Genomic DNA, 142,858 nt, shown 5'->3' with positions numbered 1-142,858 from the left:
AGGCAGGAAACCACAAATGTTGGAGAGGATGTGGAGAAGGGGAGCCCTCTTGCACTGCTGGTGGGAATGTGAACTGGTGCAGCCACTCTGGAAAACTGTGTGGAGGCTCCTCAAAGAGTTAAAAATAGATCTGCCCTACGACCCAGCAATTGCACTGCTGGGGATTTACCCCAAAGATACAGATGCAGTGAAACGCCGGGACACCTGCACCCCGATGTTTATAGCAGCGATGGCCACAATAGCCTAACTGTGGAAGGAGCCTTGGTGTCCATCAAAAGATGAATGGATAAAGAAGATGTGGTTTATGTATACAATGGAATATTCCTCAGCCATTAGAAATGACAAATACCCACCATTTGCTTCCATGTGGATGGAACTGGAGGGTATTATGTTGAGTGAAATAAGTCAATCAGAGAAGGACAAACATTATATGGTCTCATTCATTTGGGGAATATAAAAAATAATGAAAGGGAATAAAGCGGAAAGGAGAAAAAATGAGTGGGAAATATCAGGTGGGGAGACAGAACATGAGAGACTTAAGTCTGGGAAACGAACTAGGGGAGGTGGGCAGGGGGTGGGGGTGACTGGGTGACAGGCACTGAGGGGGGCACTTGATGGGATGAGCACTGGGTGTTATTTTATATGTTGGCAAATTGAACACCAATAAAAAATAAATTTATATTTAAAAATGAGATGCATTCACTGTCTGTTGAACTCAGAGAAGATGCTAGTGGTGTTTCTGGTCTCAAGGGAGTGAGGGATATAGGGGTCTGATTTCAACTAAGTGATTTCATCCTTTGCTACATTTAACTGCAAGTTTATAGGAAATTCAGAGAATGGAAAAACAACTAAACAATCCCACAAGGAAATAATCGGATGAATCAAGAATCAAGTTTTCTATAAGAGAACCGCCTCAGCTCTTGAAAAGACAATGAGAGGGAGGACTACTCTAGATTTAAAAAGGAATGAAGAGCCATAACAACAAAATGTAATGCATTGTCTTTAATTGGATCTTGGTTTAAAAAGGGAACAAAAAATTGCAAAAGACAATTGGGGGCAGCCCAGGTGGCTCAGCGGTTTAGCACCACCTTTCAGGCCAGGGTGTGATCCTGGAGACCCAGGATGGAGTCCCACGTCAGGCTCCCTGCATGGAGCCTGCTTCTCCTTCTGCCTGAGTCTCTGCCTCTCTTTCTCTTTCTCTCTCTCTCTCTCTCTCTGTAAATAAATAAAATCTTTAAAAAAAAAAAAAAAAAAGACAATTGGGAACAATTAGGGAACTGAATATGTTGTCAGGAATGCCATGCCTCCCACTAGCTTCTGGGGCTCTAATTTGTCCATGCTTCTTATGCAGATCTTGCCCTTCTACTACCTCATAAAAAAGGATTGCTGATATGCATCCATTGGCTGCAGCTTCACCTTCTAGCATTACTGTTATCAGCCCAGTCATGGCCTTGACACCATTCCTCCAGCCATGGTTCCAGCCTCTCAAACACACGACCCTTGGAGTCAGATTGACATGAATATGAACTTTATTTCTGCTACTTACTTATAGTAGAACCTCTACTAAGAAACTTGAATTTCCACTGCCTCCAATCTTTTATATTTTTTTTATTTTTTTTTTATTTATTTATGATAGTCACACACAGAGAGAGAGAGGCAGAGACGTAGGCAGAGGGAAAAGCAGGCTCCATGCACAGGGAGCCCGACGTGGGATTCGATCCCGGGTCTCCAGGATCACGCCCTGGGCCAAAGGCAGGCGCCAAACCGCTGCGCCACCCAGGAATCCCCCTCCAATCTTTTATATGCAAAATGGGGAAAATATTCCTTGCCTGGAATAACTGCTAAAAGTACTAAGTGATATCACTTATCTAACACTCCGGAACACTCTGTAGCCCAGTTATACTCAATAGAAATGGGTTCTTTTCTTCCCATGTCATAAATCAGGCCAAGCCTGTGTTCATCTTATGTTTCTGGTCTTTCATCCATTCCAGAACTATTTAATGAGGACCTAGTATGTATGGAGTAAGTGCAAAAGAAATCAACACCTCCATCAACCATGGATCTCCTAAGCTGTGAAAGAAATATATGCTAAAGTGAGAATCTAAATGCATGAGTCCAGCCTCTCTGAGCACCACTCCATCCCAAAACTTCCTCTCCTAGTGTAGGCTACCCATCTGGACATGACCCCAGGAATTTCAGTTAAGAAAAAGTCTGTGTAAGAAAAAGCAAAGTATGGGAAAGGGCAGAGGACCTAAACCGTGGAGTCCCTTGGCATCTAACTATCTATGGAAAGAACAGGGTCCAAGAATAATTTGTTATAATCAGAAATGCTTCTTTTCAAGGCAGCTCCATGGGCCTAAAGCCAAAACTATGTCTGATGAAGCACCCAAAGGTGTCATCAGCCCTCCAAAGTTAGCATCACCTATAGTACCTTGCCCTGTCCCCACAGAACCCACTTGACTTTCACACATAACAGCTTTTTACAGTAAGTAGTAGTTTTCTTCTCTGCAGATGAGCCCTCTAAGTAAACTCCTGCTCTGGGAAGGCGAGCAGCTTTGACTTTGTTTACTTTAATCTTGTTTTAATTTGGGAAGAGGGAGAGTAATTTGTTGGGTGGTTCTTAAAGGACTTCTTCTGAGCTCTGAAAGGGCTGCATGGTGGCAGAGACAGGTTTTTCATACAGATCAGTGGTCCATGACGTCGTCAACTTTGCGACTTCTCAAACTGGAGTGATAACCCATCAGTCTTTCTCTCTCTAGATAACTTGTATATGTGCATATAGGTGATTTTTAATGATCAGAGAAAGGCTGAAAAATAAATTAAAAAGAAAGGATGGGGGCGGCCTGGGTGGCTGGGCGATTTGGCGCTGCCTTCGGCCCGGAGCCTGATCCTGGGGACCTGGAATCGAGTCCTGCATCAGGCTCCCTGCATGGAGCCTGCTTCTCCCTCTGCCTGTGTCTCTGCCTCTCTCTCTCTCCCTCTCTCTGTCTCTCATGAATAAATAAATAATCAAGAAAGAAAGAAAGAGAGAGAGAGAGAGAGAGAGAGAGAAAGAAAGAAAGGAAGGAAGGAAGGAAGAAAGAAAGAAAGAAAGAAAGAAAGAAAGAAAGAAAGAAAGAAAGAAAGAAAGAAAGAAAGAAAGAAAGAAAGGGCAAGGCACATTTTAGAGGACAAATTATATTAGGAATGATTTTGTAGGGAAGAGGGAGAGAGACATGTACACTGTGTGGTTTAAGTTTGCTGACCAAGTGATCTTTTTTAGACTAAGGGGGCTATATTCTATTATTACTGTGCTAGGAGTATCTGGATGACTGTCATTTTATAATGTTTTGTTTATTTATATATTAGTTTAACTAGGCTCCACACCCAACATGGGACCCAACATGGGGTTTGAACTCATGACTTCAAGATCAAGAGTCACACACTCTACCAACTGAGCAGCCAGGTGCCCTTATAAATTTTGAAATCAGTAAGTGAAAGCCCTACCACTTCGTTCTTTTTTCCGAATTGTTATTACCTTTTGCTTTATTATATAAGTGATAAGATCAGCTTATCAGTTTCTGGGGGAAAAAAATCCTGCTCAAATTTTGATAGTCATTGTGTTGACTCTATAGTCAATAGAGCACGTAAAGAGATGCTCCATCAGAGAAAAGCAAATCCAACTAACAATGGCATTGGTAACATTAGAAAGCTGGATAATGACACATGTCAGAGAAGATGAGGGACATAGGAAACCTCTACTACTACTTGGAGAAATATGGACAGTTCATGTTTCTTAGAACAATGTACTACTTAGTTAAATTAATTATACACTTATCTTATGACTCAAGAATTCTACTCCTCGGTATATCCCAAAGATTTTCCTACCCAAGTCCTAAGAAGGTATGTTCTATGTCATTAGTTACAGCATTATAAGTATTGGCAATACCAATACCAATCTAAGGCAATCTGTATAGCCCTTCTGGAGTGCTGGATCAATAAAATTATATGCATACATACTTTAGAATATAACACATAAGTTAGGAGCAACAGATTCAATCAATATACACATAGCTATGTAGGTGGACATTAACTATTCTGGTCCTGAGTAGAAAAAAAAAAGAAACAGATGTATAATACCATTTATGTAAACTAAAAATACAGGGCACCTGGGGGGTTCAATGGTTGAGCACCTGCCTTTGGCTCAGGTCGTGATCCCAGAGTCCTGGGATCCAGTCCCATATCGGGCTCCCCACAGGGAGCCTGCTTCTCCCTCTGCCTATGTCTCTGCCTCAATCTGTGTGTCTCTCATGAATAAATAAATAAAATTTTTTAAAAAATAAAAATACATGCAGAGAATAACACATTTAAAAGAATATGTAAAGATATTCATTAGATTCATTAGAGCAAATAGTGTATACAGTTAAAGAGAAATGAATGGATAAAACAAGAATAAATGGAGGAGAGTGTTTAATTCAATAGTTGAGATACAAAACAATGGTGAGGATGAAAGGAATAGATAAAAAGAGACAGAGAAGCTTGCACTACAGCCTAGACCAGCTGGGAAGCTTTTGCAAGCTTTTGCCTACTCTTGGCTGCAGTAAAATCATCAAGGCACAAGCTAGCGAACATTCTTAATATGCTTCAAAAATTCAGAGGTTCTGCTAACATGTGAGTGTACAGGAATTACAAACTGTCTTTCTCTTTGCACCTGAGACTACAGATCTACAGAAACTCTACTGAAGTGGAAGACTCCATTATTTTCATGGAGTTTTGCTGCATTTTGTGGCCTCTATGTAGCAGGCAACTAAGCTACCGACTACTTTCTCTTCACCAGATCCAATCAGCACACTGCAGACTGTTAAGATTATCAAGCTTCCTGTGCATCTATGGGAGAAAAAGTAAGACAAGATGATGAGAGGGTACTACAGTCTCTATTAGGTGAAAACAAATTGCATAAGAATTACATGACAGGTAATGATTAATACTGTCAGTTGCTTTCTCACTTGAGTAAGTCTAGGCAAAGAAAGAAAACAATTCATTGGGCTTCCTACTGTCTTCCACCTTGAATTTCAGCTTTGAGCACAATCCTAGAAATAAACACATAATCATGGTGAAAGTACCATTTGATGCTAATGGTAAGATCACTTTGGCTCTAGAGAGTCAATGTATATCTGACAAAGAACCCCTTATAATTCTGGATTTCTCATATCCAGAGTTTATCACTGATATATTCTCACTCTTGGAGGATCTGAGAATTAAAAATCAATCCTGGTAAACAAGATCAATAAATGGAAATTCAATTCAAAAGCAACTCAATTAATTAATAAGTGCCCTATCATGATACCACAGGATACAAAGGGAAGGGTAGCAACCTGGAAGAAGCTCTACAGAAAAGCAATACTAATAATGAGAATATTTAAGAATTATAGAACATTTTTAAAGTGGTAGGTACCATACTCAGAACTTTGAATGTATTATCTCCTTTATCCTAACAACAGCCTTATACATATTATATAAATAATATAACTGAGGTTTCAGTTAAACTGCTAAGGTCACAGATAAGGAGCAGAATCAGGACTTGAATCCATGTCTATCTAACAATAGAACTCCTACACTTAGTTGTCATGCTGCCCTGACTCCCCGTGGCAATAGCTTTGGAGTGTATGCCCAGTGTCTGTTATACACTATGGCATCCACATGGATAACCTCATTTCATACGTTTAGCAATAGCTTGGAAGAAGCTATAGAGGACTTGATTATTACATCTGCTGATGACTCAGTATAAAGAGGAGGAGTGGCAAAGATGCCTATCCTAAAGGAATTAATAAATCCCAAAACACTTGGACAATCCCTGCATTTGCCAAACTTAAGACCTGGTTAGTCCACACTCGGATTATTGCCTTCCCTTCTTACTACCATACTGTAAGAGGAATTGAGGAGAAATGGCATTAGAGTACAGAACAGGAACCATGATGATGAAAGTATTTAAAATTGCTGTTAAGAAACACACACACATTTTGTAAGTCACAAATTCAGTGGTAATACTATATGCTTCTATGTTAAGACATGGGAAGGAAAGGGTTAACAACAGTCCCACAGTCAATCATCTCCTTTATCAGGGATGCTCCTGGAAAGAAAGAAAAAAAAAACAAAGTTGACTATGATATCCCCATTTATCTCCTTATAAACATGCCAGCAGACCTGGCAAACTCACTAATGGTATTCACTAGCAGCATAGACTTTATCTAACAGGATACATCTGCTGCTCTGAATACATCCAGATTGTTTCTAGTAAACAAAACTGGAATCCATAATTTACAAAGGCATGGCTCCTTGAAAAAATGTCATGTATTTATGTTATGCAATTTTCAGAGAATAAAATGAAAATGTCTCTCAATGAAACATCCTCCTTTGTGTGATATGCTCACATGCATCACTTAGACATTACTCAAAGATCTACGTTAAACCCAAACCACAGCTCATTCTAATGAAACACATAGGAGCTGGGAAGCAATGTGGACACCCCAGACTTATTCATGTTTTCCCTGTGCTTCATAATTACTTATATCCTTGAAACTGTAACTAAAGCTTAACGTGAGAAAGACTGCTGATTCGTGTGAATCTGATTTGAATTCAGTCAATCTTTTGTGTTAATCGAGAAAGAAAGCAAGTATTGCTGTGTAAGTATATTCATCTCAAAATTTTTGAGAAACCCCCTCTGGAAAACAGTATGGAAACTCCTCAAAAAAATAAAAATGGAAGTACCATTATTCCACCTCTGGGTATTTACCCAAAGAAAACACAAACACTAGTTCACAAAGATATATAGACCCTTGTGTTTACTACGTCATTATTTACAATAGCCAGGATATGATAGCTACCTACCTAAGGGTTCATCGACAGATGAATGGATAAAGGAGATGTGATATATATATACACAGTGGATTATGACTAAGCCATAAAAAAAGAATGAAATCTTGCTGTTTGCAACATGGATGGACTTAGTATAATACTAAGTGAAATAAGTCATACAAAAAAGACAAATACCATATGATTTCACTTATATGTGGAATCTAGAAAACAAGACAAACAACAATAGTAGAATCAGACTCATAGAGAACAAACTGGTGATTGCCAGAAGGCAGGGTGGTGGAGGGGAAAGGCAATATAGGTAAAGCGGATTAAGAGGTACAAACTTCCAGCTATAAAATTAATAATAATTCACAAGGATGAAAGTACAACATAGGGAATATAGTAAATGATACTGCATTTACTTTGTATGTGACATAACTTTGTATGTGACAGATGGTAACTACTTTTTGCATTGAGCTTTTTGTAATATATGGAATTATTGAATCACTATGTTACGCACCTGAAACTAATATATTACGTCAATTACAATTTAAAAACTTGAAAAATTAAAATAAAGAACTAAGAAAAAAAAGGTTTTCAAAGATGTGCTCCCTACATGGAAGTAGTTTGACTTTTTTTTAAAAGATTTTATTTATTTATTCATGAGAGACACAGAGAGAGAGAGACAGAGAAAGAGAGAGGCAGAGACACAGGCAGAGGGAGAAGCAGGCTCCATGCAGGGAGCCCGATGTGGGACTTGATCCCGGGTCTCCAGGATCATGCCCTGGGCTGCAGGCGACACTAAACCGCTCAGCCACCGGGGCTGCCCAGTTTGGCTTTTTTAAAGTTTTTTTAATTTAAGTAATCTCTACACCCAATATGGGACTTGAATTCAAAACCCCAAGATCAAGAGTTGTATGCTCTACTGACTGAACCAGCCAGGTGCCCCAAATTAAATTTTTCTAATTTTGAAGTTACATAGATTAATTTTATAACATTCATATAAAACATAAAATTATGAAAAATAAAATAAAATCACAAGTAATTCTTCCCAAAGATAAAGGCCATTAAAATGTGGGGTATATATTCTTCTAGATCATATATTTTTATATTTTAAACACATATATGTATATGTATAAATATATATAACAAAGACTATTTCATCCTATCCCATAATTTTCCTTTCTCACTTAATGTATCATTGACAATTTTTTATCTCATAAGTCCTCAATTATTACAACTGTTTAAAGCTGCATGGAATTCTAATGTGTTCTGTACCATAAATAAGCAAATTCTATATTGGTGGACATTTAGATTTTCACACCATCCTTAAACAATACTAAGAAAGAAACGTAGTACTTAGACATCTTTGTGAACTTACTCATTTTTTCCATGTGTATTAATTCTGGGCCAAAGGGTAGCATAGTTTCATTTTATTTTTTTTCTCGATGCAGTTTTTTAAATATATATTTTTTTTATTGGAGTTCAATTTGCCAACATATAGTATAACACCCAGTGCCCACCCCGTCAAGTGCCCCCCTCTTGCATTATTGGTGGGAATGTGAACTGATGCAGCCACTCTGGAAAACTGTGTGGAGGTTCCTCAAAGAGTTAAAAATAGAGTTACCCTATGACCCAGCATTTGCACTACTGGGGATTTACCCCAAAGATACAGATGCAGTGGAAAACTGAGACACCTGCACCCCAATGTTTATAGTTTCGCTTTGTTTAACTTTGTTTTAGACATTGAATATATATTGCAAATTGCTCTCCAAAATATATTGCATTAATTTAATCTCACAGAGTACACAATTGTCCCCATTTTGCCTTACCCTTACCAACAGTAGCTAGAAAGTGTACTTTCAAAGACTGGGTGCTTGTCTTCCAGATATTCTGTGAGAACTCAGTAAATGTATGCGATAGCCAACGAGACAGTCTGGCCAAATCCATTTGCCTTGATGGCAGAGATTTCTGTTTTATTTTACTTTATTACTTGCTCATTGCCCAACTTTTGATCTCACCTGAAGTCATAAAGGATAGAGCTTCAGGCAAGTGACATAGGTAGCTCTGTCCATCCACCCCACTACACTGTCCCCATCCTTCAGGCATGAAGTTCTTGCCTCTGGCTTTTGCTGCACTTTTGTTCCTGGCTTCAATGACTTTAAGTAACTTGGAATTCTCCATATCGAGAAGAGAGGGATAGAGGGGAAGGGAGGTGAAAACAAAAGCACTAGATACACCTATTTTTAAAAGAAAAGAAAAAAATTAAGTGGACATCTATCTACAGGAATAGAAGGAAATGAAGCAGAGAGGATTTTTTAAATTTTTTTTAAGATTTTATTTATTTAGTTAGTTATTCATGAGAAACACAGAGGGAGAGGTAGAGACATAGGCAGAGGGAGAAGCAGGCTCCATGCAGGAAGCCCAATGCAGGACTTGATCCCAGGACTCCAAGATCACCACCCGAGCCGAAGGCAGGCGCTCAACTGCTGAGCCCACCCAGGTGTCCCAAAAGGATTATTTTTTAAAGCTAGATTTCTCTAAATATACCCCGTTTGGAATATTTAACTTTGGAATAACTTAAATATTTCACCTACTATAAGAAATCAACATCTTAAAAGCAATACCTAAAAATTAAAACCCAAAGAAATCAAATTAACCCATGTATCAAACTGGTAGCATGACCACAAACAGAACTATTAAGGGGCACCTGCACCTGGGTGGCTCAGTCAGTTGAGCATCAGACTCTTGATTTCAGTTTAGATCATGATCTCGGGGTCATGAGATGCAGCCTCATGTCCAGCTTTGTGCCAGGCATGGAGCCTGCTTAAGGTTCTCTCTCTCTCACCCTCTGCCCTTCCCACACACACACACCATTCATACTCTCTCTCAAAAAAAAAGAAAGAAAGAAAGAAAGAAAGAAAGAAAGAAAGAAAGAAAGAAAGAGAAAACTATTTAAAGTAAATAATCATTCCCATTGTTGTAAAAGGAGAAACTGGAAAAATAAAATATATGTTCATTCAAGGGTACTGTTTTGGCTAAACCACTGTATATCCATATGTGTAAAATGATGTAAAATTAGAAAAGAACCATGGAGACCCACATTTTTAGATATGAAAAGAACTAGACATATTAAATTTTTGAAAGGAAGCTAAAGAATCATAAGTACAGGATGATACAATTATTTTTTGTAATTGGTTCAATATCACTGACTAAATGTGGCTTTTTTTCTTTTGGTGTACAGTTTTAGGAATTTTGACATGTTTAGATTCATGCAACCATCACCACAAACAAAACATATAATAGCTTCATTGACTAAAAAATTCCTCTTTGTATTCAAACTTTTATCCCACCAGAACCTGTGGCAACCATTCATCTACTTTCCATCATTATAGTTTTGCTTTTCCTAGAATGTCACCTAAATAAAATGTTTTGAGCATGTCTTTGAGATTTATCCAATTTTCCATGTGCATCAATAACCCATTCCTCTTTACTGCTGAATAGAATTGCATTTTGGAGATATAGTGCAGATTTTTTTCTCCTTTCCCTCATTGAAGATATTTGGAGTTTTCCAGTTTAGGACTATATCACAAATAAAATTGCTATAAACATCTGTTTATAGATTTTGGTGTGATCCTAGGTTTTCATTTCACTAGGCCAAAAGTCCAGGTGCAGAATTGCTAGGTCCAATGGGTGATAACTGTATGTTTAACTTTTTTTTTTAAGATTTTATTCATTTATTCATGAGAGAGAGAGAGGCAGAGACAGAGGCAGAGACACAGGCAGAGGGAGAAGCAGGCTCCATGCAGGGAGCCCGACGTGACTCGATCCCGGGTCTCCAGGATCACACCCTGCAGCAAGGGAAGGCACCAAACCGCTGAGCCACCCAGGGATTCCCCAATGTTTAATTTTAAAAGGAACTGACAAACCACCTACCAGAGTGACTGTGCCAGTTTGCATTCCCACCAGCAATGCAAGAGATCTCATCTTCTCCACATTCTTGCCAACAATTAGTATTGTTGAGAATTTTTATTTTAGCAATTCTTATCAATGTGCAGTCATACACTTGTTTTTAAAAGTCAAAGGATTAGGGGTGCCTTGGTGGCTTAGCGGTTGAGTGTCTGCCTTCGGCTCAAGGCACGATCCCAGAATTCTGGGATCAAGTCCCACATCAGGCTTCCTACAGGGAGCCTGCTTCTCCCTCTGCTTATGTCTCTGCCTCTCTCTGTGTGTCTCTCATTAGTTAATAAATAAAATCTTTTAAAAAAAAAAGTCAAAAGATTAAAAGAAAGTATATTATATATTATTTATGTAATTGAAACAAAACATAAACACATAAAAGGAAGATAAAAATAAGCAACCAATTCAAGAATCTATAGAAAGAACATCAAAATTAACTTTTTGAAATTAAAAGAAACGCATATACATAATGATCATGATTTGCTACACACCCAAATCCTCCCTAAAGAAAACAGAAAGAAGGTTAATGTAAGAGTAAATACAAATTAAAAATAAGAGCCTTGCTTTTCTTGCCTCTGATGGCCTGCCTCACCACCCACACACCCTGCCACAGAAATGCTTTCATTACCTGCAATCCTTTGCCAAATTAGGCCAGTGTCCAGGTACTGGCTCCCCATCTGACTTGGGCCTATGCCAAAGATGTAAAACTCGGTGCAGGTGCCCAGACTTAACACTTCAGGGTGTAGACCTTTTAGCTGATGCTGTAGCTATTACTATGGAGCCAAAGGGAAGAATAGTGATTATTAACAGAATTAGGGAAGTCCCAAAGTAACAAAAGATGCTGTGACTCTTGCAAAGTCCATTGACTTAAAAGATAAATATAAAAATATTGGTGCTAAATTTGTTCAAGATGTTGCCAATAACACAAATGAAGAGGCTAGGGATGGCACCACTACTGCTACTGAATGAACATCTGTCAAAACTCTCAGATGGAGTAGCTAAAGATTGGTGGCACAAGTGATGTTGAAATGAAAGAAAAGAAAGGTGGAGTTACACATGCTACACAAGCAGCTGTTGAAGTAAGCATTACTCTGGGAGGCAGTTGTGCCCTGCTTCAGTATATTCCAGCCTTGGAATGCAGCTATGTAGCATTCCAGCTAACTCAGATCAAACAATTGGTACAGAAATTTTTTTTAAGATTTTATTTATTTATTCATGAGACGCAGAGAGAGAGAGAGGCAGAGACACGGGCAGAGGGAGAAGCAGGCTCCATTCAGGGAGCCCTGTGTGGGACTCGATCCCGGGTCTCCAAGATCATGCCTTGGACTGAAGGCAGCACTAAACTGCTGAGCCACCCGGGCTGCCCTGGTATAGAAATTATTAAGAGAACACTCAACTCCAGCTAATGCAGATCAGAAAATTAGTATAGGAATGCCTGGTTGACTCAGCAGTTGAGCGTCTGCCTTCGGCTCCAGGGCACGATCCCAGAATTCTGGGATCAAGTCCCACATCTGGCTCCTGCAGGGAGCCTGCTTCTCCCTCTGCCTATGTCTCTGCCTCTCTCTGTGTGTCTCATGAATAAAAAATCTTTTAAAAAACTAGTATAGAAATTATTAAAAGAACACTCAAAATTCCTGCAGTGACCATTACTAGGAATGCAAGTGTTGTAGGATCACTGATAATTGAGAAAATTATGCAAAGTTCTCCAGAAGTTGGTTATGACGCTATGCTTTAAAGATTTTGTGAATATAGTGGGAAAAGGAGTCATCGATCCCATTAAGGTGGTAAGAACTGGCCTGTCTGTTAACTATGGCAGAAGTTGCAGTCACCGGAACTCCTAAAGAACACACAGATCCAGGAATGAGCAGAATGGGTGTTATAGGAGGTGGTATGGGAGGTGGCATGTTCTGATTCCTAGAATAGTGCTTTATCATTATTAATGAGCTGTGAGAGGGAGTTAAAGGCTGTGCTCCACAATAATAACTTTGGAAAGTCAACTGAAGGAAATGACTGAAGGAAAGGCTGGATGATGTTTAAGAAAATCAGTACAACCATCAGTTACTGGTTTCCGTTGACAACATATAATGGTTTACTGTCATCATTGTCCATGCTTACTGACAGCTTATATTTTTGAATAAAAAAACATTTGCAAGCTCTTGATAACTGAATGCAGGAACCATGTACCAATGTACTGCTTTTGACTTAAATCACTGAGATGTTTGTACTACTATTCTGTTAAAACCAGGATTTTAGTGCTTGCCATCACCAGATAAAAATTAAGAAGCAGCCTTTCTGTGGAGACCATGAATAATTGTGTACAGAGTAGAGACGTATCCAAATATGTAACAATCTCTGTGTAATAAAAGTTTGTGCAGGGACATCTGGGTAGCTCAGCGGTTGAGTATCTGCCTTTGGCTTAAGGTGTGATCTCAGGCTCCTGGGATCGGGTCCCACATCAGGCTCCCTGCAAGGAGCCTGCTTCTCCCTCTGCCTCTGCCTCTCTCTGTGTCTCTCATGAATAAACAAAGTCTTTTAAAAATAAAAATAAAAGTTTTTGTAAAGTTGGGGAAAAAAAGAGCCTTAATTCTCCTGCTTGAGACTTGTTACACTTCCCTCCCTTTCCTTCTTTAGAACATTTACTTTAGAAAACTTGTAAGTTCTTTCTCTTTCTTTATTTTTTAAAGATTTTATTTTTTTATTCATGAGAGACACAGACACAGAGAGAGGGGCAGAGACACAGGCAGAGAGAGAAGCAGGCTCCATGCAGGGACCCTGATATGGGATTCGATCCCAGGACTCCAGGATCACACCCTGGGCTGTAGGCAGGCATGAAACCGCTGAGCCACCCAGGCGTCCCTCTTTCTCTTTCTTTAAAATGTGCATAAATCTTTTTAAAAATGTAAGTGGACCTCTGAGCACTTTTCAACCCAGGAATGTCTTTCTCGAAGACCTGGGAGCCACTTCTTTGAAATGCAGTCATCAAGAAAAGATAACACCTCTGCGGGTAGGTAGGAGCCTAACTTCAGCAGAGTTCCTTGCTCCAAGTTTCAAAAGTACCACGTGCCACAAGGATGCAAGAATTTTGTTTTTCCTTTGGATGAAACCAATCAGCAAACACAAAGACCCACTCTAATCATCAAGTGAATCTAGGATGAGCTATGTGTGACAAATGGTACTTTCACATCCTCTTACTTGAGGACTAATGACTGTTTACCTTGAGAACATGTCCGTAATGAGTTATATCTGCTTGGCTACAGAAATGGCTAAGAGGGATCCCTGGGTGGCTCAGTGGTTTAGCGCCTGCCTTTGGTCCGGGGCCTGATCCTGGAGACCCGGGATCGGGCTCCTTGCATGGAGCCTGCTTCTCCCTCTGCCTTTGTCTCTGCCTCTCTCTCTGTCTCTCTCATGAATAAATAAATAAAATCTTTAAAAAAAAAAAAAAAAAAAGAAATGGCTAAGATTTCAGTCTTTTCAATCTCTTAGCAAATTGTCTATGATGTGCATCACATTCTGGTTTAATGCTATTCAGTGACAAAACTTTTTTCTTTCTCTTCTACCTCTGTGGGGTGGTTTTATTGACTGAGGAGAGATTTTGTTTTTAATTATATTCTCCCCATCAATAACAAATACAAACATACATGTGTGTGCACATGTGCACACACATAGATGACATCAACAAAACTAAGTGAAAAGAGTAGAAAGAAGTGAAAGTGAAAAAAATGAAAGTGGACTACAACAATAAAAGTACTAACATGTGTCCCAACAAGGAGAATAACCTGCCTTGCATGTAAGATTAAGCCAGTTGATCTCAAAGTGTGGTCTCCAAAAAGGGAGCCTTTTTGCATTGTTGGTGGGAATGTAAAGTGGTGCAGCCACTTTGGAAAACAATATGGAGGTTTTTCAAAAAATTACAGATAGAACTACCATGGATCCAGAAATCCCACTTCTGGATATTTATTTGAAGGAAACAAAAACACTAATTCAGAAAGGTATCTGCATCTCCATGTTCACTGCAGCATTATTTACAAGAGTCAAGATATGAAAACAACCTGTGTCCATCGATGGATGAATGAATAGATGTGATTTATATATACAATGGAATGCTATTCAGCCATAAAAAAGAATGAAATCTTGCCACTTGCAACAGCATGGATTGAGAGCATAAAAATAAGTCAGAGAAAAACAAATATAGTATGATCTTACTTATATGTGGAATCTAAACCAAATAAAAAACAAGTTCATAGATACAGAGAACAGACTGCTGGTTGCCAGAGATGATAGAGGGAGGTGGGCAAAATGGACAAAGGGGATCAAATGGCACAAAATTCCAGCTATAAAATAAATAAGTTATGGGGATGGACTGTACAACATGGCAACTATATTTAATAATACTGTATTGCATATCTGAAAGTTGCTAAGAGAGTAAATCTGAAGTTCTCATCACCAGAAAAAGGAAATTCTATAATTGTGTATGGTAATAGGTATTAACTAGACTTATTAGTGTGATCATTTCCAAATCTATAGAAATATTATACAAATATAAAATTATCATATTCTACACCTGAAACTAATATAATGTATTCAATTATACTTCAATTGAAAAAAAAAAAAGTGTGATCTCTGAACCAGCAGCGTCAACACCATGGGAATGTTTCAGAAATGCCAATCTTAGGGGTGCCTGGGTGGCTCAGATGGTTGAGAATCCAACTTTTTTTTTTTTTTTTCGAGAATCCAACTCTTGATTTTGCCTCAGATCAAGATCCCAGAGTTGAGCCCCATGTCCAGCTCCACACTCAGCATGGAGTCTGCTTGGGATTCTCTCCCTCTTCCTCTGCCCCTACCTTCTTCCCTCACCAACTCTCTCTCAAAGAAAAACAAAAATGTTTCTCTCTGCCCCTCACCTCCTATAAAAATAAAAAATAAATAAAAATAAATTTAAAACTTAAAGACCTGTATTTTTACCAATCTTCTGGGTGACTCAGATACATGCTATAGTTTGAAAACCACAAAATCAGGCAACTAGATCTGAGAACAATCTGCCAAATCTAGAGGGCCCCTACACATGAGTGGATGCAGAAGTGGGTGGACAGAAAATTACTACAGTGAATATAGTAGCAGAAAACCAAAAGCAATCTAAATGATGGTAAAACATGGGTGAAATTAAATATAGAATATAATGGAACACCACACAGTTATTAGGCCTATGGCAAAGATTCATACACTAGGAGGGCAGCACACTAAAGACACCCCAACACTTTTCCTGTTCCAATTAGAAATGTGTGAGGTTGCAAGAGACAGGTAACTCAACTAACAGTGGCTTAACACACAAAAATATCTATTATTTATCCAACAATAAGAAGGGGGTGATTTGGTGGTGGCATGAAGTCATCCTTGGATCCTTCTACTGTGCCATCCTTAGTGTGTAGATGTGCTGATTACCAATTTATTCTCTCATAGCTCCAAATCCACCCTTCTTTGTTCTACTTTGTAATACTGGATTTGGACCCTGGAAATGTGCCTCTTTTGCCAGCTGGCCCGTGGTAGGCTTTGACAATAGAGGGTGTTGGAGGAATACCACAAAGTGGTAATTCTGTTCTGGGTTCCAGTTTTTCATTTTTAAAGGTAGCCAAGGAGCCTCGTGGCTCTCAGAGTAGTTCCAGCCCTGCTCAGGCCATGCTCTTTCCACCTGGTGGCCGCTCCAGTAGCAGCGCTGGCTATATCCTCAGGCAACTGTCTGCCCAGTGACCACCTCTGCAGATGAGCTCCGGCCTGCTCCCTTGGGTAAATTCCCTTATGACTAAATGGGACATTTCCCAGACTGGTCACTAAATCCCTCCTGGGATGTTCTTCCAATTTTGTAAAAATGACTTTCCTTGTTTGCCCTATGGGTACACAACCTGTACCCTGGAGGAGTCAGCAATGTACATCAGAAGGCAGGCATCTTGAAAAATCCCTGCATTTTGCCTCAGAGACTCTCTTCCTAGACTTTTGTCTAATGGACATAATTGTACAAGTACACAATGTTTATCTCAGCTAAATGATGTACATTGCCAAATTGCTCTCCAAAAACAAAACAATACCAATCAGCACAGCAACAATGCAACAATGCAAGAGAGTACTTGGTTCCCCCACACCCTTGCCAAGCTAGAAAGCACAGGTTGAAAGATGAGTGCTATGAACTGATGTTCTCTTTGCTCTGCCTCTTCCTCTCCCAACAGCCTAGAATACAGGTGCTCAATCAATCAAAGCTCCAGACTAGTAGACATTATGATCTAATCTGACTGTTCTGGGTGGCAAAGAATCCTTCCTCTGCTTCACTGCCCAGTATCCTGGCATCATGTGGCTCCTATAAAGGCAGTAGCTCCAAGAATATCACACAGAGGGTCCAGACTCCATCAAACCACCACCTGCTCCCCAAGCCATCTCTTCAGCCATGAAGCTCCTGCTCCTGGTCTTTGCATCCTTTGGATTCCTGGTGACTCCAGGTAAAATGGGTGAAGGAAGAGAGAGAAGGGCAGGGGACCAGGAACACTAGCAGATCTGGTTGACAGATCTGGTGACAGGCAAGCCAAGTTGAGGCTTAGAGGCAGGACTCACCCTACTAAGTTCCAACCTAAGGTAGGGATCTCTCAGCATTCACTACCAGCCTCAATACCCCATACCCAGCCATCACCGTATATATGAACTTATACAAAAACCAATCCCTCAAACTTTTTTCCTGTTCTGAAACAAAAGTGAGCCTCAACCTGGTCTGAAATATCCTTCTTTCACTTTACATGAGCTCCCTATGTCTGAGGTCTGAAGATGCTAAGAAGGCATCTCTCTCTGCCGTTTTCATCCTTTAAGATCAGCCCTGGGGTTAGTGCTCTGAGGAGAGACTGGGCCTGAGCAGGGGAGTAAGACATAGGGGTCCCATGTCCTGCAGAGTGCTGGCAGGCAGGACCAAGAGACCTCTCAGAAGGCAAGTTCACACAAGATGGCAAGCAATGTGCTCAACTTGAACCCTGGGGTGAGGAGGGCATGCAGAGCCAGAGAGACAAAGCAGAGAGCCAGGCAGTGGATGTGTAGAAAGCCAGAGGAGGAGGATTCACAGAAGAAACCAGTGCTGAGGTGACAGCAGACGGAGCTGAGATAAAGCTCTCAGATTTAGCCAGAAGGTGGCCCCTGGAGACAGGCAGTGTATGAATACACAAACACCCTGTCAGTAGCAACCATTACTTTTCCTTTAATGCCTTGGGGAATTATCTGACCTTTTTTTTTCTTTCCCCTGGGTTGACTGATATTTTTTTCATACTCCCTGAAAACAAATGAGGCAGAAACACCATAAGAGTGGATGTTGTAGGTAGGAAGTGCCCCACTTCCCCCTTTCGAGCCTTTGAGTTCCTCCCTGACACGAAGACCTGGCTCCCCACGCCCTGATGTCACACATACATTCTGTGGTACCAATTACAGCCCCAGGACAGGCTTTAGCTCAAGGCAAAGCCACAGAGAGTGGTGCAGACAGAGCTCCCCAGAGTTCCCAGAGCGCAGCAGTCCAGGCAAGTTCTGTCTTCTCTTCCCTGCCTTCCCACATTCACTCGCCGGCTATCTCAGGCACACGGTCTCAGAATAAAACACCAAAGGCTCCCAGAGAGCCCCGACCCCTGGGCAGTCCCCTAACTTCCACTCTTGTCCTCTCCTCTGCAGCCAGCGGGGGCGGGACCAGCTGCGGGCGCAAGTACCCCGGTCGCTGCAAGCTGCACTGCCACTCCCAGGAAAGATCCATATTCATCTGCGACAGGTACCGACTGTGTTGTATGAAAAACCCCATAGAGGGCATCACGGCATCTCCTGTCCACAGAGCTAAGCACCCCTGCAGAAAAACGACAGAAAGCCAAAATGTGGAGCAACAAATGGCTTCAACTCCACAACCACTGTCCTCTCCGAGTATTCCAAGTACTGTCATCTCCTCATAAAAGGCTAGGCTCCCTCCTTCTGTGGCCCCAATTTATGACCCTTCTCAAAGCGCCTGTCTTCCACATCACTCCGTCATTCACTTAATTAATTCTGGAGTTTCTATCTATCCTATGCAAATGACTGCTCTGTGGACTCATCCACGGGATATGTGTCAGTTTGGGGCCTCCAAGAGCTAATGCCAAGATGGAATTAGACATGGAAAGATTCTTTGAGGGGGAAACACCTGTGATGGAGGAAGGTAAGGAGCAGAAGGAGGCAGAAGAGCCTTCAGACTACAATACCTGTAAAAGGAGACAGGAGAGAGGACTGGAGGGGAGGAGCCTAAGACTGCAGATCTAAGGCTGATGGACAGGCTGAAAGCAAGGACTGCCCCTCAGAGGAGCCCCACAGGGCAAAGATCACCAAGCTCTAGAATGGCACGGAGCATAGTCATGAGCTGGGAGCAGCCCCTGGAGAACATGGCCTTGGTGAATGTTACCATAGATCTGGAAGTATGGCAGCTGGAGGTTGTCCACCAACCACATTCTCACAGCAGCATCTCTTGAGAAGGGTCTGAGCAGAGCACCTCCATGGCTGCCACAAAGCAGCAAATGAGAAAGAAAGGGCTAAGATTGTATGTTTCGGTCAGCCATGTAAACCAGCTGATGAGGCATTCAGTTACTCATTTGCATAATAAAATGGACAAAATACATAGATCCAACATTCTAATACTCTTTACAATGATGCTTATGACTCAAACATGCTCACCCACAATATAAAATTGGCATAACCCTGTTGCAAAGTCAAGTGGAAATAAGAACAAAAAAACAGAATTTCTATTTGTTTAATCCAGTTAACATTACTTCTAGGAATCTGCCCATTTGTTAAGTTACTCAAAAGAAGCAAAAAGGCACAAAGGTGTTCAATGCAGTGTTACTTAAAATGGCAAGAAAATAAATAAATAAATAAATAAATAAATAAATAAATAAATAATAAAAATAAAAATAAATATTTTTAAATGGCAAAAAAATAGGAAAGCTCTAAATGGTGAAATATTATACATTAATAATATGTATAATTATGGACAAATGGGAATACTTATGAAATTCAATACACTCTAATAACATTATTCAAAATAACATTTATACTATGGTTGCCATTATGTCAAACTATCTCTTAAAATGATACAATGAAACTCATGAAAATTATGAAATTATGACTTTTTGGGGAATGGAAAGCAGGATCATGCATAAGCTTCCTCTTACATCTGACGTCCATCAATTTTGTATAACATTTATGTGATAGATGCCAAATTCCACCTGAGAGAAACAAAGCAGAACATTCAGGCCTAAATAATTCCAAGCAATTCTGAAAACAAGCTAACCATACAAAGCTTAATGCCAATACCTTACCTCATATCTCAATTCTGGCTAGTTTAAAAATGAGCATGATGGAGCACCTGCATGGCTCAATGGTTGAGCATCTGCCTTTGGCTCAGAGCCTGATCCCAGGGTCCTGGGATCAAGTTCTGCATCAGGCTCCCCACAGGGAGCCTGCTTCTTCTCTGCCTGTCTCTGCCTCTCTCTGTGTGTCTCTCATGACTCCCTGCTGGGCAGGGAGCCAGATGCAGATGTGGGGCTCAATCCCAGGACCCTGAGATCATGACCTGAGCTGAAAGTAGATGCTTAACCAGCTGAGCCACGCAAATGCCCTTCAGAGACTCTGATTTTAGGAATGATTCTGAGAAAATAACAAGAAAATAACAAGAATCCTTTTTTTTTAAGAATCCATTTTTTAATGTATTGTACAAATATAATCATAACAGCATAGATTAGAAGAATGAGAAACTGGAAACTACCTAAATGTCCAGGAATGAGAAATGTTAAATAAAGTTGATATATTCATAATGTATAATGATATGCATCCTTTAAAAATGATAAATATAAAGCTTTCTTCCCCTCATACAGAATGAATCCAACTGTTATTGAGTCAAAGAACATAATAAAAATCACATATAGAGTTGATCCCATTTTATAGCAAAGATACATGTGCACACACAAACAGGTCCCCAAAATGCTGGGTGGGGCTCTATGAACAGCTATTATTTTTGATCCATAACCTTCTCAAGGAAGAAATGCAAGGCATCCCAAAGGAGATTCAGCTCCACAATGCAGTCATGAGAAATAAATGTTTTACTGAAGATTTCATGGGGACATATGGAAGACCTTTTCCATCACCCTATCTAGCAAGTCTTCACAACCATTCCCTTTAAAAATCCTTGGTTTTGGGACACCTGGGTGGCTCCGTGGTTGAGCATCTGCCTTTAGCTCAGGTTATGATTCCAGGGTCCTGGGATCAAGTCCTGCATCAAGCTCCCCACAGGGAGCCTGCTTCTCCCTCTGCCTATATCTCTGCCTCTGTGTGTGTGTGTGTCTCATGAATACATAAATAAAATCTTTTTTTAAAAAAATCCTGTTTTTTTCCAAGTTCTTTTTCAGTCACTGACCTCAGCCCACAGGCCCTGAAGTCTTGGCAGTCACTCCACTCCACCACTCATCACAGCTCTTTCCCTTGCCTCAGATTCCCAACCCGCTCCCTCTAATTCCCCCACGTTCCCCACTCCCTACATGAAGGCCTTCTTGCCCTCCCACTGCTTTTTCCATTCACATCCTGCACTCCCTAATCTGGTCAGTAGGTGACCTTCTTAGCACTTAATCTCTTTAGAAAATAGCATGGGACTGCAAGTAAATGATTTCTCTATCATCATAAAAACATTTCTGACAGCAAGAGGCCCTCAATGGATATACAAAGATATAGGATTATGGATAATGTTTCCTATTATTTACATGTGTAATTTTTCTGCTTCCTAATTTTTCTATAGTAAACACAAGAAAGGTAATATTCTAATGGAAGCATGACAATTAGAAAGCATATCATAACTCAAACTAGCAAAACATTTTCCAGTTTCCTACTCATTCCCTCACTCTCTGTCAAGGATTCATAGGGATCCATGGGGCACGATGACTAGAAATGGCCAAAAACATTTTTTATATTTTTATTATATATATAAATTACATATATAAATGGTCTATTCCTTATCCTTCTGATATTCCAAATAATTAAGAATATAACTATAATAATGTGGAAATTTTAAATATTTTATTTAAATTCAATTTGCCAACATATAACACCCAGTGCTCATTCCATCAAGTACCCTCAGTGCCTGTCACCCAGTTATCCCATCCCACCATCCTCCTCCCCTTCTCCATCCCTTTGCCTGTTTTCCATAGTTAGGAGTTTCTCATGGTCTGTCTTCCTCTCTAATTTTTCCCCACTCAGTTTCCTCTCCTTCGCCTATAGTCCCTTTCACTATTTCTTATATTAATAATGTGGAATTTTAAAAAAAGATAAATAACTGAGATACGGAGAACAAATTGGTGGTTGGAAGGAAAGGGTAAAGGGATCAAAGGTACAAACTTCTAATTATAAAATGAATAAGTCCTGAGATGTTATGGATAGCATGGTGACTATAATTAATAATACTGAATTATATATTGGAAAGTTGCTTTAAAGCATGCTAGAAACTAATATGTCATTTATATCTCAATTTAAAATATATATATAATTATAAAAAGGAACAGTTCCAATGATACACAAAATTTAGATAGATTGCATTTTTAAGGTACAATATCAAAATTACTTGTGGTCACCAATGGTGAACCATCAAAGGATAAGACACAGCCCCTGAAAAAGATAGGATACTACACTTTATTTCTACCTCCTTCACCCACAGTGCATGGAGGAGATAGAATTGAAGGGATCCTAGAGAAGATGCTGTATAACACTTCTACTTATAAAGTTTTTCCCACCCAGAATGTGTCTCCTAAAATTTCTTCTAGGTAGGGGCACCCTGAATGGCTCAGTCGTTTAAGTGTCTGCCTTCAGCTCAGATCATGATCCCAGGATCCTGGGATTGAGGTCTGTATTGGACTCTGCTCAGTGGGGAGTCTGCTTCTCCCTCTCCTTCTCCCTCTGCCTCTCCCTCTGCCTCTGCCCCTGTCCCTGCTCATGCTCTCTCTCTCTCATAAATAAATAAAATCTTTTTAAAAAAATCCCTTCTAGGTAAATGACCTCCAATTCTATTAGAAATCAACATATCAAGTACAGAAAGTAAAATAAATAAATAAATAAATAAATAAATAAATAAATAAATAAAAAATTTTTACTAATCAATTAACAACCTTGAAGTAATTAAAACACAAAACATGCTGCATGACTAGAAAAAATAAACAAATAAACATTTCTCTCCAAAAACCTGTGGAAGATTCACAAAAATTGGCAGTCTTTTTAGATTGCAATCAAAAATTTTAAAAATAAAGTTAAAAGCAGAAATTTTACACTTCACAGTCTTTACTCAGAGCAAAATACGATGGGAAATTAATATAAAGAGAAAGCCAGCCGTCTACTCTGGAGAGAGTATGAACAAAGAGCTGCTGGATTCAACGACTTGGGAGGAGCTGAAAACCACTCTGGAAGGATAGAAAAATCACCTATTGATCTGTAAGACACCTGGCTCCTTTTCCTTCTGCTTCATCTGGCCTGCCAACCAGGCTTTGATTTCCTGGGCAGAAGAAGAAAGAATCCCTTCCTGTGGTAGTTAAGGAGACCAAGGGAATTTGGGGAGGTGAGAGGACTGTTCTGCATCCTGATTGGGGTGGCAGTTAACACTCATACAACTGTATACTCAAAAGAGTCCATTTTACTATCTAGTAATTTTTGAAATTAAAAAGTAAAAAACACAGTTACAAAAAATGTCATTTTGGGAGGCACCTGGGAGGTTCAGTGGTTGAATGTCTGCCTTCGACTCAGGTCCTGATCCGGGGTCCTGGGACGGAGTCCCGCACTGGGCTCCCCACAGGGAGCCTGCTTCTCCCTCTGCCTATGTCTCTGCCCTTTCTCTCTATGTCTCTCATGAATAAATAAATAAAATCTTTAAAAATAAGTATTAATTAATATTTTTTAAAAAGTCATTTGGGGGGAGAAACTTCTTTGATCTACTGAGACCACAGAGAAGTTTTAATTTATATCAACATGGTCCTCTTACAAAATATCAACATAAAATATTAAAATATTAAGTACTCAAGAGCTATACCTATATATATATATACCTTAAGCAAACAGTTCTCCTATGAAAAGACAAGGATTCTTTCCCTTTTCTTCTCTTTGTCATTTTACTACAAAGAACTGTAATTGTGAGAAGCAGGAATGCTCAGAAGGATGAACCCAGAGCTCTAAATATGCTCAGTCTCAATCACTGTTTTATTTTTATTTTTTTTTTCAATCACTGTTTTAATAGGTATGAGAGCTTAGCTTGCTTCTGCTTCTTTTCAAGCTATTTTTCCTTGCAAAGAAGAAAAATAATTCTGAATCTTGTTTCAAGGGTAATTGCATGATGATTGTATCCTTGGCCAGGAAGAAAAGGAGAGAGGGCAGGAAGGGAGAAGGAGGAGGGAAAATACGTTAAGAAGTTGTACTATTCATCCACTTCAAGATGAATTTTAATCATTAAAACCAAAAGGCTCTTATAAAATTGAATTGTCCTTAATAATCTATCTTTCAGAATAATCATATTCACAGAAGGAATTGAACTTATGAGTTACCAAACTACAAATTGGCAGCAAGTCATGAAACTGATAAAATAATGTATATATCATGGCATTATGCCCAGAAAAATGGTACAGTAGCTACTATCAAGACATTTTTTTTCCAAGGCTGAAATCCTGAGGTTTTTTAAAAGAAAATATTCCTTTTCCTTTTTAAAAAACATCCTGGGGGCGCCTGGGTGGCTCAGTCAGTTAAGCACCTATCTGCCTTCGGCTACAGTCATGATCCCAGAATCCAGCCTCTTGTTGGGCTCCCTCCTCAGCAGGAGTCTGCTTCCCCCTCTTCCTCTGCACCTCCCTCTGCTCCTTCTTTCTCTCTACTCATTCTCTCAAATACATAAATAAAATCTTAAAAAAAAAAAAACACCTACATCCTATGGACCTGGTTTATAAGCTGCAGAGAAAAGAGTAAACTACCACTCTTCTTCTAATATAGCCTATATAGTGATTTTTTTTTCCTTTTTTTAAGGTTTTATTTTTAAGTAATCTCTATACCCAAGGTGGGAGAAAATAAAATCTTTTCTTAAAAAATTATTCATGAGAGACAGAGAGAAGGAGAGGCAGAGACACAGGCAGAGGGAGAAGCAGACTCCACGCAGGAAGCCCGATGTGGGACTCAATCCCAGGTCTCCAGGATCAGGCCCTGGGCTGAAGGCGGCGCCAACTGCTGAGCCACCCGGGCCGCCCAAATAAATAAATCTTTAAAAAAAGAAAAAGAAAAAGAAAGGTAAGGTAAGGAAAGGAGGGAAAGAAAGAGTTATATTGTAAATGTTGATTGTTGATATGTAAATGTTGATATTTCTCAGTCCATTAGTCTGCTCAGGCTACTGTAACAAAATCCCATAGACTGAGTGGTTTAAAGGACAGAAGTCTATTTGCTTACCTTTCAGGAGGCTGGAAGACACGGATCCAGGGCTCACAGGGCAGGTTTCTGGAAAAGCCCACCCGGCTTATGGATGGCAATCCTCAGTCAGTGTCTTCATAGGGCCAATCAGTAAGCTTGGCTCTGGGGTCTCTTCCTACAAGGACACTAATCCTGAAGGATCAGAACCCTACCCTTATGGCCTCATTTATCCTTAATCACTTCCTCAGAGGCCCCACCTTCAAGTATAGTCACACGGTGGAGGGAGAGGGTGCTGGGACTGCAACAGGGCTCTATCCCAGGACCCCAGGATCATGACCTGACCCGAAGGTTTTTTAAAAGGTTAGCTTAGCCTTAGCCAAGCTAAGCTACTCACTTAGCCAACTGAGCTACCCAGGCATCCCTATTCTGGTTTTTGTATTCGATTTTCATACTAAAGCAAACTGCCAATAACATTTTAATTTCCATTCCCTTTCTATACAACATTAGATCTTCTATAATGATACCTGAGGATATACAAATGTAATATAAACATGGGTTTTGTGGTAGGCAAAATTTTAACATTACTCCCACCTCAAGATTCCTGTCCCCTGGTAATTCAATCAAATACTGATCTAAGTACAGCTATGAAGAGATTGTGCAGATTTAATTAAAGGCTCACATCAAAGTGGCCTTAATATATGGAGATTATCCATAAAGGCCTAACCCAGTCAGGTGAGGCATTCAGAAACAGTTTTCTCCAGCTGGCATGAATAATGAACTTACAACCTAGTTCACGTATTAAAATACCGAGGTTATGTTATACTATATGTTGGCAAATCGAACTCCAATAAAAAATATATACAACATAAATAAATAAATAAAATAAAGTACCCAGGTTATACTATTAAATTATGGGAACTAAAATTCCACTAAAATTTTCTGAGTATATTTAACAAAATTAAGTTTCTATAGTAATTTTTAGCATTAATATTATTTGCATTGAGATGATATATTGTTTGCTATTTTCAAATGTCTTTTGGAACTTTAATCACTGATAAGTACCCATGTGTATCTAAAGACTTTTCATAATTGGTATTTAATTCTAAAGCTATTGGGACACCTGGGTGGCTCAGTGGTTGAGTGTCTGCCTTTGGCTCAGGTAGTGATCCTGGGGTCCTTACATGGAGTCCCACATCGGGATCCCTATAGGAACCTGCTTCTCCCTCTGCCTATGTCTCTACCTCTCTCTGTGTGTCTCTCATGAATAAATAAATAAAATCTTTTTTTATAATTAATTAACAAATATAAATGCCTTGACTTTTCCAAAGTCCAAAATAAGGGATCCCTGGGTGGCGCAGCGGTTTGGCGCCTGCCTTTGGCCCAGGGCGTGATCCTGGAGACCCGGGATCGAATCCCACGTCAGGCTCCCGGTGCATGGAGCCTGTTTCTCCCTCTGCCTGTGTCTCTGCCTCTCTCTCTCTCTCTCTCTGTGACTATCATAAATAAAAATAAAATAAATAAAATAAAATAAAATAAAAATAAAAAAAAAGAAAAAGGCAGGGCCTACATCCACTTGAATGAATGCATGGAGGAGCAGCCACCCCTCACACTGCAGATTGGGGTGTATGTGAGAAATGAACTATTAGGTGAAAATGTGGAATTTGGGAGTTTGTTCACCATATGAGCTAACGTTACCACAACAATACCGAAAAAATAAGACAAGAAATAGGAACAAAATATTGATAGTAGTGACCTCTGCCCTGTGGAAAGAAAGACTTTTCACATCACAGGCACTGAGATGATCCAGACATAACAGAAAAAAGTCACCCTGATCATCAGCAGGCCACATCAATCTTCCCAGGCTGCTATCTAGGTAGAGTCTATATTTGTCTGTAAGTCATTCATCCAAGTAAAATAGTGTTTCATGAAGAATGGCTAGTACAGTCCATAATTCAAGGGCAAAGTATCTTTAACTTGAGACAACCATTATACTTCAAAATTGTTTTAGATGGGGCATCTGGGTGGTTCCATGGGATAAGCCTCTAAGCCTCGGCCTGTAGCTCAGGTCACGATCCCCAGGGTCAGGGAGCCTGCATGGGGCTTCCCGCTCAGCAGGGAGTCTGTTTCTCCCTCTGCTCCTCCTCACGCCACTGTGCTCTCTCGCGTGTGCACTTTCGCTCACTCTCAAATGGATAAACAAAATCTTTTTAAAAATTGCTTTAGATGTATTTCCCATTTCATCATACAGAATATTAAAAAGATGTGTTCTGTAAGGAAGAAAATATTCTTCCCCTATCCTTCAAAGTCATCCATCCAGCTAGACCAATAATTAAATTTACATGAGACATGGTAACAGGAGGGGGGTGGAAACCAAGATTTTATTACCTGTGCACAGAGCCCAATATTGAAAATTGAGACCTAAAGATATAAAAACCTGGCAGTTTTTATACATTTTAGACAAAAAATAAATTTGTGACTAATTGACAGGGTATAAAAAACAGGTGTTTGGGAGCTTTAATCAGTAGAGAATTCTAAGCAGAACTTAGACCAAGGTAGTAAATTAGAAAAAAATAACACAGTTTGTTTCTAAGTTCTCTCAACTTTAAAGTCCCTGTCTCTGATGATAAAGATGTCTTTTACTTCTTAGAATAGGGACAGTATCTTTAACATGGGAGATTTTTTTCCTGCTTTCCAGGGACAGAGGAGAGTCTGAGTGCCCTTGCACCACTGTTTCTTAAGTAACTTTTATTTAAAACAATCAATATGCCAAAACAGCACATTTGGGAGCACTCTGTCCTCATTCCTATAGTACTCAAGGGATGAAAATGGATTAAAATTATAATTTTCATAAAGGACGTTCTTAAGTAAAACTAGGTTTTTGTTGTTCATTGGGTGTTTTGTCTGCTTGTTTGCTTTACTGTGAACGGAAGGATACAACTTGCCCACCCCACCCCTCCCAACACACACACACACACCCCAGGCTTCATGCTATGGTGCCAGCAGCTTTATTCACTACTGCGGCTGAGCTACAAGTGCAAACGCTAACACAGCGAAAAACAAATAATGCCTTTGTGTCAATATGAAAATACTTGGGCCACTCCTGAGGACCACCTTAAGGGGTTTTTAAGGCCGCCCAGGAGTCCACTGACCATATTTTGAGGACAGCTGGACTAAGGTATGCTGCAGTAGCAACTACCTAGAAATCTCAGTGGTCTTAAAGAAAAAATGTTTCCTTCTTTTTTTTTCTTTTTATTTAGTTTAAAGATTTTGTTTATTTATTGGAGAGAGAGCTTGCACACTAGTTGGGGGAGGGCAGAGGGAGAAACAGACTCCCCCCTCAGCAGGGCACGATGGGGGGCTCAATGGGGGGCTCAATGGGGGGCTCAACGGGGGGCTTGATCCCAGAACCTCAGGATCATGACCTGAGCCAAAGGCAGCCGCTTAACCAACTGAGCCACCCAGGCACCCCTAAAGGTTTCTTTCTTGCTCATGTGCACAACCATCACATGGCAATGGAGTGCTCTGCTCCTCATTGTCCCCGGGACCCTGTTAATATTCCCAGAGACCATTCCAGAAGTAAAAAGAACTCTGAAGAGCCTCCCACCAGCAATTATATGCTCTGTTTCTCAAGTGACAATAGACACTTCTTCTTACAATTAATTGGTCAGGATTAGTCACATCGTTCCATCCCACCACAAGGAGACAAATAAAAACCTACCATGTACCCAGAAGCAACAATTAATTACTATGACAAAGTTCATACAGTAAAATCTTTGACTTGGGGATCCCTGGGTGGCTTGGTGGTTTAGCGCCTGCCCTCAGTCCAGGGCTTGATCTTGGAGTTCCGGGATTGAGTCCCACATTGGGCTCCCTGCATGGAGCCTGCTTCTCCCTCTGCCTGCCTCTCTCTCTCTCTCTGTATCTCTCATGGATAAATAAATAAAATCTTTTTTTAAAAAGTCTTTGACATTATAAAATATATAAAAATTAAAATGATGTTTTGAACTTTAGATTGTAAAAGAATAGAATTGATTACAGGTCTGTGTTTGAAAAAAACTAGGGGCTGTAAAAAGAACATATATAGATAGAATGTGGGAAACCGGGATCCCTGGGTGGCTCAGCGGTTCAGCACCTGCCTTTGGCCCAGGGTGTGATCCTGGAGTCCCAGGATCGAGTCCTGTGTCAGGCTCCCAGCATGGAGCCTGCTTCTCCCTCTGCCTGTGTCTCTGCCCTTCCCTCTCTCTCGCTCTCTCTATGTCTATCATGAATAAATAAATAAAATCTTAATTAAACAAAAGAATGTGGGAAACCTCCTTTTTTTTTTCTTTTTTCATCACCACCCACTCCCCGGAAACCTCCTTTATTTTCAGGCTTAAATCCAGCTTCATATAATAGAAAAATCCAAAAAGGTTTAAGCAGTATAGAGGTTTATACCTCTCTTATACAAAAGACTTCTGCAGAAAGCAGTTCCAGCATTGGTTTGACAGGCCACTATGTCATCACCAACCCAGGTTGTTAATTTGCTGTTTCACCATCCATACTGAAAAGCCTCCATACCCAAGGTCACCTCATGGCACAAAATGGATGCTGGGCTCCAGCCATCATGCTTTTGTTTCAGAAAACAAAAGGAATGAGAGAAGACCTCGCCTTTAGGAAACTTTCCCAAAAGTCCCACACAAAACTTCTGCTTACATACAACTGACTAACTTAGTCCCATGGCATACCAGCTTTCAGAGAAGCTAGAAAATGCTGTCTTTATTCCTAGAGGCAAGATGTCTTTAAAATTTGGGGCTCTGTTACTAAAAAATAAATTTCTAGATAGAATGATGGATAGGCGAAGAAAACAGAAATAGTTCTTTAATACACTTTAAATATATACAATTATGTTTGTCAACTATTCCTCAAAAAAGCTGGGGAAAAATTGAAAGTAAGATCTTGAAGGATGTTTGCACAGCAGTTTTTATAGCAGCACTATTCACAATAGCCAAAAGGTGGAATCAACCAAATGTGCATTAACAGATGAATGGGAAAACAAAATGTGGTGTAGACTGCCAGTGGAATATTACTCAACCTTAAAAAGGAAGGAAATTCTGACATATGCTACAGTGTGGATGAAGCTAGAGGACACAGTGCTAAGTGAAAAAAATCAGTTGCAGAAAAGACAAATAGAGTGTGATTCCACTGAACTGAGATATCTAGAGTAGTCAAATTCATAAAAACAGTAAGTAAAAAAGCAGTTGCCAGGGCCTTGGGGAACGGGGAAAATGGGAAGCTGTAGTTTAATGGGTATAGTTTCAGCTGTACAAGTTGAAAGAGTTCTGGAGATAAGATACACAACAATGTATGCATATGTAAAACTACTAAATCACACTTAGAAATGATTAAGATGGTAAATACTGTGTTTTTTAATCACAATTTAAAAAAATAGAACTCATAATTTTTTTTAATGAAAAATGTCATGAAAATAGGATGGATGGATGGATGGATGGATGGATGGGGACTGGATAGAAGGATAGACATGTAATAAAGCAAGTATAGTACATTGTTAAGAGTAGAACCTTGGTGGTGGGGAAAAGGAGTTATTTCCACTTTGCTGTATGTTTGAAATTTTTCCTCAAAAAGGGTTGGGGTGGGACACCTGAGTGGCTCAGTGGTTGAGTGTCTGCCTTTGGCTGAGCTTGTGAAGGGATTAAGTCCCACATCAGGCTCCTGCATGGAGCCTGCTTCTCCCTCTGCCTGTGGCTCTGCCCCTCTCTATGTGTCTCTCACAAATAAATAAGTAAAATCTTTTTTTAAAAGTAGAAAAGGAAAGGGTTGGGGCATGAGTCTCATTAAATGAAGGCTCGGAACAAGCTAACCACTTAGGCTTTTTCTCACTCAAGAGTATCTCTTCCTTTCTTTTTTTTTTTTTTTTAATTAATTATTTTTAAATTTATTTTTTTTTATTTTTAAATTTAAATTCAATTTGCCAATATATAGTATAACCCCCAGTGCTCATCATACCACGTGCCCTCTCCAATCCCCCAGTTACCCCATCCTCCCTCCCACTTCACTTTCAGCAACCCTCAGTTTTTTTCCCAGAGTTAAGACTCCTGGTTTGTCTTCCTTTCTGATTTTTCCCCATTCAGTTTTCCCTCCTTCCCTTGTGGTCCCTTGCAGTATTTCTTATATTCCACATATGTGTGAAACCATATGATAATTGACTTTCTCTGACTGACTTATTGACTTACTGAGTTATTTCACTTAGCATAATACTCTCCAGGTCCATCTACATCAATGCAAATGGTAAGATTTCATCCTTTCTGATAGCTGAGTAATATTCCATTGTATATATATATATCACATCTTTATCCATCCATTTGTTGAAGGACATCTCAGCTCCTTTTCACAGTTTAACTATTGTGGACATTGCTACTATGAACTTTGGGGTGCAGGTACCCCTTCGTTTCACTACATCTGTGTCTTTGGGGGTAAATACCCAGTAGAACAATGGCTGAGTTATAAGATAGCTCTATTTTTAACTTCTTGAGGAGCCTCCATACTGTTTTCCAGAGTGGCTCATCCCATCAAGTGCTCACCTCAGTGCCCGTCACCCAGTCACCCCCACCCCCCACCCACCTCCCCTTCCACCACCCCTAGTTCATTTCCCAAAGTTAGGAGTCTTTCATGTTCTGTCTCCCTTTCTGATATTTCATGGATTGGAAGAATTAATATTGTGAAAATGTCAATGTTACCCAGGGCAATTTACACGTTTAATGCAATCCCTATCAAAATACCATGGACTTTCTTCAGAGAGTTAGAACAAATTATTTTAAGATTTGTGTGGAATCAGAAAAGACCCCGAATAGCCAGGGGAATTTTAAAAAAGAAAACCATAGCTGGGGGCATCACAATGCCAGATTTCAGGTTGTACTACAAAGCTGTGGTCATCAAGACAGTGTGGTACTGGTACAAAAACAGACACATAGATCAAGGGAACAGAATAGAGAATCCAGAAAACAATCCAGAAGAAACCCTCAACTTTATGGTCAACTAATATTCGACAAAGGAGGAAAGACTATCCACTGGAAAAAAGACAGTCTCTTCAATAAATGGTGCTGGGAAAATTGGACAACCACATGCAGAAGAATGAAACTAGACCACTCTCTTGCACCATACACAAAGATAAACTCAAAATGGATGAAAGATCTAAATGTGAGACAAGATTCCATCAAAATCCTAGAGGAGAACACAGGCAACACCCTTTTTGAACTTGGCCACAGTAACTTCTTGCAAGATACATCCACGAAGGCAAAAGAAACAAAAGCAAAAATGAATTATTGGGACTTCATCAAGATAAGAAGCTTTTGCACAGCAAAGGATACAGTCAACAAAACTAAAAGACAACCTACAGAATGGGAGAAGATATTTGCAAATGACGTATCAGATAAAGGCCTAGTTTCCAAGATCTATAAAGAACTTATTAAACTCAACAACAAAGAAACAAACAATCCAATCATGAAATGGGCAAAAGACATGAACAGAAATCTCACAGAGGAAGACATAGACATGGCCAACACGCACATGAGAAAATGCTCTGCATCACTTGCCATCAGGGAAATACAAATCAAAACCACAATGAGATACCACCTCACACCAGTGAGAATGGGGAAAATTAACAAGACAGGGAACAAATGTTGGAGAGGATGTGGAGAAAGCGGGGTGGGGGGGACCCTCTTGCACTGCTGGTGGGAATGTGAGCTGGTGCAGCCACTCTGGAAAACTGTGTGGAGGTTCCTCAAAGAGTTAAAAATAGATCTGCCCTACGACCCAGCAATTGCACTGCTGGGGATTTACCCCAAAGATACAGATGCAGTGAAACACTGGGACATCTGCACCCCGATGTTTATAGCAGCAATGTCCACAATAGCCAAACTGTGGAAGGAGCCTCGGTGTCCATCAAAAGATGAATGGATAAAGAGGATGTGGTTTATGTATACAATGGAATATTCCTCAGCCATTAGAAATGACAAATACCCACCATTTGCTTCAACGTGGTTGGAACTGGAGGGTATTATGTTGAGTGAAATAAGTCAATCGGAGGAGGACAAACATTATATCTCTTCCTTTCAAGTCAGAGGGAGTTTGAAGTTCTCCCAAGGCACGTAAGGCATCTTCCCTCTGCTTCCTGCACAGCTGCCTTTTATCATTGTCCCCTAAATCTTATTTAATTTGAAGATGTCATGGTGGCCATGTATCTTAGAGATAGAAAGAAATTTTCCCCACTGGGCATTCAATCCCTCCCAGGTGTCATCTTTGGAGCCATTTTTACTTAGACAAAGAATCTCTCCAAGAAGGATTCAACTTGTGATCTGTGAACAAAGTGCGTCCCTCTTCATATTTTTTAGCAAAAAACTTTGGGCCTAATTTTAGCACCTGTAATTCTTTGGGCTCTTTCACTAGTAAATAATTTTTAAATTTTGGCACAAATATGAAGAAGCTGAGCTCACTAGAGCAATGCAAACCAGAAGAGAATGTTCCAGCAGTTACTCAAACTCCTCTCCCACAACATCACTCATCAGTCAAATAACATGATGAAAGAAGTAAAAGATGTGACATTTCTCCATGTTCGTGCCCTTAATCATCATCTGGTGTGTCCTGAGGCTATGAAACGGTACAGAAATTCATTCATTTTCCTAGCATCTGATGGTGGAAATGCAGGCTGGTGGCATAAGTTGGATGAAGAATGCATTCAGTTGCTTCTGCAATTCAAAAAAGTGGGGGATTTAAGGAATATGAGATTCAATTTGAGGGACCGCCATCAGTGCAAATAATTAATGGGGCCCAGTGCAAAGTAAAAATGTGAGGTCCCTTGCTCTAAAATCATTAAGAATTTCAAGACAGTTACAGTAGAATATTAAAACCAAGCAGAGGGATCCCTGGGTGGCGCAGCGGTTTGGCGCCTGCCTTTGGCCCAGGGCGCGATCCTGGAGACCCAGGATCGAATCCCACATCGGGCTCCCGGTGCTTGGGGCCTGCTTCTCCCTCTGCCTATGTCTCTGCCTCTCTCTCTCTGACTATCATAAATTAAAAAAAAAAAAAAAAAAACAAGCAGAGAGTTATTTTGAGTATGGGGACCTGTGTGATTGCACAGGTCACACATCCGTGAAGCCAGACTTGGCTCCCGTAGTAAATAAGGTAATTATTTTTACTAATGTGACCAAACTTCAGAATAATTTGAACTTGAAGCTATTAGATGATGAGATGCTCATTTCTTCAAGGTAGTACTGATATTCCCACTAAGTGAGGCATGCCAATCGAGCAAATAAAAATATTTAGGAACTGCATTTATTTCCCATTGCTGAGCTTCCTGACCTTCCTGGAATGGGCACCTAGCACACAGAGTAGGCATGCAACAATTTTTTAGGTGGACTCCACACTCAACATGGGGCCCAAACTCACGACCCAAGATCAAGAGTCACACCCTCTAACGAATGAGCCAGCCAGGCGCACCCCTAGGCATGCAATATTGATTGAATTAATCACAGAATTTAAAAGCCATGAAGCCACATTTCCAGAATTCATTCACATATTTTAACAAGTAAGAATTATGTTTGAATTTTATGCATCTGCCTTTTCCTAAGAGGACAAACTTTAGAAAGTGTTGTTAACAAGTCATCATATTTTCTTGATGTATTTCAAAGTAAATTCCAGTCTTAACTACAAAAAGGAGCAATTAAGCTACATATCAGTCAACATTCTTCAGGTAATTTATTAGCTCACCCAACTGAAGGACCAGGGACAATCATCAAGGCTGTTGGTGAGGGCTTACATGATGCCATTTAAGAATCTGTCTTCCTTTCACCTCCAGGGGTCATATGCCACCTCCTGCTGTATAGGATTCGTTGTCAGGCTATATGTACATAATGGCTTCAAGCAGCTACAATTATGCATCAACTCCAATAGGAAATCCAGTAGGAAAGAGAGCTCACTACCCCTGCAGCACAAATAGAAGTCCAAGACCTGAGCATCAGGAGACCTGACTGGCCTTACTTAGGTCTTAGGTCCATCTCTAAATCAATCAGTGGCTGGGGGGATAGAACACTATGATTGCCTTAGTCTTGGTCGTAAATCTCTACCCTCAAATTCAGAAATAGAGCCAGCCTCTGCAGAGACTGAGAATAGAGCCAAGGTGGATTCCCCAGATGGAAATTTTGAATTGTTATCACAGGAGGTAGAGTGGACTCCTGCTATTCCATCACAAGCAGAAAGCAAGCTACCTCTACTACAAAGATACTTGTGTCCCCAGAAATTTAGAGATGAGATATGAAGTCAGGAACCATCTTGAAATTTCTGACTGTATTTCAGTGTTCTGGGACAACAGGACCAATTGGGTCTCTGAAAGCATCTCCCTGCCCCTCCATTAAACAGCTGAAATTAAAGCTGAGAGCCAGCATTAGGTACATGAGTCTAGAGTCAAACTAATATGCTCCAGATCTCAAAAATAGTTCAGGACTCTGAGTGCTATCCAGATTTGTTTTTAACTTAGAACTGTTTTTACTGTAAACATCTAAAAAGAGAAAATTGTTTAGTCGATGTTATACCAGTTTTCTTTCACTAACTTGTCCAAAATGACTCTGCCCATAACTATGCATATCTACATTAAACTTATATAAATAGCTATTTAAACACTTATTTCTAATCCATATTTTTAACGTGCTTTTACTAAAAAAAAATCCACATAGCTCTAAGATGTTGACTAGTAATAACAGAACCACCATCCACAGCAGTGAGAACTTGCATCTGATCACCTTCCATCTTGCAATATCTCACCTATTTATCCCCTACGCAAATCCTAATTTGCCTAAAACAGAGCTCTGCTGAAATCCCATGAGTACAAGGGCCAACTCAGAGCTAGTCACAATGCACTTTCACAGGAGATGGAGGTCATTGAACCCTGCCCAGGAATCAAGTGGGCTGGGCACCAGGTGCTGCTGCAGGCTTTTCTTTAAGATTTTATTTCTTTCAGGGGATCCCTGGATGGCTCAGCAGTTTAGTGCCTGCCTTCGGCCCAGGGTGTGATCCTGGAGTCCCGGGATCGAGTCTCTCATCGGGCTCCCTGCATGGAGCCTGCTTCTCCCTCTGCCTGTGTCTCTGCCTCTCTCTCTATGTGTCTTTCATGAATAAATAAATAAAATCTTTAAAAAAAAAAAAGATTTAAAAGATTTAAATCTTTAAAATATTTTATTTTTATTTATCTTAAAGATTTTATTTATTTATTTGACAGACAGAGAGAGCGCAAGCAGGAGAACAGCACAGGCAGAGGGAGAAGCAGGCTCTCCACTGAGCAGGGAGCCAGATGTGGGGTTCTGTCCCAGGACCCTGGGACCATGACCTGAGCCGAAGGCAGACACTTAACCGACTGAGCCACCCAGGCACCCCTAATATTTTATTTTTAAATAATCTCTACACCCAACATGGAGGTCAAACTCACAACCTTGAGATCAAGGTTGCATGCTCTACCTACTGAGCCATCCAGGCTCCTAGTTGCTACTCTGCATTTTTATTTATTTTTTATTTTTTAGTGAATGTTGCTGCATTCTTAAAAGACAATTGGCAGTTTCAATCCAACCAGTAAAAAAGCTGCACAAAAAGATTCTGCACTGTTTAACACAGGGACATGTCTCTGTGAACATGAGGGCCAACTTGGAGCTTACAGATGTCCTGCTCATTGCCTCAGCTCAATGGAAGGTCAGGACCAAGTACCCTGGTCCTGTCCTCAGAAGCTCAAGACTGGTGATAGTCTCATAATGCAGTATGCTAGCCAAACCCTCCATTTTGGCTCCTCATTGGAGCATTTTCCCCAGTCAGGACCTTGTTTCCATGACGATGCAAGTGTCACACTGAAACCTTAGCTTTACAATAGCAGAGCCAGTCATCCATTCAATAATTTAATAAGTATTTATTGAGCACCATCTATGTGCCAGGAACTGCTCCCCACACCAGGGGTAGCAATAAGCCAGAATGACACGTTGCTTGCCCTCTTGCTGCTTACTTTACAGTTGGCCAGCTCAGGTAACAAACATATAAAGAAGTAAATGAATGTGTGATGTCCCGCAGTAATCGATGCTATAAATAAAGCAGAACAGAGTGATGTGATGGGAAAGAAACTGGTCAGGCAAGACCTCTCTAAGATAGGGGATTTGAACTACCAACACATGATAAGCCAGTCTCTTGAAGACTTGCCGAAGAGCATTCAGATCAGGGGACCAGTCGGTGCAAAGGCTGAGCTGGAAATGGGTTTGTCTGAACTAGAAATAGGGACAGAAGAAAGGGAAGGGATGATGGTAGAAGGCATGGAGCAGGCAATAGCAATGGGCACATAACAAAGGCCTCCCACTCGCCAGGCTAGTGGTCAAAATGATCGGTTCCGACCAATGTGAACTCTACAATAAAACGAGTGATTAGCGATTTACCAGCAGGGGATCCAATACCTGGGGGCCCACCCTTAAAGTCGTTGAAATGTTAATTTTACTGGCCCTTTCCCGCCATCTGCTGGTGATATTCAGTATGCCCACGCCATGGTCGACACCGGCTTCACGTGAGTGCACACCGAGTACCCTGTGGGGGATGATACCGTTGAGGGCCTTCAAAGTCCTCTTAATTCCTACTGGTATCCTTAAGTAGAATCAGCGTTGAAGGCGAAGCCTGGTTTCTTCTTGCTACTGACAGTAAAATGGAGAGAAGAGCGACGAAGTGAGGGAAAGAGCCGTTCACTCAAAAGGAACCAGGATTTGCTGGTTTGGGGAATACTTAGACTGTGCAATGACAAAGGATACTAAAAGGAGATTCGCTGTAAGGAGAGCATGTTCTGGGAAAGATGCTGAGAGTGCGGCTGTACAAACTTTTGCTAATACTTGAGAAAGATCAAAAGTTCAGAGGACTTAGTCATACAAAAAGCTCTTTGAAATAAGCCCACAAAAGATGCTCATTAGTCATCAGGGAAACACAAATCAAAACCACAAGGAGGGGGATCCGTGGGTGGCTCAGCGGTTTGCCGTCTGCCTTTGGCCCAGGGTGTGATCCTGGAGTCCCAGGATCAATTCCCACATCGGGCTCCCTGCATGGAGCCTGCTTCTCCCTCTGCCTGTAACTCTGCCTCTCTCTCTCTCTCTCTCTCTCTCTGTGTGTGTGTGTGTGTGTGTGTGTGTCTCATGAATGAATAAATAAAATCTTAAAAAAAAAAACAACACAAGGAGGTATCACTTTACACTCATTAGAATGACTATTATTTTTTAAAAAGGAAGGGGGGAGAGAGAGGGAGGGAGGGAAGGAAAGAAGGAAAGAAGGAAGGACATATCAAGTGTTGATGAGGATATGAAGAAATGGGTGGTTCCTCAAAAGTGAAACAGAATTACCATATAATCTAGCAATTCCACTCGTAGGTATATACCCAAACGAACTAAAAGCAGAGATTCAAATCAATATTTGTATACCCAAGTTCATAGCGGCATTATTCACAGCAGCCAAAAGGTGGAGACAACCCAATGCCCATGAGCAGATGCATGGATAAACAAGATGGGGTGTAGGCACACAATGGAATATTACTCCCTAAAAAGGAATGAAATTCTGCCCTGTGCCATAACATGAATTAATCTTAAAAACACTGTGCTAAGTGAAATAAGCCAGACACAAAAGGAAAGTTATTGTATGGTTTCCCTTACACGAAGTACCTAGAACAGGCAAAGTCAGAGACAAAGAGGAGAATAGATATTATTCTATTCTCCTGGGATGGAGAGGAGGGAATGGTGGGAAGTTATTATCTAATGGGTACAGAGATTCTCTTTAGGAAGATGAAAAAGTTCTGGAGAGAGACAGTGGTGATGCTCATACAACATTGTATGTGTACTTACGGCCATTGAATGGTGCACTTAAAATGGTTAAAATGGATAATTTATGTTACATGTATTTTACCACAATTTTTAAAGGCCCTTTGAAGAGCTGAAGCGTGTGACTCACAGATCCTTAGCCAGCTGAGCAAAATTCACAAGTGGGGATGGGAGTCTCTTGGAAAGCTACGTGGAGAAGACAAATGGATTGAATTCCTATGACATGCACGCTTACTGAGGGTGTCACATCAGCAGAAACACTGCCAGCTTGGAATGAAAGAGACAGAGATGCCAGAAGACAAAATGAAGGCAGGACACCCACCTCCACAATCCTCTAGGCAGGAAAAAGGCTGATGGAACTTAGCTACAAAAAGGTACTACCTGGCACAGGAAAGGAAAAATTACCATGAAGATGTAGCTTCAAGCCCAGAGAGAAGAGCCACAAGCCCAGAGGCCTAGACAGTAGATGAATTTTGAAATGGGACCAGTGACTCCTTTTTTCCTTTCATTTTCTCCCTTTTGAATGGAAAAGTCTGGGACACCTGGGCGGCTCAGCAGTTGGGTGGCTGCCTTTGGCTCAGGTCATGATCCCGCGATCCGGGATTGAGTCTCACATCGGGCTCCTGTGAAAAGCCTGTTTCTCCCTCTGCCTGTGTCTCTGCCTCTCTCTCTCTCTCTCTGTCTCTCATGAATAAATAAATATTTTTTAAAAATGAATGTAAAAGTCTGTAACTTCTAGGTACCTTATGTCCACCCCACCACTGTATTTTGGGAGCAGGTAACATGTTTCTTGAGTTTCTTAGATCCACAGATGGAAATAAACTGTGCCCCATGATGAATTATTCTCAGAGCCTCCCTCTATCTAGTTCAGATGATGAGATAGGGGACTTTTGAGCTGATGAGATTCAGATGAGAACTTTTTACTCTGAGTTGATGCTATCATGGGATGAGACTTGGGGATGAAGTGAATGTATTTTGCATGTGGGATGGATGTGAGTCTTTGGAGTCCAGAAGGCAGACTGGAGTAGGCAGAAAATAGTCCCCTAAAGATGTCCACATCCTACCCCCAGAATCTGGGAGTGTTTATTACCTGACAAAAAGGAATTATGATTGTAGAAAAAATTAAGTTGCTAATTAGCTGACTTGGAAAAAGATCACTCTGAATTATCCTAGTGGATACAATACCACAGAGCCCTTAACAGTGGAAGAAGGGGGCAGAAGAGGAAGCCAGAGTGACAGATGACTTGACCTGCAGTTACTGCTCCTGGAGGTAGAGCAGGGGCACACCAGGAATACATGAAGACTCTAGAAACGAAAGGCTACCCTCAGCACCCCAGCCTGCATGCCCAGCCAGTGCCTGGCAATCTCTGAGTGGGAAGCAGCCAAGAACTCAGCCACCTCTGGTACCTCCACCAAGACCTCCCTGTAAGGTGGGAGGTAGGGGGGCGGGGGAAGAGGGGTCCTGAAGACACTTGTCTCCAATCTACCTCAAGACCTGGAACTTTCCTCCTCCTAGCCCTGCCTGTTCTCCCTTCCCTACCCAATCCCTGAAGGGGGCCCCCAGATTCACAAAACTGCAGAAGCCTTTTGTTCAGGGCTCCCTCAACAGTGAGACCACCCCCAGGCACTTGTCCACCTGACTGTGGATGCCATTCCATAGGGAAAGTGCAACAGGGTGGATGTTGGCACTTTCTCTGGTTTAGCTTCTTTGCATGAGGTAAGCAATGAAAGCCTTGACTATTGCTTTTGACTTGTCTTAGCTGGCTGCTCTGACACCTGCGGCTCAGCTCCCCAGCTCACCTGAGCTCCGAACAGTACAGTGTTTAACAGTAAACTACCCTGGGGTACGTGGGTAGCTCAGTCAGTTACCGGTCGGCCTTCGGTTCAGGTCATGATCTCAGGGTCTTGGGATTGAGCCCTGTGTCAAGGCTTCCTACTCCCTCTGCCCCTTCCCTGCTCCCACTTGTGTTCTTTCTCTCTCAAATCAGTAAAATCTTAAAAAAAAAAAAAGAGTGAGCTACCTTATGCCTGGTGACTTTGTAGAAATCACTTTGTCTCTTCATGTACTGGGTTTTTCACCCATAAGATGGAAATGCTTAACAATACGTACCTCATAGGGTTGACTTTATGAGGACTTAATGACTGGGTATATGAAAAGCACAGAGTAAGCACTAGCTAAGTGTTTGTTCAACACTGCTAGCTTATTATGTTCAACATTGTCCATTTCTGAGGTGCTGGCTGGCTCAGTCAATGGAGCATGTGACTCTTGGGGTTATAAATTCAAGCCCCACTTTGGGTGTGAAAATTACTTAAAAATAAAATCTTTAGGGGTGCCTGGGTGGCTCAGTAGGTTAAGCGTCTAACTCTTGATTTTGGCTCAGGTCACGATCTGTTTGTGAGACTGAGCCCCACATCAGGTTCCATGCTAAGTGGGGAGCCTGCTTAAGATTCTCTCCCCCTCTGTCTCTCTACCCCTCCCTCTCTAAAAAAATAATAATTTTTAAAAATAATAAGATCTTTTCTAAAAAAGGCAAAAAACATTGTCCATTTCTGTTTGCAATTCATATAGTTTTGGAGGTGCCTACTAGCTTAATCTAGGTCACGTGTTCTGGGACAAAGATACTCTTTCCAGAAGGACATGAACAGGGAGTTGCAAACAACCACCCCCAGGAGATGCGGGCATCCATACTGCAACCACAGGAGAACACTTCGCAGAACAAAATAGAGAAACAGAAACTGGGTCTTTGGTGACGTCACTTTATTTCTGGATAAAGCCTCGCCTCACTTAGAACATTTATTTACCTGAGCCCTCTATTGTTTAGGACAATCTGATTAGGTGTTCTGTAGCTTGTAACCAAAAGTCACTCTTACACAGAGTGGATTGGTGGGCAACCAGAGGATTACAGCAGTCTGGGTCCCTGGGGAAGCCCCCTCTGGGGCAGAGTGTAAGGTGCAGGATGTTTATTACCAAGCAACTAGGAATCAACTGCGGGGGGGGGGGGGGGGGGGCAGGACTGGGAAGAGGGAGAAGTCAAGCTGCCCTGCAGGCCCAAGGACAATTGTAGACAGAGAGTTCTGGAGCCAGAACAGGCCTTTCAGAGTTGTGCCAAGTGAGGCCAAGATGGCCGGGCCTTTGGCATTTGCACTGCCCTGGCACTGGCCCAACAGGTCTGAGCACAAATCAGGAGGGAAGCTGGGCTCCCACTGCACCAGGGACAGAGCAGCCCAGAGCCAGGTCAGAAGGGGGGGGGTGTCACTCAGCACTTCTTGAGAAGTTCTGTGGCCCAGAGAGAGTCAGCAGTCACCTACCCCTTATCTTAAGACAAACTTCATTCCTACCACATCTTCTCAAAGCTGAGCTGGAAATCTCCAAGCAAAAGAGCAAATACAAATCCAGCTTTATTGGTAAAAAGGAGTGGCAGACTTGACTGGGGATGCCCACCTGGCCCAGGCAGCAGCACCAACCAGAGAGAAAGGAGGAAAGGTAGAGGAAGAGAGGGAGGGAAGGAGGGAGGGAGGAAGGAAAGAAGGAGGGAAAAGGGGGAGGGAGGGAGAGAAGGAAGGGAGGGAGAGCACATTAGGGTCTGAGTGGGCAAGTGGTCATGGAAGGAGACAATTCAATGCTATGGGTATGGGGAAAAGAGCAGAGAAGGAAGGCTGGCCCAAGGCCCCAACATCTAGAAGGGGAGCAGCTCTTCCACTGGGATGTTGAGGATGACATCCATGTCTGGGGTGCACCTGGTAAGGAAGAGCAAAGAGGATATGAGACGCCAAGCAAGGGCGCCAGAGTTGCAGAGTAGGGGAACACACCCTTAGGGAAATCCTGTTCTCCACAACACCTGTACTTAGTTGGGGAGCCCCATCCCCAAAGACCTGTGACCTTGCAACCCAAGTGTGCATGTGGGTGTGCACGCACACACACACCAAAAATGAAAAAGGAATGGGTTTGGCATGACTAATGTTCCCCTACAGAGGTCTAGGGTCAAGAAGGAGCAGTAACTGAGCTCTGAAATGCAGGGGCCTCTCACAACAAGCACTCTCTCTACAGTCAGAATGATCAGCTCGGACACCTGGGTGGGTGTCACCTTGAGCATTCATTCTACAGCTCTCTGAGCCCCACTCCTTCGGTCGGCACCTGTGTAATGAGCACTCACTGTGTGCCGGAACCCAGAGCAGCCTCAGTTTCCTCATTGGTCAAAGGGGGACAATAATCAATAATTCCAACCTCAGTCTTTGGCAGGCAGACTAAGTGGGGCTGTGCTGACATAGGAAAAGTGCTCAGGGATCCCTGGGTGGCGCAGCGGTTTAGTGCCTGCCTTTGGCCCAGGGCGCGATCCTGGAGACCCGGGATCGAATCCCACGTCAGGCTCCCGGTGCATGGAGCCTGCTTCTCCCTCTGCCTTTGTCTCTGCCTGCCTCTCTCTCTCTCTCTCTCTATCATAAATAAATAAAAATTTAAAAAAAAAAAAAAAAAAAAAAAGGAAAAGTGCTCAGTACCTGACGGGTATCCTTCTTGCACATAAAGGGCAAGAGCAAGGGGTTCCCACTTGCAATATATCCCCCATCTCAGGGACTAGCACACTTAGGAGGCCACAGGCTCTCTCTACCTTGTCCCAAGCTCTCATCCACTCTCATGGTTTCCATACTCTCCTGACACACATGGAGGTACATAGGCATGAAATGTTAGGATGTCTGCAATTTACAGTACCTCACAAGAAAAAATGAAGGAACGAAGATGAAGCCAATATGGCAAAAATATAACAACTCCTAATTTGGCACGGGCAACCGAGTAAGCATCAAAATATTCTCTCTGCTGTCTGTATATTTGAAATTTTTCATAATAATAGTAAAAAGATAAAGTATCTCTATATCGACAATGCCCAAACTTTCATCTCTAGCCAGTATCTATCTTCTGAGGTCCCGGATACCATCATGGAGAGGCCTGGCCTAGTGGGATCCCCAAGCTCTGCCACAAAGAGCCTGATTCAAGAAAGGCGGCCAGAGAACTGGCTTTGGAAGGAAGGAAGTTCTTCCTCGGGGGCCCAGGAGCCAGTCACGCAGAGAAAACATCCTTCTCTCCTCATGGAGTATCTTCCAGGCCATTCTTCCCTAGAGCCAACCACCCTACTCAACTCCAATTTCTTGAACAACCCAGGAGCTTAGGGGTCCACCCACTTGGTGGAAATGTGGAATCTGGGAACCAGAAGAGTCCAAAACGATTATGTGACTCATCTTCCTGTATACTAACAGGACATGAAAGCCCAGAGATGGGAAAGGTCACATCTGCCCCATGGTCAGCAGCAGAGCCAAGGTGAGACCCAAGTGAGATCCAGGTCCCCCCGTCCAGGGTTCTGCCTTCTACACCAGGCTACCTTCCTGGGGACCAGAGAGTGACTTCAAGGACACAGCATAGCGGGTTTAAGAAGCATCTCCAAAAAGAGATCACATACTTGGGTCTCCGAAGCAGAACATCCGCAAATATGATCTCTCGGGGCTCCTGGACTTGGACCTGGAGCTGCTCCACCTGGGCCTTCAATATGGGTATCTCCTCCTCAAACTGGTGGATAAACTGAGGGGAGAAGCATAGCAGGGAAAAGTGAGAAGCCCAACGTCCCCCAACAGAAGGGAGAAGAGGGTAAACCGATGAGGAGGAAGGACATCTAGGGAAATGGCACAGCTTCCTGGGCTCTCTGCTGTCTGTATATTTGAAATTTTTCATAATAATAGTAAAAAGAGAAAGCATCTCTATATTGACAATGCCCAAACTTTCATCACAGGGCCTCCTGGGCTCTGCCCCTCCATGCAGCACAAGGCTGCTTGCAAGTAGGGCCAACGTCTGATGGTGCTGAAAATGGCAAGATCTCAGAGCATGGAGACAGGTGGCAGAGGGGATTAGTACCTGGTGATGAGAATGAATGGGGGCTGGCAGAGATGGTGAAGGCCACTCACGCGGACAGTGGATGGAGGATGGTAATGAAAATGAATGCGAAAAGGGGGGTGACAGTGAAGTTCATTAACACGGCTGACGGCTAACAGCTAACGAGTGATGCTCAGTGGCCAGAATTAAGGGGCAAAGATAGGGAGTGGTAATGACAGTGAAATGATAGGTGAGCTGGCAATGCCTGGCAATGTTGCTAACGGGTCGTCACCAGTGATGCTGGTCAATGAGGCAAGGCCTGGACCTGCGCCAACCTCCTTCTCAGATGAATGGCAATGGACAGTAACAGCACTAGCAAGGAGGGAGGCCAGCACCAGAGGTGGAGACCTCCCAAGCACCAGATCAGGACAAGCCTGACTCCCACAGAGCCCGGGGCCCTCCCCACCCTTCTGCTCCTTCACAAAGAGACCGTCACCTTCCATGCCCACTCACTTCTCTGAACTTGTCCGTGCACTTGAGCATGTACTGGCTGTCCCGAGTCTTCTTCAGAAGAGCCTCCTGGTGGGGCTGCTGGCTTTTCTACAAAGGGAGAAGAGGTCTGGCCCCCATGTGCCTCTTGCTGGGCAGCAGAGCCCAGTAGAGACTAGTGGGGCACACGGGGGAAGGAGGCGGAGGACAGGAAAGGAAGCAGGTTTGCAGTGACACTCGGACACCCACCACAGCAGCTGGCTACTCACTACCACCAGAGCTTTCAGGAGTTTTTTCTTCTTCTTCTGAATCTGATTAGACAAATACTCCAGGACCATTCTGCGCATCTCATTAAGTTCATCCAGCTCATCCTAGGGGCCACAGGAGGGTGTGAGCTGCCAGGCCTGTGTCCAGGATGGGCCAGCGGGGCAGGGCCAGGAACTCTCCTACCTGCTGGCTGTCCTTTATCTGCTGCAACTGGCGCGTAAGGTTGGCAATCTGGACCGACTTGATAGGATACTCATGGTCCATGTACGTGCTCAGGAAGTTCACCTCCTTGTAGGTGTTCTCAATCTTGGCGTTCAGCTGTTCCACCTGCTGCGCCAGGTCTGCAGAGGTCAGGGACAGGAGGCAGGATCCTCCCTCAGGGACCCCTCCCAGGAGATCCCAGAGGCAAAGCTCTCCTTGGCCAATGGACTGGGGTCTGGTTGAAGCAAGCTCACACACAAAGCTAAGTCCCTAGACTCCTTTACCCCCCGCAGGAGAAGAGGCAACACTGGGTAGGAAAGAGAAACTAAACCAGGGCAAGATCACTAGACTAGGGGCACATGGGTGGCTCAGTGGTTGGTATGCCTTCAGCTTAGGTCATGATCTCAGAGTCCTGGGATCGAGTCTGCATCAGGCTCTACGAAGGAAGCCTGCTGACTTATTGTGTGCCTAACCAAGACTATCCCTCCCTGGGCCTGTCTCCTCAGGCACACGCTCCCAAGCCCAACAAACCCAGGGAGATGGGGCGACACTGACTTCCTTGAGGTGACCACTGAGACAAAGTCTGTATTGACTCCCTCCATGGGGGGGTGTCCCCGGGGTCTGAGGCTGGCTGACACACCACCCCTCCCCTTGGAAGGCATTCAGTCTGCTCCAGGGAAAAAAACCACAGGCTCAGCACAATAGAGGCCAGAGACCTGGGACCTGGCCCAGCCACTGACTCCCAGAGAGACCATGGCAGGAAGCAGAGGCAGGCTGGGCCTGGATTCTGGCTCCCGGCTGTTAAGACCTTTAGCAGGCTACCACACTTCCTCTAGGTTCAGCTTTCACATCTGTAAAATGGGTGAACAGTCCCTGCCTCATGGGTAGTTGCAACAGCTGAGAGTGTGCCCATCCATACAAAGCTTCAGTGGACCAAGAAGTAGCTCAAGAAGTAAGCTATTAGCTCTGCCTAAGAGGGGAGATGCTGGGCCCACTGGTTTCCAAAAGGTAGGTGCAAGACGAATGCCCTGCTGACTTCCCCAGAGTCAGGGAGAGGATCAAGGAATTCACCCCGGGGATTCTTACGCTTCATCTTGGACTCCTCCTTCTCTTCCCACTCCTTAAGTTCACACCTGAGCTTCTGCAGCTTCTTCTTGTTCAAGTACTCCAAGATGTCGATGACAGTCTGTGGGAGTGGCAAGGTCAGCTCGCCCCGCAACCTCTCCTGGTGCTGCCCAAGCATGGGCTCCCAAGGGACGTGGCACTTCCTTGGCTCCCAAGGGACGTGGCACTTCCCCAGATCCAAATCCACTCCCTGACCCAGCAACCCGACTGGAGGCCAGCTCAGTCACTCCAGACTGGACCCTCTCCTACAACCCATTGCAGCCAGTGGCTCTACTGCACCCAGGCACTGGCCCAAAACCAGGCAGCAGTCCCCACTCCCCTACTCCTTCTAAATGTCACCATGTGCAATGGATTTAACCCTCTACAGCCCTCAAAACCATGTCCTTTGGGCAGCCCGGGTGGCTCAGCAGTTTAGCACCGCCTTCAGCCCAGGGCCTGATCCTGGAGACCTGGGACAGAGTCCCATGTCAGGCTCCCTGCATGGAGCCTGCTTCTCCCTCTGCCTGTGTCTCTGCCTCTCTCTCTCTCTCTCTCTCTTACTTCTCCCTCTGCCTGTGTCTCTGCCTCTGTGTGTGTGTGTGTGTCTCTCTCATGAATAAATAAATAAAATCTTAAAAAAAAAACCATGTCCTTCTCTCCATCCCCATGGCCACTATCTTATTAAGTTCTCTTCACCTCCTGCCTCAAATACTACAATAGCTACCCCTAACTATTGGGGGTACACCTAACGATTCTCCTCTGATCTATGCTCCACTCCAGTCAGGATGATCGTTCTTAAAAAAAAAAAAAAAAAAGCTGGCCTCATCCCTCTCTTATTTAAAACCCTCTAGGGGTTCCCTTCTGCCCTGTAAATAAGATACAATCTCCTTACCTTAGCTGACAAAGCCCTCCCCCAGCTGGCCTGAGCCAACATGTGGCTCTTTGAGCTAGCTATGCTCCTTCTCTCCACAGGCCTTGTGCACCCATTTCCTCTGCCTAGAACTCTCCTGCTCTCTACCAACTAGCACCTACTTCTGCAGGTTTCAACCCACGCATCACTTTCTCCAGGAAAGTGACCCTCCTGTGTCTGGGTAAGAAGCCCCACTCAGGTCCCCAGATCCCCCATCCTCAGAGCAGGACACACAAACGGCTTTCTCACTGCCTGTGACCCCACTAGAATGAGAGCTTAATGTATACAAGGTGTCCCACTGATCACTGTTTCCCAAGGGCCCATAGGAAGCACTCAGGATGAACAAAAAATGTATTAATGGATTGAAGCCAGAAGATCAACAATGACTTTGTCTAAGTTTGGAGAATATTCTAAGTTCCCCAGGGCTGAATGACTGCAGTCCTTGACCTGTGTTATAGACTGAATTGTGTACCCCCAAACCCATATGTTGAAGCCCTAACCCCCAACATGACTGTACATAGAAACAGGGCCTTTAGTCAGGTAATTAAGGGAGTCAAAAGGGTGCAGAATCTGATAAGATTATGAGAAGAGGAAGAGACACCAGAACACACTCCATGTGAGCAAAGAGGAAAGGCCATATGAGAACACAGAGAGAAGGCAGCCATCTGCACCCCAAGGAGAGAGGCCTCACCAGACCTCCACCCTGCCTTGAACTTAGACTTCCAGCCTCCAGAACTATGAAAAATAACTTTCTATGTCTAAGCCACATGGGTCTATGGTGTTTTGCTATGGCTGCCTGAGCAGATTGAGTCCCCAAGACCTATTTTGTCTTCATCTCACAGGTTCCAGGGAGCTCAGTCCCTCTTCTGCTTGGGCAGACTGCAGCCAGGGGGCATTAATTCTCCATGAAATCATTTTCTGTGACTCTAGCTCTGTTCTGGCAGCTTTCCCAAGGGTATCCCAGAAGAGGCAGAGGGTGCTCCCTAGGATCTCCAGAAAGTTGCTCCCCCTGTAGACCATAAGCACCACCACTGGCTGAAGGAGGCTATCCTGGTGCCAACAGCCTGTGTTCAAGGCCCAGTTCTGACCCTTGCTAGGTGAGCGAGCTAGGGTGACCTTGAGCTAGTTATCCAGCCTATCTGCGTTTCTGTTTTTTCCTATGCAAGATAAAGATAATAATCCCCACCCCATGGGGTTGTTATAAGGATTTATATGGATACGAACAGAACACTTACGTTACACTGTGTGAGTACTGCTGGTGGTGGTTGTAGTTACAACACCCCCTTTAGGATAAGTGCTTTGTGCTCTATTTTACAGAGCTCAGAGGCTAACTCGAAGTGCCCCAGCCAATAAATGCTGGCGTTGGGATAAGCCCCCAACTCGGTAAGGTTCCAAAGCCCAAGTAGGTGGGGAGAAGTGTGTGAGAGATGCATCTTCCAGAGGGTGTTAGCAGCTTGTGCAACCGGCCGGGAGAGGGCGCCCGAGCGCTCAAGGGGACGGCGCCGTGGGCAGGACGGAGGTGCATTGGGCGGAGGCCAAGGTCGGTGGGGCGGAGGCGGTTGAACCTCACCGCAAGGCTGTCCTGCTGCTGCAGCATCGCGCGCACTTTCTGGGCCGAGCTCTCCTCCATGTCCTGGATGGACTTGATCAGCTCCCAGTTGAGCTTGGTGAGGAAGACCTCATGGCTGCGGAGCTCCTGGAGTGAGGTTCGCCGGTTCCTGAGCAACGTCTGCAGGCGGAGAGGAGGGCAAGGCTGGGAGGCGGTGCTGCGCGGGGCGGCCGGAGCCTGCCTGAGCCCAGGGACCGCTTCGCTCCCGCCGCACGCACGCCCCCTTGTGGTCTCCACTGGTAAATGCGGCCCCATTGTCTGCGGGTCACAGCACCCGATCTATTTCATCCGTTCTGAAACGTCCATTTCCCCCTAATTTTACATCTCAGAGGTGGACGCCTCTTACAACTGGTGGCATGCCACAATCTAATTGACAAAATTTGTTCGTGGGAAATAAGATAAAGCTGCACCTTATTATCACTGGCCTCTGAGAATCAAAAAAATATAGTAGTAACCATAGTTAAAAAACACCCCAGGTAGGTCAGAAAGAGGCAGAGGTGATGGGCCACGTCTGGAGAAGCAGGGGAAGCAAAATGGATGATAATCGCTACCATTGCTCATCAGGCAGCTGGGGTGAATGAGTATTCTCTCATTTCGTACATCACCCAGTGGAAAGGAGGGGGCTGAGAGGTTAAGGGGCTTGCCCCAGGTCACCTCCAGCAGGTACCCAAATCTACAGTAATAACAAGAATTGTTGAGGGCCTACTATGTGTTGGTCACTGTGCCTCACTTGGCACATGGCACATGATATCAGTTTATCCAAAGGTCCTATGTTTACTAACTCCTCTATTTTATTGCTAAATGGAGGCTCAGAGAGGTTAAGTGACTTGCCTAAAGTCACACAGCCTGTACGTAACGGCACCGGAATTGGAAAGCCAGACTTCTGACTCCCAATGTCTGCCTTCCCACCACATCAAGACAAAGAAGCAAGTGAGCTTAAAGTGGCAAGGTTTGGCTGAACCTTGTGGTGATTCAGATTTGGATGTTAGAGGGGGTCCCTGGGTGGCTCAGTGGTTTGGCGCCTGCCTTCGGCCCAGGGCGCAATCCTGGAGTCCCGGGATCAAGTCCCACATCGGGCTCCCAGCATGGAGCCTGCTTCTCCCTCCTCCTGTGTCTCTGCCTCTCTCTCTCTCTGTCTATCATAAATAAATAAATAAATCTTTAAAAAAAAAAAAAAAAGATTTGGATGTTAGTCCTAGACTTAGTTCAAATACCAGCTCTGCCACTTACTCCCTCAGGGAACCTGGGCAAATGAGTTAGCCCCCAGAACCCTGCTATACTCGTTCTAAAGGTTAGGAAGCTAACACTCGCTTCCTAGAGAAGCTGAAAAAAAACAAATGAGATAATATTCACAATCAAGCCACTTAGTGGCGGTGCCTGGCACGCTCAGGTGCACTCAGGAACTGGAGCTGATACTGTTCTAACTGGCTCTAGTGCTCCACCACCATCAGACCTATGTGCTCTCTTTATTCCTCTGTTCTTCCTCATTTCTCTGTCTTCACTAGAAGCCACCCCTTCCTGGTGCTCAGCTCCCATATTCCTCATATAATAATAAGAGTAATAGTGCAGGGGCCCCTGGGTGGCTCAGTTGGTTAAGTGTTTGCCTTTGGATCAGGTCCTGATCCCAGGGTCCGGGGATTGAGCCCCACATTGGGCTCCCTGCTCAGCGGAGAGCCTGCTTCTCCCTCTCCTTCTCCTTGCTGCTCCCCTGCTTGAGCTCTCCCTCTCTCTCTTTCTCTCTTCTCTCTGTCAAATGAATAAATAAAATCCTTGAAAAAAAAAGAGTAATACTGCAAACATACAGAGTGTGTACTATGTGCCCAAAACTATGCTCAGCACTTCACATAAACTACTTCACTTGGCACTATTATTAGCCCTGTTACACAGAAGGCCACGGAGCCAATCTCTCTGGGGCTGGCGCCAGGAATCTGTATCCTTAGCACACACCCCCGGGGATTTGGATAAACTGTAGAATTAATGACCTCTGCTCTAGAAATGGATCTTCCCTGACCACCAGATTTAGTGCAGAAACCCTGCTTTGTTTCCCTCCTGACCCTTAGCCCCAATTTGTTATTATATATTTTTCTTATTATCTTATTTTCTTCATTTTCTTATTTCTTACCTGTCTCCCCAACTAGAATGTAACGGCCAAGAGGGCAGGGGCACTAGGTGTTCTGTCACAGAGGTAGGACACAGCACATAGGATGGTGCCTGGAGCTCCATTAGTATGGGTTGAATAAATTGATGAGTAAATATTCTTTGGGGTTTTTTAATACATTTATTATTGGTCCCCCCACTACAGTGTAAGCTCCATAACAGCACCAATTCTGAGTGCCGTGTTCACAGCTGTGTCCCCAACCCCTGGCGTGGTGCCCCTCACATAGTAGGCACTCCCTCAATAGCTGCAGATTGAATAAGTAATTGTGCTGAGACTAAAGGGCAGAGTCAGGATCCTGTTCCAACTCTAAAAGCAAACCAAATGAGTAGTTTCTTCTCCCTTCCTGTTTCCCCCTTGTCTACACAGCCCATTCTCCACACAGCAGCAGCAAACCAAGGACTCCTGTGAAAACCTAGGTCATATCACATCCCTGATCTACTCAGAATCCTCCATGGTCTTACTGCCTTACTCAGCATAGAAGCATAAAGCTCTATCTTGGACTACAGAGCTGCAAACAAGTCATCACCCATACCCTCAAACCCACCATCTTTCCTCGTCTCCTGCTCTAGACACACCAACCTCAGGACCTTTGTATTTGTGGTTCCTCTGTCTGGAACATTCCTCCCTCAGATGTCACCTCTTAAGCAGCCTTCTCTGACCACCCTGCCTAAAACAGTCACAGCCACCCTTCCTCTGTGCCTCTCTAGCCTCTAATCTTACCTTTACCTTTCTTCATTGCTCTTAGCATCATAGCACATATTATATGCTTATTTGTCTTGTTTACCATCTGTCTCTCAAAGTCGAATGTGAGCTCCCTAAGGTCAGAGGCCACATCACTGGTGAATCCTCACACTTAGAACATAGTCTGGTACATAGTAGGTATTCAATAAATATTTATTGACTAAATGAATGAATGATCACAAGAGACAACATTAGGAATTGGTTGGGAGCCCAGGCTGCAGAGCTAAACTGTCCAAGTTCTAAAGTCAGGATAAAAATAACACCAGACATACAAGTTCCTCCTTTAAGAATGCTGGGCCGCCTCTGAACCATTCCGCAAAACTGGAGGTTAAAGGGAAGAAAGGTTTCAAAGCAAATACATTCTTTCTTATTTCTTATATAGTAGTCATTGTTCACTGAGCTCTTAAAAACTTTCTTGAAGGGCAGCCCTGGTGGCGCAGCGGTTTAGCACCGCTTGCAGCCTGGGGTGTGATCCTGGAGACCTGGGATCAAGTCCCACACAGGGCTCCCTCTGCCTGTGTCTCTGCCTCTCTGTCTGCCTCTCTCTCTCTCTCTGCCTCTGAATAAGTTAAAAAAAAAAAAAAAAAAAACTTTCTTGAAGAAAGTACAAATTCTTCTCCAATATTTTATAGCATTAAAAAATATATATATATATATATATTTTATAGCATTTATGTATTTAATATTCTACTTTCTGCTAGGGACACAAAAGACTCCTCCCCTTTTAGTCATTTCAAATACTTTGAAACATTGTTCAGAAGCCATAAGAAAGCAATAGATGTGAGAACACGAATTATCTAAAGCTGTATTGGATGATGTGAAAAATGTAATAGTGAGCCTCTGAGCTTTGCTCCAAGGTGCAGTTTCCCACAAAAGGTTAATTTATTAAAAAATTTCAAATGAACAAGCCACCAGATTGTGTCCCTAATGCAGTGAAATAAAAAAGCAATTCTGGGGATGCCTGGGTGGCTCAGTGGTTGAGTGTCTGCCTTCGGCTCAGGTCATGATTCCAGGATCCCCGCAGGGGGCCTGCTTCTCCCTCTGCCTATGTCTGCCTCCCTGTGTCTCTCATGAATAAATAAATAAACTTTTAAAAAAATAAACAGGTGATTCTGATCATTTTCCTGGTCTTCAATACAAAGGCAAACACCTAGCTTAACCGGCTTTGATCCCTTGTGCTATCACTTTCTTGCCATGTGACCTGGTACAAGTCTTTGATCTCCCTGCACCTCAGTTTCCCACCTGTAAAATGGGGGGTGATGATAAGCATGCCCACGGCACTGCTGAAGAGAAAGTGAGTCAAGCCCGGCAACTGCAAAACTGCATGTTCAGTGCATGTTTGCTCTCACTGTCCCCCTGTCCTCCTATCCCTACCCAGAGTCCCAGCACCGGTGGGGAGGATGCTCATACCCTCATTAGCTGAATTTTAGCCTGTGCCTTCTCAGAGTCCAACTTCCCTCTGTGCTTTTCTTGTGGATTCCTCAGCTGGCTTGTCATCAACATGGTGGGCTTGGAATACAACCCTAGGGCATGAGAAAGAGCAGAGAGGGAGTGAGGGTATGGGCAGGCCTAGGGTCTGGTCCCAGGGAATGCACCATCCAGGTGATGGCCCAAGCCCCAACCCCACCCACTCTCAACCTTATAATACATGTCAGTGAGGTGGAGCATGGGACTCACATCAATCAATAAGCTCCCAGGCCCCACTCTGGGCCTTGATATAAAGGACAGAGAAATGCAAAGGACTTCCATATGACTGCCCGGTAGCAAGGGCAAGAAGTAATGACCCAGACAGTCTGGGTTCAAACCCAGGTTCTGCTTTCTACCAGCCATTTGAGCTTGGGCAGATCACATGACCTCTCTGTGCCTCAGGTTTTCCCTCCTATAAAACAGAAGTCATCATCATGCCTACCTCATAGGGTTGTCCTGAAGATTAAATAAGATGTTACTATACCTTAAAGTGTTTGGAATAGTCCCTGACACATTCAGTGCTGAGTATGCGTTCCTAATGGTCACTGTCATAACTGATGACCTGAGGACTGGCATCAGAACCACAGCATCACACAAAGGCCCAGGAGCTGTGCTAAACTCCCAACTAGTTGTCTGAAACACCTATAAAAGCTGTGGTCCTGCCAGACAAGGACATATGGAAATAGTTCAGATCAGAATAAGACATTTGGAGGGCATGTTCTAAGAACCTCTGCTTCTTCTCAGGCCTAGACTAAAACAAATCACCCAAATCATCTGACTACTATGCCCACATTCTTGACTCCCACCAAAATCCCTGCTCCAGGTGCAACACAGTACTTTTCAGAAAATATTATTTCTTTAATGGATCAATATAGCTAACCCTGGAAAAATTTTACTAATAACTACTGAAATGATGAAGTAAATGAAAATAATTTTGTGTTACAGTTATGAATTACCTGTATATATCAGGTATTTAATTGTATTGTTTAAAAGATGGAATTATCAATAAATTAATTTTATAGTTCTAAATTTTTTAAGATTTATTTATTCATGAGAGACACAAAGAAGGAGGCAGAACACAGGCAGAGAGAAAAGCAGGCTCTCTGTGGGGAGCCCAATGTGGGACTCGATCCCAGGAACCCAGGATTATGACCTGAACCAAAAGCAGACACTCAACCACTGAGCCACCCAGGCTCCCCTATAGTTCTAATTTAAATGAGATTTTTATTTAGATTTAAGTTAAATGTTTTAGACATTCTTTTTTTTTTTTTAATATGTTATTTATTTACTCATGAGAGGCAGAGAGAGAGAGGCAGAGACACAGGCAGAGGGAGAAATAGGCTCCCCTCAAGAAGCCCGATGCAGGACTCAGTCCCGAACCTTGGGATCACGCCAAGAGCCCAAGGCAGATGCTCAACTACTGAGCCACTCAGGCATCCCAGACATTCTTATTAAATATGTATAAATTACCAAAACTTTTAAGAGAACATAGATTATCCATGCCTAGAAGTTTATTTATTAGATGTACAAGAATTATTTAAATCCTCAATGGTTTTTGTTAATCAGACAAGTGAACTATTTGAAAATGAAAAATGAATATATTAAATTTTAAAATGTGGCTTAAAAGGATTAGGGGAACCTAATTAACCAAGTTCCAAAATCCCCCTTAGGAGTGTTTATAAAAATTTTAAGATTAGTAAGTTGAACTTAAGTACTTAGAGAGATTTATAGTTTTAATAATGACTATTTATTTTCATTAGTGATAGTAGCCTTGATTTATCTTTTTTTTAATTAAACTTATTATTTGGGGATAAGTTCAAGTACATGCAGTTTTAAGAAATAATACAGAGATGAATCACTGAATTTTATTCCTGAAACCATTATTGCACTGTATGTTAACTAACTAGAATTTAAATAAAAAACTTTTTTAAAAAAGAAAGAATACAGAGAAATCCTATGTATCTTTCACCCAGTCTCTCCCAATGATAGCATTTTGCAAAACTAACTGCAATATCAGAATCATGACACTGACATTAGGATGGACAAGATACAGAACATTTCCATCAACATAAGCATCCTTCATGCTGCCTTTTATAGTCACATCCTCTTCCCTCCCCTAACCATGCTCCCCCTACCTTTGTCCATACCCCTGGCAATCACTAATCTGTCTCCATTTCCAGAATTTTGTCATTCCCAGAATGCTGTATAAATGGAACCACAAAGTATATAACTTCTGATAATGGCTTTTTTCACTCAGCAAAATTCTGTGAATTCATCCAAGTTATTGACTATACCAATAGTTCTTTCCTTCTTATTAATGGAGAGTATTCCATGGTATGGAATTATTTAACCATTATGGACTTCTGGATTCCTTCCAGTTTGGGAGTACTATAAATAAAGCTGCTATGAAACATTCATGCTCTGGCTTTGGTGCCATAAATCTTCATTTCACTGGAATAAATGCCCAAGAGTACAATTGTTGGATCATGATGAAAACTGCAGATTAGTTTCATTAGAAACTGCCATATTCTGGTGCCTAGATGGCTCAGTCCCTTGAGCATCTGACTCTTGATTTTGGCTCAGGTCATAATCTCAAAGTCATGAACTCAAGCCCCAGGTCAGACTCTGTCCTGGGCCTGGAGTCTGCTTTGGATTCCCTCTCTCTTTCTCCCTCTGCCCCTCCCCCACCTCACATGTGTGCACAGGCTCTCTCTCTCCAAAAAAAATTGCCATACTTTTTTCCAGAGCAGCTGCACCATTTTACATTCCCACCAGCAATGCCTGCATGATCAAGTTTCTCCTCTTTGCCAGTATTTGGTGTTATTCACTATTTTTCATTTTAGACATTCTGATAGATGTGTAGTGACAACTTATTGTGGTTTAATTTGCATATCCCTAATGAGTAATGATGTTGAGCATCTTTTCACGTGTTTATTTACCATCTGGATATTCTCTTCAATGAAACGTCTCTCCTTCATGTCTTTTGCCTATTTTCTTTTTTTTTTTTTTTTAAGATGTATTTATTTATTTCTGGGAGAGAGTGAGCTGAGTGCACACCAGTGAGCGGGAGGGAGGGGCAGGGGGAGAGAGAGAATCCCCAGCCCACTCAGCACTAAGCAGAGCCTGAGGTAGGACTCCATCCCATGATCTTGAGATCATGACCTGAGCCCAAATCAAGAGCTGGACCCTTGACCAACTGAACCACCCAGGTACCCCTCCTTTGCCCATTTCTTTTTTTTTTTTTAAGATTTGATTTATTGGGCAGCCCCGGGAGCTCAGCAGTTTAGCGCCACCTTCAGTCCAGGGCGTGATCTTGGAGACCCGGGATCAAGTCCCATGTCAGGCTCCCTGCATGGAGCCTGCTTCTCCTCCCTGTGTCTCTGCCTCTCTCTCTGTCTCTCATGAATGAATAAATAAAATATTTTTTTAATTTATTTATTTATTTATTTGATAAAAAGAGAGCCTGCAAGCAGGGGAGGGGCAGAGGGAGAAGGGGAAGCTGACTTCCCCCTGAGCAGGGAGTCCCACATAGGGCTCAATCTCATGGCCCTAGGACCACGGCCTGAGCCAAAGGTAGATGCTTAACTGACTAAGCCACCCAGGCAACCCTCTTTTGCTCATTTCCTAACTGAATTGTTTTTCAATTCAATTGTTAGAAATTATGGAGTTTTGAGAGTTCTAGATATGTCTCACACAGAAGTCTTTTATCAGAGGTGGTTTGCAAGTATTTTCTCCAAGTCTGTAACTTGTCTTTTCATCCTCTTCACAGGGTCTTGCACAGAACAAGTGTTTGATTTTGACGATGTCCAATTTATCCATTTATTTCATTTCTCTTTTATGGATCAAGCTGTTGGTTGAAAGTCTAAGAGCTCTTGACTTGGCCATGGATCCCAAAGGCTTTTTTCTCCTATATTTTTCTCTCAAAGTTTTTACAGTTTTACATTGAACATTTAATTTTTATTTCATCTTACATTTATATTTAGAGATAATTTTTGTCTAAGTTCTGAAACTCAAGTCAAGGTTCTTCCTCTTGCCTATGGATGTTCAATTGCTCCAGCACCATTTCTGGAAAAGGCTTTTTTTTCCTCTGCTGAACTGTTTTCACAGTCTTATCAAAAATCAGCTGGGCATACTTGTATGGCTCTATTTCTAGTTTCTCTATCTTGCTCCATTGATCTATTTGTCTATCTCTCTGCCAGTACTATGCTATCTTGATTACTTTGGGTATAATAATATGTCTCAATATCAGGTAAAGTGACTCTTCCCACATTATTTTTATTTTTCAGAATAGTTTATGTATTCTAGAGCCTTGTTTTTCTATATAAATTTTAGAATAAACCTGTCTGTCTACAAAACAACTTGCTGGGATTTTGACAGAAATTACATTAAACTTATAAACCAAATCAGGGAGAACTGGCATTTTTACTATGTTGAGTGTCCTAATTATGAACATAGTATGTCTTCCCATTTATTTAGTTCTTTGATTTCTTCCATTAGTATTAAGTAATTTTCAGTATATAGGTCCTACAGTTGCTTTGTTAAGTTTAGACCTAAATATTTCATTTTCTGGGGAACCTGCCTGGCTCAATCAGTGGAACATGCAACTCTTGATCTCAGGGTTCTAAGTTTGAGCCCCACATTACATGTGGAGATTACCTGAAAAAAACAAATAAAATCTTTAAAAAATATATTTTAGGGGCACCTGGGTGGCTCAATCAGTCAAGCATTTGCCTTCAGCTCAGCTCATGATCCTGGGGTCCTGGGATCGAGCCCCACATTGGGCTCCCTGTTTTGGGGGAGTCTCCTCCTCCCTCTGCCTACCACTCCCCCTGCTTGTGCTCTGTCAAATAAATAAATCTAATATATATACATATGTGTGTGTATGTATATATATATATATATTTATTTCTTTGGATTATAAATGAATTTTTAATTTTGCTTTCCTCATATTCAGTTAGCACATAGAAACGTGATTGGGGCACCTGGGTGGCTGAGTCCAACTCTTGATTCCAGCTCAGGTCATGATCTGAGTCACGAGATCAAGCCCTGCATGGGGCTCTGCACTAGGTGCGTGGAGCCTCCTTGGGATTCTCTCTCAAGAAGAGAGCCTCTGCTCCTCCCTCAGCTCTCACTTGCTCTAGATAGATAGATGGATAGATAGATAAAAAGAAACTTTCAAAATGTTCTTGATTTTTGTGTACTTGTATTCTGCAATCTTGATGAACTCATTAATTCTAGTTTCTTTTAAATTTAATAATTCTTTAAGATTCTCTATGTAGATGGGCATGTCATCTGTAAATAAAAACAGTTAAATAATTCTGAATCATGTCAATGTTGGTGTCTGTCTTCTCTCACTCGCTGTGATTTTCCTTATTTTTGGTATGACAAGTGATTTTTATTGTATCCTCAATGTTTTATTTTTTTTTAATTTATTTATTTATTCATGAGAGACACACAGAGAGAGAGGCAGAGACATAGGCAGAGGGAGAAGCAGGCTCCATGTAGGGAGCCTGACGTGGGACTCGATCCTGGGTCTCCAGGATCACACCCTGGGCCAAAGGCAGGCACTAAACCGCTGAACCACCGGGGCTGCCCCTGTATCCTCAATGTTTTAAACAATACTCTGGATCCTACTTCATCTTCATTTTAGCAGATAGTCACCAGTTGAAATGTAGTATAAAGGCCAGATGACTGCTCACCACTCTGGCAGTCCACCTTCTTCTTTCCAGTTTTCAGAGTCCTCTTCTGTTCATTGTGTTATGTCCAGGGCTTTTTTCAGTTGTAAAAGGGAGGACCAAAAGGTATGGAGCTACTCCATCTTGGCAGAATCAGTTGATTTATCTTTATTTTTTAAGTTTTTTAATTTATTTGTTTGAGAGAGAAAGGACATAAGCAGGGTGAGGGGTAGAGGGAGAAGCAGACTCCCCATTGAGTAGGAAGCCCAATGCAGAGCTTGATCCCAAGACCTCAGGATCACAACCTGAGCTAAAGGCAGATGCTCAACCACTGAGCAACCCAGGCGTCCCTGATTTATCTTTTTTAATACACAAAGCTGCCCTCAAGGGCATGACTTTGCATAAGACATGTTACCAACCTAAGCTTCAGTTCCTTCATCTGTAAGATGGTGATATCATCTCCAGGTCATAAGGAATGAATGAAATGATGACCTCCTTCTATCCATTTATCTCCAGTGCATTTAAAGTTTTGTGTAGTTACATGTTTGAGGTCAGCACTGTGAACTCTACACAGTTAGAAACCCAATCTGTGAACTCTACACAGGCATAAACCCAAATTCCTTTACCATGAGTCAACAATGCTAGCCCAGTGCTGGGCACATGGGTACTCAGTAAATGAAAGCTGCTGAATGAACACATGAATGAGTGAATGAATGAATGAATGAATGAAGCCTCTACAACAGAGCCTGACACAAAATAAGTCCTCAGCAAGCAGTAGCTATATTCATCATTATAATTTATACAGATGATTTCACTTGCACAAAGGCAGGAATCCTTGTGGACCCGGGCTGTGACAAGTAACCTAAATGGACTCGCAAGAAGGGAAACTGGAACACCAACTCAGGTCCATGTTTCTCTAGCACCCATACTCTCTCCACAAATACATGGTTAATATTGTGCATCCTCAAGGGGAGCCTGGGTGGCTCAGTCAGCTGAGCAATCCACTCTTGATTTCAGCTCAGGTCATGGTCTCAGAATCAGGATCAAGCTCTGTATCAGGCTCCACATTCAGTGTGGAGCCCATTTGATTCTCTCCCTCCCTCTCTCTCAGCCCTTCCCCCGACTCTTATTTTTTTTTTATTTAAAAGATTTTATTTATTTATTCATTCATGAGAGACACACAGAGATAGAGAGAGGCAGAGACACAGGAAGAGAGAGAAGCAGGCTCCATGCAGGGAGTCTGATGTGGGACTGGATCCCGGGACTCCGGAATCACGCCCAGGGCCAATGGCAGGTGCTCAACCGCTGAGCCACCCAGGTGCCCCTTCCCCCGACTCTTACAAAAAAAAAAAAAAAAAAAGATTGTGCCTCTTGGAGCCAAACTGCCAATTGTCACAGCCTGGCTCTGCCCCCTTCTACCTATGTGACTTTCAAAGTTACACCTGTCCATGCCTCATCTCTAAGAGAAGGTGGAAATAACAGCACCTACCTCGGGGTTGTTGAGAAGATTAAATGAAGTGATATGGGTCAAGTGCTGAGAATAGTATCTGGCACAAAGTAAGTGCTTGGTACATGTTAATTGCTCTTGTTCTTACCATGGTTGTGTCTGTTACATACCTCACTCCCTCCCCAGTGAAAGAAAGGAGTTTCCTTGTAGATACTGTATGACTAGGGTCTAGAGCCTAAAACAAAAATTCTGTCACTACCAAGGGTACTTTACTTTACATCAAAGAGTTTTGACAGGGGTGTTTTAATTTTTTTTTAAGATTTTATTTATTTATTCATAGAGACACAGAGAGAGAATGAGAGGCAGAGACACAGGCAGAGGGAGAAGCAGGCTCCATGCAGAGAGCCCGATGTGGGACTCGATCCAGGGTCTCCAGGATCACGCCCTGGGCTGCAGGCGGCGCTAAACCGCTGCACCACCGGGGCTGCCCTGACAGAGGTGTTTTAGATACATTGGCAGGGAGGATTTGTGGTTCTCACAAATTTGGGGGGTCCAAAAGGCATCTGGCAGTGGGGGCCAAAGATGCTAGATATCCCCCAGAACAGGACAGCCCCATAGAACACAGAATTCTCCTAAGTCCTGTATGACTTTCCAAAGCCCTAACAGATACTGATATTGGTAAAAATCTTATTTATAGTGATCTGATCCAGAACTTAACTCTTTCACATGTAAACACAAAGAATATTTTACAGGGTTTTATGGCTATGCTGACTTTTCCAAGAAAGCAGCTACCATCAAGGGAAGATTATACTTTGTTCTGTTTAGAACTTTATCAAGAGGGACGCCCGGGTGGCTCAGCGGTTGAGCGTCTGCCTTTGGCTCAGGGTGTGATCCCGGAGTCCCTGGATCAAGTCCCACGTCAGGCTCCCTGCATGGAGCCTGCTTCTCTATATCTCTTCCTCTCTGTGTGTCTCTCATAAATAAATAAAATCTTTAAAAAAAGAGGTGGGCACCATTGCAGTCATGCACCATCATGACTGCAATGACAAATCCCTCTGGATATCTGAGTCTCTGATATCCCACCACGAGTCAGTATGCATTTGCAATGGTTAAATTCACCACACATGACTCCACATCTGTGGGTAAACTTTGTCATCTAATAGAGTTCATCCTGAGCATTTCATACTGAAATATATGTTATTTAACTATAAGTAACCTTCCTTTACTTTTCCTTTACTTTACACTTAAGGAAGCATATTAAATTTTTTAATTATATACATAGATCAGTTATATTTTCTATGAAGTTTATTTCAGATACTAAAGAAATATTACAAAGTATTTGTTATTAAAAGGAATATTGGGTCTGAAAAGGTTGAGAGCAACAATGCTTTACATAGATCTCATTTAATTCTTGCAACAATTCTATCAGGTCCTCATTCTACAAATGAGAAAACTAAAGCTCAAAGAGAGAAATGGCTTTCCAAGATAGAGAACAGCCAAGATATGAACCTGTGTCAGCCTGAGCCAAGGGCCTGAGAACTCCCCTGGACAACATGACAACATGGCAGAGATTATCCTGAGTTGACAAAACCCTGTTTCCTTTCCTCTTGGACACATAGCAGGACAACGTTTCTCATCTTCCCTTTTGGTTAAGGGTGGTCATATGACTGAGTTATGGCCACTGGAATATGAGTGGGAGTGATATATGTCTTGTCATGTCTAAGCCCTGAAAAAAAATTGCCCACAAAACTACCCATATTCTTACACACGCCCTCTCTCTCTTTGCTTTCTACCAGCTGAATGCAGAAGTATCTAGCAGAGGACTTCAAGACCTTACAAACTGTCAGAGCCATAAAGGTTGAAGGAACCTGGATCCCTGAATGATCATGTAGAAAGATTACTTCCTCCCCTGCAGATCCACAAATGTACTTTGACATAAATGAGAAACAAGCTTCTGTACTAATACCTGAAACCTGGGGATTGTTTGTTACAGCAATTAGCCTAGTCTAACATAATTGATGTCACCAAAGGTGAAGCGCTTTCCATACACTTTATCCTGTCCCCAATCTGCTTATCACCCATCAAGTGCCTCTGCCCACCTGGCAGGACGCTAGTCAAAGTCTTCGTCGTGCTTTTCTGGTGGCCTCTGGTTTGTAGAACTGGAGGCAGAGTAGTAGTAGATGGCTTGGTTTTCTGCTTGGACCGCTGCCATGGAACATAATCCTACCAGATACAACACAATCAGTCACATAGCCTGATGGGTTCAAATCCTAGCTTCGCCCCTTACAGATATCTGTGGCCTTGAACAAGTGACTTTTGAGGTCTGAGCCTCAATTTTCACATCTGTAAACTAGATCTAATTATAAAACCTACCTCCACAGGTTGATGGGAGAATTCCAAGAGATGATATTTGTAAAGCATGTGGTAAGAGCTCCATAAATGTTAGCTATCACTTGTTTTATCAGCCAGCCATAATTTACTAAGCTGGATTCCAGGCTGTGAGAAACACAAGGCAGGGAAAAGACCCAAAGGGAAACCAGAGGAGCAATCAGAGATGACTAAGAAGCAGTGTATTATACCTTCATATTCTGATAAGGTGTTTGGAGGCATGGCATGGGTCCTACGGCAAATGTGTGAGACACACAGGCCTGGCACTCAAGGCTCCAGGTTCTATCGGCCGGGACAGTCCCGGCCGTGACGGACTGAGGGCCAGGCCCCTGGGTCAGCAAGCCCCCATCTCCTCCTAAGGCCTCCCCAACTCACCGGAATCTGGAAGTTGTAGACTGTGGAGCGAATCCCAGGGTGGTTGGGTCTGGAAAGAGTTGGGGCGGGAAAGAACTTCCATCATTCCCAATCCCTGGGACTGTAAGCAGCAAGCGTGAAACAGGCGTGGGACATCCACAGACACCACAGTTCACTAGGAACGGGGGCTAGCGGGGGCAGGGAGAGCGCGAGGGAGGGCGGGGCTGGCGAGGGAGGGCGGGGCTGGCGAGGGAGGGCGGGGCTGGCGAGGGAGGGCGGGGCTGGCGGGACGGCAGCAGGGAGAGGGCGGGGTCTAGAGACCGCCGCGCGGGCCCAGCGAAGGGGGACACGCATGCGCACTCGGCGACCCTTCGATGCCTCGACCTACTTCAGGAAGACGCGCGCCATTGGGGAAAATGGAAGAAGAGTCGTGGGTCCGTGCGGCCCTGATCTCTTGCGATACTTCTCTACTCGGAGTCTCCAACTTTCTTGTTTCAGCGTGCACCGCGTGGTAACCCAGGCCGCTGAGGCTTCCCAGCGAGACCAGTCCCGCTTCTCCGTCTCCAAGGAAACGGACGCAGGCTACCGAGTGCCTAGAGGGACTAACCTCTCCGAGTCCTACTCCAGTCTTTCAGCTGGCCCTGCCCATCATCCTAAAGAATTGTCATATTTCTCCTCTCATCAAACCCCCAGCGCTTTCTTCTCCATCTTTATTCTTGGCTAATGACTTTGCTTCCTAGAACACTTAAGAAAATCGTGAGGATCAGTAAACTCAATTTCACATCACTCATTTCACATCACCTCCTTACCCACCTAATCGCCTCCCTCCTGTGACAGTATAAACTGCCTAAGCCCGATTCCTACAACTGTGCACTGAAGCCTACTCTCTTCATTTGTCTCTAAGAGACCGCGCCAGCAATTCTGTTTTCTCCCATCATCCTGTATTATTCCCATATGTATTATTCCCGTCAGTATACCAACATATTTTATTCGATTTTAAAAAGTGACCACTTTGCATCTAACTACCCTGCAATTTCTACTTCACTTTACAGCACAATTCACAGAAAGGTTTACCTACTGTTGCCCTCTCCTTTCCACCTCTTTAGTCAGACTTTCGTTCTCCACCTCTCCACTAAAACTTCCCTTGTCAATGCCACCAGTGCCCTCTGCTTTGCTAAACGCCACAGTGACTCCTCTGTCGTTTTACCTGGCCTATCTGCAGCATTTGACAGAGCAGATCACTCCCTCTTTGAAACACTTTCTAAACTAGGTGCCCTAAAAACTGCTCTGGAGTGGCTTCCTGATCTCTTCTCTTCTCCTTTGATGGTTCATCCCCTTCTTCCTTTATTATTGGAGTGTCTCAAGGTTCAGTCCCAGCCCTCTCTTCTCTCTCCATTCACACTCCATTCATGTTTCCTTCAAGTCTTGTGACTTTGGATGCTATCTCTACCTGGATGCCTCCCAGATTCGTATCTCCAGCCTCTCCACTGAATTCCAGCCACACACTTCCAACAACCTACTTAGCATCTCAACTTGAGAGCCTAATGGGAATTTTTTTTTTTTTTTTAAGATTTTTATTTACTGGGACACCTGGATGGCTCAGTGGTTGAGCAACTGCCTTCAGCCCAGGGTGTGATCCTGGAGTCCCGGGATCTAGTCCCGCATAGGGCTCCTTCCATGGAGCCTGCTTCTCCCTCTGCCTGTGTCTCTGCCTCTGTGTCTCTCATGAATAAATAAAATAAAAAAAGATTTTTATTCATGAGAGACACAGAGACACAGGCAGAGGGAGAAGCAGGCTCCCTGTGGGGAACCTGATTCAGGACTCGATCCCAGGACCCTGGAATCACAACCTGAGCTGAAGGCAGATGCTCAACCACTAAGCCACCCAGGTATCCCTTAATAGGCAATTCTAACATGCAACTCTTCCTCCAACTCAAAATGGCAGCCCTCTTCCTGGAGTCACCCTTGATTCCTCTTTTGATTCACCTCATCCCAGATCAAGTCTGTCAGCAATACTTTCAAAGTACATCTGGAATCATACCACTTACGACCACCACCCACACATACACACACCTCCCTTTGTTCTGACACCCACACTACAACCTTGCAGGACAGAGAGACTTGCCTACCAAAATGTGGCCCACAGATTTTTTCCTTTCTTGCTCTCCAAAACCTACTTCTTTCAAGATCCATCTCAAATCATGCCTCCTCCAGAGTTTCCTAATGAGTTTTTTTTTTTTTTTAAGTCCAAATCTGGGGTGCCTGGGTGGCTCAGTAAGTTGAGCATCTGACTCTTGGTTTCAGCTTAGGTCATGACCTCAGGGTCATGAGACAGAGCCCTGTGTTGGGCTCTGAATTCAGCCCGGAGCCTGCCTGTTCCTTTCTGTCCCCCAGTGTCACTCCCCCTACTCGCTTGCTCTCGCACACTCTCTCTCAAATAGATAAATAAAATACTTTAACAAAAAAAATTCAATTCCAGAAGACTGTCATTTAAAACCTAGACTAGGGGGATCCCTGGGTGGCTCAGCTATTTAGTGCCGCCTTCCGCCCAGGGTGTGATCCTGAAGTCCCGGGATGGAGTCCCACATCGGGCTCCCAGCATGGAGCCTGCTTCTCCCTCTGCCTGCGTCTCTGCCTCTCTCTCTCTCTGTCTCCCATGAATAAATAAAATCTTTTTTAAAATAAATAAAATGTAGACTAAGGTGCCAAATTGACCAATTCTGATATCCTTCTATGGCAGTAATTTGCCAGAAATGAGTCATGCCTCCCCTTTGTAGATGGCCTTGGTACCCATCTGGACTGATTTGCTCAGAGGGTACCTGCCTGGCCCCTGTTCTGTGATCTCCACAATAGGCCAGTCTGACTGCTAGAACACTGCTAAGGAGAATGGCTGACAGTTTTTAAAGAAATTCACTGAAGGGGCACCTGGGTAGCTAAGTCTGTCAAGCGTCTGTCTTTGGCTCTGGTCACGATCCCAGGGTCCTGGGATTGAGCCCCATATCAGGCTCCCTGCTCAGGGGGTCTGCTTCTCCCTCTGCCTCTGCCTACTGTTCCACCTGCTTGTGCTCTATCAAATAAATAAAATCTTTAAAAAAAAAAAAAGTCAGAAAACTCACTCTTTAAAAAAAAAAAGTCACTGAAAAATAAATTAAAATGTTCAGTCTTTTATCCAACTCATAGGGAAAATTGCTGGCAGTGATAATCAACAAGAAATAAAGCCAAAAATAACCAAAAAAGAACACAGAAATCTTGGACCTGCAAAATTTGAGCTGCGAAAAATGGAATTGATGGAAGGAATGGCTATACACATACCAACAAAACCTTACAATACAAGATGTTATTAGTAAAGTTCCAGATGGACCTAGAACCCAATCCACAGATCAAATCTTTTCAAAATACAGATCTCTTTGTAGTCAGAAATAAAACAAAAATGCCTAATATATGTTGGTTATATGACAGCTTTTAGCTAGTGTAGTAAGATAAGAAAAAGTATAAGATCTGAACAGAAGAGCAAAACCTTCGTTATTCAGACAATGTGACTATCATCATAGAAAAACAAACTGGGGATCCCTGAGTGGCATAGAGGTGTAGCGCCTGCCTTTGGCCCAGGGCGCGATCCTGGAGACCCGGGATCAAATCCCACGTCAGGCTCCTGGTGCATGGAGCCTGCTTCTCCCTCTGCCTATGTCTCTGCCTCTCTCTCTCTCTGTGTGTGACTATCATAAATAAATAAATAAATAAGTAAGTAAATAAATAAATAAATAAATAAATAAATAAATAAATAAATAAAAAGAAAAACAAACTGAGGGGTGGGTTAAGCATCTGCCTTTGACTCAGGTCATGAACTCCAGGTCCTGTGATGGAGCCCTGAGCAAGCAGCAGGATTCTTGCTCAGCAGGGAGTGTGATTCTCTCCCTCCACCCCTCCCAACCGCTCCCCACCACTCATTCTCTCTCTCAAATAAATAAAAATATTTTTTAAAAAAAGCACAGTGATTCTAAAAACCACTGAAAATTTTAAAAGATGTCAGCACTGTTGCTACTATACAAAATTCAACTGTATTCCCTTTAAATGCCAATAACAAATATTCTAAATATATTTACAAGAGCAATCAAGTATCATACCTTACAGTAATTCTTTAATTATGCAAGACCTTTATGAAGAAACTATAAAATGTTATTGCAATTTATAAGACTGACTTAAATAAATGAGAAATCCAGTGAGGTCATAGATGGAGCAATTTAATATTATTAAATGGCTAATTCTGTACACGTTGAATGCAATTGCAATTGAAATCCCAAAAAGCGGTTTCCTGGAACTTAGTATATTGGTTCTAAATTTTGTACAGAGGATCCAAATATAGCTGAGACAGACTTGTGGAAGGAGAAGGAAGAATGCTTCCCATAAAAAAAATAGAGTTCGGTTTTCTCTTTAGTATATGGAGTATCTAGGTATAGCAGGCTCTCACTTATGGAGAGCAATAATCAGCAGGAGTTGACTTGTGACTGCCCCTTCAAATAGAATACTGCTCTCCAGCTCACCCAGCACATTGTTCTTTAAGGCACATGCCTCATCCTGTAGATATGTGTATGATAGTTGCTCGGGTGGGAGGATAGGGTAAGAGATATAGAAGAGGTTATTTTAAATTACATGGGTTCTGTTAGTTTTGTAAATATCCTCCCAGTGAGCTGCCAAGCAGAAAGAAGAAAAGAGTGGATCGTGTGACTCTTAAGAGTTCGATGCTTCTGGTAGTGATCTGAGCAGGATCATGGGAATAAGTGGCAGAGAAAGGATGGAAGAAAGCACACCAGAGGTTATAGTGTGAGAGAACTGCAAGGTCCAAATGGCACAAGACTTGGGGATGTTGGCTTCCCTGAGGCAAATATGTGGAATTAGGGTGAAGAGAAAGGTCGAAAGGTCGTAAGACAAGAACTGACAGGGACTCTATAATGCTAAGCAAAACTAGAAGTGTCAGAGAAACAAGAAAGAATCCAACACCAACAGAAGGAAACATAATCTTTCCTGGGAACCCACTGTAGACCAAGCACTTTGACACAGGCTCTCTCCTTGAACCCCAACATTAGTCCTCTGAGAGTAGGCATTAATATCCCTTTGTTGCAGATGAGCAAACTGAAGCAATGTCTGAGGTCATTGGCCCCATGTGACAAGACTGAGATTCAAAGCAGTCAGATTCACACTAGGGCCTCCTGTTTCCACAGTCCACTTCTTCTTTCACTAAAGTCACAATGGTCACTGAAGCACCCTGAAATGCACACAGACTTGCATAAGGAAAACAAAGCTAACAAAGGATATTGTTAAACACATCCCCTCAAACAGCTAGACTTTATCAGCGCTTCCAAAGCACCAGTTCAGACAGATGAAGGAGGAATAGGAATTCTGTCCAGCGCCAACTTCAGCCGAGCATCTTTGTGTTAACCAGATTTTCTGGAAGAGTCTGATGCAAACAGCCTTAACCCACAACGTGAGAAGCAAGGCAGTTTTAGAAATATGTCACCTACATGAGGTCGCCTATTTTAATTCTGCCACCTGATCATGTGTTTTAACCCCGTCTCCAAGCCCCTGCCTCCTGTAAAATGGGTGTAAATTACAGCGTGGTTCTGGAAGATTCCATGTGATAAATCTTGCAATGTCCTACTATGCTTAGAACAGTACCGGGCACCTAAGAGCTCAATATATTACCATTGTCACCATGAGTATGATGGAGGTCTTTTTTAAAAATAATGCAGTAATACTTAGAAATGCATCTTTAAAAAAAAAAAAAAAAGGACTGATGGATAGAAGTGTAGTGGGATGAGGCATAGTAAAAATTCTAATGATGGAAAGTTAAAATAGTCAAAAGTTAAAGGTAAAATGTCCACTGTGAAATTCAACTTTCTCTAGGTTTTAAAATGCCCATAACCAACGTTGGAAAAACAATGCACGGCCGTGCGCTCGGAGAGGAGGAGGGGTTAGTTTCGTTTTGTTCCCTGTCAAACAGAAAAGGTATATAGAGAAGAAAACAAAATGGGCGAGCTCCTCCCCAGCTCGGGGCCGCAGGGCCGTCCGCAAGGCCGCCTGAATGAGCTCGAGGGCCGCTTGCGAAAGAGCGAATCCTCGAGAGCGCGGCCCGGGGCTGCCAAGCCCTCGCGAGGGACAGGGACGCGCTCCAGGCGGCGCCTCCCGCCTCAGCGCCCAGGAGGTGGGGCCGGAGCGCGCGCCGGCGGAGGCGCGGCGCGGCGCGGCCGTTACCCGGGGGCTCGGGGCCGGCGCCGGCAGCAGCGCGCCGCGGGTAAATACCTTCAGCTGGGCGGGGGAAAGGAGCGTCGAATTTCAAAAAAAAAAAAAAAAAATCCACACACACACCCCAAACCCCCCACAGCCCCGGGCGGGCGGGCGCGCGGATGGGCGCCCTTTGGCTGCGGGAGCGAGTGGAGGATGCTGGGAAGGAGGTAAAATGGCCACCGGCGGCGGCGCGGAAGAGGAGAGGAAGCGGGGGCGGCCGCAGCTCCTGCCCCCCGCGCGGCCCGCGGCCCGCGGCGAGGAGGCCGAGGGCGGCCGCGAGAAGATGGGCTGGGCCCAGGTGGTGAAGAACCTGGCCGAGAAGAAAGGCGAGTTCCGCGAGTCGCGGCCGCCGAGGCGGGAGGAGGAGGGCGGCAGCGGCGTGGGCGGCGGGCTCGGCTGCCCCGCGGGCCTGGCGGCGCCGGGCCTCGGCGACTTCCCCCCGGCCGGCCGCGGGGACCCGAAGGGTCGGCGGAGAGACCCGGCCGGCGAGGCGGCGGACCCCCGCAAAAAGAAGGGTGCAGCCGAGCCGGGCCGGAGGAAGAAGGCCGAGGCGGCGGCCATGGCGGGCCCGGCCAGGCCTGGCGCGGCCGAGGACGCGGCCGAGCGGCCCGCTCAGGACGAGCAGGCAGTGGCAGCGGGCCCCGCGGCGGGCCCGGGCAAGGGCCGCTTCCTCGTGCGCATCTGTTTCCAGGGAGACGAGGGCGCCTGCCCCACGCGGGACTTCGTAGTAGGCGCGCTCATCCTGCGCTCCATCGGCATGGACCCGAGCGACATCTACGCAGTCATCCAGATCCCGGGCAGCCGCGAGTTCGACGTGAGCTTCCGCTCGGCGGAAAAGCTGGCCCTGTTCCTCCGCGTCTACGAGGAGAAGCGCGAGCAGGAGGACTGCTGGGAGAACTTTGTGGTGCTGGGGCGGAGCAAGTCCAGCTTGAAGACGCTCTTCATCCTCTTCCGGAACGAGACGGTGGACGTGGAGGATATCGTGACCTGGCTCAAGCGCCACTGCGATGTGCTGGCCGTGCCGGTGAAAGTGACCGACAGGTTTGGGATCTGGACCGGGGAGTACAAGTGTGAGATCGAGCTGCGCCAGGGGGAGGGCGGGGTTAGGCACCTGCCGGGGGCCTTCTTCCTGGGGGCCGAGAGGGGCTACAGCTGGTACAAGGGTCAGCCTAAGACGTGCTTTAAATGTGGTTCCCGGACCCACATGAGCGGCAGCTGCACGCAGGACAGGTGCTTCAGGTGCGGGGAGGAGGGGCACCTGAGCCCTTACTGCCGGAAGGGCATCGTGTGTAACCTCTGTGGAAAGCGAGGACACGCCTTTGCCCAGTGTCCCAAAGCAGTTCACAATTCCGTGGCAGCTCAGCTAACTGGGGTGGCTGGGCACTGAACACCCGCCTGCCTGCCAGGGTGAACACAGAGCCAGCTTACCCCTCTTAAGTGCCAAAACTTTTTTTTAAACCATTTTTTATCGTTTTCGAAGGAGATCTTTTTAAATCTACAAGAGACATTTTTCTCTCGCTCTCTCTCTCTGCCTTTTTAAACCGAGTTTACTCCATTTCAGCCTTTTCTGAATTGGTGACTCTGTCATCAGTAACTACCGAGGACTGTAGTGTCGCCTCCCCCTTTTTAAAATTTTGTTTTCGTTTTTGTATCTGGGTTTGTTTTTTTTTTTTTCGTGGTTTTGTGTGGGGTTGTTTTTATTTTTTTGTACTTTTTACTCCCCACGCCTTGTCTTCTCCCGGGATTTTCACCCATTGGGCTGCCTTGCTCATCTTTATGCCCCAGCACTGGGTACGGGGCCCACCACGTAGTAGGCACCCCATCAGTGTTTGTTGAATTGAGAACATTGTTGACTGTGGCTTCTGTCAGGGTGTCTACTTTTTGCAGCTCTTCCCCTCCCCTTTTAATTTGCTGCTTCTATTCTATGTGGTCTGAGAATTTGTGAAACCAGTGTTGTTAGAAGTGTATGTAATCTGAGTCAATAAGCTCTGAATGGTGGCCAAGGGCCTCTCTTATGGCATTAAAATGCATGGACTTTGGGACAGCTGTTCAGTGGCTCAGAAGCCATTTTTCACAGAATCATGGAATTAGAATTTTCTTGCTGGAAAGGAACTGAATATTGGTTTAGACCAATCCCTTGGACTTCCAACAGATGAAACAGGCCCATTGAGGTTAAATGACTGGGTCAAAATCACATGGCTGTCTGGTGCCAGAGCTAGCCTAGAGTAGAGTTCCCTGACCCCAAGCCCGGTGCTCATTCCACTACCTCTCACACTTCACAACATTTTCCTCAACACTTGAGGGCCCAGAAAGTCTGATCCCTCCTGAATGATGAGCCCAGAAGAATGCTAAGAAATCATCTGGAGGGAGAAGCAGAAAGGGATTTAGCAGGGCTTCTGAATACTTGGGAGATAAGGAAGGGACAAAGGAACATAATCTAGGATGCACTCATTGCTCCCTGGGGTGTCATATCTGGATTAAAGTGCCAAGTCCTTTGGGGCCTTACCCTTCATCGTTCATTGCCACCACTTAGAAATGGGGGTGCTCCTGAATAAGGAGACCTACCAGAGGTTTACATTTGCACCTTAGCCTCAATAGCTAGAAACCCCAGAGAAGCCTCTAACTGGAGCTCATCTACAATTTCCTGACTCGCAGGAGAAAGGTGATTTTAACCTGGAATCATAAGTAAGCTGTTAACTCTAAAATATGCTTGCAAAATAGGTCAAGCAAGAGGGCATTGGGTCAATAAGTGTTACCAAGTTAAAGTAGAAGAGACAGTACACTGCTTTTCTTTTTAGTCTTTGTTTTTCCTTTGCTTTATGTTTTGCTATTTCCTTGTGGCTTAGAATGTAAAATCGATTGTTAAAAAGTTTTGTTCTGAATAAATATTTATCTTTTGTATTGCTAACACTGTTGCCCTATCTCCTTTCAAAGTGTAAGATCCTCAGGTACACAGACTCTAGTTCAATCTATACTTCTACACATTTGTTTACGCTGCAACTACATTTCCAACCCCTGCTGGCTATACTTAGCACCTACTTTGTTGTGCCAGGCCCCTTGGAATTGTTTCCTAAACCCTGTGGATGCATTGCACTCAGCACATTGCAAAAACTCAAATTTTAAGCCTTAACTTTGCTCCAAGGAATCAAAATTGCTGGTGTGAGTGAAAATAGTTTTAGTAAGCAGCCCTAAGCAATTCTGATCCGCAGCCAGGTTTGAGGCCACAGTTCTGAATGGTACTAACTTGAGAGAGATGGATTCTGGCCTCAGGAGATTAAAATGGGGAAGGCAGAAGTAAGATGTTAGCTTCATCATCTTACAGTTACTCTGAGTGCCATGAATTGGAATTAAACTATTTCTAGGCTTTTGAAAATGTCATCTCTTCAGGTATTAAGGGAGAAAGAGAAAGTCCAGGAAACTTCCCAGAGAGCAGACTCCTCCAACCCAGCCCTGGAAACCCCAGACACAACTGACTGAAGAAGGATTTTCAGCTCTGAGCCCTTAAAGTGATCCAATGCCAAGAACTAAAGTTCTCAATGTCTTGATTCTCTAACTCAGTGATTTGAGGATATTTCCAGAGTTGATAAGGTGGTGTTGAGGCCTGGTGGGCTCTTAGGAGCCCTGCCTGTCCACACCAGCTCAGCCCCTCTTTTCTGTCTCCCAAAGCATACAGACCCTTCCCTCCTCCATCCCTCCCCCTCCTCTCTCCTTCTCTGCCGTGGGTTTCCCTCCTTCCTGGAGCGGGAGGCTGGGAGAAAGCCTGCATTCATCATACCCGCCTTCCCTCCAAGCGGGCCCTGTGCCAAGGAGCCTCCTTGGAAGGAATCTTCCCTCTCTGCCCTCCCCCACCCCTCAACTCTCCTGCAGGGAGCAGAGGAAGAAACTAGTTCCCTGCCCATCCCCCACAGGATCTGCTCCAGGGCCTCCTGCCTGGCGGTCTGGGGACGGAGCCCTGGCCCGGAACGGAACAAACCTCCCCCAGCTTCCTCTCCTGATCTAGCAACCCCCAAATTACAATCTTTCACTGTTCATGGGCTCCTAGGGATTGTGCAGAGATCCCCAGACTGAGGCTGGCTGACTAGCTGACGCCCTAATCCGGCTTTCAACAGAGAGCCGGGGCCATTAGAGCCAAGCCCTCCTGCCAGGCACTTTGCATACAGCAATGAGACAGTTACTTGCGGAGGGAGCTTACAGATAGATAATGAGCAGTTTTTAAAATAATGAGAGGTATTTTTAAATATTCTGAAAAAATACGCTGAGTATATATTGTCTGAAATACCGGTCTCCTGGAAGAGAGGATGTCCTGACCGAAGCCTACAAGATGAATAAGCCAGGTGAAGAGGGCAGAGCTGACCACATCAGCCTGTGCAAAGGGCCAGAGCACACAGGGTTCAGGGTGGCTGCAGACTCACAGAAAGATATGCTTGGGAAAAGGCCGTGAAGAGGCAACCCTGGGCCTGTCAGTGTTACTTAAGAGGTCTTTGTCCTGACCCCCTCCAGTCTAGCCACCTCCATTCCATCCACTTACTTAGCATGTATAAACACCAACTCTTTCTAGGCAATGGAATACAGCAACATAGTCAAGGTCCCTGGGACTCAAATTCTAAAGGCACACGGAGACATAATTACAAACTATGACCAAGCACTAAAAGAAACAGAGACTGATCTGGTCTTGAGGGTAAAGGATAACTTTCCAGAGAAAACATCTTAACTGAGATCAAAAAGTTGTGTAAGGAGTTAATTGACAGATGGGGTTGATTGGATGCCTGGGTGGCTCAGCGGTTGAGCATCTGCCTTTGGCTCTGGGCAGGATCCCAGAGTCCCGAGATCAAGTCCCACATCGGGCTCCCTGCATGGAGTCTGCTTCTCTCTCTGCCTGTGTCTCTGCCTTTTTCTGTGTGTCTCTTATGAATAAATAAATAAGATTTAAAAAAAAAAAAAAAAAACGAGATGTGGTTGGCAAGGGTGTATTAGCCTAGCCAAAAGGGATAACAAGTATAACAACCCTATTGCAAGAGGAGGCATGGCCCATTCTAGAAACCAAATGAAGCCCAGTGTATTCAGTCCAGGTTTAGAAACAAACCACTCTAGGTATTGAAGAAAATAATGGGGCCTAGGTAGGGTATTAGGAATGACTCCTAGAACTAACTGAACTAACCTACTAAAGCAGCTGCTACCTCTCATGGAAAGGAGCCAGAAAGCCTTCACTGGAAAGGTTGAGTTTGAGAACACACTACTGAACCTACCATCCAAGGACAGGCTGCCAGGATCAGAAGACCACTGCCAATTCTACTGTCAGGACAATGAAATATGTTTTTGAAGCTAGAGACATGACACTAGTGTCTCCACAACCTTCCTTATGAGCAGAAACAGATGAAACTATTTGACTCTTGCCTTACTTCCACCTTCAGACCTCATGCCAAGTATATCTACTTGCTGGAGCTTGAGGTGCAAGGGAGTCAGGAAGTGTTTGAACTTTCCAGCATGTGTAGCACCAGAAGGCACAAAAACAGTGGGAATCAGCGCGCTTGGCTGGCTCAGTCAGTAGAGCCTGCGACTTTTTTTTTTTTTTTAAGTTTAATTTATTTAATCTCTACATCCTGGGACGCCTGGGTGGCTCAGCAATTGGGCACCTACCTTTCTTTGGCTCAGGGTGTGATCCCGGAGTGCTAGGATCAAGTCCCACTTTGGGCTCCCTGCATGGAGCCTGCTTCTCCCTCTGCCTGTGTCTCTCATGAATAAATAAATCAAAAAAAAAAAAAGAGATGGTGAGTCCATTTCCCAAGATTCGGAACAGAGGAGAAAATCCAAGTTTGAGATGAAAGTCTTGAGTCAGATTTGGGACACAAAATGTCTAAGAGAAGGTATAGAACAGGTAGTTTAACACAAGTCTGAAATCCTAAGGAAACTTCTGGGCTAGAGAAATAAACAAGAGTCCTATAGCAATGGCCTTCAAACTCTTTAACCACATCCCACACACAATAAGACAGACATTTTAGGGACGCCTGGGTGGCTCAGCGGTTAAGCTCTGCTTTCAGCTGAGGCCATGAGTCCCAAGTCCCTCCTTTCCACATTGGGCTCCCAACACAGAGCCTGCTTCTCCCTCTGCCTGTGTCTCTGCCTCTCTCTCTGTGTCTCTCATGAAAAAATAAATTAAAAACCTTTAAAAAAAAGATTTTAGATTGTGGCCATCAGACATATGGACATATGTACTTATGTATGAGGAAGCAATTTTAGGGGCACCTGGGTGGCTCCGTTGGTTAAGCATCTGCCTTCAGCTCAGGTCAGGATCCCAGAGCTCCCAGGATTGAGCCTGGCATCAGGCTTCCTGCTCAGCGGGGAGTCGGCTTCTCCTTCTGCTCCTCACCTCACTTGTGCTTGCTCGCTCTCTCTCAAATAAAATATTAAAAAAAATAAACAAGTTTATATGTATATAAAGAAATAATATTAACCCTGTGGGCGGTGTGCCCTGACATTGTTCATTCTATTGCTTCATTATTTTATAAACACATGACCCATTAAATTGATTTTTACAGTCTCAACGGATCATGAGAGAAAGCATAGGGGAGAAAGTATAGCAACTTGGATCACACCTTAAGCAGCTCTGACATGTGAGTTTTCCCTGATGGAAAAGGATAGGGTAACACACTAATAAAGGAAAGCCAGAAGGGAGAAGGGAAAGAAGAGTGTAGAGACAGAAACCAAGGAAGGAAAGTTCCAGTCAGAGGGATTAACAACCGCATTATTGAGTGCTGCAAGAGATCAAGTAAAATTGGCCTTGAGAAATATTAAGTAAAGTCAGGACTCAAGAGTACCCATTAGACTGTCACGTGGAGGTCACTGGTGAGGGCTGTTTAGAGGCATAGTGATGGCAGCAGTAGGCAAACGAAGGAACAAATAACCTTCCTAAAATGCCAATCCAGTACTCTGACACTCTCTCAGGGGCTCCCTATTGCTCTAGGGAGTCAGCCTAGCATCCAACTCCTTTTGCCAAGAGGCTCGTGGGCGCCTCTGGAACTTCATTCTCAGCCAGAGGACTCATTACATCTGTTCATGTAAACTCTAGGTATGGCCAACAAAAAATAAGCAGAAGGAGTTCAGTATGGTGGAGGGTGGAGCAGTACAAGAGGAAGCTACGGGTGAACAGGCCTCAGAGTATACCAAGTTTAGGGTGGAGTGTCATGAGAGTGTACCAGATATGTGCAAAGCAATGGATCCATACTACTGCTACTTACTGGATTATCAACCCGACAGAGAATATTTAGGGGAGGACAAGTTTCATGAAAATAAACACAGATAAAACATGGAGGAGAATGCAAATTTTACAAAGCTTTAAAATAAAACATGGGGAGAGCCTGGGTGGCTCAGTCTTGTGAGTGTCTGACTCTTGATTTCAGGAGGGGTCATAATTTTGATGTTGTGGGATCAATCCAGCCCCAAGTCAGGCTCTGAGCTGGGCATGGAGCCTAATCAGGATTTTCACTCTTCCTCTGCCCCCACCTTAAATAAATAAACATGGGACACCTGGGTGACTCAGTTGGTTGAGCCTCTGCCTTGGGCTCAGGTCATGATCCCAGGGTCCTGGGGTGGAGCCCCACATCAGATTCCCTGCTCAGCAGGGAGCCTGCTTCTCCCACACCCCCCACCCCACCCCACACATGCTCTCTCTCTCTCTTTTTCTCTCTCTCTTTCTCAAATAAATAAAATCTTTTTAAAAATAAATAAATAGGGAAGCCCGGGTGGCTCAGCGGTTTAGCGCCGCCTTCAGCCCAGGGTATATTCCTGGAGACCCGGAATCAAGTCCCATGTCAGGCTCCCAGCATGGAGCCTGCTTCTCCCTCTGCCTGTGTCTCCGCCTCTCTCTCTCTGTGTGTGTGTCTAATGAATAAATAAATAAATCTTTTAAAAAATAAATAAATAAAGATTTATTTATTTATTCATGAGAGACACAGACTGAGAGAGAGAGGCGGAGACACAGGCAGAGGGAGAAGCAGGCTCCTCGCAGGCAGCCCGATAGGGGATTCGATTCCGGATCCCAGGATCACGACCTGAGCCGAATGCAGGCACCCACCTGCTGAGCCACCCAGGCGACCCCAAAATTCACATAATCTTTAACACAGCATTCATTTATAGGAAATGAATCTATAGCTAAACTTGTGCACAATACCAGTGTACCAGGATGTTCACTGAAGAATTAGCAGGGGTAATAAAGCCTGGAAACAGCCTGATTGTTTATCAATAGGTAACTATTTAGATAAGCTATGGGACATCCAAATAGAGGAACACTATGTAGCTGTTTAAAAGAACAGTTTTGTATATATTAATACAGAATGCTCTATAAGATGTATCTTTTTTTAAAATCTTATTTATTTATTCATAGAGATACACAGAGAGAGAGAGAGAGGCAGAGATACAGGCCGAGAGAGAGAAGCAGGCTCCATGCAGAGAGCCCAACTTGGGACTCGATCCAGGGTCTCCAGGATCACACACTGGGCTGCAGGCAGTGCTTAACCGCTGCGCCACTGGGGCTGCCCTGTAAGATGTATTTCAAAGTGAATGAAGCAGGGTGCCGAAGAGCATCTGGCTCTTAGTTTTGCTGGGGTCATGATCTCAGGGTCCTGTGATCAAACCCTGCTTTGGGCTTCATCCTCAGCAGGGTAGTCTGCTTAAGTACCCTCTCCCTCTTCCTCTGCTCCTCCGCCTGTTCTCTCTCTCTCTCTCTCTCAAATAAATAAATAAATCTTTAAAAGAAAATAAAATGAACAAAGCAAGATATGGTATGTTACTGTTTAAAAATTCTAAATTTAGGGTGCCGGTATGGCTGAGGTCATGATCTCAGGATCCTGGGATCCAGCCCCACATTGAGTCCCACATTGGACTCCCTGCTCAGAGGGGAGCCTGATTCTCCTTCTTCTTCAATCTTTACCCCTGCATGTGCTCTCTCTCTGTCTCGTTCTCTCTCTCATATAAATAAAATATTTTTAAAATAATAAAAAATAAAATTTATAATTTTGATTTTATTTTAATTGAGTTATAATTGACAATAAAATTGTAAGATATTTAAAGTGTACAATGTAATGATTTGATATACATATTTTATTTTTAAATTATGGAATTAATGTGTACACTCTGCAGAGACTAGAGTCCATTTCCTATTTATTTATTTATTTATAAAGATTTTACGTATTTATTTGACAGAGCATGCACACCCAGGGGGAGTGGCAGACAGAGAAAGAGGGAGAAGCAGACTCCCCGCTGAACAGGGAGCCCAATGTGACACTCCATCCGAAGACCCTGGGATCATGACCTGAGCAGAAGACAGATACTCAACTGACTGAGCCATCCAGGCGCTCCCCATTTCCTCTTATTTTTATTATTTTTTAAGATTTATTTATTCATGAGAGACACAGAGAGAGAGAGAGAGAGAGGCAGAGACACAGGCAGAGGGACAATCAGGCTCCATGCAGGGGGCCCAATGTGGGACTCCATCCCAGGACTCCAGGATCATGCCCTGGACCAAAGGCAGGTGCTAAACCGCTGAGCCACCCAGGTGTCCCTTGTCTTTTTTTTTTTTTTTTTTTGTCCTTTTTTTTTAAAGATTTATTTATTGGGGCATCTGGATGGCTCAGTCAGTTGAGAATCTGGCTCTTGGTTTCAGCCCCGGTTATGATCTCAGGGTCCTGGAATCGAGTCCCACCTTGGGGTCCATGCTTAGTGAGGAGTCTGCTTGTCCCTCTCTCTCTCTGTTCCTCCTCCACCCCGCTCTCTCTCTCTCGCTCTCTCTCAAGATAAAGGGGGAAAAGTTATTTATTTATTTATTTATTTATTTATTTATTTATTTATTTATTTGAGAGAGAAAGGAAGAGAAAGAGTGTGTGCGGCAGGAGGGAAAAGGGACAGAGCGTGAGTGAGAGAGAGAATATCAAGCAGACTCCCAGTTGAGCGTGGAGCCTGACGCCAGGCTCTAGGCAGGATCAATATTACCATCCTGAAATCACTAACAGAGCAGACCCTAACCAACTGAGCCACTCAGGCACCCCTCTACTTGTCCTTCTTTAATGATACTCAAAATATCCCTTAGCACACATTCTTTCATCTTTAAAAACCTAATTCTCTCCTTCAGTGTTCTCACTTTTGATAAGGGTTTCCTCTAACCTGAGCAGCCAGGCCCATCCTCCCCTATTTCTCTGAGGGCTTATCACTGAAACAGCCTGCATGTCCCCTGGCACAGTGAGGCACAGGAGAGAGCACCAGGTTCCTGGATTCCAAATGCTTGACTTCAATACTCCCTTATCACTGGCAAGAGTAGCCAGTGCCCTGAGACCTGATTACGCCTCCCCAGGAGCTGGAGTGAGGATTCTGTAGGTACAAGAGGAACTGCCCACCACAGTTTGTGTCCTCCCTTTCTAGAACATTTCCTGAGACCCCAGAATTCCCTTCCAAAATATCCCTAAGCTCCTTTGCAAAGCCTTTGTGGGTCCCATCCATGGGTTCATCTCAGCTGAGGATAAGCTACACTGCCTAATACACACCTTATAGCTCTGAGGTTTAGTTCTCAAAAGTAGCTGCTTGCAAGACACAGCTTGGATATGGGGGCTGGGTTGTCCACTCGTGCACGCTCGGTCCCTCACTGATGGGATGGGAGATAGCTGGACAAGAGCAGAAGGCAGGATCCAGTAGCTCTTCTTGGGCCAACACATTCTGGCACAGAACTCCAGGGGTCCTGGAATTCTAATTCGAACTTGGCTTTCCAGGTTTTTTGGAGGGTATATTCGTCAAGATGGAGAAGGAAACATATTTTATCCAGCACATCAGACGGATGTCTAGCATCTATTTAGAGACATATAGGTCTCCAATGGTACTCTTGTCCCAGGGCCCATAAATGCCCAGGTTTGGTTGTATCATTTCTTAGCTCAGACAAATCACATAACCTCTCTGGGCCTGTTTTCTTACCCACCCCGCCCCCGCCCCCCCCGCCCCCCCCCCCCCCAATGAGCTTAATGATAACTGCCTCATCAGGGATGGTGAGAAAAATGAAGCAATTCATGCAAAGGACTTGGCTGGGTGCCAGGTCCTCAGCAAACAGTAGCTACCCTCCTTACTTTTCTCTTGTTGGCTCCCCAGCTAGCATCTCCCATGATTTTCTATATGACATCCAAACTGGTGTCTTTTGTAGGATTTCCACAGAGCTCCTCCCTCCTCCCTCTTTACCCAGTAACCATAAGCGCCCCATTCTCTCCACCCAGGCGAATCCCACCCCTCTTCAATTATGAAAACTGCTACCGGTAATTGCACGTGATTGCACGTTTAGGATGTTTGAGGCATTGTATTAAGACCTTGACTTGCGTTATCTCAACTCGGTTCTGACACCAACTCAATGAAGTATTATTACTCCCCAAACACAAAGACACTGGATCTGGAGCGTTGAAGCCCTGGCAGCTGGCAAGTAGCAGAGCCAGCGGGGATGGGAACCGAGGGAGTCTCACTGCAGAGTCAGGTCTTCCGAATACCCAGTCATGATCCCACATGCCGCCCCCTCCCTCGTGCCAGCGCACAGGCGACCCCTCTCTCCTGCAAAGGCCCTCATACCCCATTAGTTCTCCGGATCTGTTTGTGGACTTTCAGCCCAATAGGGCGGGCACTTTGTCTCACGCCACGTTGCCCACATCGTGGATCCTCCCTCCGTCTCCCATTTCTCTTCCTCCCTTCCTCCCTCCCATTAAATATTGAGTTCCTACTCTGTGCCAGGCTTTGTGCTCGTTCACATGCAAAATATCACCAATGAAAAAATCAGGGGAGGATGGACTTTTATGTCATTTTTCTCGTTCTTCTTTATGGCTTTCTGTTTGGCTAATGGGTTCCCCTGGGTGCCCCCCACCCCCCTGGGAGCACGCAGGCCAGGCTCCTAGAACCCAGTTCCAATGCTGCTTTGCTAAGTAGCTTTGGTCGGAGGAAGGCCCTGTCCCCTTAACTCCCAGCCCCCACGCCTCCTTCTCCGGCCCTCAAATCCAGGCCGCCCTGCCCCCTCCGGAAGGGGGAGTTGGGGGCGAATGCCGAAATCTGAGTGGCTCTTTCAAGCCTCCGTTGCTGTAGCAACCGGCTGCACGGGCCGTGGCGGTCCATTACACCATCCTCCGGCGACGCAGCCAATGGGCTCCGAGCTCCATCCCCGGCGCCCCCACCCCGAAGCTGCCCGGCAGCCCACCAATGGGTAGGTCCCTTGGCACAGAGCCCTGCCCTCGGCCCAGGCACACCACCAATGAGCTTCGACCCCGCTCTCCCTCTAGCTTCAATGTAGCAACAAGAGTCGATTTTTCAAAAAAAAAAAAAAAAAAAAAAGGAATTCTCTAAATTAGAAGGAACTAGTAGTAACGCCTCTGTCAGTTGCAGCCTGAATGATCTTTAGCTTATTTAAGGCGAATAAAACTGTTCCAATTACGCAACAATATATGTCATTCTGTACTAAACAATTTTGGGCAATGAAAAATGCAGGCAATGGGGTTGATATCTGCTCTCTGTGGATTTCTTTCATTATAGGTATTTTGATTTAACTTAAAATCATCAAGGAACCGGTCATCTTTCCTTGTTTGTATTTCAAATCCATACAAATTAAAGATGCTGAGTTTTTGATGCTGAGTTCATGAGATATTGACCTATGTAATTGGTAGTCAACTCTTAATTGGTTTAACTCCTGCCTGAATTCAAATAGTAAAACTGTAGGATAAATGAATGTTTATTTTAATCCATTGAAGAAATAACATTTCCAAGGGATGTTGTGTGATGGCTTTGACACTCTAAAGTCTAAAGAAACTAAATGTGTATTTAAAACCTTGTCATTAAAAAAAAATCTTATTTTTTTATTTTAATTTTTTAAAGTAGGCTCCATGCCCACCGTAGAGCACAAGGCAGAGCTTGAATTCACGACCCCGACGAGTCGAAGGTTTAATCCACTGAGCCACCCAGGTGCCCCCAAAATAAACTTTATTTCTTTTCTCTCTCTCTCTCTTTTTTTTAAGATTTTATTTATTTATTCATGAGACAGAGAGAGAGAGAGGCAGAGACACAGGCAGAGGGAGAAGCAGGCTCCATGCAGGGAGCCCAACGTGGGACTCGATCCAGGGACTCCAGGACCACCACACCCAGGGCCAGAGGTAGGTGCCCAGGGCCAAAAGCAGGCACCAAAACGCTGAGCCACCCAGGGATCCTAAACTTTATTTCTTAAAACAGTTTTACATTTATAGAAAAATTGTGAAGACAATACAAAATTCTTTATCTCCCACCTACCCTGTTTCCTCTGTTAGTAACATTTTATTTTAATATGGTACATTTGTGGGGCACCTGGGTGGCTCAGCGGTTGAGCATCTGCCTTCAGCCCCAGGGCGTGATCCTGGAGTCCTGGGATCAAGTCCCACATTGGGGTCCCTGCAAGGAGTCTGCATTTCCCTCTGACTATGTCTCTGCCTCTCTGTGTGTGTGTGTCTCCCATGAATAAATGAAATCTTTTTTTAAAAATATGGTACAGGAGCTTGTAAATAAACCCTTGTGTGAAAAAAAATGAAAATAAAAATAAAAAATATGGTACATTTGTTATGATTAATAAACTAATATTGATATATTATTAGTAACTAAAGCTTATAGTTTATTCAGATTTCTTTAGTTTTTACCTGATTTTTTTTCTATGCCAGGACCCCATCCAGGATGTCATATTGCATTTATCTCATGACTCCTTGGTTCCTCTGCGCCGCGGCAGTTTCTCTCAGACATGAACATGACTTATCACTGTTGGTACTGACCTTGATCACCTGGCTGAAGAGGAGCTTGTCAGGTTTCTCCACTGGAAAATTACTTTTCATTTACCCTTTTTCATTCTATCTTCTTTGGAAGGAAGTGAATTAATATGCTCAACCCACACCTAAGGATGGCAGTTATGTTAACCTCCTTAAAGGTAGAGTATCTACATAAGTTATTTGGAATTTTTCTGGAGTGAAGATTTGTCTTTTCTACTTATTATTCGGTTATTTATTTATATCAGTATGGACTCATGGATATTTATTTCATATTTTAAGTTATAATCCAATACTACTTAATTTTGTTGCTCAAATTGTTCCACCTTTGGCCTTCGGGAGCTCTTTTAGTTAACACCTGTTTTCCTTTGACATACCCCCATCGTTGTATGCCCTTTCGTCTTCTTCTTCTTGATCTTGGGAACCTCCTTCTTTCTGGCATTATATGATACTGCAGGCTTATCTTGCATATTTCCTGCTCAGGTCCTAGAATCAGCTGTTTCTCAAAAACCCTGATTCCTCCCATTGGAGAGTGGTATTATAAACTAAGATCTGGATGCTAAGTATGCTCATTGCTACTGAGGTGTGATTTCTTTTAAGCCTTCAAAACTAACAGAACAAAGAAATATATATGTATATACTAACCTGTTTGTAAACACATATCTATAAATATTTCTGTATGTAACCATCTGTATCTATATTAAACTAAACATGAGTTTATATTTTGCAATTCTACTCCATTAGCACATGAGTCATTATAACCTTCTCTCCTTGCTTATCTGTAAATTCCCGCTCCAACAGTGAGAAACTTGGCTCCTACTATCCACCATCCATTTACCTAATTGTTCAACTCCAGCGTACATGTGCAGCAGTATCAGGATTGTTGACCCATATCCCTGTGGGAAACTTTATCAACTAGAATGCAGTACTTCTGTACACTTTCTGTGGCTTTTAGTTTTACAGGATCCACTTATTTCTTTTTTTTTTAAGATTTTATTTATTTATTCATGAGAGAGAGAGAGAGAGAGAGAGGCAGAGACACAGGCAGAGGGAGAAGCAGGGAGCCCGATATGGGACTCGATCCTGGGATTCCAGGGAGCCCAATATGGGACTCGATCCTGGGATTCCAGGATCATGCCCTGGGCCGAAGGCAGGTGCTCAACCGCTGAGCCAACCAGCCGTCCCTCTCTGGATGCTTGAAATTATTTTTTAAAATTTCACCTGCATTAGCATTTACTCTTTAAGTTGTACATGTCTATGGGTTTTGACAAATGCATAATATATTCACCATTATAGTATCTTACAGAAGAGTATTATCACCCTAAAATGTCTTCTGTGCTTCATCTATTCAATTCTCTCTCTCTCTCAAACGTTAATAACTATAGGTCTTTTTTTCTAAGATTTTATTTATTTATTTGAGAGAGAGCGTGAGTGAGTGAGTGAGTGAGTGAGTGAGAGAGAGAACACAGCAGTGGGGAGAGGCAGAGGGAGAAGGAGACTCCTTGCTGAGCAGGGAACCCGATGTGGGACTCAATCCCAGGACTCCAGGATCAGACCTGAGCCAAAGGCAGATGCTTAACTGACTGAGCCACCCAGGTGCCTCCATAGGTCTTTTTACTATCTCTATAGTTTTGCTCTTTTGTGCTTTAAAAAAAAAAAAAAAAAGATTTATTTATGAGAGAGAGAGAGGGTGTGAGGGGCAGACGGAGAGAGAAACTTAAGCAGACTTCCATTCTGAGTGTGGAGCCCAACCTGGGGCTTGATCTCACTACCCTGAGATCATGAGCCAAAATCAAGAGTTGGCTGCCTAACTGTCTATGCCACCCAGATCCCCCTGTGCTTTTTTTTTTTTTTAAGAGAAGATATACAGGAGTATATTTGTTGTTGCTTTTGTTATAGCTACCACTCACTGAATCCTTACCATGTCCCATGTCCTGAACTATTATACTCTCCCATTTTGCAGATAAGAAAATCAAAACAAATGAGTTGAAATAACTCCCTAAAGACTATTAATATTGAACAAATTTTTACTTCAAATCCTGGACACATTGATTGTTTAAAACCCCCGTATTTATATGCTTGACTTCTGAATCATCTAAGGGAGTCCACCACATTTAGCCAGTAAGATGAGGATGACCTACTTCCTGCTTTACCCAAGCAGTCCCAATTTATTTTTGTTGTTCTAGCATAATTATTAATGTGTCCCCTTCATCATAAATTATATGGTCACTGCCAAAGGAAAAAGTCTAATGAATTTTAGAGTCAGGTTATAGGGGTAAAAATTATACTCCAGGAGATGAGGGGATGTACCAGTGGTGTGTGATTTCAGAGTCACCAGGCAGGACCTGCTATCCAGATCAAATCCCCTCTGCCATCCAGTCACCTTCCACTTTTTTCTCCCAATCTGATTAATCCCCATTCCATCAGTCATGCTGGTGCTGTTAGTATTCATGAGAGACACACAGAGAGAGGCAGAGACATAGGCAGAGAGAGAATCAGGCTCCATGCAGGGAGCCTGATGCAGGACCCGATCCCAGACTCCAGGATCATGCTCTGTGGTGAAGGCAGACGCTCAACTGCTGAACCACCATGGTGTCCCATGCTGTGCTGTTAAAATGACTCTGCCACTGTCCTTTTCTGCCCATAGACATGTCCCCAGCTATGGTCTCTCTTTTCTGCCTTGTGCTTCTCTGAGTCTCAAAGTACATCTCATGGATTGGCCATCCAGCATTCCAGCAGGATTTTTAAGGCTTTGGCATTTCACAAAGGAATAAAAAAAAAAATTCTCCCCATTCAAAAAAAATAAAACCCACATTTTAAAACTTTGGGGTTAAAAAAAAACAAAACAAAAAACTTTGGGGTAAGCAAAAGATTGTCAACTTTTTATTTTGCTAAAATGAGAAAAACCTCCATCTTCTATATTAGTCTAGTCTTTTGGAAATATAATGTAAGCCTTAAGTGTAATTTAAAAATTTCCAGAAGCCACATTTTAAAAATTTTTTAAAAAGAAAGAAAAAACAGGTGAAAATAAATTTTTAAAGATTTATTTATTTTAGGGCAGACCAGGTGGCTCAGCGGTTTAGTGCCATCTTCAGCCCAGGGTCTGGTCCTGGAGACCTGGGATCGAGTCCCACATCAGGCTCCCTGCATGGAGCCTGCTTCTCCCTCTGCCTGTGTCTCTGCCTCTCTCTCTTTCTGTGTCTCTCATGAATAAATAAATAAAATCTTTTTAAAAAAAATTATTTATTTTAGAGAGGGAAGCACGTGTGGGGGGAGGGGCAGAGTGAGAGGGAGAGAGAGAATCCTCAAGCAGACACCCCACTGAGCCCAGAGCTGGATGCACAGCTCCATCCCAGGACCCTGAGATCATGACCTAAGCTGGAATCCAGAAGCAGCTGCTCACCAACTGAGCCACCCAGGTGCTCCAAGTTAAATTAATTTTAACATATTTTATTTAACCCAATATATCCAAAATATTATAATCTCAACATACAACCAACAGAAAATGTATTAATGTAATATTTTACACTTTTTATACTAAGTCTTTGAAAACGAATGACAGTTTTGCACTCTAGCATATTTCAATTTGGACTAGCCGTTTTTTAGTGCTCAAGAGCCCCATGTGTAGTTCTAAACTATTATTTGGTAAAAGAAAGATCCATTGTACACACACACACACACACACACACACACACACACACACTTTCATGATTTCTGGTGTTTTTTTTTTCTTTTAAGATTGATTGATTTATTCATGAGAGACAGAGAGAGAGAGGCAGAGACACAGGCAGAGGCAGAAGCAGGCTCCATGCAGGGAGTCTGATGTGGGACTTGATCCTGGACCCCAGGATCAAATGCTGAGCCACCCAGGCATCCCCATAATCTCTAAATTTTAAAGAAGACATTTAGATAAATCAAAAAATGAATTACCTTGTTCTTACTGTTCTCTTTCTGCATTAAGAAAGTCCTTGATGATCATGCCAGTTCACAGACTGATATTTTATTTTATTAACATTTTTTTTCTTTATTTATTTATGAAAGTCACAGAGAGAGAGAGAGAGAGAGAGAGAGAGGCAGAGACACAGGCAGAGGGAGAAGCAGGCTCCATGCACTGGGAGCCCAACGTGGGATTCGATCCCGAGTCTCCAGGATCACGCCCTGGGCTAAAGGCAGGCGCCAAACTGCTGCGCCACCCAGGGATCCCCCAGACTGATGTTTTAGAGTAAGACACAGTTGGGATGGGTGGAGTTGCAAGATGGTATATGGGTTGGTTCCTTCCTCCCTTTGAACTCCTATTGAGAGTCTGTGTTGTGTGAAGATCTGCTAGATGCGGGATGCCTGGGTGGCTCAGTGGTTGAGCATCTGCCTTGGGCTTGGGTCATGATCCTGGGGTCCTGGGGTTGAGTCCCATGTTGGGTTCCCTGCAGGGAGCCTGCCTCTCCCTCTGCCTGTGTCTCTGCTTCTCTCCCTGCGTCTCTCATGAATAAATAAAATCTTAAAAAAAAAAAAAAAAAGATCTGCTAGGTGCTGGGGATACAATAGTGAGAGTGAAAATTAGGTGGGTCCCCTGATCTCACAAAGTTTCTGCTCTGCCGTAGTGTACCAAGTGAGGCTATGCAGGCAATGAGAGGGTGTATTGCCCGCAGAAAATTTAAAAACAATAATAAACCTGATTAAAAGTCAGCCTGCATTTTATTCTCTCCATGTGCCCACAATTCTAAACCTTGTCAGTGATAAAATACTCCTCCCTGAAGATCAAGCTTTTGGTCTAACTTGAATCTTTTTTTTTTTTTTTTAAGATTTTATTTATTTATTCATGAAAGACAGAGAGAGAGAGACAGAGACACAGGCAGAGAGATAAGCAGGCTCCATGCAGGGAGCCCGATGTGGGACTTGATCCCTGGAATCCAGGATCACCCCCTGGGCTGAAGGCAGGCGCTAAACCACTGAGCCACCCAGGGATTCCTGGTCTAACTTGAATCTTAATAATATATTTGTAAGCTTCAAAACAGTCTATTTTAATTACTCATGCACTAATAAACATTATATTCTACAAGGAAGCTAACTCAGAGCACTCCCAGCTTAGTTGGCCCTTAACACATGTCAAGTCAGATGCAGCTACACACGTTAGTTTTGAAAATAAGTTCACAACAGTCCAGAATTGTTCCAGTTAGCTTCCTGAGCACTGTGTCTCCAGACCCTTGGGTACAACATATGTCTCTGTTTAAACAATAGATTCAAAATAAGCAATGATAGCACAGATTATGAGGCTGAAGATTCAGAATTTGAGTTGTTTCAACTCTGTCATTCAATATGACCAGGTGAAGCTTTTGTATTTAAGTTAAAATAGTGAAACAAAGAGCGAACTACAGTGTGGTAACTGCAAATTTTATTATTTAGTAAAATTGTATTATTATACTATATTGTATTACATTTTATTACAATTTTCATTTGATAAAAATTATGTGTTTTTTGTTTTTAAGTAGATTCCATGCGCACTGTGGGGCTTGAACTCACAACCCTAAGATCAAGAATCACATATTCTACTGACTGAGCCAGCCAGGCGCCCCTGATAAAATTTTGTTTTACGGAATTTGATTGATTTATTTATTTATTTATTTATTTATTTATTTATTTATTTATAAGAGACACAGAAAGAGAGAGAGAGAGGCAGAGATCTAGGCAGAGGGAGAAGTAGGCTCTATGCAAGGAGCCGGATGTGGGACTCAATCCCACATCCTGGGATCACGCGCTGAGCCAAAGGCAGACAGATGCTCAACCGCTGAGTCACCCAGGTGTCCCTGAATAATGTATTTAATCTTAAAATCAATTCTTAGGGCACCTGGGTGGCTCAGTGGTTGAGTGTCTGCCTTTGGCTCAGGTTGTGACCCTGGGATCCTGGGATTGAGTCCTGAATCAGGCTCACCACAGGAACCCTGCTTCTCCCTCTGTCTCTGCCTCTCTCTCTGTGTTTCTCATGAATAAATAAATAAAAATCTTTTTTTAATTGATTATTTTTAAAAATTTTTTAATATTTTATTTATTAATTCATGATAGACATAAAGAGAAAGGCAGAGACACGGGCAGAGGGAGAAGCAGGCTCCATGCAGGGAGTCCGACTTGGGGACTCAATCCCGGGACTCCAGGACCACGCCCCAGGCCAAAGGCAGGCACTGAAGGGCTGAGCCACCCAGGGATCCCCTGATTCTAATTTTTAAAGTGTTTTCTTGGAGGGGGGCACCTGGGTGGCTAGTTGGTTAAGCATCTGCGTTTGGCTCAGGTCATGATCCCAGGGTCCTGGGATGGAGCCCTGCTCAGTGGGGAACCTGCTTCTCCCTCTCCTGCTCCCACTGCTTGTGCACTCTCTCTCTCTTTTTCCCTGTCAAATAAATAAATAATTTTTAAGAAGTGTTTTTCTTGTTTTTAAACCATAATGTGACATAATTATCATTGCTCACTATGTATGCTTATTTTATCTTTTAAAGAATATATTAATGTAATTGAAAACTATTGATTTGATACTCTTCCTTTTTTTGTATTGTAATGTTTATTTTTGCTGACATGATTACATATAAAAAGTTCAAAAAAAGAATATTTTAACCATCTACATTTCTTTTCTGGCCATTATCCTTAGTATTGTTCCTTGCATTTTATGACCGTTCTTGAAGATATTGTCATTTAGAGGATGTGGGTGTTAAAAGTTATCTGTCCTGGGATGCCTGGGTGGCAATGAGGGTGTTAAAAAGTTATGTCCTGGGATGCCTGGGTGGCTCAGTCGTTTAAGCATCTTTTTTTCTTTTTCTTTTTTTTTTTTTAAGATTTTATTTATTTATTCATTTAAGAGAGAAGCAGAGACACAGGCAGAGGGAGAAGCAGGCTCCATGCAGGGAGCCCGATGTGGGACTCGATCCCAGGTCTCCAGGATCATGCCCTGGGCCGAAGGTGGCGCTAAACTGCTGAGCCACCTGTGATGCCCTCTTGATTTTTTTCTTAAGTCATTATCTTGGGGTTGTGGGTTTGAGCCCATCAGGCTCTGGGAGGGGTCTGCTTAAGATTCTCTCTCTCCCACTCCTCGTCCCTCTCCTCCTCTATCCCCACACCATCTCCAAAAAAAGAAAACAAAAAAAGTTATATGTCCTGAGTGTCACATGAACCAGGTAGGCCACTGGTGCACTGAAGGAAAGGGACTTAGGGCTAGAAAAGCTACAAGGAGAGAGAAAGAGGTGGGAGTGCTGGAAAGGGTGGGGGAACGAACTTCACAACATCCTGTGTGGAGAGGCAGCAGAGCTTGTCCCACAAACTGAAGAGGCCAATGTGGCTGGAAGTTGGCTGAAGACAAAGAAAGTGAGAGAGGAGGTCAGGTTGTGAGTAGGGGTCAGACCAAGCTTGGCCTGGTGGGCCCCATGAAAGCCTGGTGTTCATCTTGAGAGTAATGGTGAAACCACTGAAGGCTTTAAGAAGAGAAGACACACAATCAAATTCGTGCCTGGAAAATACCATCATTCAGGCTTCAGGGAGGGGAATGAAATGGAAGGACACCTGGTGGGTGCAGGGACCAGAAAGGAGGCTAGCAGGTGACCAGATGAAAGGTGATGGTGGCCTGTCTTGTTGGGTAGCGGTGGTCAGCATCTCTTCAAGAATTTCCTGGTCTTCCTACTGCAGTCTACATTGAACAGCTCAGTAATGAGCTCAGCCTTGAAAACCTATGGCCTATAAGATTTAGACTCTGGGGCCCCCATTTGAAAGGATTCAGGGTAGTCAGTGTACACTGATAATCATCACATCTCAGTGGCAGACTGGGGTTTTAGGTTTTGTTTTCCAAAATTTTATTTTCTTCTCTGGGTTCTCATAGGAATTTGAGTACACTCCTGATAGAACATTGCCTTTGATTCACTCAATAAATATTTAATGAGCCCCTATTTTGTGTTTGGCACTCTCTTAGGGATAGAGCCATAAAATAAAACAAACATATCTGCCCTCTTGGAACTTACATTCTAGTGGAGAGAATATGGGCAAAAGACAATTGAACAAAATAATTCCAGAATGTGAAAACTGCCACGAAGGGGCACCTGAGTGGCTCAGTGGTTGACCATCTGCCTTCAGCTCAGCTTGTGATCCCGGGTTCCTGGGATTGAGTACCACATTAGACTCCCCACTCGGAGCCTGCTTCTCCCTCTGCCTATGTCTCTGCCTCTTTGTGTGTGTCTCTCATGAATAAATGAATAAAATCTTAAAAAAAAAAAAAAAAAGAAAGAAAGGGGCAGCCCCAGTGGCGCAGTGGTTTAGTGCTGCCTGCAGCCCAGGGCGTGGTCCTGGAGACCTGGGATCGAGTCCCACATCAGGCTCCTACATGGAGCCTGCTTCCCCCTCCTCCTGTGTCTCTGCCTCTCTCTCTATATATGTCTATCATAAGTAAATAAATAAATAAATCTTAAAAAAAGAAAGAAAGAAAGAAAAGTGCCATGAAGCAAGTAGAAATGATGCTGAGAATAATATGGGCAAAAATGATGACGTCTGACATCAATCTTTGGACAAGATGTGGCTGAAAAGGATCTCTTCTGGGGCACCTGTGGGGCTTGTTGGTTAAGCATCAGACTGTTGGTTTTGGTTCAGGTGATGATCTCAGAGTCCTGAGATCAAGCCCCTCCATGGGGAGCATGGAGCCTGCCTGGGATTCTCTCTTCCTCCCTCTCTCCCTACTCCTCCACCCTCCCACACAAGTGTGCACAATGTGCTCTCACTCTCTCTCTCTCAAAAAAAAAAAAAAAAAAGATTGAAATAATGAAAAGGATCTTTTCTATGCTGCTGGTGAAAAAGTAAATTGGTACAACTTGGAAGTTTGACATTACCTTGTAAAAGTTAGCCACAAGTTCTCAGATGTAGCCATCACAATTTCCAGGATATACTCTGGAGACCCTGCATTTGAGCTCCAGGGGCACATCTAGGATTGTTAACAGTAACAGTCTTCATATGAGCAAAAACCTGGCAATAATCCAATTGTCTGTGGATGGGACAACAGATAGGAAAACTGTAGTATATTCCTGCAGCGGAAAATGAACCAACCTCACAGTGGTGCAATACTTTAGGTGAATCTTAGCCTTGTAATACTGAGTGAGAAATTAAATACCAGACTATTACGTACAACATGATGCCTTTTTGACAAAGCTAAAGGGAAGAGAGTATCTTTTTAAGAAGCTGTACTTTCAAAAGTAAGAAGAGAAAGGAGAAACTGCAACCCTCATACACTGCTGGTAGCAATGTAAAACGGTTCAGCCAATCCACTGAGACAGAGTAGATAAATGGTTGCTTATAGCTGAGGGTTGGAGCAGAGGTAGAGGAGATGGAGGAGAAATGGATAACAAGCACAGTTTCTTTGGGGGCTGATGAAAATAGTCTAAAATTGATTGTGGTGATGGTTGCACAACTCTGTGAACATACCATTGCACTGCACACTTTAAATGACTGAACAGGGATCCCTGGGTGGCGCAGCGGTTTGGCGCCTGCCTTTGGCCCAGGGCAGGATCCTGGAGACCCGGGATCGAATCCCACGTTGGGCTCCCGGTGCATGGAGCCTGCTTCTCCCTCTGCCTATGTCTCTGCCTCTCTCTCTCTCTCTGTGTGTGACTATCATAAAAAAAAAAAAAAGAAAGAAAAAAAAATTTAAAAAAATAAATGAATGAACATTGTGGTCTATGAATTGTATCTCAATAAAGTTGAGCAAGGAGCCTGAACCAGGGGTCTGTCTTGGGGCCCTGAGACCATGACCTGAGCTGAAAGCAGACGCTTACCGACTGAGCCACCCAGGCACCCTGGTTAACTGGTTTTTATTATATTATGTATCAATAAATATAAACAAACAGAAAGTGAGTCAATTATGGATAATGACAAAATGTGCCACAGACAACCAATTCTGAGATGTAGGGGAATGGGTGGGCTACATCAGAGAGTGATCAGGGCAGACCTCTCCAGAGAATCAACTTAAGCTGAGGCTAGAATAAAATGAGTCAACCATGTGGGGATGGGGGTGAAAAATTTCCAGGCAAAGCTGATAGCACGTACAAAGGCCGTAAGGTGGGCCCAAGCCTTCTGGGTTTGAGGATCATCCAGGAGGCCAATCCTTTGAAGCCCTAAGAATAATAGCAGTAGCCACCAGAGTGAGACCTTCAAAGTTCTTAAGCACTGAAAAGATGGCCATGCCCTCATAGAGGTCATTTAAAAGAAAACGCATTCTTAAATGGGAAAAATGTGAAAGTGTTAGAAAAATTCTTTTAAAAAGCTTTAATTTTCCCATGATTTGAAATATATACATCCTTTTTTGAAATAAATACATCCCCACTCCGCCAATTTTATTTTCATGTTGATGTCTCTACATTGTTGGTGCCCAGAGTCCCAGACAACAAATATTTATTGAGCATTTACTAGGTGTCAGGGATTTGTTCACAGCCATTTTCCCACTTAACTTGTAAAACCACCATAGGAGGGAGAAACTGCTTTTTCTCATTTCAAGGAGAAAGAAAAGGAGGCACTGGGATGCCAATACAGTAATTCTGACTCCATGGAGGATTGAACTGGCCAAGCTCCCGTTCTGAAGGTTCAAACCTGGGGTATCTCCAATTCTCAGGGCCCAATAAATCTTGGAAGAGCCCTTCGGTCAGAAGCAGGGCCTTCTCCTTCCCAGAGCCCTGTGCCTTTAAGAGTCTCCCCCTCCCGCCGGCCACGCTCCAATTTCCCTCCCGGGCACCCAGAGCATCACCCCGCCCCCCGCGTCTGCAGAGCCGCACCTCAGTCCTTCCTCTCCGCCCCACACTCTCCGGCTGTGCTCTGGGTCCCCACCCACCCGGTGGTGGGTGAGGTCTGCCCCCGGGCTCTCACCCTCCGCCCTCCGATAGGATACTGCCCTCTGCGCCCCAGCCGAATGCCACTTTAGAGACCCTGATCCCGACCCCCCCAGCTCCTGAATCTGAGGGGCGAGGCCCCAGCGCCCCTTCCCATCGCCCAGGCCCGTGGCGCCGTGAAGGTGACCTCCCCCGGGGGCAGCACAGGGCCCGCGGTGCCGGAGCGGGCTCACACGTGGTGAGCGGGGAGCGCGCAACCCCTCCCCGCCACGCGCCTCGAGCATGCGTCGCGGACACGCCCCTTGGCCTGGCTCCGCCCCCGTGCCCGCGCACGCTTCTCCAGGCTCGGGAGGGACGTCGCGCCCCCGTCCCGCAAACTGCGCGTTGCGGTGTAGGGTGGGACCTGGGATGGGACACTCCCGCATCCTCGAACCTCGCCTGAAGACTGTAAGAAGCGAAGCGGACAGTCAGTCCTGCCCAGGACCCTTGACTGGTAGGCAAGATGCCCCAGCGAGACGCGCTGAGCTGGGACCACGAGCCTAGGATTCGAGCCCTAGTCGGCTTGTCTTCCTTGTTCCGAATCCGGATAATGGGCGTCATACTCTCTCTTCTTTCTCAGGACTCTTGTGGCGCCTCAAACGAGAGTCAAAAAAATGTGAAAGAGCTTTGTTCATTGCGTTCAAAAGCATTTGTCCAGCCCCTGTGTGGCTGGACCCTGTGTGTCCTAGGCAGGGGCTACATCTGTGAAACAATGAGTCTGGCCCCTTGAAGAGCTCTCCCGATCCTGAGTATCCCCCCACACACACACACACATTCTGTTCTGGGATGGTTCAGAAAGACGCCTCCAAAAGAGGAGGGGGCGGAGGTCCCACCTGGCGGCAGGTGTCACTGAATAAGCTAAAATTTCAAAGGCAACGTGGGGCGGGACGAGCTCTCAGAGGCAGATGGGAAGCACGCTCCGCGTTCCCCACCCTCCTTCCAGTCCCCAGCCTAAGAAAAGAAACCGACCTCATCCGACACCCTCCAACCCAGCCGCGAGACCGCCCAGCCCCGCAGCCCGAGCCCCGCCCCGCCCCGGCAGCCAGCGATTGGGAGATGCAAATACCAGCTTCTCTGCCCAGCAACGGGTGACGCGCCGCCCGAGCGCGAGGCGTGGCCCGGCCGCAGCCCAAGCGGGCACCTCGGTGTTTACACGGGGCGGCCCCGCGCGCGCCGCAGCGGCCCGCAGACGGCGAGGGGGAGGGGTGGAGCGCGCGCCGGCGGGGCCGCGCGGGGAGAAAGACACTGGAAGGCGGCGGGGCGGGGAGCTGCGCGCGCGGGCCGCGGCTGAGCAGGAGGCTGCGAGGAGAGCCCGCGGGGGCCGGAGGGTGCGATTCCTCCGCCCCCGCAAAACAATGTGCAGCGTGCGGCAGGGCGCAACTTGCCGGAGGCGGCGGGGGCGCGCCGAGCCCGCCTGAGACCGCGCCGCTGACCTTCTCCCCCCGCCGTCCGTTGGGCCCGAGCGCCCAGCTCCTCGCTCCTCAGCTCGCGGGGGCCGGGCCGAGCTGCGGGGCGGGGCCGCCCCTCCGTCGCTGCTGCCTCCTCCCCCACCCCCAGCCGCGGAGGATGCGGACGGCCCCCGGCGGCGTCTAGCGGCCCCGGGCCCAGGCGCGATGGTGCAGCAGCGGGGCGCGAGGGCCAAGCGGGACGGCGGCCCGCCGCCCCCGGGGCCCGGGCCGGCCGAGGAGGGGGCGCGTGAGCCCGGCTGGTGCAAGACGCCGAGCGGCCACATTAAGAGACCGATGAACGCGTTCATGGTGTGGTCGCAGCACGAGCGGCGGAAGATCATGGACCAGTGGCCCGACATGCACAACGCCGAGATCTCCAAGCGCCTGGGCCGCCGCTGGCAGCTGCTGCAGGACTCGGAGAAGATCCCGTTTGTGCGGGAGGCGGAGCGGCTGCGCCTCAAGCACATGGCGGATTACCCGGACTACAAGTACCGGCCGCGCAAAAAGAGCAAGGGGGCGCCCGCCAAGGCGCGGCCCCGCCCCCCCGGCGGTGGCGGTGGCGGTGGCGGCGGCGGCGGCGGCGGCGGCGGCAGCCGGCTCAAGCCCGGGCCGCAGCTGCCGGGCCGCGGGGGCCGCCGAGCAGCGGGCGGGCCTTTGGGGGTCGGCGCGGCGGCGCCCGAGGACGACGACGAGGACGACGACGAGGAGCTGCTGGAAGTGCGCCTGGTCGAGACCCCCGGGAGGGAGCTGTGGAGGATGGTCCCGGCGGGGCGGGCTGCCCGGGGACCCGCGGAGCGCGCCCAGGGGCCGTCGGGCGAGGGGGCGGCTGTCACCGCCTCCTCCCCCACTCCGTCGGAGGACGAGGAGCCGGAGGAAGAGGAGGAGGAGGCGGCGGCGGCGGAGGAAGGCGAAGAGGAGACGGTGGCGTCGGGGGAGGAGCCGCTGGGCTTTCTGTCCAGACTGCCCCCCGGCCCCGCCGGCCTGGACTGCAGCGCCCTGGACCGCGACCCGGACCTGCCGCCCCCCTCGGGCACGTCGCATTTCGAGTTCCCGGACTACTGCACCCCCGAGGTTACCGAGATGATCGCGGGGGATTGGCGCCCGTCTAGCATCGCCGACCTGGTTTTCACCTACTGAGCCCACCGTCAGCGGGGCGCGCACGCCCCCAAACCAGCTGTTTACATACAGGAATCAGGTATTGGGGCCCCTCGGAGGCCGAGGCTGGCACCCCATCTCCCGCGCAGCCTCCCCCCTCCTAGACGTGCCCATCCCCCTCGAATCCAGACATGCCCCTCCCCCGCAGACACACCCCAAGGCAGCCCAACCCCCACTCTTTCCCTGACATCCAAGCCCCGCCCCGTCTTGCCCCCTCCCGCACAGCCACCAGCAGCCAGCCCCCCTCCTTTACACCTCCCGTCCGCTCCTACAGACCTGCACCCCTCCCCCACCTCGCACACGCCCCTCCTCGTGGCCGGAGGACACGCCCCTGCCCTTGCTCCCGAATCCCTCCGCCTAGCCCGCCTCTTCTCTTGTTTAGGGGGCGCTGCGGCTGGGCGGCACCGCGCGCTCCTCCCAGGCCCCTCTCCTCCCCCTCTCCCTCCCCCTCCCCCTCCCGGAGCGCTGGGGCACGCCCCCTTCTCGCGCATGCTTAATGCTCCTTGGGAGGAGGGGGCCGGTCTCAGTCGGACCGCACGCTTCTGTGGCCCGCTCCGGGAAGAAGTGGGGAGGGTGTTGAGCGATCCTGAGAAATCTTTTATCCGGGAGCCGCGGCTTCCTTTCAACCCGACGGGGCGTCGCTGCCTTAATGGGAGGAGCACTAGGAAGGGGGAGAAGGAGACTAGCTGGCCCGGAAGGGTTTGGTTTGGAACTTGGAACTCTCCCTGGTGGCAAAGCCCCTTTTCCTTGCGGGGTTGCCTAGATTGACGTGCATCTCCTTCTCCCACCGCCACCCACCCCCATCCCCGCCCCACCCCCACCCAGCCTACCTACTCGCACCGCTAGACTGCCTCCACAGTCTACCTTGGTCCCAGAAACCTCCCTTTTCTTTCCCCCACCTGGGAACTGAGAATAGGGTCTTCATCTGGAACTGCACCACGAGAGGACTGCCCAAGGAAACTCCGCACCAAGGCATTTATGGGAGTCTGTCTGGGGACAGGGTTCTTGCTGCTCTGTCCACCCCTCCCCAGCCGAGTGCCCCATCACGACAAGGCACACTCCCAGCCTGGGCTTCTCCCTACGCCCGCCACTCCCTCCTATCACTCGAGTCCTGTGCCCACAGTGACAGTATTCAGTGGGAGAAACTGAGGCACGGTGGTACTGGGTGGGGGGTGTTGAGACTGAGCCACGATAGCAGCCGGAGTGGCAAGAAGAGCCCCGCTTTTAAACAGCTGGCTTGAGAAAGACTATCGACTGGGCCAGTGAGACTGGAGGGAGGGTCAGAGTAGCGGAGGTGTGTCGTTTGCGCCTGTTTTTCCACGTGAAAACTTGGTACAGGGCTGCTGTCTGAGGAGGTTGTGTTCAGTTCGGGGTGCCCTCGGGGACCCTGCCCCTCTCACTCCCCAACTCTCCCATCAAGTTCCGCCCCTCCGGCCTCCCCACACCCCTTTCTGCCCTCACTACCTGTATCTCACCGGCGTGTGTTCACCCTCCCGGGTGTGCACACACTCTCATTCACACACACAAATCTCAGGAACAAACGGTCCCAGAGTCCTCCTGGACCCCTGCCCAGGGTCTCCGCAGGTCTCTGCCCCACGCGTTCCCGTCGCTGACAAAGCCACCAGCTGCCTCCTTTAAGCTTGGTGCTCCGGCTCTGGGCCTTTCTCGCTCTCTCTTTTTCTGTCTCTCTTTCTTGCTCTCTTTCTCTCTTTCTCTTTTTTTTAAAGAAAAAACAACTAAAAGACAATGAAAAAACCCAGAAAACGTCATGTGAGTGAAGAGATGTCACTGTCTGTGGTCTTGGAGAACTAGTCTAGTAGCTGAGGGGAGGGGTCCCTCTGGTCTGGGGCACTGGCACCCACAGCAGGACTTCCGCCAGTCTGATGCCAGGACTGAATAAAGTGTATTTGCCCCGACCTCGCCCTGTGGTTCTACATGTCTCTGCCTTTCCTCAACGGTCCCCCAGACAGTTGGCCAGAGTGAAGTCCATGTGACTTAGCATCGTGCTGGAAGAGTGGGGTCCATGGGCAAGGCACATGGCCCCTTTAGGCCTCTGTCTCCTGCTCTCTCAGGACTCCCTGGTCTTCATTAAGGGTGACAAACTCATCCATCCTCAAGGCCAGGCGTGTGACATAAATGAGAGAGGCTGGGTAGACACTGGCTTTCTGACCGACTTCATTGGGGGCAGCAGCTCACCTCCGGCAGCTGTGACCTTGTGAGAATGCAGCCCACAGTGGCCAGATTTTCCAAGAGAAGGTAGATAACCTGGATGTTTCTATGAGCATCTCAGTTGCAAAATGAAAGCTGGTTCAGAAATTTTTAAGTCCGAGTGCTCAAATGAACCCAAGTGTGCAGGCATCCCTGGTCCAAGGGGCCCAGTTTGACCCTGACCTTAACGTGAATTAGAAGGGTCAGGCCACATTGTCTGGGCTCCAAAGCCCCAGTACCACCACCACCACCCAGAACTTGTGTGACCTTGGGAAAGTTGACTTCACCCTGATTCTTTTCATAGGAGTAACGTGAGGATGATAACAGTGCCTGCTGCAGGGTGAGATGAAGTTTGAGGTGAGAAGCATTTAATAAGATGCTCCCCAAAATGTACTACTACACTGTCCAGAGGAGGAAACAGAGTCAGGATGGCAATGCAGTGTGTAGGAGGGCCTGCGAGCAGCCAAGGTCAGAGTCAGGGCCCCACGCTTGGGTTCTCTCTCCCTGTGGAGTGTTAGGTCAGGGTGCTACCTCTCCCCTGTTTGCCTCTGCAGGTAGTGGTAGGCTGTCCCCTCAGGGCTTCTAGTGGGGTAGGATTGGTCCCAGCACCTGGCGCACCATTGGCCCACAGTGTAGATTTATTGAATGAGTAAGGAAGAGCCACGGGAGCCACAGCAATACCTTGAAATTCTTACCAGTGGGTTCAGGATGCAGAGGAAAGCCTTTTCAAAATTCTTTGTCCTCCTGACACCCTTCCCCCCCCCCCGAATTCCTCTACTGCCAGATCCAGTGAATTCCTAGGGTTGAACAGAGCCTGTGTGCCTGGGAAGAACCACGGCCAAGTGTGCAACCTCATTCAGAGAGGGTATTTGGGGACTGGGATACCCAAAGGCAATTTCAGAGAAGAGTGTGGCAGGCTCTGGAGGGCTAGGTCCCTATGGAAAGGGGTTCTGGGTGGGGGAAGTGCAAGAATTAGTGACCGTGCTCTCTGAAAGCAAGGTGGCAATCAATCAGTCCTCTAGGAAAGAATTGATAAGGTGAGAAATACAAAGATAGGTGCCACCTGAAACGCCCTTGAAAGAAGGACTTCCCCGGCCATGAGAAGTAAGGTCAGTGGATGGCCTCCAGCTGCCAGAGCCAATCCACCCAGGGCAGCCTGCACCCAGCTTCCCAGGGAGATGGGGTATAAACAAACGCCTGGCCTGGCCTTTTGGGTTCAGCGTGGGGGACAGACCTGACAGGCAGCGCAAGTACACCAACTCCCCCCTGCCGACACTCACCCCGGACCCCTCCAGGGTGGCCGGAGCTTTGCCAGGCCTGCAGCGCAGTTTGACCTCCCATACTCAATCCTGCGTGCTCCCTCTTCTTTTCACAGGTGTCTTTATGCCTAATAAATATCTTGCACCCTAGACTCTGTCTCCGCGTCTGCTTTGGGGGGAACTCTGTGCAGTGGAGAGAGTGAGGGGCCCGGACAAAGGGAATTGGGTTGCTGGCCCTACCTGCACCTGGGTTCCTCTGGTGTCCCCTGACCTCAGGAGGGGGTCTCTTCCTTCCCCCTCCCACCCCACGCCAGCAGCCCTAGCCTCAGGGCCGCACCCTTTCCAGGCGGCATCAGTTAGAAACTGCAGCCTCAGCCCTCCAGTAACTGCAGATCCCTCTTCTGGTCGAAGCTGGAGAGAGGGAGGTTGTAGGTCTTTTTGCCCTTCAGTATGCTGCCGCCACCGCTGTTGTCAGACAGTGCCTGGCTGGGATAGTCCTAGATTGCTGTGGCACTTTGGGCAGGGTACTTTTGCAGGCCTCAGGTCCCCATATGTAATGCTGGGGAGGGGAAAGTAAGAACAGAAGGGAAACCATTTATTGTTACTTGCTTCTTTCCATTTCAGAAGGAAATGGATTCTGACCTGGAAAAGGTGGGGAGAGACCTGCTTGTGTGGACTCTGGGGACACCTAGAGGCTGAAAGGAATAGGAAGCGTTTGAGGATGGGGCTGGGGTGTGTCCCACTCCAATCTCACTTGGTTCATGTAGTCACTCATCCATGGCTTCCCAGACCTGGGGTATTTAAACCATCTTGGTTCCAAGGCTTTAAGTACACCTGTACACCAAGGTGTTGGTTATTTTTGCTGGGTAACAAATTTCCCCAAACTTCTCAGTCTAAAACAACAGGCATTTATTGTTCCAGTCTCTGCCGGCCAGGTATCCAGGCGTGCCTTAGCTGAGTTCTCTGCTCAGACTCTCACAGGGCCGCATCAAGGTGTTGACTGGACTGCCTTGCTTTCTGGAGCTCAGCCTCCTCTTCCAAATACATGGTTGTGGGGGCAGAATTCAGTTCCTTGGGGTCAAGTTCACTCTGGGTTCCTCCCTGCTGTCAGCTGGTGCCACTCCTGAATCCAGAGGGCTACTCCCAGTGTCTGTCTTCCCAGTGTTCTCACAGAATGGCACCTTATTTTGCCAAGGCCAGGAAGAAGAATATTTCTGCAGCTTCCAGTTGCTTGCCTCAGGGAAGGCTTGCGTTAATTGACTGATTCATTGATTCATTGATTCATTCATTTTTTAAAGTAGTCTCTATGCCCAACATGGGGCTACAACTCATAACCCCAAGGTCAAGAGTCACATGCCCTACTGACTAAGCCAGGGAATGCTCTCTTTTAAAGGGCTCAATTGATTAGATCGAGCCCACCTAGGAAAGTCTCCCATCTGATTGACTAAAAATCAACTAATTTGGGACCTTATCACATCTGCAAAATCCCTTCACCTTGGCCATATAACGTAACCAAATCACAAGAATGACCTCCATCATACTCACTGGTCTCACCCCCATGGAGGGTAGCAGGTTATGTTGGCATGTACCAGCGGGCGGGGATCTTGGGGCCATCTTCGAATGATGCTTAATATAGCTGTATATATGCTATATATGCTCAAGTCCATATCTCCATCCTGATGTTGCCAGACTTGTGTCTAGTTGTCTCCTTGTCATGTCCACTGGGATGTCTAATTGTCACCTCAAACTTGGCATGCCTAAACATGAATTCTTGTTTCCACGGTGCTTCCTTTCCCCACCCCGCATCTTCACATCTCATGTGACTAAAAGACCAACAACCTGTTGGTCATCCTTAGCTCCTCTTTTTCCCAATAGCTTCATATCCCTTGTTCATGTTGGCTCTACTTTCAAAATGTATCCTGTGTCCAATCACTTCTCATGGTCCCCCCACTCCCTGCCCACCTGCCACCCATCTCTTGCCTGGTATCCTGAGTCAGCCTCCTCACTGAACTCCTTGCTTTCTCCTTTGCTCCAATCACAGTCTTCTTGTCCAAATAGCAGCCAGAGGGATAGGCTATAAATTAGACTATGTCCCACCTCTGCTCAAAACCCTCCATTGGCACCTATCTCATTCAGACTAAAAGCCAAAGTCCTCAGCATGGCCTGCAAAATCCTATATGATTTGGTTTGTAGCCCACTATGGGATTCACCTCTATTGCTCTTTCCTTCCTTTGCCATACTGTAGCCACACTGGCTTCCTTGATGTTCCTTAAAACTACCAAACACATGTCCACTTCAGCCCCTTTTTTTTTTTTTTAAAGATTTTATTTATTTATTCATGATAGTCACAGAGAGAGAGAGAGAGAGAGGCAGAGACACAGGCAGAGGGAGAAGCAGGCTCCATGCACCGGGAGCCCGACGTGGGATTCGATCCCGGGCATCCAGGATCGCGCCCTGGGCCAAAGGCAGGCGCCAAACCGCTGCGCCACCCAGGGATCCCTTCAGCCCCTTTTTTAAAAAAAGATTTTATTTATTCATGATAGTCACAAAAAGAGAGAGAGAGGCAGAGACACAAGCAGGCTCCATGCAGGGAGCCTGACGTGGGATTCGATCCCGGGTCTCCAGGATCACACCCTGGGCCAAAGGCAGGCACCAAACCACTGCGCCACCCAGGGATCCTCACTTCAGTCCTTTTGAACAGCCCTTTGCTGTTCACTCTGCTGGAAATGCTTTTTTTTTTTTTTTTTTTTTTTAGATTTTATTTATTTGAGAGAGAGAGAGGGTGAGAGAGAGCATGAGCAGGGGGCCAGAGGAAGAGGAACAAGCCAACTCCCCACTGAGTGGGCAGCCTGATGCGGGGCTCAATCACAGGACCCTGAGATCACAACCAGAGTGGAAGGCAGACACTCAACCAACTGCACTACTTGGGCGCCTCTGTTTGAAATGATTACTACCTCCGAATTGGCTCTCAGGATTCAAGAGTGGCACCAGTTGACAGTGGGGAAGAACACAGGGAGGGACCTTGACCCCAAGGAACTGAATTCTGCCCCCACCACCATGTATTTGGAAGAGGATGCTGAGCTCCAGAAAGGAAGGCAGTCCATTGGATCTTGGTTCCAGTGTCACTACCTCAAAAAGGTCTTCCCTGATCATTCTTAAAAAGTAACACACATCCTTACACTATCCTCTTATTTGCTTTCTTTTTTTTTTTTAAAGATTTTATTTATTTATTCATGATAGTCACAGAGAGAGAGAGAGAGAGAGGCAGAGACACAGGCAGAGGGAGAAGCAGGCTCCATGCACCGGGAGCCCGACATGGGATTCGATCCCGGGTCTCCAGGATCGCGCCCTGGGCCAAAGGCAGGCGCCAAACCGCTGCGCCACCCAGGGATCCCGCTTTCTTTTTCTTAATAGCATTTATCATTGTGGTATTTGTCATATGCAGTTTTAATTTTGTAATTCTCTCTAATTAGTATGTCAGCTTCTCAAGGGAGGAATGGCTTCTACATGGGATTCCTTGCCTTGGCTCATTCAGTCACTCATTTACTCACCTATTCAACAAACGTTTATAAAGGGCCTGCTTTTGCCAGGCTCTGTGCTGGGTGCTGGTGTACAAAGGTGAAAAAGACAGACATGGCCTGTCCTCACTGAACTCAGTCCTGAGGAGGAGAAAGACATAACCAGAGCGATGGAAGTACATTGATGGAGATGGATGTGGGATTGGGGGAACACAGAGAGGTACTTAATGTGGACATGGAGCAAGGGCATAGTTAGATCACTTCATGGAGACAGTGATGTTTAAGCTGTGACCGAGACCCTCAGTAGGTTGTTGTGGTTTTATTTTTTTTATTTTTTAAAAAGATTTTATTTATTCATGAGCGAAAGACACACACACAGAGGCAGAAGCAGGCTCCCTACAAGGAGCGCCATGTGGGACTCGATCCCAGATCCCAGGATCATGCCCTGAGCCACCCAGGCATCCCAGTTGTTGTGGTTTTAGAACATAGCTACAAGTTCTCTGACATCCTTCCCATAAATTTACTTCTTCCTGAGACCGGGCTGGCCTTTGTGATCCACTTGTAACCAGTAGAATGTAGCAGAAAGATGCTGTAGGTTTCTACATGAAAATACCAAATAAGAAGTCCACGTCCTTAAGATCATCATGCAATGAAGAAGCCCAAAACATGGGAGGAGCTCTGTATCCGTGCTCCAGGTGATGCAGGCACCTCCCCTTGTATCTGCCCATGCCCTAAGCAAAGGAGAGTCCAGGTGATTCAAGCCCCCAATCATTCAAGCCACTCCCAGGTGAAACAGCCTGAGGGGTCTTTTGAGAACAAACATGACCAGGATGCCTTGTTGGCTCAGTGGGTTAAGGCTTTGACTCTTGGTTTCTTTTTCTTTTTCTTTTCTTTTTTTTTTTTTTTTTTTTTTTTTGACTCTTTGTTTCTATTCAGGTCATGATCTCAGGGTTGTGAGACTGTGCCCCATGTCCGGCTCTGCTCTTAGAGGGGAGTCTGCTTGGGATTCCCTCTTCCTCTCTCTCTGCCCTTCCCCTCACTTTCTCTCTAAAAATAAATAAATAAGGGGCATCTGGGTGGCTCAGTGGTTGAGCATCTGTGTCTGACTCAGGGCGTGATCCTGGGGTCCTGGGATCGAGTCTGCATCAGGCTCTTCGTAGGGAGCCTGCTTCTCCCTCTGCCTATGTCTCTGTCTCTCTCTGTGTCTCTCATTAATAAATAAATAAAACCTTTTAAAAATAAATAAGGGGATCCCTGAGTGTCTCAGCAGTTTAGCGCCTGCCTCCAGCCCAGGGCGTGATCCTGGAGTCTGGGATCAAGTCCCGCATCTGGCTCCCTGCATGGAGCCTGCTTCTCCCTCTGCCTGTGTCTCTGCCTTTCTCTCTCTCTGTGTCTCTCATGAATGAATAAATAAAATCTTTAAAAAAATAAATCTTAAAAAAAAAAAAAGAAATGTGACTAACTCTGAAACCTTTCAGTGGTTCCCCATTACCCTCAGGATGAATGCTAAGATTCTTGGCATTCGAGGCCTTTTACAGTTGCAGCTGTACCCTAAAACTCTGCCTCAGCCATGCCAGTTCACTCCCCATAACAATACCCTCCTAGGCCATTTGTCTTTGCTCTTGTTGAGAAATTACAGGGAATTTGGGCTAATCATCTTGCCTTTTGAGGTCTTACTTTCCCCATGTAGGCAGTTAGGTGGTTGGACCAGAAATATTTAAGACCATATCCAGTCTGGCATTCAGGGAGCCTATGAAAAGGAGGGAGAAAGCTGCTTGCAGCCAAACCTGCCTATCTAGCTTCTTTTAGGTTGCCTAGCAATGGATGCCAAACATCTCCCCATTCTAGGAGGTTTCTTAGCAACCCAATTTCTCACCCTCAGTTGTTTTCAGGGTTTTCTGTTAACTAAATGAATCTTAAGTTCTGTTCTTTCCCTTCCAAGAAAATCTGCCGCCAAGGAACTCTTTGGAGACCTGGATCTCATTGGCCAGAACTAATCACATGTTTTTTTCTGACTTCAAGGGAACTAGGAAATGTATGTGATGCACATGGAAATTTGGTGAGCAGTCTATGTCTCTACCACAGGATTGAAATAAAGCTTCCTTGACAAGCTGACATACGAGCAGAGATCTGAGTAAAGCCAGAAGCTAGCCATGCAGATATCTGGAGAAGGGTCAGTAAAAGCAGAGAAACAAGTACAAAGGCTCTGACACCTTAAGATGGGAGTTCGCCTGATGCACTTAGTTCATTCAAGGATTCCGGTGTGGCCGGGGTGGTGAGTGGTAAGTGAGGAGATGGAAGAAGAGGAGATCACTAGGTAAGTAAGGTTGTGGGGGAGGGGCAATCGCGGGTCCTAGTAAGACTAGTTTGGGGTAGTCATTGCTGTGTAACAAATCATCTTTCAACTTACTAGCTTAACACTGTTTTATTATCTCCTGAGATACTGTGGGTTTATAGGATTTAGTGGGATAGTTATTCTGCTCATGTGACATCATCCGAGGGCCCAAGTGGGCTGACATGTCTGAGATGACTCACTCACACCATGCTGTCCAATACAGTGTTTTGTGCTAGCTGTGGGCTGGAGGTTTGTCCGGGGCTGTCAAACCCCAGCTGGGGCTGGAGCACCTGCATGTGGCTCTCTGTGTCGCTTGGGCTTCTTTAAAGGCACGGGGACTGGGCTCCAAGAGGGAGCTTTCCAGAAGGGAGTGTTCCAAGAGGCAGGGAAGAAGAAACTGGTCTTCTTGAGAGCTAAGTCCAGAACAAGCACAGCGTTGTTTTTGCCACCTTTGGTTGGTTGAAGCAACCGCCGTGCCAGCTCAGATTGAGGAGAAATAAACTCCACCTCTTGAAGGGCAGAGTGACGAAGAGTTTGTGGCCATATTTAATCTACCACAGTTTTCTCCTTTTATCCTGAGTAAGATGACATGTCATTAGAGGGTTTTGAGCAGGCAGTGAGACTCCCCTGTGAGAATCTGAGGCATGCATTAAAGCTCACTGTGGCACAATGTAGAGAAGAGACCACTAGGGGGCAGGGCAAAAGCCCTAGATGAAAGAGAATGGATCTAAGACGACGGTTATGTTCCAAGTGGGGCCCTGGCTGACCCACTGACACCTGACTGTCCAATATGATGGCACTAGCCATATGTGGCTATTGAAACTTAAAGTAATTAAGGTTAGGAAGTGCCTAGCTGGCTCAGAGGGTAGACCATGTGACTCTTGATGTTAGGCGGTGAGTTCAAGCCCCACTTTGGGTATAGATAGAGCCTACTTAAAAATAAATAAGTAAATAAAGTAATTAGGTCAAATGAAATTTAGAATTCAGTTCATCAGTCTTACTAGCCACACTTCAAATGCTTAATAGCCAAATATGGCCAGTGGTTCCTGTTTAGGCAGCACACACAGATCTAGACCATTCCCATTGTTGGAGAAATTTCTATTGGATAGCACTGGCTTAGTAAACCTTCTCATCTCTTACAGGGTTCTACATCTAAAATCTTTAACTACAGAGTCCCACTCTCTGACCTCAGGCTCCCTTCCTTCCCATCTACCTATTTTTGGACTTCATTGAGTTCCTCTGTCTGGAATTCCTGCATCTTCTACAGATCCATCTGCTCTCCTCCTGAGCTGCATTGGCATCCTTCCTTACTGAGCCAGGATCCATCCTGAGGTTCATTATCAGGTCTATTTTCTCCTCTGCTCTCTGCATCCACATTCACCCCCTCTTTCTGCCCCACCTGTCCAGGAGCTGGGGTTCCAGTGGCTTCCTTCATTCCCATTTCTCCTGACACTGCCAAAGAAAGTCACAACCATACATGCTATTGTCTCTACAGATCCTGGCCTCAAAGCCATCGGAGCAAATTCAGATTCTGCCACATTGTGTCTGAATGACAGGTTGGTGACCTCAGGCAAGTGACCTCATAAGGTCATTGAGAAGATAAATTATGCTGGCACACAGGAAATGCTCAGTATGTGACATCTGTCACCACCACCGCCACTATCATTATTGATTATTCCAAATCTTTACTACCCTTTGAAAAGATTGTAGTAAACTATACATAACTTAAAATTTATCATTAGCACATTCACAATGTTGTGCATCCAGCACCATTATCTAGTTCTAGATTATTTCTATCACTCTAAAAGGAAAACCATGAAGCAATAACTCACCTTTCCTTCCTTCTCCCAGCCCCTAGGAACCACTAACCTGTTTTCTGTCTGTGGATTTTCTGACTCTGGCTATTTCATATATGTGAAAACATACAATATGTGGCCTTTTATGTCTGATCCACCACCCTTTTTAAGCCTCCTTTTGAACTAAAACCTTCCTCTTTCTTTCTTTCTTTTTTTTTTTTTAATAATTTACATTCTAAGTCAGTGCTACACCCGACATAGGGCTTAAACTCACAAACCCAAGATGAGGACTTGCATGCTCCACTGACTGAGCCAGCCAGGCACCCTTAAAACCTTCCTCTTTCTTAATAGGTGATGCTTCTTATTTTTCTCCAGAGCATTCAATTTATCAGATGTCTTGTCACTCAATTCCCTACCCTCCTCACCTATAAACTAATGTAACAATAATAGTAGTAGTGACAACAATCATTTGTTGGGGTCTTACTCTGTGCCAGGTGCTTCAGTAGGGGTTTTATATGCATATCTCATTTCACTCTTATAACCTTCCTAAGAAGCAACCACTAATATATCTATTTTATGGTCAGGGAAACGGAGGCTTAGAGCAGTTAAATCATGTAAGCAGTGAGTGGCAGAACCAAGATTCAAACATGGATCTGTTACATGCAGAGTTCAACTCATAACCACCACATTGTATCTCTTCTTGGTGGCCACCCTCCTTCTTCCCCCAGCTCTCAGAGGACACTGGATCTTTCCTGTGCTGGCCCAAAGCCCATCCTTCCTGTACACCTGACCTCATCCCTTCCCATTGCCTCTAGAACCTCATCCATCCCCTCTCCCATATCATCAGAGCTGAAACTGATTCAAACCATTGTGGACTGGAATCATCTGGTTGCTTCTTCACTCATCTGATGCCTAAAGTGGGATGACTCAAAGGCCAGTCTCAGCTGGGACTGGTAACTTCATGTAGAACTCTCCATGTGGTTTCTGCTTCTTCACAGCACAGTGGCCTCAAGGTAGATAGACTTCCTGCATGGCTCCTCGGGTCACCAAGAGCCAGAGTTCTAGGGGAGGTGCATGTCCTCTTATGTCCTAGCCTTAGATGTCAGAGCATCACTTGCCCCATGCAGCCATCAGCTCATGCAAGATACAAAGAGAGGGTATGTAGATTCCCCCCTCTCCTTTGGAGAAGTGCTAAAGAATTTGTGGCCATTTTTAAAACTAGCACAGGTTGTTCCCAATCTTTTCTTATTCCTGTAGTTCATTTTACCCCCTACCATCTCTTGGAGCCATTCATTTCTCTGCAAGGTCCACTAGGCTGACATAATTATCTCTGATGTGGAGATTCCTCACTGGTCTCTCTGCTGCCACTCTGGAGCATTCTATCCTGCATCCAGAGGGATCTTTTCAGTGTGCAGTTCAGATCACATCCCTTCTTCAAATGCTTCCATGGTTCCCCATGACTCTTGGGTTGAACTGCAAACTCTTTTCCTTGGCTTGTTAGGCCCTGAAGGGTGTCGTGTATGCCTGCTTATCCAGCTTCATGTCCTGTCACCACTTGAGGCCTTTAGTTCTGGGCACCAGGACTTCCTCTTTCTGTCTCTGTCTGTCTCACACACAGTTAAATGAGTGATTAATACATGGAAAGCACTTAGACAAGCCCTTTGCACATAATGAACATCATATATTTCTTATTATTATGAGTCTATGTTCAGTAAATATTTATTGAGTGGCCTACTCAATGCCAAGCATGACATGACGCGTCGGGACACAACAGTGAATGGAAAAAGATATGGCCTCATCTTGCAGTTTATTGGTCTCTGTATCTCCAGCCCCAGTACATGGAGAGGCAGAATGGATGTTCAAGGCATGAAGGTATGTTTGTGCAATGCTGTTTGATGAAGTTCAGAGCAGTGCAGTGACTTTCCCAAGACCACACAGCAAGTGTGGGACAAAACCAAGGCTGTGGGCACAGGACAAGAAATGAAGTAGACACAATTATCTGGCAAGGGTTGGCTCTCTGCACACGCTGCCCAGGGCAGACCTGAGGGTAGGTTAGAGACCAAGGGAGGCTATCTCGTTTGTTCCTTCCAGAGAGGAAAGGAAACTACTCTCCCAACCCCTCCTCCCTAACCTCAACTCCCTTCTCAAGATAAGAGGGGTTGACCCTTAGCCAGGTCAGGGGGTCAAAGAGGGAAAGAGAATGGAGAGAGGATAGGGGACTGAGTAAGAAGTAGGGGGCTCCCGAGGGAGAGGGGGCTCAGCCATGGGTCAGAGACCAGAATCTGTGGAGCAGATGGCGGCTCAGCAAGATGAGCGTTTGTGTACTGGGTTAGGGACTCCGTGGAGGGAATGGAAACCCATAGAGGGGGCCGAGGATGCAATGAGGAAGTGACGGCTCAGTGACGGCGAGGGTCTTGGGTCAGAGGGGTGAGAGATGGAGGGAGCGATGGAATGTCGGATGAGGAGTTTGAGGGACCGAAGGAGGGGGTGCGTTCCGGGGAGGCCGTGGGGTTTCCGCGAGCGGTCTGGGGCCTCAGAGTGAGAAGGAAACTCTGGAAGGAGACAGGGGCTATCCATCCTGCAGGGGTCCGCAATCTGCAGAGCCAGCCCTTGGGGCGGGCGGGTGCCCCCCTCTTACCCCCGTATCACCCCCGCCCCCGGGCTGCGGCGCAGGCGCCGACAAAAGCAGCTTCTGCTCGGCTCTCGCTCTGGCTCCCGCTCGGCGGAGACAGCAGGCGGAGAGGTGAGCTCGGCCCTGACCCCCACCCCGCCTTCTCCCGGGTTCCGGGGAGCCCCACCTCAGCCCGCATCCCCAGCCCGGCCGCGTCCAGCCTCGGACGGGGCGGCGGCGCCCGAGCCTTGGTGTGCCCTGGGCTTTGGGAGGTGAGGTCCCAGAGAAGTGGCAGGGGGCAGAGATCTCACCAGCCCCATCTCCCGGAGACACCTCAGTGCCGAGTGGATGCGCAGAGGCTTCAGAGGACGAGACGCTACCCACCTCTTTGCTAAAAACCTATTCCCACCCTCCGTGCCTCAGTTTCCTCCTGGGGGAAAGGCGGCTGTTGATCTGGACCAGGGGACTGGTGGGCCGGTCAGAAACAGTGGTGCGGTGTAGAGCGGGAGGAACTGGCCCCCCAGCAGGGCGCCCCTTCACGGAGCCAGGGCAGCCCGGGCCACTGGAGTGGGAGGGCCTGGGGGTCTGGGAAGGAGAACTGAGGCGGCGCAGGCAACAGATTCCATCCGTCTTCAGGCCCTCGCGCCTGTCACCTTCGCCTACTCCTCCCTCCCCTCGCCGCCGCCGCAGTCTCCCCCCTCGGACCCTGCGGCCCCCTCCTCTTCCCGCTCCTTTCACACCGAGCTCCTCCCTCCTCCTGCCCAAGGACACCTCCCCAGCGGTTTCTATGGCAACCGGCGTCCCGGGTACCCGCAGCGGGGTCCGGAGCCTCCTCTGTCCCCCTCCCCCTGATCGCCGGACCCGCTCCCCGCAACCTTAACTCGGGAGGAGGAGGGGCCAGGCCGAGGGGGAGGCGGCGTCAAGGTCACCTTCCTTCTCCAGTCCCAGCGAGATCCAGTGACGAGGTATAGTTAGGGGAAGAGGGACCGTGAGCTGCAGGGGCAGGAGCTGGCCCAGACCAACAATTCCTGAGCCTCTCTTCCCTGCTCCCTCTCCCCTCCTAGGGTGTTTAACGAATAGTCGCTGCTCTAACGCCGACGGCCCCCGCCCGCACTCACCCTGCGGACCCCCGGGAGCCTCGCGGGCGCCGGGCCGGGGCGGGTCCCGCACTGGCCACACCCCTCGGGGCCCCGCCCACCGGCCTCCGGGGCGATCCCCGCTCCCTCCCGGGACCGCGCGTCGGCTTCTTCTCTTTCGTTTTTGGTCTCTGCCTTTTCCCATTCACTGTCCAAAAATATGTAGTTTTTGTCTTTTCCTTTTATTTTCTTTTTCCCCCGAGTTGTGGGTGAGGGTTGTGAAGAGCCGCGATTTATTTATAGACAGGCTTTTAAGAAAAGCACTTCTGGCGCTTGTGTGGATCCGTGGGGGCTCCAAGGGTCGCCCCAGCACGCTTTGGCTGTGTGTGTGTGTGTGTGTGTGTGTGTGTGTGTGTGTGTATCTGTGGAGTGTCTTTGTGTGTGGTGTGTCTGTGTGTCTGTTTCTCTGTGCTACGTGTGTCTATGAATATGTCTCTCTGTGGTATATGTGTGCCTGAGTATTTCTCTGTTAGGTTTGTGTATCCGTGTTGGTGTGTGTCTCTGGTGTGTATGTGCATCAGTCCATGGTATGTCTCTGATTTGTGTATGTATATGCCTGTCTGTGCTGTGTATGTGGGTGCTGGTGAGTGTCTCCATGCAGGAAATTGAAGGCCACATCTGATTGGAAATTAGAGGGGGGTCTAGAAATTTGTCTTATCCTTCGGTGTAAGTGCATTGCTTTATTTTTATTTTTTAGAGATTTTATGTATTTAGTGAGACAGAGCCTGTGAGCAGGGGTTGGGGTAGAGGGAGAGGGAAAGACAGAATCTCAAAATGCACCCCCTGAGTACTTGGGGGCTTAATCTTACAACCCCTGAGATCATGACCTGAGCTGAAATGAAGAGTTAGAAACTCAACCAACTGAGTCACCCAGGCACCACGCTCACTGCTTTATTTTGTTTGAAACTGTTCAGGGGTGCTGACACAGGAGCCCAGTCCTTCACCAGTGCAAACACACACACCCTTCCCATACCCACCCTTCCCCTCATCCCCTACTTTGGTTGTAGTCCTATCTGCCTATGGATACACAAGTATCCATTACCAAGTTTTCAGCGTCTCTGTGAAAAGAGAGATTTTTTTTTTAAAGATTTATTCATTCATTCATGAGAGACACACAGAGAGAGGCAGAGACATAGGCAGAGGGAGAAGCAGGCTCCATGCAGGGAAGCCCAATGCCTGACCCAATCCTGGGACCCCGGGACCACGCCCTGAGCCAAAGGCAGATGCTCAAGGGCTGAGCCACTCAGGCATCCCGAAAAGAGAGATTCTTAAGATTAGTGGTTGCCAGAGGCAGGGCAAAATGTGTGAAGGGGGCCAAAGGTACAAACTCCAGTAATAAAATAAATAAGTTACAAGGATATAATGTATAGCATGGTGACTATGGTTAATAATACTGTATTGCATATTTTAAAGTTGCTAAAAGAATAGATCTTAAAAGTTCTCTCATAGGGAAAGAAATATATTGGTAACTAGGTACAGCAACAGATGTTAACTAGGTTTCTTATGGTGATCATCACAAATACCAAATCAGGGATCCCTGGGTGGCGCAGCGGTTTGGTGCCTGCCTTTGGCCCAGGGTGCGATCCTGGAGACCCGGGATCAAATCCCACATCAGGCTCCCGGTGCATGGAGCCTGCTTCTCCCTCTGCCTGTGTCTCTGCCTCCCTCCCCCTCTCTCTCTGTGTGACTATCATAAATAAATAAAAATTTAAAAAAATGTTTAAAACAAAAAACAAATACCAAATCATTATGTTGTACACCTGAAACTAATATGCTTTTTGTCAAGTATACCTCAATAAACAATGTATTCTTAAAAAAGGAGGGGTTCTTAGATAGGTTTCCCTAGAAAGCTAAAAACCCTTGAACCTAAGAGGGCTCCTGACTTTCACCTCCTCTGGAGTCAAGATGACCTGGGGTTTGGAGGTTGTGGCCTTGTGAGGGGGCAGCCCTGGGGAGGGATTTTTTAGAACCTTGCACCTGGGGAAGTTGTCCTGATTGGGCAAGTGTCAGCCATGATGACAGTTATCCCCAAGAATACCAAAAGAGGGGAAGATTTTGAGAGGAGATGGGGGATGAGAACCTCTTACTCCAGATATGGGACCCAAAAAGTTTAGGATAAAAGTAATAATGAAGAGAGGGACCTGGGTGGCTCAGTTGGTTAAGCATCTGCCTTCAGCTCAGGTCATGGTCCTGGAGTCCTGGGATTGAGTCCCACATCGGGCTCCCTGCTCAGCAGAGAGCCTGCTTCTCCCTCTCCCTCTGCCTGTTCCCTCTGCTTGTGCTCCCCTCCCCCTCTCTCTGTCAAATAAATAAAATCTTTAAAAATAATAATATTAAGAAATTATAGTAATAGTAATGACAACTGGTACTATTTCTTGGCCTCACATATGGTAACTGTGTGAAGCAGGTGTGATTATTAGCTGCTTTACAGATGAGGAAACCAATTTTTGGAAAGGGGAAGGCACTCGCCTAAGGCCACACAGCCAGGAAGTTGTGGATCTGGGATTTCATCCTGACAGTCAGACCCCAAAACTCACAGTCCTAGCCACTGGGTGGCCTCCAGACTAAACAAGCTTATTTATTGGCATCTACAAATGTCAAGCACTGGCCTTAAGAGATCCTATGCACTGACTCATTCACAGTGTATGTGTAGAAAGACAAATCAGTATCTAGAAGACCAGGCTGTATTATGAGTGTGGGTTACCTAAAATGGGAGGAAAAGTAGATGACACACAAAGATTCAGGGGCCTGGGAGGGTCTCACGGATCGCTCCCGCTGTCCACTGCAACTTACTTCCCCCACAGAGATCCACGATGCCAGACTGTGACCGTTCCTGCAGCTGTAGCCGCGGCCCCAATGTGGAAGATGGCAAATGGTATGGGGTCCGCTCCTACCTGCATCTCTTCTATGAAGACTGTGCAGGTACAGCCCTCAGCGATGACCCTGAGGGGCCTCCTATTCTGTGTCCCCGCCGACCCTGGCCCTCACTGTGCTGGAAGGTAAGGCCAGAGGAAGAACAACTTTTGTGATTTCCTGTGGCTGCAGGGAGGAGATGGGATCAGTGGATAGAAAGAAATGGGAAGGTCGGGGATCCCTGAGTGGCGCAGCGGTTTGGTGCCTGCCTTTGGCCCAGTGCGCCATCCTGGAGACCCGGGATCGAATCCCATGTCGGGCTCCCGGTGCATGGAGCCTGCTTCTCCCTCTGCCTATGTCTCTGCCTCTCTCTCTCTCTCTCTCTCTCTCTCTCTGTGACTATCATAAATAAATAAAAATTAAAAAAAAAAAGAAATGGGAAGGTATAGCAGGTAGGAGTCTTGCACATGCAAGCAACCACAACAGCAACAAAAACCCAGTTAGGGGGCACCTGGCTGACTCAGCTGGTAGAGCATGTGACTCTGGATCTCAAGGTCGTGAGTTCAAGCCCCACATTGGGCATGGAGCCTACTTAAAAAAAACTGGCAAATGGCTACTGTTAAGTCATTCAAACCCTTACAAATTTGGGGCACCTGGCTGGCTCAGTTGGTAGAACGTACAACTCTTGATCTCAGAATTACAGGTTTGAGCCCTACACCGGGTACAGAGATTACCTAAAAATAAAATATTTTTTTAAAAAATTCAAGCGGGTTAAACAATAAAGGGAAAATGTAGGTCATTTTATTGAAAAGACCAGAGGTTGAGCAACTTCAGACAAAGGTCAATCCAGCGGTTCAAGATTTCTCTTAGTCTTCAGCCCCCCACCCCACCATGGTGCCCCTACTCTGTGACTCATTTAACTTCAGGATCTACCCACATGTTCCCCAGGTAGTTGCTACCATGCTGATCTTCAGTGTTTCACTCCATACCATCTACAGGAAATCAGAATTTCCTCCAGTATTTCCTTCAGAAAAGAAGCAATGCTTTCCATTTCCAGTCCTGCCGAGCATTGCATTGGCTCTGATTGGATCACATGCCTTTCTCTGAACTAATTACGGTGGCCAGGGGGCTAGTAAACACTGACTGGCAGGAAGTGGGCTTCATCTCAGTTAAATCTTACTGTGGCTTCACAATGATATATTGAGGTTCCGTTGCCAGGGCAGTCGAAGACATTAGAGAAACAGTGTCTATAACTGCCAGGGAGAGTGGTCAGTGAGGGCTCACAGTGTAGGGAAAGGTGACAGTAAGCTGAATCCCTACAATGGGCACAGCTCTTTGCAAATACTGTAAGGGGACCGAGGCAGAGGGTCCTTCCTCTCTGCTTTCAAAGGGCTTCATTCTAGAGGGGAGGCAAAGTGCCAAGATACGTAGAGTGAATGCACAACCTCAGGACAAATGATCAGAGAGGAAACGCTCTCGGTACCTGGGGTGATCAGGGAAGATTCTCCGGAGAGGGTGAGTATGTATTTTTAAATTTTGAGTATCTTCTAATTGCCAGGCACTGTGCTAGGCTCTTGAGGACAGAGAATTTAAGATGTGGTTGGTCCCTGTCCTCTAGGAGCTTCTCGCTGTAGTTCATTTAGTCATTCTGCAAACATTCACTCAGCTGTGGCTCTGTGCCAGTGCCATGGGGATCCAGACTGTGTCTGTTCTCATGGCTCTCCAGGCTCTCATTCCAGCAGGGCAGGCCGACCTCACTCCCGTAGTAATGAGAGTACATGTTCAAGTGTGCACCAGGGGGAGTGCACTGAAGAACAAATGTATGCAGGTTTGTACAAATGCAAAGCAGGGGACCCTGACCCAGTCCCAGGGGCATCCTGAGAGGCTTCCCTGAGGAGATGAGGTTTGAGATGAGGTCTGAAGGATGTGTGGGAGTTATCTTGACTGAGAAATAAGTAGATGGGACAGAGAGATGAGACGGGACCCAAATAACAATGGAGGAAAACTCAAGGTAGACAGAAAAACCCACTAAGTGGGAGCTAGAAAGGACATTCATTGACCAAGGGGCCTCAAGATTCCAAATAGAACCTGACAGCTGTGCCCTTCATCAGTTAGATCTTAGAAGATGTGTTCTGTGAATCCCCTGTGATTCCTATCTCTTAAAGTTAGACCAAGGTGTTACCTTTAAGTCCAGTTGGGATCACCTGGGGGGCCCCCCGGCCGGCCCTGGCTACCTCCAAATCTGTCTGCCTGTCTCCAGATCAGTCTGTCTTCGGGGACCCTGCTTCTGCTGCTGGGTGTGGCAGCCCTGACCACCGGCTATGCAGTACCCCCCAAGCTGGAGGGCATCGGAGAGGGGGAGTTCCTGGTGTTGGATCAGCGGGCAGCCGATTACAACCAGGCTCTGGGCACCTGCCGCTTGGCAGGCACAGCACTCTGTGTGGCGGCTGGGATCCTGCTGGCCATTTGCCTCTTCTGGGCCGTGACTGGCTGGCTGAGCCAGGACATGAAGGCAGAACCCTTGGACCCCGACGCTGATGGCCACGTGGAGATCTTCGGGGATGAGCCAGAACAGCAGCTGTCGCCCATCTTCCGAGACGCCAATGGCCAGTGTTGGTTCTCACCACCTGCCAGCCCCTTTGGGCAATCGTCTGTGCAGACCATCCAGCCCAAGCGGGACTCTTGAGCTGCCCACAAGGCCAGAGGAGGAGCCAGACCTGGGTCTGGACCATTCCTCTGTCCCACCACACCCTGCCCTCCAATTGTGTCACTAACTTCTCACTTTCAGTGGGGCCCCTTCCACTTATGCCCCCAGAACCCTAGGTCAAGAGAGTCTGGAGCTCAAATCCCAGTGCCCCTTCCCAAGGATTGGGCCCCAACTCATCCAAAATGCCAACTTTTCCCAAGTCCTCCCAAAACTTCCCACCTAACCCTCCTTCCCAAGACCCTTCAGGAGCAGAAAACATCCTCCTTGATCTATCCCCATCTATCCCCATCCACTCTGTGTGACCCCGGGCAAGCCACTTATCCTTTCAGACCATCAGTTCCTGTCTCCGTACCATGAGGGGTTTGGATTAGGTTCTAGAGTTCCATGACTTTCCTCTTCTCCCCAGCTATGAGCATTACTCTCCATAGACAAAGTTGGGGGGAGGGGTAGTGGAGTCTTTCTCATCCCCTGACCCCTTCCTATGTCAGCTGCTCCAGGATGCCCGAGGATGGGTCAGAAACATTCACTTGGACTTCACCTCCAGGATGGTGCAAATAGTCACCTCCCACAGAAGGTTTTCTATGTGTGCTTTGGCATCAGAGCCCCTCCGTCCCACCCATCATGGGCTATGATTAGCCTCAGTTTACAGATGAGGTGGCTGAGGGAGGCTGGCCGTCTGCAGGAATTTGGACCCACATCTTCCGTCCCCTCTTGGGCCAACTCTTGTTCTACAGCTGGAACAGGGGGCCTGCTGGACACTTTCCTGGCTTCCAGGGAACCTCCAGGAGTGGAAGATGGTTGATCCAGAGAGCCTGGTTGGAGGCCTGATGGTCCTACATGGCTCAGAAGATACTTTGAACATGCATTTAAATGGTCTCTAAGAGCCAGGGGTAGGAGAGCTGGGATGTCTTTGTCCCTCGATATTCATTCCCCTAGAAACCATCATCCACAAGTCCTGAACTTACCCTGTAACAAATGTGTCCTACTGGGGGTACCAGCACCTCCATCCAGCAGGCTCTGCAGCCAGACACATCATCTCCATTCATCCCACGAGGGGGAGCTCCAAGATAGCTGGAGAGAGGCGCCGCTGCACCCGGCCCAGGTCCCACCTCCGGCCTGGAGGGGTCTCCGTTCCCCTACCAGGCAGGCACTACTGCCCCTGTGCCCCATGCCCCTTCCCCATCCTGCACACCTTCAGTCTTACCTTCCCTTTCAATAAACAGCTGGGATGGATACTGACTTTGCTTCTTTTCTCCCTACGTGCCACGAGTAGAGAGGAAAAAGACTATTGGGAGCTCCCACCGTGTGCTGGGTACTTAAATCCACTATTTCTCATTAGCTCCTCATGATCACTCTTTGAGAAAGGGGACTATTATCTTCATTTTACAGATGAGTTAACTAGTGGTCAGAGAAATGACCCAAGGATGGATTTATTATTTTTTTAAAAGATTTTATTTATTTATCTGAGAGAGAGAGAGAGAGCACACAAGCAGGGGAAGCCGCAGAGGGAGAGGCAGAAGCAGGCTCACCACCCAGCAGGGAGCCTGATCTGGGGGCTCAATGTGGGGGCTCCATGCTGTGGGGCTGATGCTGTGGGGCTGATGCAGGACGCCATCCCAGAATCCTAGGATCATGACCTGAGCAGAAGGCAGACCCTAAATCGACTGACCCACCCAGGTGCCCCTCAAGGATGGATTTAAACACTAACTTATTGGAAAGGAAATTTCTCCACCATCTTGACAACCTACTGTCCCATCCCCAGGGGGATGTGAAGCCTGGAGTTCTGGAAGAGGGAGTCAGAGCCAAAGCTGGGATTTCTTCCAGAGCAACAAGAACACCTAACCCCCATGAGCACTTACCAGAGGCCAGGCCCTCTTCTCAGTGCCTTACAGACACAAATTCATTCATTTACCCTCCTAACAACTTATGAGGTGAGGACTATCATTCCCAAACCTGGCTCCCAGATGGCAGGTTTGTATTTCCAGCCGTGTTCACCTGCATGTTGAATCCCAGCTCAACTATCCCAAAATGCTCCCGTCAACCCTCCCCTCCCGCCCCACCCCTGCTATGTCACTCACCCCTGAGAAGGTGGTAGCTCCAACTCCCTGCTGGCTCTCTAAGCCAAACCCTCAGAGCCATCCTTAGCTCCTGTCTTTCCTCACCTTCCGAATCCAACCCAGCGCCTAGCCAACCTTGCAAATGCGGCCTGACCTGGCCACTTCTCTCCATCATCACAGCTTCTTCTTGGCCTGAGCCACCATCGCCTCTCACTGAGATTATTACACCAGCTTCTCCCTGGTCTCCCAGCTTTCCCCTTCGTGCTCCCCCCACCCCCGAGTCTAATCTTTGCAGTGCTCTAATTAGGCAGATCCATGTATAACCAAAGTTAGGTCATGCCCTTCTCTGCTCGGCACCTCCCATGGCTCTCACCTCACACAGTAAAACCAAAATGCTCTGTGGCTGTAAGGCCTTACCTGATTTGCTGACACTACTTTCTCCTTTTCTTCGCCTGTGACCTTGACTCCCTTCCTGTCTCCTTTCCCACGGGACCAGCCTCCTTGCTGTTTCTCCCACATCAAGGCCAGCTCCTGCCTCAGGCCTCTGCCTAGCTGTTCCCTCTGCTGGTACACTTTCCCCAGCTCATCACCTGGCGGCCCCCCTCACCCCTTTCAAGTCTGCACAAATGCCCTGCTTCTCAGCAAGTCCTTCCCTAGCAGCCTGTTTTAAAATGGGACCCTGCCCCAATATCCCATTCCCTGTGCACTTTGGAGTCTGGTTTTTGCTTTCCTACAGCATTTATCAACCTTTCAGTACACTCTATAACTTACCTATTTGTTATATTATTGTTACTTGTCTACCCCTGCCACAGTATGATCTCCACAAGAACGAGGATCTTTGTTCACTTTGTTTATATCCCAAGTGCCTAAAAAATGCCTGGCACAGAGTAGATGCTCAAGAAAAATGGGTTAAATAAATCAACCGGTAGTTTTACAGATAAGGCCAGTGAGGCTCAGGAACACTGAGTAGCTTGCCCAAGGATGCACAGGTAGCAAGGGGCGGAGCTGGGATTCAAATGCAGGCAGTCAAACAGCCTGCGCCTATGCATTGCATCTTGTTTCGAAGGCCCAGAGCTGGGGAGACAATATCAAATGTCAGTAGTGGTACTTAGGAGTGTTTGTTGCCCTGTGGAAATGCAAGCACAGTGTTAACAGATATTTTTTTTTCCGGGAGAAGTTAGAATCTAAATCTGTATATGAGATGTATCCATTTTTAAACATTAGTATCTGTTTCAAAACTTGACTAAGCACTGAGCAAGATGAAACAGTTCCAGGGGCAGCTTCAACTCATGAGCTGTGGTGCACGACCTCTGACCTGGACACTCTGAGTTAGTGCCCACGGCTGAGCAGGACCAGGGACAGAATTTCACACTGACAAAATGGCTCCAAAAGTGAGGTAGACCTCCACCTCAGAGTATCTATGTTGCATTAGCTCTCCTTCCAGCTGCCTAGTAGGTAACCAGCCCTGATGTATAACCCCAATAAATCCCAGGCCCCACAAAGCCCCATCCCCACAGAATATCTCTTTTCGAAGAAGCAGAATCCAATAACCAAAGTTAATTCCCACCAACGCCAACTGTCACATGAACCCTTGAAGAATGGTAAAGGGGGCTGTTTAACTGTCACACTTTGCTAGTAGAGATGTGCACTGGGTTGAATACTGTTTCCCCAAATTTCATGTCCACTTGGAGTCTATGAGTGTGACTTTATTTGGAAATAGGGTCTTTGCTGATATAATAAAGTTAAAATGAGTTGCTACTGGATTAAGATGGGCCCTAATCCAATAACCGGTGCCCTAATAAGAAAGGGAGATTTGGCCATGACACACACACACACAGAGGGCAGATGGCCACGTGAAGATGGAGACAGAGTCTGGAGTGACGTGTCTATAAGCCCAAGAATGCCAACGGTTGCCTGTATCCACCAGAAGCTAGAAGAAGCATAAAAGTCTTCCTCCCGGGGCACGTGGGTGGCTCAGTGAGTGAAGTGTCTGCCTTTGACTCAAGTCATGATCTCACAGTCCTGGGATCTTACTCCCTATTGGGCTCCCTGCTCAGTAAGGAGCCTGCTTCTCTCTCTCCCTCTGCCGCTCCCCCTGTGTTCCATCTCTCTCTCTCTGTGTCAAATACACAAATTTAAAAATCTTAAAAAAAAAAAAAAAGCCATCTTCCCTAAAGACTTCAGAGGGAGGGTGGCCTTGCCAACAACTTGATTTCAGACTTCCAGCCTCTTATACTGGGACACAGTACATTTCTGTTGTTTGAAGCCATGTGGTTTGCAGTACCTTGTAGAGAAGCCCCAGGAACCTAGCACAGGGCGTAAATTGGTGCAGATTCCAAGAAAGGCAGTTTGGCAATATCAAAATGGAAAATACACATGCCCTTTGATCCCTCCCTCTTGTGCAGGTATATTGGTAGGTTAAATTCCACATGTAGGAGCACCGCAGAATTGTTTGTAAGAGAAAACATTTGGAAACAACCTAAATGTTCATTGGCAGAGGACTAGCTAATAAAGTATGGCACATTTATACAGTGGAACAGAATGTCAAAATGAGAATATCTTTACGTACTGATCTGGACTGACCTTCAAGTTATATTGTTAGATGAAAAGGTGTAGGGTAGGGGCACCTGGGTGGCTCAGTCAATTAAGCATCTGTCTTGGGTCAGGTCATGATCTCAGGGTCCTGGAACCATCCCTGCTCAGCAGGGAGCCTGCTTCTCTCTCTCCCTCTGTCCCTCCCCCTGCTAGTGCCCCCCCCCCCCAATAAATAAAATCCTTTTTAAAAACGTGTAGGGTGCTAAACAGTATGAATACTTTTAAACCATTTGTGGAAAAAGAAGAATATTTATGGACATTGCTTGTAGATGCCTAAAATCTCTACTGACTTTGGTCACCTCTGGGGAGGAGCCTGCAGAAAGGGTGGTGGGGAGAGGACGGGAAGAGAGACTAGCACTGAAGCGGGAGAGCTTGGTTCTTGTCTCACAGATTTGAAGAATGAATCTTATGGACCAAGGAGAGTGAGGACAGTAATAGTTTATTAAGTAAGGATACAGAGAAAGCTCTCAGAAGTGAGAGGGGTCCTGACAAGGTTGCTGCTGAAGGCTTTTTGGCTGGCCTTTTATTGAGAACCTAACCAGGGAGCCCACAGCCATGAGGTCTCTTTGTGCTGTCTGGAGAGAATGACATATGGCTGTTTTGGGGTCTGAGCAGTTTCTGTGGTTGCTTGGTAACCATCAAAGGAAGACACTCACTCCTTAACACTTTGGAGTGAGGGGCCAGATTTACATTTTTGTCTCTGTTTCTGCTGCCTTATCTCTGTTTTCTTGGGAGAGTAGGAGCCTGCCTCTGAGCCTTTCAGTGTCCTTGGGATTTATGGGAGCCTAGAGATTTATGGGAGCCTGACTCTGGGCCTTTCCCTTATCTTTCCCTGCCTAGCCCCATCTGTCCCTAACTCATTCCTCCCTCTGGAATAATAACCTTAACTGCAGTTAGGGATTGGGACAATAACCTCTCTGGCTGCTTCAGGCTGAAAAGGGACGGCATAAGGGGTCAGCAGTCAGAGCATTCCCAGGGGTTGGTCAAGAGGTCCACAGTATGGCTCCCAAGAGATGTTGGAAGGCATGAAGTGCCACAGGCACTGACAAACACAGAAATACAAAATCCAAAAATTATTTCCAAGAGTAAAATAGCATCTCTGAAATATTGACACCAGTTTCCAAGCCAATCAAACAATCCTGGAAAGACTCTGATTTTTGTCCAGTTGAGTTTGAATGTCATTTATTAATTGTGAGCCCTTATAAGAATTGTCAATTATATTAAAACAGCACATGTGTGGAAACTCTTTACCACCTAAGCGATGTTGAAGAAGCAAGCAATTGGGATGCCTGGGTGGCTCAGCGGTTAAGCGCTTGCCTTTGTTTTTGTTTTTTTTTTTTAAGATTTTATTTATTTATTCATGAGAGACACACACAGAGAGAGACAGAGACAGAGACAGAGACACAGGCAGAGGGTGAAGCAGGCTCCACACAGGGAGCCCAACATGAAACTGGATGGTGGGTCTCCAGGATCATGCCCTGGGCTGAAGTCGGCGCTAAACCACTGAGCCACCCGGGCTGCCGGAGAGCTTGTCTTTGGCTCAGGGCGTGGTCCCGGAGTTCCGGGATCGAATCCCACATCAGGCTCCCTGCATGGAGCCTGCTTCTCTCTCTGCCTCTCTCTGTGTGTCTCTCATGAATAAATAAATAAAATCTAAAAAAAGAAGAAGTAGTCAATAGTTGCCAGATTTTTTAGAAATCCTGCCCTAACTTTACTTAGTTCTTGTTTTAGAGCATCTAATGCTTGGGATGTGTGGTTTCTGGTTCTGCTGAGCAAACAGTTTGTTTTATCTCACGATGTAAGACTTTTCCTAGCGCTGGGAGACCCACCAAGGAGAGGGCTAAGGCTTCTGCTTCCACAGAACTGATATGATATAAGATATCATATCATATAATATGGTATGGTCTGATATGAGAACCACATTGTCATCGCAATCAGGAGATAGATGAGGCAGTTCTTGCTGGAACAGGCTGCTGGGAGTGGGAAGAGTAACAATCCTAGTTTGCCTACAGTACATAACCCCAAGAATTGTTTAGGAATGGTGTAATAGGCCATATTGGCACAAAATAAGGCCCATCCTCTTGGTAGATGTAAGTCACTAGTTGGGGATGGGAAGTATAAAGTTGCATTGATTAGTATAGGTTTATAGCAGGCTATGCATATACAATTGGCTTGAACTATATGTTTTTAGATGTATTGGAGGCCTGTCTTACAGAGAGCTTGAAGCTGAGTAGTAAGACTCTTGTTGAGTAATAAGACTCTTGTTGAGTCATAAAATTTTGGCCTGGGTGGCCCCCCACATCCACTAGACTATTGAAAAGCAAGCTTTGGGGATCCCTGGGTGGCTCAGCGGTGTTGAGCCTGCCTTCAGCCCAGGACCTGATCCTGGAGACCCGGGATGGAGTCCCACGTCAGGGTCCCGGCATGGAGCCTGATTCTCCCTCTGCCTGTGTCTCTGCCTCTTTCTCTCTCTCTCTCTCTCTCTCTCTCTGTGTGTCTCTCATGGAGAAATAAATAAAATATTTTTTTTAAAAAAAGCAAGCGTTGGGATCCCTGGGTGGCCCAGCGGTTTGGCGCCTGCCTTTGGCCCAGGGCGTGATCCTGAAGACCCAGGATCGAATCCCACGTCGGGCTCCCAGTGCATGGAGCCTGCTTCTCCCTCTGCCTGTGTCTCTGCCTCTCTCTCTCTCTGTGTGACTATCATAAATAAATTAAAATAAAAAAAAATAAAAAAAAGCAAGCGTTATGAGTAGTTGTTGGCAATACAAAACTGAGGTTGATTCATGACATTGAGAGCCATATGTACCCCAAAATTAGATGTAGCCAATAGTTTCATGGGGTTAGGGTTTATAGTGACCTTAGTGGGAAAAGAACTTCTGTAGTCAATACCGGAAGAGCCTGTTTTCATTTTACACAGGTGTATTTTCTAGCGTCCATTAACGTGCCGCTAGCGGCCAATCGTGTGGTATAATTCTTGTTTTGTTTATAGGATTGATTTGTTAAGTTGGTAAAACGAGAGCTACTGGCCATTTTCTGTTCATAAATAGCAGTGTCTTCTTCCCCCCCTACCCCCATACTATGGGGCTGGCAGGCAAAGAACAGTTGGACCAGTACTAGAGTGTTAAGGATTCCCCCACAGTTATATTAATGGCCTGGGATGTTAAAATAGAACATTCTGTCATGGCCCCCAAATACATATTATTCCATAGTAAAAGTAACCCTCAAATCATGGCTCTTAGGTTTACTTGCCTTGTCTTTTGAACAGTAAATGAAGGTCTTCTATAGGCCCATAGGAATAGGTTGGAGGATCACTTGCAGGATTATCAAGGCCTGATGTCCACTTCTTAATATGAATGATGAATCCAGGATTCAAGACCTGAAACTTTAACAGCAGTTGCAGTAGAGAGAATGACAGGATATGGTCCTTCCCATATTTTATTCACTGACGGGGATTTAGTGGGTAAAGTTTTAACCAACACCAGATCCCCCGGTTGATATATAGAGGGTCCCTTTTCCTGTGGCTGCTCTTTGGATAGTTGTTGTAGTTGGTATTGGAATTGAGCTAAAGATGTTCTGTGTTTAATCTGGGCATCTGTCTCTGGATCAAATAGAAAATCATTGGTTAGGAAAGCAAGTCCATATAACCGTTCATATGGACTAAGTCCTTGGATTTTTGGAGTATTCCTTATTCTAATTAACACTATGGGAAGGGCTGACGTCCAGGAGAGCTGGGGCTCCAAAATTATTCTGAAATAATTTCCTTAGGTGCCTTTTTAGGATCTCATTTATTTTTCCCACCTTTCCTGAGGACTGAGGTTTCCAAGCACAATGTAAGTGATAGTCTATGCCCAGGGCCTTTGATCTTCCCTGGGTGATAGTGGCCTTAAAAGAGGGATCATTGTCATTTTACAAACTTTTAGGCAAGCCAGATCTAGGTATTATTTCATAAAGCAAAACCCTGATAACTTCCTGTGCCTTTTCAGTCACATGGAAAGGCCTCTACCCAGTTGATAAAAGTATCAACCCATACTAACAAATACTGGAAACTTTTTGACTTTGGCATATGGGTAAAGCAAAAGCATTGCCCATAGTTGCTTGGTCAGTCCCTTTTGCATGTCCCCTGCAATGTATAATTGCTACCTCTAGGAGCAGAAAAACAGATTTTAAGGGACACCTGGGTGGCTCAGTGGTTGAGCATCTGCCTTTGGCTCAGGGCGTGATCCCAGGATCCAGGACCGGACTCGAGTCCCACAAGGACTTCTTGCAGGGGCCTGCTTCTCCCTCTGCCTGTGTCTCTGCCTCTCTCTCTCTCTCTCTCTGTCTCTCATGAATGAATAAATAAAATCTTTAAAAAAAAGCCCAGATTTTAAAAGGTTATATATTTCCTGGTGATATTTTATAGGGAACCCATTTACTGTCAGGAAATGTCACTCTTTCCTGCATGGGCATGTAAGACTAAGAAGGCCTGTATAGATATTATCCTGCTTATTTTTGCTTAGTTCTAATATTCAGATCAAGGCTATTAATTCAGCTAGCAGAGCTCTAGAGCCAGGAGAAAGGGGCTTGTTTTCAATTACCTCGGAAGGTAATTACTTTTCTTTTTTTTTTTTACTTTTCAATTATCTACAGCATATCTGGCCTTCCTTATTCCCTGTTCTGTAAAGGAGCTGCCATCAGTATATAGGATCTAATCTGGATTGTCTAGTGGAGTTTCTTGCAGATCCTGTCTGGCAGAATAATTTTACATTACAATTTGGGGATTCTTGGGTGGCTCAGCAGTTGAGGTTGAGCATCTGCCTTCAGCCCAGAGTGTGGTCCTGGAGTCCTGAGATCGAATCCCACATCAGGGTCCCTGATTCTCTCTCTGCCTATGTCTCTCTCTCTCTCTGTGTCTCTCATGAGAAAATAAAATCTTAAAAAAAAAAAGAAAACTGCATTATAATTTGTTCACAATCATGTTCGAGTTTATCCTCCTCCTCCGGTAGGAAAGTTGCAGGATTTAAAGATGTATAAGTTTTTTGTTTTTAAAGATTTATTTATTTATTTATTTATTTATTTATTTATTTATTTATGAAAGGCACAGAGAGAGAGAGAGGCAGAAACACAGGCAGAGGGAGAAGCAGGCTCCATGCAGGGAGGCTGATACAGGACTGGAATCCCGGGTCTCCAGGATCACGCCCTGGGCTGAAGGCAGGCGCTCAACCACTGAGCCACCCAGAGGTCCCAAGATGTACAAGTCTTAATGCACATAGCAGGTCCTTCTAGGAGTAAGGCTTGATATCTTAAGAGGTGACTATCAGCCAGAAGCCTCCTTTTGATTCCAATAGTCCTGTTATATTATGAGGGGCATAAACAGTTATATCTGCCTCCAAGGTTATCTTAACGACTTCAGGTATCAGGAGGGCAACAGCTGCTACAGCCCATAAACATGCCAGCCACTCTCTTGCCATTATGTCTAATTCCTTGTTTAAGTATCCTATCAGTTGTTGAGTTGATCCTCTAGTCTGGGTCACAACTCCAAGAGCTATTCCGTTCCTTTCCGTGACACACAAGTTGAAATCCTTTCCCACAGAAAGACTTAGAGCTGGAACTTTTAATAAAGCTTATTTAAGTTGCAAAAGGCCTGTCAGGCCTTTAGCTCCCATGGTAGGATATAGGTTCCATTAGATTAAGTTTCCTTTATTTAGTGATATAGTGGGTGGGCTATTTCTCCAAACCCTGGTATTCATAACCTGCAGTATCCTATAATTTCCAAAAACCTTGCAGCTGTTTAAGGGTGCAAGCGAGAGGGAGAGACAAGAGAGGCTTAATCTGGGCAGCCTGGGTTGGCTCAGCGGTTTAGCGCCACCTTCGGCCCAGGGCGTGATCTTGGAGACCTGGGATAGTGGGGCTCCCTGCGTGGGGCCTCTTTCTCCCTCTGCCTGTGTCTCTGCCTCTCTCTCTCTATGTGGGTCTCTCATGAATAAATAATTTTTTTTTTAAAGATAGGCTTAGTCCTTTCTTCTCCTAGAGCCCTCATGCTTTCTGATGGTATTAGGCCTAAGTATTTTATAGAGGTCTGGGATAGTCGGGCCTTTTTCCTTGACATCTTATATCCTCAAGAGGCTAAAAAGTTAAGTAAAGCAGTTGTTCCCTCTTGAGAAATCAGGTTGGTGGGAGCACAAATAAGAATGTCATCCACATAATGCAAAAACCTTAACCTGAGAATAATTAAACTCCAAAAGATCCTTTGCTAGGGCCTGACCAAATAAATGTGGACTGTCCCGAAATCCCAGGGGCAAAACAGTCCAAGTAAGCTGTGTATTTTGTCCTGTCGGATCTTCGAAAGAAAAGAGATATTGAGAGTCAGGGTGGACAGGGATACAGAAAAAGGTATCCTTAATATCTAGTATTGAGGGCAGCGCCCGGTGGCACAGCGGTTTGGCACCGCCTGCAGCCTGGGGTATGATCCTGGAGACCCGGGATCGAGTCCCACATTGGGCTCCCTGCATGGAGCCTGCTTCTCCCTCTCCCTCTCCCTCTCCCTCTGCCTGTGTCTCTGCCTCTCTCTCTGTGTCTATGAATAAATAAATAAAATCTTAAAAAAAAAAAGATCTAGTATTGAAACCCATGTAGTGTCACTGGGTATCTGTGCCAGCAGAGTATAAGGGTGGGGACAACAGGGTGGAGTGGGATGACTGCTTTGTTAATCAGGCGGAGGTCTTGAACTAACCTCCATTCACCATTAGGCTTGTATATTCCCCAAATGGGAGAGTTACAGGGGTGTTGTAGGGCTTTAAAAGTCCCTGTGCCTTTAAGTTATTTATGATGCTTTCTAATCCCCTTTTAGTCCCAGATTTTAGGGGAAATTGCTTTTGGTGGAGAACGGAGGAAGGATCCTTTAGGCGGATCACAACTAGGGAGGCAGTTTTAGCCTGTCCTGTTTTTCCTCCAGAGGGTTGACCTTCATGTCTGTTAGAGGGAGACATAAAAGTTGTCCTGGCCCCACTAATCCTATGGTTGTCATTTGAGCTAAGATGTCTCTTCCTAACAAAGGAGTTGGGCTTTCAGGCATGACTAGAAATGAACGAGTGAACATTATTTCTCCCCAGACACAGCAGAGGGGCTCTGAAAAGTACTTGGTCAGGTTTCTCCCGAGACACCCCTTACAGTAACCTTATGAGTAGTGAGGCTGCCAGGATTGGAAAGGAGGACAGAATAAGCGACCCCTTATCCAGAAGGAAATTGATTTTATTTCCCTCTATGTCCAGGATAACCCGAGGCTCCTGTGTCAAGTGACAGGGGCAGAGACATAGAGCCCCCCGGGCCCCATCAATCCTGCTAGATCCCTCGAGAAAGGGACGGGTGGGCCTCCAGACTCCGTGAGGGTGGTCAACCTTCCAGTGGTCTCCTTTGCATCTAGGAGAGGGCCGTGGTGGCTTTCCGGGGCATTCCTGTTTGAAGTGCCCAATCTGTCCACATTTATAACAGGCACCAGGAGCTTCTCAGGTGGACTCAAAGTCTTGTCCTTTTAGGGCTGCCACTAGAAAAACAGCTTTCTTTTGATCTTTCCTTTCTTTTTCTCGGGCCTCCTGCTGATCTCTATTGAAAAAGATGGAATTAGCCATCTTCAGGAGGGTGTTTAGGGAGTTGTCCCAACCTATAGCCATCTTTTGTAACTTTCTCTGAATATCAGGAGCTGATTGAGTTATAAACTTATTTTTTAGTATTATTTCCCCTTCTGGAGTATCCGGGGTCAGAGAGGTATGCTATATAAAGTCTCTCTTAGTCTCTCTAAGAAGGTAGAAGGGGGCTCTAAAGCGTCCCTGAATTACTGGGGCCAGCGTGGAATAGTTTAAAGCCTTTTTCCTAGTTCTCCTCAATCCTTTCAGAATACATGCCTGAAAATGTTTCTGTTTCCAAACTCCCACAGAACTATCATAGTCCCATTGGGGGTCACCTAGAGGAACCGCCTGTTTACCCGTGGGGAAAGCCTCTTCCCCAATCTGTACTTCTTCCCCAAAGGCCACATATATTCGTCCCCAAAGGTTTCAGCAGCCTGCAAGGCAGCCTGCCTTTCTACAGCGGTCAAAGTCTGAGTAAGAATCAACATTACATTTCTCCAATCTAATTCAAACAATTCAAATTTGGGTTATATTTTGCAAGACTTCAATATATTGGTCAGGGTTATCTGTGAACTTGCCCAAGTCACTCTTGATCTGTTTAAAGTCTTGGAGAGAGAATGGCACATTTACTTTCCTGGGACCAAATTCACTAGGCATTTCAGGTATCGGATATAGCCAGTGCGCCTTTTTCTTACTGGGAGGGTTCTCAGTTTGAGGCAATTCCAGATTAGGCGGGCAGGAGGGTTTAAGGGGCAGGCTTTTCCTGGGAAGGAGCCTCAGGGGGCAGATTATTATACATTCCCTTCTCCTGATATTTTACAGAGGCCAGGGGGGAGGTGTTTGCCTTACTAGATTTACATAAGTCTATCTGCTCTCCTAAGGCAAAGAAAGCTTGCACAAAAGGAACTTCTGACCATTTACCCTCCCTTTTACAATATAGATCTAACTGTAAGATAGTATTGTATTCAATACTTCCCTCAGGAGGCCAGGTCTCTCCATCCTCCAGGCGATATTGAGGCCAAGCCTGGGAACAAAAAACTTCATACACTTTCTTTTAAGCGTCAGTGGGTCAAATTTTCCACAATTTTTCAGAATGCAATCCAGAGGTGTCTCCACCAAGGATGGTTTGTTTCCCATCTCGTGATCTTGGTAGGAGTCTCTTACTGCGTACCTGTTATAGAGAGGTGACTATGAAGGCCTCCCTACAAATCAGCTCTCAACTAAACCAAGGCGTCCCTTGGTTCACCTACCCAAGGTGAAAGAGTAGCCTAACATCTTGGGATGAGGTGGGATCAGGCTGGTGGGAGTAGCCACTCTTACCGATCCTTCACCTAATCTTCCTGGTCTCCTGTGGATCTCCCCGAAAAAGTTTGGCCTAATCATAGAGTTTAGCGAGGTTAATAGTTTTTTTTTTTTTGTTTGTTTGTTTGTTTTAGGTTAATAGTTTAAACTATGATATTCCTTTTAGAAGGTTGAGGAAGCAAGCGAAACATATAGGGTCTCTCAGGGGGAGGCGTATGCTACTTGTGGATAAGGCTTCCCTGGAGGTGTGACCCCCAGGGCCAGTCTCCATTCTTTTATGTGTCTTGGAGACCCCAAGGCCACCAAAGGTAATCGAGGGCAGGCTCAGAGCGCTGAATTGCCAGTGCACCCTGCAATGAACCTTAGACTAGCCTGGAATCCTACAAATGACTTATTCTTCAGAGCTCTCTTGCATGAGCCCTCATTGTCTGGTCATGTAAATTTGCTTGCATTCTTAGCCCCATGATCAGTCAGACCACTTATAAACCAATTCCAAATAAGTTTCCTTACCTCACACTTGGTGCTTTTCTGTTCATATACATGAGGTCCCATTTGCAAGCATGACCCCACAGTAAGCAAAGTCTCTGAGGTGGGGAAAAACCAATTAAGAAAGCCAGAAGAGGGATCCCTGGGTGGCGCAGTGGTTTAGCGCCTGCCTTTGGCCCAGGGCGCGATCCTGGACACCCGGGATCGAGTCCCACGTCGGGCTCCCGGTGCATGGAGCCTGCCTCTCTCTCTGCCTCTCTCTCTCTCTCTCTCTCTCTGTCTGTGACTATCATAAATAAATAAATAAATAAATAAATAAATAAATAAATAAATAAATAAAAGCAAGCCAGAAGACTGAAAGCAGAACTAGTTAGGGGTAGGCCAACATGCCCTTACTTTGGGGAAGGAAGATCGACCAAACCTTTCCCCAGAAGCTTGTCACCTGAGTCTTCAGACTGGCAGTCATGTTACTCACCTTTAACTGGCTGACACGTGTCCGGTTTTGCTGTTTGTTATGAGAAGAGGTTATCCAAGGGAGAGACATCTCCCAGGAAAGAAAAGGAAAGAGTCCGCATTTACTCACCCTTCCGTGTGACCGATCCCGGGTGTCAGCACCAAAATGAAGCCGGAGAGCTTGTTCTCATCTCACGGCGTCGAAGAATGAACCTCGAGGACCAAGGAGAGAGGATAGCAAAGGAAGTTTATTAAGCAAAGGTATAGAGAAAGCTCTCAGAAGTGAGAGGGGTCCTGACAAGGTTGCTGCTGAAGGCTTTTTGGCTGGCCTTTTATTGAGAACCTAACCAGGGAGCCCACAGCCATGAGGTCTCTTTGTGCTGTCTGGAGAGAATGACATATGGCTGTTTTGGGGTCTGAGCAGTTTCTGTGGTTGCTTGGTAACCATCAAAGGAAGATACTCACTCCTTAACACTTTGGAGTGAGGGGCCAGATTTACATTTTTGTCTCTGTTTCTGCTGCCTTATCTCTGTTTACTTGGGAGAGTAGGAGCCTGCCTCTGGGCCTTTCAGTGTCCTTGGGATTTATGGGAGCCCAGAGATTTATGGGAGCCTGACTCTGGGCCTTTCCCTTATCTTTCCCTGCCTAGCCCCATCTGTCCCTAACTCAACACCACATAGTCTTTCACCCTTTTTGAATTTTGAACCATGTAAAATGTATTACGTTTTTAACAATAATTCACTTTATTTGAGAGAGAGGATGCATGCACGCATGAAGTGGGGGGGGAGAGGGAGAGGGAGAGAGAAAAATCTCAAGCAGACTTCCCCACTGAGCCTGGAGCCCAACAGGAGGCTCCTATCTCATGACCCTGAGATCATGACCTGATCTAAAATCAAGAATTGGACACTCAACTGACTGAGCTACCCAGGCACCGGCAGGTGAAATTAATTTTAATAATGTATTGTATCTAATCCAATATATCTAACATATTATCACTTCAACAACTAACCAAAAAATTGTTAATGAGAGGATTTAATTTTTTTCAAACTAATGTATTCAAAATCTGGTATGAGGGAGAAGGGACAAATCCTCCTTACAGGAGAATTCCAGTTAATAGATACAGTATTGACAGGATTAGAACAATCCCCCCTTGCACACCACAGTAGTAATTGCTGTAGGCCAAATCCACCTATAAACATTCAAATTAGTGGGTGAAACTTTAAGGCGAAAAAGGATATTTGCAACTACCTCCCCTTCAAATAGGTATCATTTCTGTGGTGGCTTTAACATGTGTCCACACGTTCTCTGATGCCCTCCTCCCCAGGCTGTGAAGCTTGGTTCCCCTCCCCTGGAGTGTGAGTTAGACTTAGCTTCCAACAGATAGAATGTGGAAAGGGGAAAAATAAAGACTTGACAGTGGAGAAATCTGTCAGGTGCCGCCTGAACCAAACAGTCAGATTAGCATCCCCAGTAACAAGTCTTGAGATAGCATGGCACCCTAAAATGATGTGATGAGAAGCGTACTTCATCCTGTGGCATTCTTCTTCCCAACTTCCATAACTGCAGCCTGACCTTGGGAAAGCTAGCTGAAGGACGTGCTGCAAAATATCTGACCAGCACTCTTCAAAAGTGCCAAGGTCACAAAAGACAAGGAAAGACCAGGAAACTGTCACTGAGTGGAGGACAGTGAGCAGACATGGTATATAGAAACCCCCTCTATTATCTTTGCAACTCTTCTACAAATCTCTCATTACTTTTGCGCTCTTTGGTCTGGAGCACAGAAGCGAGATGACAAAGGGGATGTCATCATTTGGAAGGCGTCGCAGTAAGATGCACAAATCATGCTGCCACTGTGGCTCTCAGGCCTACCACCTTCAGAAGTCCACCCGTGGCAAACGTGGCTACCCTGCCAAGCGGAAGACAAAGTATAACTGGAGTGCCAAGGCTAAAAGGTGAACCACCACTGAGACCGGTTGAATAAGGCACCTAAAAATTGTCCACCACAGATTCAGGCCTGGGTTCTGTGAAGGAACGACACCTCAGCCCAGGAGGGCACCCAGTCCATCTGAAGGATTTCAATGATTAGTCACACAATAAATGTTCTGGTTTAAAATAAAATAAGGGGCGCCTGGGTGGCTCAGAGGTTGAGCGTCTGCCTTTGGCTCAGGTCGTGATTCCAGGGTCCCGGGGCTCCTACAGGGAGCCTGCTTCTCCCTCTGCCTGTGTCTCTGCCTCTCTCATAAATAAATAAATAAATAAATAAATAAATAAATAAATAAATAAATAAATAAATAAATAAAATCTTTTTTAAAAAAAAAGATAATAATACAACTGTTTTGGTCAAGATGGAGTAACAGGAATCAGGTTCGCCCTCCCAACTGAAAAAAAAAAAAAAAGGATCAACCAGGAACCTGGTGAGTGAGAGGAGCCCCACAGTGGCCCCAACTGACTTCTCTGGGAGCTTCCAGGCTGTTGTGGAGATTTTAATACTCTCAATAAACGAGGAAACAAGTAGACAGAAAATCAGTTAAGGTATCAGTACGGGGAGGTTTAGCCGACACCATCATCCAACCTAACTGACATGTACAGGGGGCTGCATCCCGCAACAGCAGAATGCACAAGGCCTTGGGCCCAGGTGGCTCCCGGAGACCCGAGGGGCACCTGGAGGCTCTGAACTCACTGGACAGCGAGCCCGTAGCGGCCTCGGGCGCCCTCTGGTGTTCCTGCAAGGTGGTGGCAGCTCAGCCGGCTGCCCTCTTCACCGCCGGGGGCAGCTGTTTCCTTTAGCCGGCGATCCCACCTCTCAGAGGTGGGGGGAGGTCGGGGAGAGTGGGAAGGGCTGACGGGCTTGGGCGGGGGGGGGGCCAGGTTCCCCTTCGGCTCCACCCCTTCCTTTCCCCGAGCCTGAGCACCCAACCCAGGCCCCTCCCCCCAGGGGCTGCCCCTCCCGGCTGCGGAGTCTTGCGTGCCCTCCCCATCCCTGCTGACCCAAGGGGCCAGGTGATTTCTCAAGCCAGCTTCGGAGGAGCTCCTTCGCCTCACCCCCAACTGGGTCAAGGAAGACGAGACCCGAGGCCACTGCCTGGGCTCTCGGAGGCTGTGCCGGGGCGGGGAGCGGAGATGCCCCCAGGGTGAGACCGAGGAGCAGAGCAATATCGGTAGGGATGGGGAAGGCATCAGTGGGAGGTATGGGGTGAGAGCGCCCGCCCTGGGGAGACGACCAGCAACATTCATGCCCCAACTCTTCGTCCCAAATCTTGTGTAGAGAGCAGGCTGAGAGGGGAGCAATCCAGGGTGCAAGTCACTGTGTGAGTCTGGTGATCCCTAACCTCTCTGTGGCTTGTTTTTTTTTTTCCGTCTAAAATAGGGCCAACGGGGATCCCTGGGTGGCGCAGCGGTTTGGCGCCTGCCTTTGGCCCAGGGCGCGATCCTGGAGACCCAGGATTGAATCCCACGTCAGGCTCCCGGTGCATGGAGCCTGCTTCTCCCTCTGCCTGTGTCTCTGCCTCTCTCTCTCTCTCTCTCACTATGTGCCTATCATAAAAAAAAATAATAATAAATAAATAAATAAAATAAAATAGGGCCAACGAGGGCACCTGGGTTGAGCATCTGCCTTTGGCTCAGGGCGTGATCCCAGGTCCCGGGGAATTGACTTGGCATGGGGCTCCCCACAGGGAGCCTGCTTCTCCCTCTGCCTATGTCTCTGTCTCTCTGTGTGTCTCTCATGAATAATAAATAAAATCTTTTTAAAAAATAACAAAAATAGGGCCAATGAGAATGCCAGTCTCTTGAGACAGTTTGAAGACCTGTGGGCTACACACAGTGTTTGGCATGTAGGAGTGCTCCATAAATGCCAGCTCGTCCTCGTGCCAGAGGAGACATCTGGGGTTCAAATTAGCAGGCTTCACACAAGTTATAATTATGGATGACTCAGACGTGGTCCTGCCCTTGGACCCTGCGGGCCAACAGTGGCAATATAACAGAGTCAGGGCTGCAGCTGAAGGACGAGGTAATGTCCTATCACAGAGGACAAGTGCCAGGACATTCAGAGGGCAACACACACAGTGCTTGTCTGTGCCATGCTGTGTACTCAGTACTTTGCATAAACGCACTTTTTGTCCTCATCCCACCGTAATGTGGTAATCATTTCTTCAAATCACAATAAAGGAACCTGAACACAATGTGTAAGCCTCTTGCCCAAGGCTACAGAGGTGACATCTGAGCCCAAATGGACCAGGTCCAGAGTGCCCCATAACTCTGGCACCGACAGATGCAGCAGAAATGACCAGATTCTGCCAATTGATCAACCTTAGAGGGAATGAGGTCATACTCGTAGCCGCCCATGAGGGTCTACACAGACACACGCAAGCACCAAAGTATACGGTAGGTACCCAGGCATCATGTTTCCACAGACAAACACACTGGTTTATCCTGCCTATGACAAGTGCTCAGAAAATCCTCTGGAAAACCACTCTGACAATGGTGTACATTGTTGGGAAAAATGTAATCAGTGCAAATGAACTCACAGACACACACTTCCATCTATGAATCGGTGGGCCCCTTGAATAAACCTGCTACACGTTTGGTGTGTGAATTATTAGAATGGTATGTGTGTGGGCATGCCGATGCACTCAGTATGTATTTGCACTTACACTGATTTTTTTTTGTTTGTTTGCAGTTACATTTATTGAGCATCTACTATGTGTAAGTAAAGCTAAGGCTCGGAGAAGTGAAGTGGCTTGCCCAAGCTCAAACAGCTAGGAAATGGCTGGGATTCAAACCCTGGTCCTGCAATATTGGGCAGTGGTGTCTGTCTCCACTACCGGGCATGTTCAAAAGCGAACAGCGCCATAGTTGGATGTTCCCATTGACATTCCATGTAAACTTGGACCATTGTGTCCTGTTACAGGCCACATCCCCGCGTGCTTGTTCACAGGTGTGCTCCCTTGCTCAGAGTGGTGGTGGGGCTGGTGACTCTGGCCCCCCTCCCAGTCTCAGGCTGGGCTGGCATCACCAAGGACTGCGAGCTTCCTGTCCCAGCCTTGCCAAGCCCTAAAGCACACAACTCAAAGCCAGGCCCTGGGCACCAGGCCATCAGGAGCCTGGTGATGGATTTCATAGGAAATCCTCATAGGATTTCATAAGCATCTGGCTCCAGACCTGCGGTCAAGGCAGGGAGAGGGAGGGAGGAAAACAGGATGTCCACCGGGTGTGTGTGGCTCCGGGTAGGCCCGCTGGCCGGGTTTGGCTGGCGGGGGCGGTGGGGGGGGTTGGCTGCCAGGCTGTGGCATCTAATGCACACTCAGCAGGATGCTTGCTGTGTGAGGGATGCGGAGGGTGCACTGGGAGGGGTCAGGGCCACACTGTTGCCAGATCCCGGAGGCCCTGGGGGAGGGAGGAGAGAAACAGGAGGGAGGGGGTAAGTAATAGAACACGGAAAGAGGAAAGAGGTGAATTCATCTTCTCTACAGATCTTGAGTGCCTGTCCTGGGCTGGGCACTGTGGGTGTGGGGTGGGCAGGGGGCACTGAGTCCTGCTGTTGCAGAGCTCAGAGAGCTCAAATGGCACCCATCGGACCGGGGAACTGGGAGGACCCAGCCAGTGGGAGGAGTCATCAATGTGTCCGTAGGGAGAAGAGTATGCAAGAGTGTGCAATAGTGTATGTATACACACACAAGCACCCGTACAGCCTGCTGTCCACGTATGTCCTGTGAGCACAAGCATGGCCTCATTCCTCCCCCTCCTAGGTCTCCCCCTGACCCCATCCAGTCCCTTCCAATCATAGGACAAAAGTTCCCCCTCAGCCCAGACTCTGGAGCTCAGGGGTAAAGGCCTCCCAGAAAATAGACCCCTGGTGTCCCTCACATAGACCTCTCTACCAGGAGCCCTGAGTAGTGAGGCACATGAGCAGCCCCGGGCCACTGCCTGGGTGCCCAGGCATGTGGGATGTGCCCAGGTACGTGTCCTGCGTTGAAGGTACTGGAAGTGCTTCTGGGGAGTCCCACAGAGGTGTGATGTCCTTGGCCACTGAGTCCCCACTGTGGGCATAGGCACTGTGCTCAGTGCTTCAGACAGGGTGAGTGACCTTAGGCATGTCGGCCTGTCAGAGCCCTGGCTTCTAATCTAAAAAATGGAGTAGCGATACTCACTTCCAGTCTTGTTAGAGTAATGCAGTGAGCCATGATCCCAACAGTCTTATTATTTTCCCCAAGTCTTTGTCTTCCCAGGGATCCCATGTGCTCCTTAACAGCAGGCCCTGGGCTTCATATTCCTGTTTCTCTCATGACTCATCATCACATAGGATCAAATAAATACTTGCTATAAGAATTGTTGAGCAGAGGTGCCTGGGTGGCTCAGTGGTTGAGCATCTGCCTTCTGTTCAAGTCATGATCCCAGGGTCCTGGGATCGAGTCCCACATCGGGCTCCCCACAGAGGGCTTGCGTCTCCCACTGCCTGTGTCTCTGCCTCTCTTTGTGTTTCTCTCATGAATAAATAAATAAATAAATAAAGTCTTAAAAAAAAGAAAAGAACTGTTGAGCAGAGCTGTTCATTCCCTACAGGTAATGACAGCCATTTGCACCTACTTAATAAAAATACCCAGCTGGGCAGCCCGGGTGGCTCAGCGGCTTAGCGCCGCCTTCAACCCAGGGCCTGAGCCTGGGGACCAGGAATCAAGTCCCATGTCAGGCTCCCTGCGTAGAGCCTGCTTCTCCCTCTGCCTGTGTCTCTGCCTCTCTCTCTCTCTGTGTCTCTCATGAATAAATAAATAAAATCTTAAAAAATAATACTCAGCAATTCTGAGCTTTTATTATATGTGGGGCATTGCGCTGAGCACTTTACATTCATTCTTTTGACAATTCATTGACCACCCAGAAGGAGCTGGCTCTGTGCTAGACGTAAGAATGTGGCATTGCTGCCCTGTAGGTTCTTTCTGGTGGGTTTGGGAGGGACAGATGATAAATAATTTAATACACAAGTGAGATCATTTCAAACTTTGGCAAGTACTGTGAGTAAATTAAGACAGGGCTAGGACCAGGGGCCCAAGGCAGGACGAATTTGGTTTGTACAAGGACTAGAAAAAAAGGAGCACGTTTGGAGCTGACTGAACAAGGTGGGGGTGGAGGAGGCAGGCCAGGCTGGCCTGGGCCAGCTCCTCAATGGTCATTCCAACTTTACAGACAGGGAGCTACTGCTGGTAGAGGGCAAGCGACTGGCCTGACGTTCCAGTACTGGTTAGAGCCTAAGCAAAGATACAAACCTAGGTCCAACCTGGCTCTAGATCCAAGCATGTTTTTCCTTCACTGTGGACTGCTGCAGAGACACACATCTGTGCACTACCCAGTAATATACGCATGTTGGCACACACGTGCACACTACACACACTCTGCACGCTGGCCCACAGTGAGGGGCTGCAGGCTCAACTGTCACTAAGTGTCAGAGGAGCAGAGAGCCTAGGAGCCAAATATTTCTGATATTTTTCCCTGGCTTGTGGGGCCAAGTAGGAGGGCTAGATGTCACCTTTGGCCAGCATTCCAGAAGTTCTGGGCCAAAAGAGGATCAAATGACAGGAAGACAGAGTGAGTGGGAACTTTGGGGCGGGATGCAGACATGGGGGGAGATGATAGAGAAGTGACAGCCCAGACTATGGGCTCTTCTGGGCAGGGGAAGGAGGTGAGAATGGAGGCGAGAACGGAGGCAGCAGAGGGAGTTGAAACGTTCTTGGAAGCATAGTCCCTGCCAGGCCAACACCTGGCTTCCTCTTACCTTTGCTGGGTCACCTCCCCAGATAGGGTGCTCACTGCTCACCGAGGTAGCCTGGGAGGGGCTGACTTTGATAACTTCCTCTTCACCATCTGCTTTGTGGCTGTAAAATGTGAAAAGACTCATCTGTTAGAATGAGAAACATACGGAAGCCGCATGAAGGCACTTCCGTTTTTCTGAATCGGATTGGTAGAGATGGAAAACTTTGATAAGGCACTGTTCCCTCGAAGTTGTGGGGAAATAAGCAGTCATAGGCTCTGCTAGGAGGAATTGGCACAATCTCAATGGATGGTCCATCCAGAAATTTCCCTTATAAGTGCAGGTGCCCAGGGGCTCCTGAGTGGCTCAGTCGGCTATGCATCTGACTTGATCTCAGCTCAGGTCCTGCTTGATCTCAGGGTTGTGAGTTCAAGCTCCACACTGGGCTCCATGCTGGGCATGGAACCTGCTTAAAAAAAAAAAAAAAAGTGCAAATGCCCAAACTTTTGACTTAGCCATTCTATTTCTAGGAAATTAGCTCAGAGTTGCTCTCTACTCCTCCACTTACAAATACTGCAGCATTGTTTGTACTAGTCAGACTGGAAATAACGAAGTGTTCATTGACAAGGGATGATTTCAATACACCAGTACATCCCTACAATGGAATACTACAAAGCTGTAAAAAATCAGAAAGTTCTTTTTGAAGGGATGTAGAATGATCCCCAAGACAAATCGCTAAGTAGGAAGAAAAAAAGCAATCTGAAGGACCGTGTATATGCTCCCACCTGTGTGTAAAGTGAATGATAGTCATCACTATGTCTTTAAGGAAACATAAGAAAATTGGTTGCCCCCAGAAAGAGGAACTAGGGGGCTGGAAACAGGAAAGAAAGGGAGACTTCAAGTATTACCCATTGTACCTTTTGAACTTTGAGTCAAAATTTGAATAAATACAAATATTAAAAAATCTATCCTCCTGAAAGTGCCACATTCCTACACACTCCTTGCCCTCAGCAAGCTCCTTGTCTCCTTGGACAAAACATTCTGGAAGAGAAAAAAAAGACAAGAGGCCTGAGTGTAAATTCTACTTCCATCACTGACCCACAATGCGACCTTGGGCAAAATGCTTTCCCTCTCCGGTTCGTATTATACGACACCCAAACAATGCCCCCAGCTCTGGCATTCTATGTCCTCCTGGTAGACCAAGCACAATGGCTAGAGCCAGAGGGTAGGCACAATGGCTCCTTGCTTCTTTTTTTTTTTTTTTTTTTTTTTGCTCCTTGCTTCTTGATTCATCCGATTTACCTAAACTGAGTACCTCCCATGTGCCAGGTTCGTCTCCATTTCTTGCCCTACAAGCCCCCAACCCTGGTGCCTGGCATGGGAGTTAGTACACCACAGGAATTTAGGATAGACTTCTTAGCTTACAAATGAGGAATGGCTATTCAGGCGGATGCAAGGTGAATATGGATGGACAGGTAGACAGAAGAAGGCAGCTAAACAGATTCATGGGTGGATGGATCTTTAAGACCATGGACTTTGCTCAATCCTACAGCCCTCCTCATGGCTACCGCCTATTTTTTTGATTGTTTTTGTACTCCCTTTTTTTGCAGCAAAGGTCTTTGAAAGAGTGTCTATACTCACTGTCTCTAATTCCTCTTCTCTCTTAAATCTACTCCAATCACACTTCTACCTGCACCCCCCCCCCATCCCACACCCACTGAAACTGCCGTTGTCAAGGTCATCTTGTCTCAAAATTCAACACTCAATTCTCGGTCTTCATCTATCAACTGATCAGTAGATTTTGCCAAAGTTGGCCTCTCTCTGCTCCCTGTTACACCTTCTCTCTTCATCTGGCATCTGGAACTCCATACTCTGCAGGCTGTCCTTGCTCCTTCCTGCTCAAGTGGCCCAGGACCCAGTCCCCCACATCTCAGCCAGTCTCATGCCCATGGCACCAGATCTACATCTTCGAAGGGGTAGGTGGTGGGGAATGGGTTATAAGTGAAGTGTAGATGGATGGATGAGGGATGACTATATTGATGGAGGGATTTAACCCATTCAGCTGCTATTTACCGAGCACTTACCATACACTGGTGAGCCAAACCAGCAAGTGCCTGTCCTAAAGGAGCTTATGGTTTCATGGGAGAGACAGATGTAGATATGTAATATATATGCAATTATATAGAATTAATATATTTAATATTAATATATGATTACATATAATTAAATACATACATAATTCCAAATTATAATGTGTGTTATGAAGGGAAAAAAGGATGCTCTGAGAGAATGAAATGGATGAGGGATGGAAAAAGACAATAAATGAGTAGATGGAGGTAGACAAGACTTGGGCTGGGCTGCTTTACTTCAGTGGTCCTGGCTGGCCCCATGCACCATCCATTTCCAGACCCAGGATTCTCCCCACACCCCACCTGTAGCTCTAACCTCAGGGAGACTGTCCTCTCTTCCTGTACTGACACCGCACCTGCCCCAGCCCATCCCCAGTGGCCCTGCCTGACTCCATGTCCTGCCCCACCCTGCTGAGTCATAGTCTTGGGCCACTCTGAGGATAGCTCCATGGGGTTTCCAGCTCCATCCAGCCCTTTGGCCATCTGCAACCCGGGACAGGGTAAGATTGCCAGGAGGGAGGCCAGCAAGTGCCAAGCAATGATATCTATGCCTCAGGACGACTCTCTCCATCCTTGAGAGACCAGGCCTAGGGCTCCAGTTGGAGTCGCTCTGGGGCCTGGGGTCAGGAATAAAGGATTAGAGCCAAATCTGTCTGCAGGATTGTAACTTAATCATGAGCTGGAATTGGAATTTAGGTCAAGGGTCAGAATGGGAAAAGGTGGGTGCCTAGTCAGTGACCAAGGCAGTGCTTGG

General features: G+C 45.8%; 5 protein-coding genes and 1 long non-coding RNA gene across 9 annotated transcripts; 5 read left to right on the top strand and 1 right to left on the bottom strand.

Annotated features, from left to right (window-relative positions):
* The first annotated feature begins 17,227 nt into the window (after positions 1 to 17,227).
* Positions 17,228 to 18,749, top strand: DEFB132 (defensin beta 132). Its single transcript, NM_001284451.1, has 2 exons — positions 17,228 to 17,279; positions 18,481 to 18,749. Exons 1-2 carry the CDS (start codon positions 17,228 to 17,230, stop codon positions 18,747 to 18,749), a joined length of 321 nt encoding a protein of 106 aa, NP_001271380.1.
* Positions 18,750 to 41,847: 23,098 nt separating this feature from the next.
* C24H20orf96 (chromosome 24 C20orf96 homolog) lies at positions 41,848 to 65,331 on the bottom strand. Of its 2 annotated transcripts, XM_038571904.1 has the most exons (11): positions 64,160 to 65,331; positions 63,793 to 63,841; positions 63,129 to 63,252; positions 53,851 to 53,963; positions 49,503 to 49,661; positions 47,005 to 47,104; positions 45,901 to 46,058; positions 45,720 to 45,821; positions 45,475 to 45,561; positions 44,555 to 44,673; positions 41,848 to 42,842 (listed from the first exon to the last, which is right to left on the bottom strand). In XM_038571904.1, the coding sequence occupies exons 1-11, from the start codon at positions 64,177 to 64,179 to the stop codon at positions 42,782 to 42,784; spliced, it is 1,092 nt and encodes a 363-aa protein (XP_038427832.1). In that variant the 5' UTR covers positions 64,180 to 65,331; the 3' UTR covers positions 41,848 to 42,781. The 2 variants fall into 2 exon arrangements, with proteins under 2 accessions (XP_038427832.1, XP_038427833.1); XM_038571905.1 differs by lacking the exons at positions 63,129 to 63,252; positions 64,160 to 65,331 and having other exon boundaries at positions 63,793 to 63,996.
* A 4,677-nt stretch (positions 65,332 to 70,008) lies between these two features.
* Positions 70,009 to 72,961, top strand: ZCCHC3 (zinc finger CCHC-type containing 3). The gene has a single exon (XM_038571903.1). The coding sequence runs from the start codon at positions 70,226 to 70,228 to the stop codon at positions 71,438 to 71,440; it is 1,215 nt and encodes a 404-aa protein (XP_038427831.1). The 5' UTR covers positions 70,009 to 70,225; the 3' UTR covers positions 71,441 to 72,961.
* A 10,106-nt stretch (positions 72,962 to 83,067) lies between these two features.
* Positions 83,068 to 84,557, top strand: LOC111092196. Its single transcript, XR_005377370.1, has 2 exons — positions 83,068 to 83,204; positions 83,739 to 84,557. It is a non-coding gene; the product is annotated as an uncharacterized LOC111092196 (long non-coding RNA).
* An 11,752-nt stretch (positions 84,558 to 96,309) lies between these two features.
* Positions 96,310 to 100,931, top strand: SOX12 (SRY-box transcription factor 12). The gene has a single exon (XM_038571902.1). The coding sequence runs from the start codon at positions 96,325 to 96,327 to the stop codon at positions 97,294 to 97,296; it is 972 nt and encodes a 323-aa protein (XP_038427830.1). The 5' UTR covers positions 96,310 to 96,324; the 3' UTR covers positions 97,297 to 100,931.
* A 5,331-nt stretch (positions 100,932 to 106,262) lies between these two features.
* Positions 106,263 to 118,972, top strand: NRSN2 (neurensin 2). Of its 3 annotated transcripts, none has more exons than XM_038571898.1 (3): positions 106,263 to 106,616; positions 114,982 to 115,176; positions 117,291 to 118,972. In XM_038571898.1, exons 2-3 carry the CDS (start codon positions 114,991 to 114,993, stop codon positions 117,714 to 117,716), a joined length of 612 nt encoding a protein of 203 aa, XP_038427826.1. In that variant the 5' UTR covers positions 106,263 to 106,616; positions 114,982 to 114,990; the 3' UTR covers positions 117,717 to 118,972. The 3 variants fall into 3 exon arrangements, with proteins under 3 accessions (XP_038427826.1, XP_038427829.1, XP_038427828.1); XM_038571901.1 differs by lacking the exon at positions 106,263 to 106,616 and adding an exon at positions 110,984 to 111,173; XM_038571900.1 differs by lacking the exon at positions 106,263 to 106,616 and adding an exon at positions 111,711 to 112,006.
* The last annotated feature ends 23,886 nt before the right edge of the window (positions 118,973 to 142,858 follow it).

The sequence above is a fragment of the Canis lupus genome, chromosome 24, assembly GCF_011100685.1.
Source record: "Canis lupus familiaris isolate Mischka breed German Shepherd chromosome 24, alternate assembly UU_Cfam_GSD_1.0, whole genome shotgun sequence".
NCBI classification, from domain to species: domain Eukaryota; kingdom Metazoa; phylum Chordata; class Mammalia; order Carnivora; family Canidae; genus Canis; species Canis lupus.
The sequence above is the reverse complement of the archived record's forward strand: the minus strand, read 5'-3'. Positions and strand labels throughout refer to the sequence as shown.

Excerpts from the sequence above, each read along its gene's own strand:
- DEFB132 (NM_001284451.1), top strand. The coding sequence starts at position 17,228 with ATGAAGCTCCTGCTCCTGGTCTTTGCATCCTTTGGATTCCTGGTGACT. Across the intron at positions 17,280-18,480 it reads TGGATTCCTGGTGACTCCAG|CCAGCGGGGGCGGGACCAGC; the intron begins GTAAAATGGGTG and ends TCTCCTCTGCAG.
- C24H20orf96 (XM_038571904.1), bottom strand. The coding sequence starts at position 64,179 with ATGGCGCGCGTCTTCCTGAA. Across the intron at positions 63,842-64,159 it reads ATGGCGCGCGTCTTCCTGAA|ACCCAACCACCCTGGGATTC; the intron begins GTAGGTCGAGGC and ends AACTCTTTCCAG. Across the intron at positions 49,662-53,850 it reads CTAAAATTCAGCTAATGAGG|ACGTTGCTCAGGAACCGGCG; the intron begins GTATGAGCATCC and ends CTCCGCCTGCAG.
- ZCCHC3 (XM_038571903.1), top strand. The coding sequence starts at position 70,226 with ATGGCCACCGGCGGCGGCGCGGAAGAGGAGAGGAAGCGGGGGCGGCCG.
- SOX12 (XM_038571902.1), top strand. The coding sequence starts at position 96,325 with ATGGTGCAGCAGCGGGGCGCGAGGGCCAAGCGGGACGGCGGCCCGCCG.
- NRSN2 (XM_038571898.1), top strand. The coding sequence starts at position 114,991 with ATGCCAGACTGTGACCGTTCCTGCAGCTGTAGCCGCGGCCCCAATGTG. Across the intron at positions 115,177-117,290 it reads GGCCCTCACTGTGCTGGAAG|ATCAGTCTGTCTTCGGGGAC; the intron begins GTAAGGCCAGAG and ends GCCTGTCTCCAG.